This window comes from Aphelocoma coerulescens (genome assembly GCF_041296385.1).
Source record: "Aphelocoma coerulescens isolate FSJ_1873_10779 chromosome Z unlocalized genomic scaffold, UR_Acoe_1.0 ChrZ, whole genome shotgun sequence".
NCBI classification, from domain to species: Eukaryota; Metazoa; Chordata; class Aves; order Passeriformes; family Corvidae; genus Aphelocoma; species Aphelocoma coerulescens.
Genome location: NW_027184085.1, coordinates 42516402 through 42655862, shown reverse-complemented (window position 1 = coordinate 42655862; position 139461 = coordinate 42516402). Strand labels below are relative to the sequence as shown.

Genomic DNA, 139461 nt, shown 5'->3' with positions numbered 1-139461 from the left:
GCATGCCTTATGAGGAGTTGCTGAGGTAGCTGAGTTTGTTTAGTCTTGAGAAGAGGAGGCTCAGGGGAGATCTCATTGCTCTCTTCAACTCCCTGAGAGGAAGCTGTAGTGAGGTGGGGGTTGGTCTCTTCTACTGTGCCTGCAGTGAGAGGACCAGAGGAAATGAGACAGGGGAGATTAAGATTAGATATTAGACATTTTTTTTCACTGTCAGGGCATGTCAGGCATGGGAATAGGTTGTCCTGGGAGGTGGTGGAGTCACCATCCCTGGAGGTGTTTAAGAGGCATCTGGATTTGGTGCCGGGTGATGTGGGTTAGTGGATTAGGGGTTACAGTGGTAGTGCTGGGTTGATGGTTGGACTTGATGATCTTAGAGATCTCTTCCAACCTCGATGATTCTATGATTTTACAGTTACAAAGTTTTGATGTTTTGATAGTAGAAATCCAGTCATCTTTGAGGGTAAAGTATATGTAGCTTCTCTGGGGTAAATCCGTGGTGTAGATATCCAAATACCTAATTCTGTAACTAGTGAAGCTTGCATGATAGGTTAATTCGGTTTTTTAGAATTCTGGTTTGCCATGACTTTTTTTTTTCTGCCAGCAAGAATAAGTCTTTGGAGAGGAAAAGAGAGGAAGGTCATGTCTTTATACTTTGAAAACTACCAGTAAGTTTAAATAATTTGCTCTTTTTATAAATAAGTATTTCCATTTAGCTAGAACTTCAGTAATTTGGTTTTGCATTACATCCTTCAGCTTGTCATCTCATCTACACAAAAAACTGTTGCTTGAATCCAGGATTAGTCAGGATTAAATAAACAGCTGTTGAAACTATGGCCTCTTGAACCTGGGGGAGAGGATGGCATGGTTTTTGTTAGGCTGTAGAAGTGGGAAGAGTTCTGCTCTTACACATGCTGCTGAACGCTCTGTTCTCTGAGGTCAGTGGCTGTGGGTGAAGGTTGACTCAGCTGCCCTGAACCACCCTTTCCAGCTGAAACACATCACCATAACTGAGCTTGGGAATTTTGTCTCTCTGCTCACTGTGCACCAGAGCTGTGGTAGTCAAAACAAAGAGGCAGTGACCTGTAAAATACTCTACACTTTTCCCAGTCAGTTTGTAGGGGAAAAAATGAAAAGGTCACTGCGATGCTTCCTTGCTGTTGCAAGTGTGCATTTATTAAGGGATCTGTTGCTGTCCACCTGCAGATGAGCCAGCACTGATATTGCTGTGTGGATCTTTTATTGGTCCATTCATGCATTCTCTGCCTGGGAGGGCCGCTATCCTTTGCTTCAGATTTTCTCCTGATGCTTAGAGGTACAGTCTGAAGTCAGGTTTTCGGAGGGTTTTTGGAGATTCAGCACAAACTACCCATGGGAAAAAAGTGCTTTTAAGGGCAAGGGAGGGACAAACCTGCATTTCTCACACATAGCTGTGTCTATCCATGTCACAATGGGAAGAGCGTGGCTTTCACGCTGTAGTGCCCTTGGGTATGACTTCAAAAGCTAGGTAAGGTTTTTTTAACTTTTGTAGCAGTTTGCCTTGTTATTCTGTAACATAATACACATTTTCAGCATAAGAGAGCTGCTATGTAGTACTGAGAAGGGGCAAAGAAGAAATTCTTACCTAGCTGAAAAGAGCCGCTGAAGAAAGTTCCCTTTAACGTTAAGAATGTGCCAGATTTGGGGTGTTTTTGTCACCGTTATTTAATTATGCATGTGGTTTCCTCAGTAATTTTCCTCCAAACATGCTTTGTGGAAATACAAGCAGACAAGTGGTCTCACTGGACCCTGCAGTATTGTCCAATAGCAGCTGAGGTTAGTCTGGCTTTTGTCAAACCAATAAATGAAGCCCAGAATGAATGAGCATAGGAATGAGAGCAAGAGCATTAAAATGCATAGAAGGAAGGCTATTACCGCAGGCCTGGGCCCTAGGGTATATCACCGTGTCCCGCAGCCAGAGGGAGGAGGAGGAGAGAAGATCCAGCAGGCAGGAATTGTGCAGCAAGATTGATTCATTTAATTATTTTACAAACTCTTTTATAGACTTTTTTCTTCATAGTCTAATTGGACAAAGGATCAGCCACCCCTTGGGGGTGATTGGCTAAAATCCTAAAACATCCATTGTCAAAATATTTTTCTACTATACCATAAACAAGACTTTTCAAGGTTGCAGGTGGCTTGGTTGTTTACATTCCCTGCTACCTCTTCTGTGAGAGAGAAAAGTCTCTCACGGACTTAGAAAATAGCAAGAAAATCCTTGCTAGCAGCATTTTTGTATCTACAGAAGAGTAAACGGAATAAAGAAATATTAAGAACTAATTCTGCATGAGTGAAACAAAAATTTCCATGTGCTAAATGGTTCTTTAAATAATTTTCCTCTATAGATAAATGTCAGATTTTCATTGTTTAATTATAGTCTGCAGTGCAGACTGGAGGTGAAAAGAAGACTGATTTTGTTTGGACTAAAGACGAACAGACGACTGAATATAGAAATTGTAAAGACAAAGAGTATATTTAATTTGTGCTTGGTCTGGCTTCATTGCAGTCATAATTAGAACTGCAGCATGTTCAAAAAGTAACTTCTTTGAGCAGAAAGGTTTAGGGTCAATCACCTGTTTTGCAGTCATTTTTCTATGTAATTTTGCCTTTTTGCTTTATTGCAGGTGCATTCAGTGGGACTTAGATAAACAATTACTCAGTTGCAATGACTTGTGGAGATTTCTGGCAGTATTTTTATTCCTTATGGACAAAGGAAGGAAGAAAATTTCCCCTATAAGATGATTATAAACCTCTTAAATGTTAGAATGAGGAAGATCATATCAAATCTTTTAATGTACCCATCTTACTTTCTGGTAATATTATAGATGTGCACACATTACGTAGGAAGCTCTCAGCTTCTCACAATTTCATCAAATTATAGAATTAAATAAATTATAAGCATGTTAGGCCTGAGAAAATGAAACATGTCAACTTATGTCAGACTAACAATACAAACAAAAAAAAGGAAAAAAGGACTCTAGAAATTGTGAGGTTTGCTTTTGCAATGCCTTTAATATGTGTTCAGAGAAGAAGCCATGTAGAAAGGCCTTGGGTGTGCAGAACTGTGACCAGTATGCTTCTCAGTACTGCTTTGCTTTAGCTGCTGCATGAAAGGCAAAATTTAGGGAATTTGTGGCTCCAGTGACAAAACACTTAACACATAGTTGTAAAGGGTACATTATCTGCCTTTGTCAGATGGGAAACATGTTATGATGCACCAGCTACATCAAATGATGAATCATACTTTAAAGCATGCTGTTTGATGTACTTCCCATTGCCCCAAGAGAGATTTATTTGAAATTCTGTTTTAAGATGCATGTTGAGATTTCTTTTGCTATTTTCTAAACCACATTTCAATGAATATTTGAAACTACAGACACTTAAAATGGAGAAGAAACATGCAAATGTTGGCACATGTTTTTTCTCCATTTCAGAGCAGAAGACCCCAAATATGCAGGAGAAAATGAGTGCAAAAAACCACCCAAAACCTGGGAACAAAGTACACAGCACTGTTTCTGTGATCAAGATATCCAGTAAAGCTTGCTGCAGTTTTTATCATGTTATTCTTGTACAACTCCATTTATTTAAAACATAACTTTTCTAACAGGTGAAGTAGTTACCTAAGTAATTTATTAAATACACAGTAACTCAAACCACAAAAGTTAAGTCAGATGGTCTCTCAGGGATTTCTCCTATGTGCTATTTCTTCTGCACCACATCAAAGAAAGAAAATAATTAGGGAAAAACAAAATTTTAAAGAAACAAAAAATTGCAATAGCATTTGAACTGGATGGCCTGTAATATCTGGAACAGATTTGAAACTAAAATTCCATTGAATCCTAAAAACTCCCACGTTTTTGGGAGTAATGAGACTGAAAATTTTAGCAACAAGAAAAAATATTTGAAGAATTTTTGTGTTTATTTTTATTTATGTATTTATTTTTGTTTTATTTAGAGGGCTGTTTCATGTGTGGAAATTGCTAAGAGCTGCTAAACAGTGATGCAAAAGCTGCCTTAAAAGTTACTGAACAGGTGAAGAAATAATATTTTGTATTCATTCCAATCTGAATTTAGGAACAGACTAAGATAAACTAAACACTTTAAATGAATCTCCAAGGCAGTATCCATATACATAAGGAAATGAAGAAGGATGAGCTGTAGTGCTGGCTGGTGCAAAATAGCACACTTATGTGATATGATTACTCTGCAAATATATGCCCTCAGAAAGTAAGGTAAGGTAATGCTGTGACAATTTAACAGCTATAACCAGGGCTAAGAGGAACTGAGGAAAATACAGGATGAATATCAAGAAGAGCATGAAGTGCAGTTCTCACTGATGTCAATAAGACTGTGATCAATGACTTCTCATAGTAAAGTATTGCCTCCTGGAAAGCAGACAGCATTTTTTGTTAGGATGTTTGAAGCCTGAACACCCACAGTATCAGAGCATGTTCAGTAGAAACATTAGAATGAGTAGGAATGAGTATTCAGCTGGAGGCTTGGAAAATAACGTGTTGTACCAGTTATATTATATGTTTGTTAAAGTAATTTAGAAGCAATGTATTCAACCACACTGAAGGGAGCAGAAGCTGAAAGGGAAGGAGATTCTTACCTCTTCACCATTGCTTACAAAAAAATGAGGAGACATGGAAAGAGATAGAACAAAAAAAGATGATGTGCTGCTCTTGGTGGGAGTATACCAATACCCTTGTCTAGTTCATGATCTCTGCAGAACAAAGTCTTCCTGCCAGGTGACACAAGGCGAAAATCCACTGAGGTGTTAGTCTTTTTTTGTCTTAATAGTTTTTGTATGTTCATTGCACATTGGACCTGTACCTGTGTGTGGTGGGTTCATGCTGGTTAGATGCCAGGTATTCACCAAAGCTGCTCTATCCATCCCATCCTCAGCTGGACAGGGGAGAGAAAATATAACAAAAGGCTTGTAGGATAAGGACAGGGAGGGACCACCCACCTGTTACCATCATGGGCAAAACAGTCTCCATGTGTGGAAAGTAGTTGAATTTATTAAAAATAAGATCAGACTACGATAATGAGAAAATAAAAACAAATCTTAAAATAACTTCCCCTCACCCTTCCCTTCCTTCCAGACTTAACATGTCTCTTTTCTCTGCCTCCTCCTCTTGAGTGGTACAGAGGGGTAGGGAATGGGTTCTGTTCATGCTTCACTCCTCACACTCTTCCCTTGCTCCATTGTGGGGTCCCTCCCACAGGAGACAGTCCTCCATTAACTTCTCCAACGTGAGTTCTTCTCACGAACTTCACAAACTGCTCCAGTGTGGATCCCTTCCACAGTGTACAGTCCTTCAGGAACAGGCTGCTCTGTAGTGGGTCCCCCCACAGGGTCACAAGTCCTGCCAGCAAACCTGCTCCAGCCTGGGCTCTTCTCTCCATGAGTCCTGCCAAGAGCCTGCTCCAGCACAGGTTTCCCACAGGGTCACGGTCTCCTTTGGGCACATGCACCTTCTCCAGAGTGGAGTCCTCCACAGGCTGCAGGTGGATCTCTGCTCCACTGTGGACGCTCATGGGCTGCAGGGGCACGGCTGCCTCACCATGGGCTGCACCAGGGGCTGCAGGGGAATCTCTGCTCCAGCACCTGGGGCACCTCCCGCCCCTCCTTCTGCACTGACCTTGCTGTCTGCAGGGCTCTTGCTGTCATGTGTACTCACTCCTTCCTTCTCTGGCTGTGATTGCTACTGCACAGGTTTTTTTCCCCCTTCTTAAATACATTATTCCAGAAGCACTACACCATCGCTGATGGGCTTGACCTTGGCCAGTGGTGGGTCCATCTTGGAGCCAGCTGGCACTGGCTCTTCTTTTCACAGAAGCCCCCCAGCCACCAAAACCTTGCCATGCTAAACCAGTGCACCACACTCTTCAGGAATTCTGTGCAGAGCCAGTTTCACAGATGTTGTAAAGTTACTGGCTGTTAACACTGCATTAGCATGGGTTACTTATTCCTTACCCAGCAGATGGATTCTGAGTATACTACTCCTGAAATGATAATAGCTAAAATTTATTTGCAGCAACTCTCCTGGTATTTCCATGAAGTCAAAACATGAGAAAACTCAATCCCACATGAATCAGTGGGGTTCCACTCTTACCACTCCACTTTTCAGGTTCATTTAACATCTATTCAGGAATATGAGAGGATTTCTTCTAAGTATGAAGTTCTAGTTCTGCTTATTTATGTAATGTTGGCCCACAGCAAACTCTGACTTGGGTACAATAGACAGAACAGACTTAAGACTATGTACAGAAAAGAGTGCATTTTCTCTATCTTTTCTGTCTGTTGGCCACTATCTGTCTTGTCTTTCTTCCATCAAGATTTTTATCATTTTCTTGCTGAGAACCAAAATTTTCCTTTTTTGTCAATATACAGGGACCCATGCTAACCATGTACCAAATATTTCTGATGATTCTTTTTGAGTGGTTGATGATTTCTGCTACCCCTGCTGAATTATGAGAACAGTTAACAGCAGCCTACTCCATGCCTGATAGCTGTAAATGCAACATGTAAATCACTGTGGATATCCTGAGTCCATTAAAACCAGAAAGGCTGGTGCTTCTTGTTGCCTTATCTTTACTCATCAATCTCACAACAAGGAAGAAGAAAGGTGCTGTATGGAAATACAATTTTAAAGTCCCAGGTTATGTTGCCTTCATCCACACCATTACTGCCACAGCAGTGGGAGAGGGCTTTCAGTAAGGAGTGTCTTACTTCCTTAAAGCATGACTTCATATGAAAATTTCAGCTGTGGCATAGAATTTGAACTGGGTAGCATTTGAGCAAATACATGCTTCCACTTATATAAACAACCTAATTAAATCCACTGCTTAAAAGCTTGCAGAACTGGCAGCATGCTTTATAAGGACAGTTTGCCAAGGAAATAAGGAACTTGGTTCTAGATTTTTTCTGTCTTACGTACAGAAGCACTATCACTGGATTCACCTTCTTGCATAAAGCAAGCAGAATTTGGCATAATCTTCAAAGTGTGCCAAGCTCCTGTGTGCAATGTGTGCCTTTGGGTATGCAGTAGCCTAAAAGTAATACAGAAATCAATAGAAAGAATGCACAACCACTCATTTTATTACTGGAGCCATTTTAAATTTTTACCCTGGTAAATATTTGTATAGATCTTCAACATGGGGGTTGATTTATTTTCAAAGAAAGTAGCTTTGTGGTTCATGTCTTGTGTGTTTTATCTCTACTGACAATGTGGCTATCTAAGAAGTGTATCTAGTGCAGTTAAATATATACATATGTGTGTGTAAACTATCATCAGTCCAAAAAGATATAGTCACAGAACCAACTGCAGAGAGCATCGACAAAGCCTTTTTCAGACCTTCTAATCAGTGCTTGCACACTGTATTTTGGTACGGAGCAACAAAATTGTACAAGAAACTCAACAAAGCCTCACACTACTGAATGCTTGCACAGTTGCACATGCTGCTTCAAAGCCAAGTGAGACACTGTGTCAAAGTGTTTTAACTTCTCTCATTTGTTATGCTCATCTTTATGCCTTTACATATGGCATATTAATGCTTTAACAGATGTTACCTGGCTTAAAGGGTAGTTTGAATGATGTGTTTGATTTTAGGAACCCTACAATTGACACAATAAAGTATTCTAGTTTTCTGTCCATCTGTGTACCTGAACACCCTTAGTTAACCGTAGATGGACACAAACACATCAAACACAAACACCAACACACAGCTGTTTTACAGCTTTTGTCTATGCTTTTGGCTCCTTTACTATATGTAATAATGTTTCCTTGCAGGAAAGATGGGAAAGCTAGAGATGTGAATGGATAATTGATCCTTGGCATTCTAGTTAAAAGTCTGATTCCATTAGAAGTGCCTTCTCAGAGCTCCAAATGGCAGACAGTATTCTGGCCTATTTCCAGCTGACCCTAAGGAGCCCAATGAATGAAGCCAGGTGAGGGGCAGTTGAGGCAGTCTGTAGGGCACTGCTCAGAGACGGGCATGGCATGAGAGCAGGGAGGGATAGTTACACACACTCAGCCCACAGCTGCTGTTACTGGCACTTTGGAATGGGCTGTGCAGGACTTGGGAGTCCTGCACTTTTCAGGGTCCTAACTTCCTTGCACAGTCATCCCCAGACTAGTCAGTTTCAATATTCCAAACAATGCTGCTGCCATGATAGCCTCTCCCCTAATGTACAGGCAGGATTGGATCCTCCCAGCATCATCTGGCACCTTGGTCAGTAGCTGGCCCCTATCTCTGTTAGACAAAAGTGGTTAGCAATGACCAGCCCCAGGCATGGCTGTTCCCAGTGTCTGAACATGAGCAGAGGGAAGAGGTACTGAGGAAGGCATGGGACGTGGCTGGGGTTTTGTGGGAGATGGGTATCACCCCAATGTGAAGAGCTGGGTAAGACAACATCGCAGAGGATTTGTGGAAAGATCAGAATGCTGCTTGACAGCTGCGTCCAGACCCCTAGAGATCCACAGGGGTTTTTTCATTCCCTTCAGTAGCAGAAGAGCTTCCCACTTGCAGTTTCCTAATCAGTTGAGGCAGGTGAGTGCAACAACCAGAGGAAGAGCTAGGAAAAGCTGGTTATATTGACCACAGAAACTCTTCCCTGTTTTTCCTCCTTTAGCCAAAGAACTTGATGTGATCCAAAAGCCTCTGGGCCTACAGACCTCTCTCTCATTGAACAATCTGTCAGAAGCAGGTGCTGCCTGTAGCTGGACTGTTTGCAAGCCACAATCAGCTCAGGAAGCCCAGATTTGTCCCTGTTGTTTCATTAGCTGTAGAAATAGAAATTTATTGGTTTTAGGTTGCAAATACTTTATAACTATGCAGATTACATTTGCATTTTGATGACAGTATAGAGGCTGAGGACTAGCTGCAGTTCTAGAATCCTGAAAATTCCTTCGTTCTTCCTTCTTGCTAGGAACAGTACTCTAGCATAGAAACTATTTCAGGGAAAGGGCCATACCTTTTTTTTTCTTCTTTTTTTTTTTCTTTTTTTCAGGACTTTTGTGCTGGGGGGAAAACTGTCAAAGTTGACTGTGTGATATTCGTATGTCAATACCAGTAAGCAAAAGTGTGTGTCTGTAAGTCCTTATATATGTCACAGTTGCAAAACTAGTTAGAGTGGGTACTTCAAAGGAGGATTTTTTTATCCAAGTCTCAGTTTGGTAGGCCAGGTGTTGAGGGTAGACCTATAGTTATTACATGAACAAAGGAAGTAACAAGAAACTGTGAGCAAGATCTCAAAAGTTATAGTCCATTGAATTTCATTGTTCAGTGATATCTGACTGGTTCTTTGTAGTCTCCAAAAAGATTATTTTGTGGTTCAGGCCAAACTTTGCAAAGGGAAAAGCTTCTCTATAAATTAATAATTACAACTATTTGTAATTTTAAACAGTGGTAAAAGCAAATGCCAGGAGGACAGTGCCTTAAAATGCAAGGAAGAGATTATAAATTAGTTTTAAAAAATGCAACAAAGGTAGAAATGGAGCTGGGTACCACAAAAACTTGACCTATCTACTCAGACGAACACCACAAAGTTTTATTTTAGAACATACGTGTGTACTCCATTAACAGAGGTGCATAAACTGAGATAAGAGTTACGAAATAGAAATGGGAACTAAGGAGAGAAAGCGTTGCCAGCCAGTCAAGGGAGGCAATTGTCCTGCTCTGCTCTGCTCTGCACTGGTGCAGCTTCACCTTGAACATTGTATGCAGTTTTGGTCACCAGAATATACAAGAAAGATATTAAGCCTATAAAGAGTATCCCAAGGAGGACCACAAGGTGGTGAAGGGCCTAAGGGAGAAGCCGTATGAGGAGTAGCTGAAGTCACTTGGTCTGTTCAGGCTGGAGAAGAGGAGCCCTGAGGGACTGCATTTACAACTTCCTTGTGAGGAGCAGAGCAGGGGCAGGCACTGATCTCTGCTCTGTGGTGAGCAGCGACAGGACCCAGGGGAATGGATTAAAGTTGTGTCAGAGGAGGTTTAGGTTGGATATTAGAAAAAGGTTCTTCACCCAGAGGGTGGCTGGGTGATGGAACAGGCTCCCCAGGGAAGTGGTCACAGCACCTGCCTGACAGAGTTCAAGAAGCATTTGGACAATGCTCTTGGGCAGATGGTGTGATCCTTGGAAATGTCCTGTGCAGGGTAAGCAGTTGGACATGATGATCCTTATGGGTCCCTTCCAGCTCCACATATTCTGTGATTCTATGTGATTTCTGTGATTTTCATGAAGAAAAGAATCCAGAGATGGCCAGAAAGAGACTGACGGGACCTCCAGAGACAGAAAACGATGTGAGGGTAGCAGCCTCGTAGTATAGAGGGTGAGATGCAGCAGAGGCTGAATTCCTAGAGTGGACCTGGCTCTCACTTGACTGGGAGGTCAGAACACCAGCCTTGAGTTAAAGCTAACGAAGAGGGTTGGCAAGGCCAGGTTTATAGACAAGTTGAACAGTTCTAAGATCTACTTTATAGATGAAATGGCAGTGGGGACCCAAAGACAAAGAAGTTTTAGTAATCATGGTAGTAGGTTGTGGGAATCCATACTCACAGTTTGGTTACCAGAACAGCAGAAAAAGATCAGGTCAAAATCTTTTGTAGAAAAAAATATTTCATGTGTTGTTATTTCTTCATATTCTGATCATAGTAGTGGGTAGTGTTTAGGATAAAATCTCTCTGACCTAGCTAGGATAGAAATACTGCACTGGTTGTGACACAGGACTGTTTTGAATAGAAAACAGGAAATTAAGCTCTGACTGAGATCTGTTTCTTATCACTTTTGTCCTACTTTGAAGTTCCTATGTCCAAAGTATTTTCCCTGCAAGCACAATATTGTTTTCATAGTAATAACTCCCCTCCTTTCCTCCCTTCATGAAATTAGCTGTTGATTCCTTTACTTACATATACTGTCTGAAGAAAACATCTGGAGCCAAGGCAGGAGTGAGGTATCCACGTCAGGGTCTGGAGTGTCCATCTGTGTGGCAACATAAAGGCACCAGGGAGTGTAATGAAACCTGCCCACGCTGCCTGGTCCGGAGTGAAGGAGAGGTCAAATGCCACTGAGCTCCAGATGTCTGGCTGAGTGAGGGGGTGAATGTTGGCTCTGTACCCGCAGTGCATTAATGGCCCATGCATTAAAGGCAGCTGAAGGTAAAAAATAGATGCTTTCAGCAGAAAGGACTAGAGCAGGTTATGGTTCGCAAAGGCAGAGAAAGCTAGCCAGAGAGCCACAGTCAGGTTGTCTGTCTGCGTGACACCACAGTTGCTTTCCAGAGTGACTGTGTCTTTCTTTTGTCTTCTGCATTTTATCTGTAGGAACAGGACCACTGCAAAATTTAGCAGTGTTTTGTGTGCATTGCATCCACAGCACAGAAGTAGCGGGGTGATGACTGTGCAGTAGAGTGGCCGTACAGAATAACCAGAGATTGCTCTGTTACTGACCCAAACATCCTGCACAATGTCAGGGCGAGTGGGTGGGATGGGGTGGGAGATAGTCCAGGGAAAAGTGAGTATGAGTGATTAGCAGCTATGCACATAATCACTACGAAGAGGACACTTCTTAAACTGAACAACATACACAACATGAACAGCCAAAGAAGCAGAATAGCACCACCTTGCAGCTGGCCACAAGCAGACCTGTGAAAGGGGGCTAAGAAAAAGAGAAAGGTTATAGTGGCATTGCAGAGTTTCCTTAGGGGAAAGTGTCTCCTCCATATTAATGGCATCAAGGGCTTGGCCCTCCAGGGCACAGGAATAAGGCTACCTGTTTAAAGGTGCTGTTTTGCATTATGCACTCCAGGACCTGGGTGTCCTTCTCTGCATAGCTTTGTGGAGACATATCAGCAGAGGCAGTTCTCATTTCTCATCTTTAAATTATTTTTTCCCAAAAGAGGAAGCTGCACTGAATAACTTGGGGTGGGGTGGGGGCGGGGTGGGTTTCACTGGTTTGGTAAGAAGAAAACACCTGCCTTTGCCTCTTTAACCTGGTTTTCCATGACATGTCCATCAAAAAACAGCGTACAAAGGCCTGAAGGAAAGGCAGAGGTCTGGGACTTGGGGTAAAGTTGTGGAGGTCAAGTCCTTTTTTTCACAGTGTGAATCCCAACAATATTGTTGGGGGAGAAATGTCCTGCTCGTACAGATCATGTCCACTTCTTGTACAAATAACTGTACCTTGTCTTATTCATCTTGTAATGCCCAGTTTTCAAACCCTCCTCCTTTCTATGAGGAGACTGGTACCTATGCATGTGATTTGCATGTTTGTGTATGCACTCACAAACACATACATGAAAAGTCTTGATAGCACTATTGTCATCTTGTCATAGGTCACCTTGATAGGGTTACTTTCTACTGGTTTTTACAGTGAAACAGTAGTACTCTTTAGGGCTTTGTATCTGGAATAGGAAATCTGGGAGCTGAAGAATGTATCTGCAGGGACCAAATACTGCCCTAATTTTTCTGCTTCTCACAGCAGGAATTTTTGTTAGAAATCACTCTTAAAATTTAATCCACTGAGATGTGGTGCAATGCTACAATTCTCTGATGAATTACATACAGCATCACTGTGCTACAAAATAAATACTTCATATGGAATGTATTTTCTGAGCAACAATTATCTGTCAGACATGCACTACCCAGAATAAAGCTGGGGAGAATTTTCTGGGGCCCACAACAAGATAGGAAAGATTATAGAAAATTGCTGGAAGTTTGTAAATCACTGTAATAGTTCTTGTGTGTGCTGTTTGATGTTGTACACTCCTACAACAGAAAGAAAAAACATAGCCTGATTGCCTTTAGCTTGTCATAGAAGAAGCACTGCAAAGTATGATTGTGTGGTTAATAAAATGCTTAGATTATGGTTCATGATCTTGTGTGCTTGCATATTTATATATACGTAATTCTTGAATGTCTTGAGCCATCAGGTGACACTTAGACCATGAGGCTCTAATACAGGGTAGCTGCCCTTTTCAGTGTTGAGCTCAGCTTAAATTCTGAACTGTGTCTGTGGATTTCCTGCTCTGCAGCACAAACTAGACCTTGCCTAAGTGTAAGGCTAGTGCTCTTGCAGGGGAATAAGGACAGACCCAAACACTTCCTGATGCAACATGCAGGTTTCTCATGCAAGCGTAGTGGCTGTGTTCGAAGTTGGCTTAACCAGATGCTGACACTGGCAGCCTGTGTTTGACAAAATTACACTTCAACACATATAATGCTAAAGGAAGTTACATAAGGGAACACTGAAGACATAAAACCTATTGGTTCTGGTTGTGCAAAATGTGTTCAAGACAATTTCTTAGCATACTATCATTGTTGGGATAAGCTTAACCACGATGGAACTGCCACTGAAAAGGGAGGTTGTGCCTTGCTCTCAGGTACGTGTTCTCTTTCCTATCAAAATTAGAAATTATTTGCCAAGTCAGATAAGCTTGTTGATCTGGTTGAAAACTGTGCCTTCAAGAAAGAAATATTGGCCTTCAGTAAGATCAGAGAGTTGACATGTCTCATTGCATGAGGGACCCCTACAAACATGCAAACACACAGCAAACTTGAACAACTGGGTATCACAGGAGAAGCAGAATTGCTTCTTTCAACAGCAACAGGGCCTGAGATCAGCCCACGGTGACACTGAAACCACACCCTCACTCAGGACCAACTCAGTGCTGCTCCTGATTCTCAGGGGATAAAAGAGCACCTGGTAAAAAACAGCTACTGGCCTGTTTCATAAGGAATCTCTGCTTTGGGTTGAAAAAGTCTTAAAGAAGCCACAGACAATTTATGCCTCTGCATTTCCTAGGTGAATTGGATGTGACTCTCATTAATTGAATGTTTTTGTTCAGTAACAGCTGGGGACATTTGCAGACTGGCTTCAAGTCCTCTAAGGCACAAGTAGTCTTTATGGACATTTTCACTGTAGTACAACTACAGGCTTATTATTGAAGGAAAACAAAGAAGGGAAAATAAATGAACATTACATCCAGGCCATCCCAGCAGCTGTCACAGCCTACATTCCCATTTAAAATTATCCGAGCATATATTTTTGTGGAGCTGATGTCTTGTTCTATGACCTCTGCCTGTCTGGTCCCAGAGAGTTATCATGGATATCTATCATATAAAATTTCTTCATTTACCTTGTGGTGAAAAGCATTGAACAAAAATGACTTTGTCTCTGCTTTGGTAACAATATGAATCAGTTTCTCTTTGTTCACTGTAGACAAGCTTGTGAAAAACATTAAGTTTTATATTATTAGAGCTTTTTTTGGTGCCTAAAACACCTTGGAAAAATAAGAATTTCGTGGCTTTCTAGAAGATGTACTCAGAATAGTTATCAGAAGTAAACTGATTCATAATCAATGCTGCCAGGAAGGCATGCTTGATGCAAAGGAAACATGTGGGCAGTGGAGTAAAATAAGGTCATTAAAGGAAATAACAGCTGCCTCCATATATAGAAGTTGTTGGTAATAAAGACCAATAATATGAAATTTAGATCAGCAATAAAAATGAAATTTATTATTCTAATGACTGATATGTGATTCTTTTTCTTTTCCTTATTCTCCTTCCATCCCTACCAGATGGTATCCAAACACGACCTAGATCATGTGGTGGAGATATTCCAGCTATTGCCACTTGTGAAAAAACTATAGGCATCTAGACAGAAGGACAAAGCCATTGAACTGCTGAATGTTGTATCCCTTATGTTTTTGATGTCTAATTTAGTGGTGGAATGGAGTTTGTACCTTTTTTATCAGTGCTTGAGATAAACTATGTGGCAAGAAGTGGGGCTCACAAAGGCCATCATTATTAAGTCCTCAGTACAGAATTACATACGGAGAAATCAAGTACCAAGGTTAGGCTGTTCCTTTCAGCTAGGCGACTTTCTGTCCTTTACTGGGCCTCCAAGGAACTATCTACCTCTCCTGACTCCTTTCCATAAAACAGCCCTCGAGTAAACTGTCTTTTTTTAGTTTAAAAATTTGGTGAAATTTAGATGTATCCTTTATTCAACCTGCTGTTACCCCCTAGTGTTGCAACACAGTGGTATAATATAGCTCATAATAGCTGAAACTAATTGCTAGTGTCAGGAGGACTGGCAGTGTTTCAGTAGAAGGGAACTGTACCATCAGTTAAATGGCTCTTGGGAAAGAGGCTTGGGGGGGAAAGGGAAAGGAAGAGGGAAAGGGAAGGGGAAGGGGAAAGGGGAAAGAGGCTTGGGGGGGAAAGGGAAAGGAAGAGGGAAAGGGGAAGGGGAAGGGGAAGGGGAAGGGAAAGGGAAAGGGAAAGGGAAAGGGAAAGGGAAAGGGAAAGGGAAAGGGAAAGGGAAAGGGAAAGGGAAAGGGAAGAGTGAGTCAAGAGAACAGGAGAGACTGGCAGAGTGACAAGCCCCTCTTCTCAGGATCATTTTCCACTTTTCCCAAATGCTCCATATGTTTCTCAACTTCAGAAAATCTTCAAATTGAGAGTCAAATTGTATATATTCTAAAAATTATGTTCATTTTCAAGATGTACCAAAAAAAATGAGCCTGACAATTTTAATTGATTAAAAACCTAGGGAAAAAAATGAAATTGCTTATATTTTTACTTTAGGGTTTCTAAAGTATTCTCTGCCAGATTAGTATATGACATCTGCTAACAAAATTACTTGTAAAATAACCTCCAGATCTACAAACCCATGACGTAAATTCTGCAATAAAGTGATTGTAGGCCGGCACTAGTATCAACCTGCTAAGTAGCCACGGTCAGTCAGCTGCACAAACCCCCAGGTCACACCAGGGTTATGCCTGTCCCTCCTACTGTGCTGAGACCATCAAGGACTGGGCAGTAACACCTGGCTCATGAGAGACATTCTGTTCTCATGAGTTGCAAAGGCACTTTCATTGTAAAATGTAGCTGGCAAGCTTAGAAAGTATTGCCATTCTCATTTGACAGATGGAGTAACAGATGTGGAGTGGTTAAGTGGTTTATTGAAGGTCTTAGATAAAGTTGGTGGCAGAGCTGAGAGTATCTCAAGGAGACTAAATCTCATGGCCTTGATCAAAGTGACACTCTTTGGAAGGCATCTCATTATTCACACCTGCTTTTTTTGTATAATAGAGAACTTAATTCCAGTTACAGGAAAGGAGAATGATAAGAAATGGTGAATTATGAAAACAAGTCTAAAATCATTAATAAACAGAGGAGGATGTCTAGTGTTGAGAGGACCACTATGCTGAGTAAATCGGAGCATGAACACTACTAGTTCTGGCTTCTGCAAACAGAATTTGTTAAATTAAAAACTGGCACAAGTGATCTTTTGCTGAATTTCCAGATATGGGCTTAGTTTCCCCAGAGCTGTCTTCCATGTATTCCTGTTTTAAATCATATAAACTATGACTTCCTGAAAATAAAAATAGCTTTGTTAAACTTAGAGTTTTAATAAAGTATGTCAGATTACATGAGGCAGGAAAAGTATTTCTTTGCATAATAAAAGCTTGTGGCTAGTAACAAGACATTTAAAGACAAAACATATGCAACATCCTGAGCTTCCTCTCATGTTCACCAGTTCAACTCTGAACTGAGTGAATGCTACTTCTCTTCACAATTAACTTTCTCCTCATGCTGAAGTTTTAAACAACAATAAAGCCCTAAACTCTTAATCTGAATTCTTCTATCAGACAGAGAAGTGAAACAACATAGAGCAGTATCAGCATTTTGTATTTTCTTCTCTATGCAGCAGGACTTCAACCTGCATTCAAATTTGTGAACAGTCTTACTGAAGGCAATTCAAGTATTCCCATACCAGGGAATAAAGAAGAAGAATATGCCTTTTTAACTTGTGAGGCAGATTGTTGCTCTAGAGTTATCCACATGCAATCTGTTAGGTAAAATTGCAGCTTCTGGAGGTGTAGGAAATTGCAGCTTCTGGAGGTCATGTAGGCAGCATTTAATTGCTGGGCTACCTGCACTCTCTTCAGAACAGGCACATGGTGAGTGCAAGCAGCACAAAGCTCAAGCACTGTGACAGGCAGTGTCAGACACGAGTGGCTTAGCACTTTAAATGAATGAGACAACTTGTCTGTATGAAGTTTGACATGGATGTGTGAAAGGCCAAGGCCTCAGCAATGTATTAGAGTTATTGCAATTGTATTTTCAGGGAAAAACTAAAAGGAAAAGCTAAATTCTACAAATATCTCCTGATATCCAAAAATAAGCAATGTACTATACCATCTTTCTGAGTTTGTTTGCAGGCCTGAATCAGAGAGGATTGCTTGCATTGCATTTTGTCTGTTCACCACAATGTGCGTTTCAAGCAAGTTAGGGAATTTGGTTTTTATTCTTATTCTCTGGTTAACACATATGGGGACCCTTTGCATCTTCAAAGAATGGATGTTCATTCAGTCTAGCCCAGTTAAAAGTATAATCCAAGGAGATTATTCCCTTGCTGAAGAGGGTGCTGAGGAAAGGGCCCTTCTTCCACGGGTACTTTCATTCATCCCTGTAAGTAGCTCTCTCTTTCACTTTTAAATTGCTGCAGGAGGTTTATAACTGTTGGCAATTGCAAACCCACTTCACCACTGACAGCAGAGTGAAGTGACAACTGGGAAAGATGTGTAGGAGAAGCAGCAGCTAAGAACACAGCTTTCTATATCACATTGCTGCCAGCCTGAGAAGACATTATAGAGCTATTCACAACATTTTCTGCAGTAGTTATTTTATCCGGGATAATAGAAGCACAAAATGAGAAAAAGTCAGCTTACAGAATTAGCAGCCTTGCAGTATTGGCATATTGTGACTATATAAAGACAGCAATCACTAAAGTTGCTTCAGTTGTTTCTCTCCAGATAGCAGCATTGGCAATGACTCAAAAATACAGTATGAATTGCAACTGAAACACTGATACAAAAGGGAATAAAGAAGAACAATGGGGATGTTTTTAATGAACCACTTGCTCTTTTACAGGCAGTTTTAAGAGGTTATTTTTATGATTACTTTATATTTATACGCTGTTATTTACAAATGTGCTCCTGCTAGTACATACCTCTGACTCAGTTTGAGAATATTTTTTTATACCCTCACAGGAGTTTGGAATTGCTGAAGCCTCATGGAAATGGTGCTTACTCTCTGTCAACCATGCATGCGTGCACATGGATTTGATCTAAATATTTACTAATTCTCTGTAGAGAATATAAATACAACAATACAACAGTCCTTGTATGGCCAAGGCCTGACAGTCTAACAGTTCTGAGCAATATTGAAGTGAAATACTCTATGCATAGCTGTTCAATTTACGTTTTTTATTGTACATCACTGAATTCAGGTGGCCTAGGTCAGTTTTTAGGGCTCTCTACTATATTTTGAGATCTTTGTGTCATAATATGTTTATCTGAAACTTAAACAAGTATATATATATGTGGTTTTTTTTTTCTGTACTGACAAATGAGGATCCAGCACTAGCTGTCTTTTTCAAACATGAAAATAGAAATAAGATAAATATGCTGTCTGGGGGGAATTGTAAAGATGTCCTGAGTATAGGCTGGGAATGCAATGGTCCTGAGTTCTGGGAGAGGTTGGAAGTCACTTTCAAACCTTGATGGCAAAGTTACACATGTAAATCCATACTTAGGCATTATAATAGGGTACACATTATGTCAGGGCTGTTTAGAAGAAACAGAAAGCCTAACACACTCTGGCCAAGTTCTGACCACGGTTTGCTAAAGTCTGCTATGTGATGCGTTTACTCTAAATCTGGAATAGTTCAGAAAGAAAATTTCCGCATGAGCAAGTAGCATGGTGCAGCAGAAGCAGTGCAGTAGAGCAAAACACGCAATGCAGAGGACCCAGTGTTTGCACTACGCACATTTTGGAAGTCTTGGAAGACAAATGCAGGTGTGAATTAATAGGAAATTCCTGAATCCACAGTACTTGAAAGAAAAATTTATAAGCAAAAGAGACAATTGGAAAATAATTGGGCTGCTCAAAGCAGGACCTGTTTACTGCCCTCTACAACAGGAAAGGAGGTTGTAGCAAGGTGAGGGTTGGCCTCTTCACCCAGGCAACTAGAACACGAGAAGAGGACACAGTCTTAGGCTGCTTCAGGGGAAGTTTAGGTTGAACTTCAGGAAGGGTACCTTCACAAAAGGGTAATTAGACATTGGAATGTTTAGGCTGCCCAGGGAGGTGGTAGAGTCACTGTCCCTGGAGGTGTTTAATACTGGATGTGGTACTTAGTACCATGGTCTGGTTGAAAGGGTGGTGCTTGGTCATGGGTTGGCCTCACTGATCTCAGAGGTCTCTTCCAACCTGGCTGATTCTGTGTGATTCTGTGATTTTGAGATATGTGAGAACTTTCTTGTTTTGATTTTAAATATGACATAATGAGGGTCTTGAATGTTGGTTCAAGGTAAACAGTGAACAACAGCAAAACTAACAGCAATCATATTAAATATCCTGAGTTTCCATTGCATTTTCAGCATGTTTCTGCTTCCTGTTTTCAAAACAGTTGACCACCCTGAGAAATGAATGAAGACACAGTCATTTCCTGTTTCTGTACATCGTTTGTTGTACTAGTAAAAATTGTATATGCAGGGTGTATGTATGGGTGAACTCTAAACAGAGAGAAAAGCCAGAGAAACTGGTTCAGACACATACACATCAGTAGTTACAAAATTTGAACTGAAACTTGACATATCTGAGTTTTTCTAACATTAGTATGGGACAAACAGACTGTGTCTTTACTGTGGCGTAAGGGCACTTTGTGGCACATCCCACATTCTGGACCACCAACATACTGAACATAGGACCTGCTGGAGCACATTGCACGTCCCCAATAGGCTGCTACTCCTGCTCAGCTCTGCATAACAACCAAGGTACAGCCAGGAACAAGAGGCAGGTGCAGTGTGTTCCCACAGCCCTGCCTGTCCGCCAACTCTATCCTGGCATCTGCCTCTCAACTATATCCTGGCATAAGTGTGCACACCTAGATTGAGAAACTGGAAAGACAGTCACAATCAAATTGATAATATACGCTGAAATGCATGAAATTGATCGTGACAGGTAAACATGAAATTCTCAGCACAGATGAGGCATTTTCTGAAACTGAATCTGTCCTGTTCCTGGGTTATAAATTTGCATGTGTGGAAGAACTATGATGCAGAAGTAGTTTTGGGAAGGAAGGGAGGAATTTTATAGCTTCAAGAGGAGGGTTTAGGGTTGTGTGTCTGTGTGTATATGTTTGTATTCTTTTTAAGTATCATCTGGGAGAAGTGGCAGTACGAAATTTGTAAATGAAGACCAGAGCATATTGAGATATTCTGTTCCCACACCAGATTGTTGGGCCATAATAAACAGAAGACAACCCCATGTCTCTAATTTGATACTTTGAAAGTCCCCCATTCTCTTTCTGCCCAAGGTAGACAACTATTCTGTTATTAAAGTTCCTTTAAAACTAACTAAACTTAACCCTGTTCCCACTGAAGTCAATGGGAATTGTTAAATTGATTTCACTGGGAACAGAAATAGGCCTTTAGGACATATCCTTCCATTGCTATTTATTTCCTTTTATTTTGTCACATTATGTCATCATAAGTACATCTGCATTCTTGAAGACGTGGGCATGGGAGATAGATAAAGAATTTCATTTCCCAGGAAATCTCATATTATTTTCTAAATCTAGGATGGGTTGGGGGAAGAGCCCTCCAAATCTGTCCTGTAACCCAAATTAGTTAGTACATTCTTTTTGTTTAAATTCCCATTAACATGTGCCTAGATATTAAACTTGATTTGCCCTGACAAATATCTTATAAAGTATCTCACAATACCAATCTGTAAACTTTTGCTAAAGGTTAGAAATTTTTTTTGTCAAAAATTCCAACCTTTTCTGAGTGGTGTGAATCTACTGGTGTAACATTACAGGGAAAGCTCTGGCAGCTATGTGGAACAGGTTTGAGCAGCATTGGTTGCCAGCAGCATGTCTTTGCTGTTGTTCCCACTTGTTTTCCACATTAGTGAAGTTGCTCTAGCACTGACAGCATGCAGGTTAAAAAAATCTTTAAACAAAAGCTTAGTGCTTGAGAGGATTTAAATAGTTTTTAAACATGATCCCCCATGGCATGGGTAAATTGGGCTAACTATTTTCCAGAAATATTGTGGTTTGAACACAGATCTGGCTATCAGCACTTGAAGTGCCATGGGGACAGGACTGTAAAATCAAACTACAATATATAAGCAGATGCTGACAAAACTGTAAACACTGGGGGGGAGGGGGAGGGGAGTTATGAAGCAGAACATCATTCCCAGTCCTACTCCCACAACTCCCTTGCTTTTGGGGTCCTACACACCCTCTTCTACCCAATAAAGCTCAAAACAGCCTGTGTGATACTCTTTGATACTTTGAATTCCTTGCTCCTGGACAGGGCAATGTGCTGCATTAACAACAAGGATGTCGCAGCTCATTTTGGTTCTGTCACACAGGTAGGCTGCAATACCCTTGGTGAAGCTAGTGGGGGTTAACTTGTTTCCAAGTGTGTATCTGGACTAGCAGAGCTAGAGATACAGAACAAAAAGGAAGCCATCACGTGGTGGAGACAAAGCACCAGAGTACACGCTGACTGTCCAAAATTACACATCTTTATACCCTCCAGGACACAGTCCTATTTAGATATCATTGCCATGTACCACTCAGCTATGGGTTAGACCTTTTACAGTTTCAGTCAAGTATTCAGCACAGAAATCCTTGGAATATTTTCCTAAATATATAAGTGAGTGGAATATTTTATACAGTTGTTCCCTGCTGCTGTCCTGCACGTGCTCATTATAACTCTTCTTATTTAACTTTATTTCTGTTTGGTTTTGGTTTCTTACGTGCACTGTAAACAGTCTCTTTGTTGGGGATTTTTAAACTGGAGTACAATTCATCAAAAGTTTGCTCGGACTAATTTTGGGACGGTAAAAAAGTATTATTTATACTATTTAGAAAAGGGTAGCCTGTTAAGCTGCTGAACCTGGTCTGCTAGAACACCTGACTAGTATTCATACACTAGTGTGCTTTGTTTACAGAATGAACTGTGCTGTGATGAATAGCTGAAATCTACTCAGACACAATAAAAATTCTATTGCTTTTTAATAAGAGATGTTCGTGAAGTTGCTGTAAATTTCAGTGGGAGTTCAATATGGAGCACCACCCAGATCTAAACTGGAACCTGAATTACCTTTACATTTAAAGCATAGGTTGTTTTTAAGTTTGTTCACACAGTCTTATCGTGCAGTGCCTGTTCTTTCTTTGCAATTACTCAGAGTCCACCAAGCTCTACTCAAATTGCTAATTAGCAGGAGCTGAATGCGTCTATTTAAAGGGGAAAATCAGGTGTGCATTCCTTTGCCTTTTTTTCACAGAAACTTAATTGTATGAGTTAGCTTGTTTCATTACTTTCACCTCAAGTATTTTCTTTAAACAGTTCCAGAACAAGATGGAGGTAAGGCTCATGTGAGACAAGTTGTGAATTCTGAATGTTCCAAGATTTCTCTGAGTCATTTGAAGGGAAGATGTTTCTCAGCATTGCAATCACCTCCTGCTGTGCTACTGTTGATGTCCCACAAAAAAAGGAGGTTCCAGGAATGCTTGCAATACAACAGAGAGCAAGTAATGTCCGTTAAAACAATTTTTGTGCTATTTAAAGTGTTATCATAATAAAATGTATTTAAAGTCTCGTCTCACTGAATGAACACCTGATACAAATACCGGTGCAGTAGGAAGGACGCTTTGGTCATCTCCCCCTCATTACACCAGTACCAATCTACTGCACTGCACCTGCTGTTGACTGCCAGGTATAACCCTGAAGGCACAGCAGCAAACTGCTTCCCCTGAGTGCTCATACTCCTGAAACCCACTTCTTCTGACACTTCTCAGGAAGGCATAATTGATTATCTTTTAGTTTGCAACTTACCTTAATTCAAACAGCTGAACATTATTTTCCAGCACAATTTCCAAGGCATTAAATCTCCTTAGTTCAGAAGTATGTTTGTATTTAGTTTTGTTTTTCAATATGGTAAGATTCTATTTAATTCAGGTTAAATATCACGATGCTCTGATATGTTAGACAGAAATGTTGCTACCGAGAGCTCAGCAGTTACATCTGAGGAAAGCTTCCCATGTTTTGCATGGTTTCCTGAGAAAAGGAAATAAATTAACTATAGACTGGTAATGGGAAAGAAAATGGTTGATTAAAGCTGCCTTCTCAACTTTTTTGCCGTAGGGGAGAAAAGGCAGTCACTCAACACACGGAGGAAATAGAGTTTAAGACAATATTTGGATTACAGTGTGATTAGATTTTATTGCCACTATATATTGCTAAAGGCATAAAGCAGGAAAAAATGTATTCTGGCTGCCTATGGCAGGTGTGATTTTCATCATTTCAACTGGGTAGTTGGGTAGACCCATTTTCTAGACCAATTCTCCCAAATCCATAAATGTGAAAATGTAAGATTTCTTTATACCTATTTTCCTCTTATTCTATTTGCTCTCTTTCTCAGTTTTGAGCTTTTCTTTTTTTTTTTTCTTTTTTTTTTTTTGTGTCTGCATAAATAAGGCTCTTCTTACCTTAGTTCAATTTGTACATACTGTGCCTATCTGTGTGTTTATCATAAAAATGTAAAGTCCCAGATTTGTAGACTGTATACGTTTGAGTAAAAGAAGTAGCCCAAGAGATAAGAGAAACACTGTCCAGGAGATGGAAAACACCAGAATCTTGTTTCCCTTTAAGAGACTGTGGAGAAATTACACAGTAGGGACTTCCTGAATATCTCCTCTGCAAGAAATATTCTAGTCATTTGACTTTTTACCACACACCAAGGAATCAATTGCAGGACAAAAAATCTAAAAAACTAGAATACATGGGTTACAGAATTCATGGAACTTCATCCTGTTCTCTTACTGACAGCTGTATTTCAACCTACATGAATACATTTGTCTTCTTTTGTAGTTTTGGCACAGACTGAGATATCTCTTCCCTTTGCAAATCGGAGGCTAGCATTCAGAATGGATGCTAACATCCATTTCAACTTCAGGCAAACATTCTCCTACACCACTGTCAATGTTATTTGCTACATCAGTGGGCTTGTTTGGTTCAGGAATGAAAAGGCAGGTGTTTGGGCACAGGCCTGTGCAGACACCCATGCCCTGTTGTGGCAAATTCTCTCTGTCTGGCAGTGCAGCTGGACGTGCAAAACTGCACCTTCCCCAAGAATGAATCAGTGAGGCTGATGGCAAGGTGATAAAAAACCTCTGTAACCTCACACACACATTTTCTGGGGCATGAATAGCAGCTGAATTTAATTTTTCAGGTGACTTCTTATATATTCTGCCTCTGGCTTGACCTGAGAGTTTTCTGAAAGATTCCCAGCTGTGCTAGCAGTTAGTGGGATTCTTGTTCTAGGAAAAACTCAGCATGGTTTTCCAAGCACATCAACTAGTTGTGAGCCCCAACTCTTTTGACCAGTACTTTGGACATGAAATAAACACCTCTACTCGTCACTGTCTGGCATCCCAGTTGCAAGTTCAAAGCCTATGCTTCAGGCCCACAGTCACTCAAATGCTGAGGGCAGTTATTTTCTTCTCATGAATATGAATACCCTGTTCAAAACAAATGTCAGTTTGTGGTGGCCTAGGACTGAAAACAATTCCAAATTAAACTATCAGGTTGTCAAGAGATCAAAAATTGAAGGTATGAGCTGATGCAACTTACTGCCAGTTACATAAACCAGGAAGGCATTTTAATGGAGTGATTGATGGCACAGCAAATACTACTGCAAGAAGGCTTTTAGAGTTGACCTATCATTTTTAGGTTACCTATCCATTAACTGAGTAAGATTCTGTTCACTTGCCTAAAATTAAATAATTAAATTTAACTAGCTATAATAAACAGTGTAGGATAAGAAAAACAAAATCAAAGGAAAAGATACACTGTATTTTATAAGGTGGAACTGAACATGAAAGTCCCTGGTATAAAGAAAGAGTATGCAAACACACACAGCCCTCTGTTAGGACCTGAAATTTTTTACAAGGTGAAAAAACTGATCTCACTGAAGACAGTTGTATGTCTTCCACTACTTCATTTAGGTCAGGATCAGACTGAGATACTTCCCTGTGTTTGGGAACCAGGGAGCCTTTAATGGATATGACAGAATTCACCTCAGAAGCGCAAAATACCCCTAACACTAGATACACCATCCTATTTTATTTTTCAATACTCAGAAATAGAATTATTCTGAATGTATAGGGAATGCTGGTTTTCTTTTCATGTTCCTTTCGTTTTAGTGATGGGGCAAAATGGGTTTGAACAGCTTAAAGTAAGAAAAATCAGTGGAGATTTATACTGTTATTAGATGACAGCTTACCAACTTGTCATTAATCCTCAGTTACACTGAGTTGGTTCTATTGCAGGACAGGCAGCTTAATAGCAATTAGAATGTGAATACAGCCGGTTTGCAGTTCAGAACAGGGCTGGTGCAGTTGCACTGAAAATAAAAAGTATAAATCTCTAGTGGAAATGGCAATTAAAAAAGAAAAGAATATAGTAGGAAAATTAACTCAAAGAACTAAACCCATGTCAGCTTTCAAAAACTGCTGGCTGGATGCTAAAAAGTCAGAGGACTTTTTCCCAGACAGATAAAAGCTTCCTAGAAAAATACTTGAACCTAGCTAGCAGCACTAATGAGATGTCTGTAAAACTCTCTGTGCCATTAGCAAGGCACTAGGACTATTAACAACAACAGTAAGAAAAATTAGATTTCACAAAGGATTCCAGAGTGTTTCCTCCCATTCCCAGACCATTCTACCTGTTTTCATGGTAGCATGTTGCAAAGCCTGTAAAATGCAAAGCCTGCTTTTTACTGTGCCTAATGGAATGCCCCCAGTCTCTGGTAAAACCAGTAAAACTGTATTCTCATAAACAGGAAACCAAAGTTAATCCCTAGAGCTTCTGAAATAATAATGATTTTTAAAAGTGTGGAATTATTTATAATTTGTATCACAATAGCTGTAGAGAAGCCAAACAAATTGGGAGTTGCTTAATACTGGGCAATGTGCAAACATAGCACAAACATCACAGAAAGATGCAACCTAAACAGACCAGACAGCCAGAGGGTGAGAGAGGAAACAAAGATGCATGCTAAATAATTACGAATTTCCAAAGCCAGAATAAAAACCAAAGGAAGTTACAGAAAATACATAAGAAATCTAATTACCATCAGGGTTCTTGCAAGTGTAAAAGACGCTATTGTTTGTGGAGCTTCATTTCTGTCAGGAAAAAGGATAATGAATGAAGGTATACAGATATTTCACTGCAGGCTCACAATGAACCAACTACATCACTGCAGCTACTTAGCAAAGTTCCTTTCTGATAGAAACAGTAGTATTATCTGAGAAAATCCCATTGGATTTTCACTTGGTGAGTTTCTTTTGTATAACGATCTTTGTTTTATTATGCAGAAAAGCTCTGAGCCACTTTGCCAAGTTCAGGTCTTTACATGTTGAGTGAGAAGTTACTGAGTCAAGAGGACACACATTCTTTTCCATTCTCCCCACAATTTTTTGGTGAGTGGTAAATCTGCCTCACACTACTTGGTGAAAGAGCACCTCAGCTTGTGTTTCAGGTCTCTGGATCTAATTCAGAAAAAGACATATACTACCTATAAAGCTTTAAGGGAGCACACATGGTGCATTCAGCTTCTGCACAGGCAGTTTGTCAAGCCAAACACAGGGATTTGTATGCAAAATGCATAAAGATTCAGACAGTTTGTTGGGACTTCCAGGTGAAACTTCTGCATCTTCTGGAAAAAAACCCACAATTTTTTTCCTTACCTTGGCTTCTTCACAGAGAAGAACCAATTAGAGGAAACAGTGGCAAGTAAATATCCCCAGCAGCTTCCTCTTTCACCCTAAAAGACAAGCAAGAAGTTAGTCTTTCTGCTCCACCCCCACCACCTCCATTCACTGGGCTGACCTCCCCTTAAAACTGGCAGCTGTGATTGGACTCTCCTTCTGCATTGGCCACAAACAGACCCTTGCAACCAACTGAACAATCAGAGCATAACACATTGCCTCTTGTTAGCTGAGTCACATTAATGGTTCCTTGGCTCTGGCAACTGGAAAACAATACACGTTTGCCTAGGCTGCCATCACAAATCACAGAATCACCAATCATTTAGTTTGGAAAAGACCTCCAAGATCATCAAGTCCAACCTTTGACTGATCACCACCTTGTCAACTAGACTATGGCATTGAATGCCACTCCCAGTTGTTTCCTGAACATCTCCAGGGATGGTGATTCTACCACCTTCCTGAGCAGTACATTCCAATGTTTAACAAACCTTTCCACGAAAAAGTTCCTCATGAAGGTATGAAGGTAGACAGTTGCCACAGGTAAGGAATGTAGGTGTGGTCAGCTAATGCAACTCACTGAGTAGCTGTCTTGACCACTTTTAATTGCTGGTACACCCCTTCACTGACTTCTATATGGCTACACCAGAAATAGGGGAATCCCATCATGTTCATGAGTGTTACATCCACATACTAGTATTTAGTCACAAAGAGTATGTGCATTTTATTGCTCATTCAAGAAAAGCAAACAACACACTGTTAAATTTGGAATTATAAGCTAATTTTTCCCTTTTAAAATCAATCTTTTTTTTTTTTTTCATAGACACCATCAATCCCAGTAATGAGAGATTTTTCTGTCTGTTGTGTTCGGTATGTTAACTAGCAAACATCCAGGACCACAAAGTGGGAAGAATGTCATTTACCATGAAAGGTTCATATAAATATTGTTATTTCTGCCTAACCATTTATTTCATTCTTTGGCATGAGGCCCTGAGGACAGCAGGAGAGGAAGAGGTTTTTGAAAGATGAAGTTCTTGCTTATCTTTGGATATGGCAGAAGTAATTAGTAAAAGTCGTCAGTAATATGGGCAAGACTGTCACTGAAGAAAGAAATAGGGAGAATTGTCAGTGTTTAGTCAGAGGGACACAAGAGAGATACTTGGAAAGTGGTAAAGACACCATGACTACACTTTTGAGGAACTAACCATAATAAAGTAGAAGGAAACCTGTTGGTCAGAGCATGTTTGTCCAACACAGTTCAGTCTTTGGAAGACTTAACTGAATTTATTTGCAAGCATGACTGCCTCTATACACAGTTTGTTCTCACACACAACATGATTAGCACTTTGTTAGTAACAATGGCAGCTGAATATGTACCATTGCTGCCAGAAGAGGCCTGGCACATGACTGTCCTCTGACAAGAATTCGGCATATGCTTTTGCAATGCAGATCAATCTTCTGACTCTGATGCTAGACCTGGTTTGAAGAGGTTGGCTTCTTACAGGTTAATGCTGCTGGCTACACAATGTCACTTTGGGCACACTAGTGTCTGTTGAGACCCGTGATGGTGGAGAGGCCTGAAACTCTGAAGTTGTACCAGAAGCATCTAACACAGATGACTGTGAATGCACTTGACACATCTTTGTTCCTTGAGGGGAATTGCTGTGGGGAACAGTTGAAACTGGGTGTTATCACAGTGCATGATGAAAATGCCACAACTCTTTAGAATATAATGGTACTACTAATTTGGACAGTGCTTCAGGATATCATTACTGTGTTAGCAACTTTGGCCAAAGATTTTTTATAATGTTTCTGCAATTCACCTGCTCCTGCATGAAATGTAACCAATAAAAACTGGAAGTTCTTACATTACATATCTTAAATGTACTATATTTAAACAACATTTTGCATGGTGTTCCCCTTATTGGTTCATATGCTTACGAAACCAGAATATTTCTGCTGATGTGTAAATATGCTTACTCCCAACATTTCCATGTAAGTACACGTTATTTTCTGTGCAAGTTCAATACAATTTCTTTTAGCATGTCTTTTTCAACATTGCTTTGCTCCTTCTCACAATAGTTTTTCAGGAGTGGACTCCTGAGAAACAGAACTTGAGAAAGAAAATGAACTTGTGGTTTTAGACTAACTGGATCTGCACCCAAACTCTGAATTAAGTTTCTGGTTTTACCACATACTATATATGTATGACCTGAGGCAAGGTATACTGTCTCTTTATGCTTCAATTTCTCATCTTGAAAGCAGGGATAATAATAGTTTCTCTACATCACAGGATTCTTGTGAAGTAAAATCCATGAACCGTAATGAAAACCTTCAGCAGAATGGAAATAACAGTTGCAGGTGTTCTTTGCAGGTATGAAATAAGGCAAAGTACTGGGTCCTGCATTTGGGTCTTAGCAAATGCATGCAGCTCTACAGGCTGGGGGAGAGAGCTGCTCAGCAAAAAGGGACTTGGAGGTGCTCACTGAGAACCAGCTCAATGGGATTGTGTTGGTTTAACACAACCTGGTTTTTGGTGGGCGGGAGAAAAGCTGCTCGAAACTTCTACTATGTCTGGCACAGAGCCAATCACTGAAGGCTCTGACAATGAGCAGGTTACTAGCCCGATTAGAGAAGTTGGTAATGCCTCTGTGATGACATATTTAAGAAAGGAAAAACCACGGGAAGTTCTATTTCTTCTCCCGAGGAATGGTGAGACGGCCACCGGGGCCCTCCCGAGACCGGCGCCCTCCCAAGACTGGGCCCGCCCGTGCAGTGCCAGAGAGAGACCAGGGCTGCCCATGGAGTGCTGGCAGCGACCACATGGCCAGCGACGAAAACATGGCGAGCAGTTCCTCAATGTGGAGCCTGGGCAGGATCAACCTCTCAGCGTTGCAGAAGCTTTTTAAGAACTTTTCAATTGATAGAACCTGAGAACAATAATGCCTATGAACAACAAATTCCTTTCAAGTCAGAGAAGAAGAAAAAGTGAGGACAAGTGAGGAGAACCAACATGGCGGCACTGAGGTCAGCACAAAGGATGGAGGGGGAGGAAATGCTTCGGGCATCAGAGCTGAGATTCTTCTGCCCATGGTGAGGACTATAATACAACAAATTGTTTCCCTGTAATTCATTACGTGCATGGGGGGGGTGCATATATCCATAAGCAGCCCATGAAGAAAAGTGCTCATGCTGGAGTGTGTGGATGCTGAAAAGCTGTCACCTAGTGAGGAACTCAAACAGAGAGAGAAGACCCTTGCTTCCAGAGATAAAGAGAACCCTTGCTTCCAAACTAGAATAGCTTCTCCTTAAAAGATTAAATCCCATGAACTAAAATGACCCATGCTAGGCAGTTTTGGAAAGACTGCACTGTTCATGGGAGGGACTCACATTACAGCAGGTTGGGTGGGCTGCTGTTCGTGAAAGTTAAAACCATGCTGGAAAAGTTCACAGAGAACCATCTCCTGTGGGAAGGATCCCATGGCAGAAGAAAGAAACTCTTTCCCTTAAGTGTACTGAAGAAAGATTTTTAAGAAGTGAAAGACTGACCAAAACCCCATGTTTTGTCTCCTTGTGCGGTCGGTGGAAAGAGGGAGGGACTGCAAAGGAAAGGTGTTCTAAAGGTTTATTTTAGTTCTCATTACCCTTTTTACTTTTACTTCTGTTAATAATAAATTTTCTTTATAGTGTTTAAGTTTTGAGCCTGTTTCGCCCTTAAAATGTTTTTCCCCTAATCCTTACCTCAGCTCATGAAGTTTTCATTTTAATTTCCCCTCCTCTGCTTAGCTATAGCAGAGGAAAATGAGTGAATAGTTTTTTCGTGGGTGCCTAGCACTTAGCTAGTGTCAAACCCTGACAGTGAGCCAGTGCGTGCCCAGATGGCCAAGAAGGCCAGTGGCATCTTGGCCTGAACCAAGAATTGTGTGGCCACCAGGACCAGGGAAGTGATCATCCTCCTGTATTTGGCATTGCTGAGGCTGCACCTCAAGGTTGGTTCTGGGCCACTCTCTTTAAAAAGGACGATGAGGTGCTGGAGCAAGGGCAAACAAAGGTTTGCCTTTGAGGTGCCGCAGCGAAGGGCAACAAGGCTCATGAAGGGTCTAGAAAACATATCTTATGAGGAGTTGCTGAGGTAGCTGGGTTTGTTTAGCCTTGAGAAGAGGAGGCTCAGGGGGAACCTCATCACTCTACAACTCCCTGAGAGGAACCTGTAGTGAGGTGGGGGTTGGTCTCTTCTACTGTGCCTGCAGTGAGAGGACCAGAGGAAATGGCCTTCAGCTGAAACAGCAGAATCAGATTAGATACTAGAAAAAAATTATCACTGTCAGGGCATGTCAGGCATTGGAATTGATTGCCCAGGGAGGTGGTGGAGTCACCATCCCTAGAGGTCCTTAGGAGGTGTCTGGATTTGGTGCTGGGTGATGTGGGTTAGTGGATTAGGGGTTACAATGTTAGTGCTGGGTTGATGGTTGGACTTGATGATCTTAGAGGTCTCTTCCAACCTCGATGAGTCTACGGTTCTAAATAAGGTTGTTCATCATCTAAACACACACAGCAGAAACACCATCGGCAGGGCACTGAACTGAAACTGGTTTTCAGTGAGTGGCTCTTCAAGGGAAGATCAGTGTCAGGGCATGCCTGATGCAGGCGTTTCTCACACTATGTCATTCTGAAGGCAAATTAGACATAAGTCTATTGGTGGACACAAACAAAGTCCTCTTAGAAAAATATCCAAAATTGTAAAAACACAGTCTAGAAAAATAATAAACCACAAATATGTTGACAGTCAAAAAATGTAATGTATGCCACATTTTTCATTTTAACTCATGCCATCGGACCATGAATGATGTGCAAAAGTGGGAAAAGTCATTCACAGGTGAGACAGAACCTTAAGTCTCTCTGTAAAGAAGCACGGCTTGATGGCACCACAGTGTCAGAGGATAGCTGCCAGCCATAGTTGTGCACCCAGCAAGAAATACCTGATACTGCATGTTCATCGTGTTTCATATTTGAGTCATGCTTGCCACCTTCAGCATTTTTCCTTTATTTCTTATTTTTGAAAGACAATGTACGACCTGTTGGAATGGAACGGAGATAGCTCTCTTCGAGAGTCGCAGTGGTACCCTATCCATTTTGAAGCAGTAAACCAGCTACAGGTGTGGAGGACCCATGATGAATCGCCACGTCTCTGTCAGCAACTGAAGTTGCTGCCGGGGGTACGGGGGGTGTAGGACGCAGAAATTTTACCGACACGCAGAGTGGGCTTGCTGCTGTCAACAGCTGGGGGTGAGAAAGACAAACCCCTTCTCATTTCCTTGTCCAACCACAAGCACACCAGCTTTCGTGACCTACTTTCCGCTACTCCTTAAGCCCGCGGCGATGCCAGCACATTTTGGCTAGGCGACGGTCAGCGCTGGGGTCCCGCTGCGGTGGGCAGCGCGCCGCGGGCGGTCGGAGCGGAGAGGGGCGGGCAGGGAGCGCTGCGGCGCTGGCGGAGCCTCGAACGCGCGGCGGCAGCGGAGGAGGAGCGGGCGGCACAGCGATAGCGCTGACAGGCAGCGGCAGCCGCTCTTTGTCCCCTCCCCTCCCCGGCGCGCCCAGACCAGCCGGCAGCGCGGAGCGGAGCGGGCCGGCCTGGGGATTCCTTCCCCGCGCCGCCGAGGTCGCCATCTTCACCCCCGGGCTCGCCTCGGACGCTGCTGGCCGGGCTCCCGGGGAGCCACCGGGAGCCTGCGACGCGCCCCCCCGCTGCATGTGACCGGCGGGCGGTAGCGGCCTCCTCCGCGGATCTCGGCTGCGTCCTCCTCCGCCCCCGGCGCGGCGGGGAGGGGGCGCGGGGCGCCCGGCAGCGGGAGACGGAGGTGCCGGAGCGCGGCGGGCACACAAAGGAGCGGGCGCCGCCGTGGGCAGCGGTGAGTGGCGGGGCAGGGGTGCGGAGGTCCCCGCTCTCGCCGCCCTTCCCTGTACCTGCCGGCGGGCTGGGCTGCGGCCACTCCCTTTCCCGGAGGCCCGCGGAGAGCGGTGGGGGGGTTGTGTTGCGCCGCAGCCTGGGACCGCCGGCGTTTCCCGCACCGACAGCCCCGCGGCCGGGCAGCGGCGAGCAAGGGCCGAGCGAGGTGCCCGGGGCGGCGGGGCCGGTGCTGGGCGGGGCGATGCGGGGGAGGCTCCGGCCGCGCCGCCTCGGGAGCGGGCAGTGCCGCGGGCGCGGTGGGTGATGCTCAGCCGTAATCTCGCTTGACGCTCGGACAAAGAGGAGCGAGCAACAAATTTTGTGGTGGGCGATAAAAAAAATTATGAAGAATGGTTTGATTTTCCTGGGTTTGTGTTTTTTGGGTTTTGGTGGGTTTTTTTGGTTTTTTTTTTGGTTTGGTGTGAGGCTTTTGTGGGGTGTGGGTTGGGGTTTTTTCCGGTTCTTTTTTTATGCCGTGCGCCCCCGCCCCCTGGCCCGAGCGTGCGGCGGAGGGCAGGTGCCGCGGTGGGCGGGAGCGGCGGGCAGCGGGGCCTGGGCTGTGCCCGGCGCAGGGCGTGGTGCCGTGGCGGGGATGCCGCGAAGCCTCCGTCCCTCCCACCCGTGTCCCTGGGCGCCGTGGGGAGCCCGGCGGGACCGCGGGAGGGGTGTAAGGCCGCCCGGGAGGGGAAGGAGGGCGCTGGGGTACAGCAGCGATGACTTTCGTGCGCAAACAGAGAGGTAAATTAGCATTTAACAGCGGATATTTAAAACGTGGCGCTTGTCTTTTGGGGCAAGCGTGTGGTTTTCAGGCAATTACTCCGTGTGTGTGACCCTGTGCGCTTACCAAAATTGTAACTCTTTCACAGGTCAGGAGAACTTGAGGCCGTGTGGCATTTTGCTCTGAAGCTGGATATGCATTAAACTGTAAGTGTTCCAGTTTTGTTTCTGAACTTGGATTGATGAATGGAGTGATTGTTTCATGTCTGCGAGACAAAAACTTGAGAAATAATTTAAGTGAGATCCTAGGCATACTTTTGTGATGCCTATTTCATATATACGTCCCTCCTGGACTGCAATAACTGGTTAAAAAATAGAAAAGTAAAGAAAATCTGGGAGAAAGGGATGCCTTAAACTCTTGCTTTAGGTAATGGTTTTGGTAATGGGTCTTACTTAATTCTCCAGGGCTGACAGTCACCTTTTATGCTTAAATTAATGTATAGGAAATACCTGTTAGTGTAATACTGGTGTGTTTCCCTATATTTTAGTGAAATGACTAAGACTAGATGCTGCTTTTTTGTCACTCATAAGGCATATTGAGTCAGTTATTTTACTTAGGTGATCGGATTAATAGCAGCTCGTTGAAGGTACAGATATATTTCTGAGTTGTTTCTTAAAGTGTTAAATATAGATGAATTTTTGAAAGATGTAATTAAATATTAAATTTCTGCTGTAATAATGGGTTTTTTGAAAGGTGAAGGGACTGTTGTAGATAAAATTGCAGGAAGTCATCAAGCAAATGACTATAACCACTAATGAAATAAGTAGCAGATCAAATAAGCAATGAGATAATTAGCTGTACAAATTTAGTATACACATAAACTTCATTGTATGTCAACGGCTGCATCACTGCTCTTTTAAATTTGGGTTCTCCTATTAGCTTGAATGAGAAGCTGTAACCTGGATATAGCTGTCTGGGCATCTAAAGTGGTGCTAATGGGTATCAGTTATTCAGTGTTCAAGATGCTTCCTGGTGAAGTTTCTCTAGATCTAGGCCAGAGTTGTATAGCTTAGAAATTACATCGCACAGTCCATGTAATATTATATGGCATTTGTACACCAGAGGAATGAAGAACTCTGAAACTGTTGTTATGTGTATCTTGCCCAGAAGTGTTACAGTTAAATTATCTTTTATTCAAAGGCTGTTTTGCCAAAAAATAATTGTCAATTTAGTTATGCTGCCGTATAACCACACAAAATAAATTTCTTTTGAAGCCTCCTAGTAATTCTGGCCTTATGAGGATTTTGGAAGTTCTTTGGTGGCTTGGTGTGCAGTGTGCTGGTCTGTGGGAAGTCTTAAGGGCATGGTGGCTGGTCAGGATAGGGAAAAAACTGTTAGAAATGTTTCAAATATCCCATCATGTCAAAAAAATGAGCTGATTTAGAAACAGCTAAAGGAGATGAGAAATAGAGTGTGTGTTCCAACTTTCTTTCTGAATATTTTACTGTGCCTTTTTTTACCTATATATCAGAGCTTTAATTGCAGTGATAAAATATTAACCCTAAAGTGGTTTCAAAAAGTCCGATCATGTGCCATGGAGGTATTATAGTAAACAAGAAAGATTAAATGTCTCATTTCATGTCTTTCCACAACAAGAAGTGTAATTGACACTGTCCTGCTTTTCTAGGAGTAATGGCTCATGGTGGTGAAATAGCGCTAATCAACAGTTGTTGCTGTAATTGATTGTCCACTGGGGAGGAGTCCACCTAACACCCATTAACTTGAGCAAGCAAACCCTTAAGATACTTTTGCCGGGCCTTTTGACCCTGCAGTGGGGCGTGAAGGGGCTTCTTTTTTTGCCTCTTGAGTTTCTCCTTGCTAGAATTACAGTGCACTCTTAGAAAAATACTTTTTCCTTTGCACTGCTGACAAGGAAAACATATTTCATTCTGTGATATATCACTGAGGTGGGAGTTTCTTGAAGTTCAAGAATTTTTTTTCAAACTATTAGGAACAGCACTGAGATACTTTGCTTAATGTGATTTATAGATCTACCTTTAGGCATGAAGCATAATGTGAAATTAAATGACTCAATAATGGAAAAAAAGAACCCTGGTGTTGAAGTACTCCCTGGAGATACTGCTCCTGTTGAATTTTTTTGTTGTTGTTTAATTTTCAGTGAACTTAGCTTGACAAATTAAATGTAAACTTAGCATACCATATTGCTAAGGAAAATCTTATGCCAGTCTGTTTTGCATACTCTGTCATGATTTGTGTTAGCGCCGGACAGAAACCCGTTGGGTTCTGGTCAGTGTCAGTGAGTGCTTGGATAGAATTCAAATGTGACTAATTTTCACTTTTGAGTGATATAATTTGACTATTCAAATTAGTTCTCAGTAACTCAGTTATATCTCTTGATTACATTTCACAGCCTGAGTCCAGGTAGTGAGTAGCAGTTTATCATATAATTCATTAGTGCTACACATATTTTTACTAGACATAATTCTAGCAAGTATTATGGACTGTTGCCTTATGTAAATGTATGTAAACACTTATCTTTGGTCACCGCCTTACCCCTGGGTGTGTGTTTCTCGTTCTGCACCTCTGTGTGTGTGTAGATAGAGAAAGTGGATGAAGGCTAGAGTGGCCCATGTTGTTCCTCGTGCCATATTCATTAAAATGTGTTTGTTAGTGACTACTGTATCTGTTTAATAATAGTCATCTTGTGTCTCCTAATTTTAATATCGGCCTGTATAGCGATTAAAGAGTTTTAAAGGAGCTTAGGGTCTTGTGGAAGTGTAAGTCATCGTTGTCATGCTTTAAAAGGGAGAGAATTGCTTTCTTATATATGCTGAAGGACTGTAGAGAATTAACTGCTGAAATATGAACGCCTGTCTTCCAATCCAATTTTATCAATGCTCAAAGTATATTTATCAGGGTTAGCATGAAAGAGTTATTTTAATATTATAGCTGCTGTATTACTTTTGTGTTAAAAAGTACTGAAACAAAGTGTATATGATGACTGCACAAATAAATTACTTAATTTGTTTGAATAGACTAGATGTAGATGCCCGAGAAAAGCTGCAACATGGTGTTCCTTCCTGTAACCAAGCCTGGTAGGAAAATAAAGGAGAAAGGGGGAGGAGGAATGCTGCTCTGAAAGATGCTGGTCCTGAGATGGTTGGATTGGATTCCTTTTTCTTTAAAAACATCAGTTGATCTGAAGAGAGGCTTTTGAGTATTCACAATCACTTAAAGGTTTCATGTTATTTTGATGAAGCAAGGCTGTCTTCCATGATGAGCGTCTCATTGTATTGTATGACTAGCAATGATAAGAAATAATCACGAATTCAAGGAAGAAGCAAGCTGAAGCAATTGAAACTCAGTAAGAGAGCAATCAAACAGCTGCACTGAACATATTTAAGTAGGGACTTCATATAAAGGGCAGATTGAAGAGGAAGTTCAGCAGCGAGAAAGCTGCCTGTTAGTAACAAAGTGAATGTAGGAAAATTAGGCTGGTGAGTGTCCTACAAGAGGGTCTTGGCTCAATGCCCATTACACAGATGGGTAACTCTGCCTGAGGACTCCTTTGGTCTTTTTCAAATTCAATGTTTTGTGTCTGCATAGAAGTGGATGTGTGAGATGAAACTACAAAACCAAGGGTAGTCATAAGAGGATCAGTATTTTCTGTTGACTGCTTCACCTGACTCCAAGAGGAAGAGGAGCTCTCTTGTCCATGTAGAAGGCAAAGTTATGGGAGTGCAGACCTACTTCAAAGCAGTCTTACATATTCTTTGTCAGTATCACATTTACAGAAGGGCTTAGGAGGTGTAAGGAGGAAGACGTAAGATGTCAATACAATTGTCAGCAGGTTTTGCAGGGTTCTTCCTGGAAACATAACTGAACTGTATTAACTTCCTCTTTTAATTTATTTCGTTTTCTGTCCAGTCAGATTTGCAATATTTGTTGTGAGATGTCAGAGGGAGAACTGCTGGTGTGACTCTTGGGGATGTCCTATGCAGGGCTGGGAGCTGGACTTGATTATCCTTGGGGATCCCTTCCAACTCAGCATATTCTATGATTCTATGGTACCTTCTGTCTGCCTGTGCAGTAGTGCATGGACTACTATGGGAGAAGGCAAGCTGCAGATAATTGCACTGCTTGAAGAGCTAGGAACTGCTATTCAGCTTGCTTCTGTGTTATGGCTAAACTATATTCAACAAAAACTGAAATGGGTCTCTCTGAGTTGTGTTCAGTGGTTTACTTATTTGGCTGATGTTGAAAGTAGGGATCGTATTAGAGGCTGACATCTAGTAATGTCAAAGGTCTACTGAGTTGCAGTTACCTGAGCCCTTCATCTGATACCATAGTTATTAGAAAACAGTTACCTCAGTTTTTCAGTGGATAGAGTTTGAATCATTTCCCCACCATACATAAGTTGGCCTGTGATGAGGTTCTTTGCACTGCATAAACCAATGCCTCTGTGTTGGAGAAGAGGTGCTGGAGGAGAAATTGCAGTTCATCTTTATAGAGAAGGAGAAACTTGGATCTAAACAGTGCGGGGCTTGTAATGCTGTGAGAGTATTACACGTGGAGATGACCACTCTGATCTAAAAATTTTTCAGAGCTAAACAGCTAGAGTGCTTCGAGTTGCACTTTAGGCAAGCAGGGATAAAATACTGTAATTATTGCTAGCCATTTAGGCTAAAAGAGAGCGCTATTTGTTTTATCAATATATGAATAGTACAAGGGCAAAACTGTGCGTGAACCAAGTAACTTACTGCAGACTGCATCATGGTTCACTGGGTATTTTGGTATCTTGTACTTTTTTGCAAATTGCTGTACAACTCAACCTGGTTTTTTCTGACTGTATGTGCCTTGGACTTTATCAGTTATTACAAAGAGTTCAAAAATGTTTCCTTAGGAAAACTTTCTTTTCATAGAACAGAAAGTGTGTTGTCACCAAAGTCTCCCCAGTTAAAAATCCCAATTGTCCTCATAGAAAAAGTGTCTGCCTTTTGACTGAGTTTTGTGAATTCTGTCTTAAATTTGGTACTTTTTCTGTCTTAAGTACTGGCTTATCTTTGTATGGACTTGATATACTTTTCCCATGGTTCATTTTTGGAATGGGAGCCTTAATCATTTTTACTGTACTCATCCACTGAATTTGGAGACCAACTGTTTAAATCTTGTGCAGAAATAGGACTTTTCTGAATTGCAGCTGGCTTCCTTGTCAAAACAGTCACACTACTTAATACTGAAATATTATATGCAGAAGGTGTCTTGTTACATTTATTGATTGCTTTTATCTTACAGCTCATATTCAATAATTCTTGTGCTGTCTGATAACATCTCTTTTAATTGGCCCCACGTGATGCAGCTATTAGCATCAAACACCAGTTGCTAAAGGAATTCCACCTACTCCTTTACAGCTTCCTGAGAACAATTTTTCACTTGAGCTCAAGTACCTATTTCTTCTCTTAACCCTTCAAGTGAATTGTATCTTACCCTGGTCTTTTTGCACTGAAGTTCTTTTCTAGTAAGCTGAGTTTTATAAGGTTTGTTCTGCCTTGATAGAGTTTAAAAAAGTTGAAATTGATGTAAGAATGTAGTTTCAAGTTGAGTAGTCCTGTTCACTTGAACTGTATAAACAGATCCTGAGATACAGTAGAAGCTGCTTCCCCCAGCCAAAAGTACGTGTAAGTATTTCAGAAACAGGAGTTTACCCATTTTCTTTGATGTTGACATATTCAAAAAGTCAGTGTACAGTGGACTTAGAAGAAAGCCTTAAAAATGTGTATTTTACAAAGCATCTAATTTTTAAGGGGAGGAAGAAGGAAGCAGGGAGTAGTCTTCACCAATTGTGTTATTTTTGATATTTCATGCACTCCTTGCTGATCAGTTTGGTTTTGGTTTTTTTGTCCTCAAGCATATGTGAGGAATAATTTGCAGAGCTAATACAAAACTAAGCTCTGATGCATTCCGTTATTTTATTTCTTTTTGGTTGGCTGATTTTGTCCTGTCAAAAATTCATCTTGCACAAATGTTTAGGTGATGTGCTCACAGTGGGAACATGTCACTGGTACAGCCAGGGTTTGCTACATAATCAAGTCTTTATTTCAGTGTTGAAATAGGGACTTTTGTTGAAGGATAAATCTAGGTGTGTTCAGCTCGGTTATTTCTTATAATTGTACCTTGTTTTCTTCTAAGCTGTCTTGTAAATGGCAAAGCCTTGTGATACTCTTCAGAAATGATAATTGGACTTGATACTGCATTGACGTGAATTTGAAGGGGTAGTATGTCAGTAGTCAGTTTCACTCTTGTGAAACATGTGGACCATCCTCCAGGGTCTACCACATCCATGCTTCCTGTAAGCTTTTTCTATAGAAGAACCTGTAAATCCCTGCACTGGTGCCTTTACTCTCCATGCACGATTGTTAAGTGGTGCTTTCACTTAGCGCAGGCCTTTCCTGGGAAGTCAGCAGGAGTGGTGACTCCTTTCAGCTCTTCAGTGTTACAGGTCAAACCCTGGCTGTGATTAAGTTAGTGGTGAAGCTTTCATTGAGATCCTGAATTCATTACAATTGTGTCTGCAAAGCAAGTTAGCTGCATCTCTGCAAGAATGCATTGCGAGGGTGATACTGGCCATCAACCAGCAGGTAGTAGTTACGGTGGAGTCTTGTTCTTTGTAGGAGAATTGCAGTTAATTGTATCCAGAGGTGCTTAAAAACCAAAGTATGAGCATTATCAGTGTATATACAGGAAAATACAAATACTGGAGGTTGTGGTGGATTTGTTTTTTAACGTATTTATTATTTGGTTGGGGCACAGTTGTCACCTTCGCTCCCAGTCCTTTGTCCTCAGTATTGTCAGGATATGTATGTATTCACAGTAAGATGATTCTTATTTCTTAAGATTTTTAAAATTATTATTTATTGCAGTTGAAAATTGTAATAAATAAAAGGAAACTTCATGAAGAATGATGACATTTGGGAGAAACTCACAGCAGGTACAGACCTGTGATAGTCCAAACAAGTGTGCATTTCAGTGAAATAGTACATCGGTTAAGAATTCCATTAAAGAAAATATGTTGTTTTGAAAATGACACTTCCACAGATAGGTACTCAAATATTTACAGAGGTAATGGGTGATTCTGGATTATGCTTTTTATACTGTATATATGCCATCTTTTTTTCAAGTTCTTAAACTTTGTTATTTTTCTTTCAAGGACAGAAAGTGTGATCTGAAAGCTTTGTTGCTTTGTTTCTACTGGTTGAGATCATATTAAGATATTTTTGTCAGAGTTCTTCTGTACAGACAACTTTATCAAACTATATGTGACTTACTGTCTTTTTAAATGTATCTTAATTTGTGTTTGCATCTATTCAAAGATGCTGAGGGCATTTCAAATGCTGTACTGTTCTGAAGTCCCAGGCAGCAAATTTTGCAAATCACCATGGTAATGTGCGTTTGTGCATGTGGGAGGAAGGCTAAAGTTGGAATCTGCATTAACAGAATCTGTTAATATTACATATGCTCAGTGGCACTAGCACTGCTTGTTCTTTGACATGCATGTTCTTTGACTGCATGTTCTTTGCTTAATTAAAAACAAAGTAATATGATGGCATTAAAAGCCCCTATTGTCTGACTTTTAATCTTTTTTTTTTTTTGCGATTCTGAATCAAATCTACTGAAATAATCAGACATGGAGGTAATTGTGGAATCTTCTTTCTGTTCAGAAAATGGCCTGTGATAATCTTGTAAATTAGCAAAGAAACTTGAACTTATGGATAGACTTAAAACTCAGTGTGTTACACTACCAAGGATACTTACTACTGATAGTGCATGTCCTATCATTGTGAATGTTTAAGGTTCTTGATTTTGGGTAAGCTTATTTGGATTCTTTTGTACTTGCAATTGTTGTCTCAGACACAGAATTAGTTCTGAAGTATCATCAAGGCTAGTTTAATTTATTTTTTTTAATAAAGAAGAACTGTGTTCCTTTCTGAAACTGGTTCTTAATTGCTCTCAGTGCTGACAACATACAAACTTAAAAAATGCCTATGAATGTGTAGGAAAAGTGGACAAAAGAGAAGTTCAAGCTGACTTTTCTTGTCTCTTTATTACTGTAGTCTAAAGAAGCTTGAAAAAATGGGAGACTTGGATGAAGAATTATTTATTTTCCCCGTTACTATACTGATTGTCTCAAATCTCAAAGTAGGAGAGAAGTGAAAACTGTGAAGGATGTAGAGGGGAAGCCATACAAGGAGTGACTAAGGTCACTTAGTTTGCTGAGCCCAGAGAAGAGGAGGAGACTGAGGAATGACAGAGACCTCATTGCAGTGTACTGTTTCCTTGTGAGGGGAAGAGGAGCAGCAGGCATTGATCTCTGTAATGACCAGTCACAGGACCCGAGGCAATGGGATGAAGCCACTGTGCTAGGAGAGGTTTAAGTTGTATATTAGGAAAAGGTTTTTCACCCAGAGTGTGGTTGGTTCCTGGAAAAGGCTCCCTTAGGAAGTGGTCACAGCACCAAGCCTGACAGAGTCCAGAAGTGTTTGGACAATCCTCTTGGGCACATGATGTAACTCTTGGGGCTGTCCTCTGCAGGGCCAGGTGTTGGACTTGATGATCCTTGTGGTTCTCTTTCAATTCAGCATATTTTATGATTCTATGAAATTTTAATGACTTGCAATAACTTACTAGTTTAAAAACACTGACCCACTGCTATTGAGAATTATAGGCATTAGTATGGGTTCAAAATACAGTCATTATGACTTGTGTTAGATGGCCTGAGAGAGCAGGCTTCTTAACTCTTTCTTTGCATACCTTATAGCAAAACCAGTAAGAAGGATGGGGAATTGAGATGCTCTTGCTGCATCAGAGTTGAAATGAGTCAGGAGGTTCATCAGAGCTGCCTTTGCTGCTAGCAAAGCAGAGTTATTAGCCTTCAGACTGTTCTGGACTTAGGAGGTCATCTGAAGATCTGAGCCATCTGTGTGTGCATTCACATTACTTGGTGCATTTTGTTTTTACAGTGCTATTCACTTGTACGCAATCTGTCATAGTAATAATGCTTATTACTGTGATATTTTTCCTTCAAAATGCCAGGCCTCCTTTTGAGGGTGCAAGTGTGGGAAGTGATGACTTTGGCAGTCTTTGCCTTAGGTAAACAAGCTGTTTTTTCAAGGCTGTTTTTGCGAGGGCTGAACATCGCTGTGTATGCAGTGTAGTCATTTGTACACCTAGTGACTTGGTAGGTCTTTTTTTGCTTTTTGAGGAGGGAGATATTTACTGTCCACTCCACTATCTCTCTTTCTAGTTCTTTAAAAGACAAAACTTGAGGATCAGTAGGACTTCAGACAGTGAACTGTTGTAGTTTTGGGTGGGATTTTTTTTGGTTGCATTACTCCCTTAACCTGTCTATTTCTGTTATGTACAGGATCTGTAGTAGCACACAGGTTGATTGTCAGTCACTTGGGTGGTTTAAAGCAGACAGCTATGGGATTTTTCATACTAGATTTTGAAGAAAAAGCTAAGTAAACTACATCCTTTATCTGATGGATCAGTGAAGTTATTCATGCCAGGTTTTCAAAGTCTGTATTGGCAGATATAAAAACACAGTACCTGCTTCTGAAAAGCATGGGTCTGAGTGCATCTTCCTCCCAACTCCTTAGAAAAAAAGAAAAGCCTTTATGGTAGTAAAATAATCTGAGAAGGAAATATTAGACACAGATACTTTTTCCTTCACTTTAGAAAGGCTTAGCCTTTCAGACTTTGTTATACATACTGAGTTTCTCCATACTAAAAATTCAGTGTGTCTAATTAAAGTGAAATACAAGATTTCACCCTTCATGTAGCTGAATTTCTGCACTTCCTGCTTCTGATCCCAGGGTATCTTTCAGTCTTCTCCCTAGTGTGTTCATGCAGTGTTATGTGTTCATCTTCTAAAGTAGACACATGTGTCACTGATGAGCCAAGGAATTTCATTAGAAAGGGAAGAAATAGGAAAGCCTGATGCCAATACAGATAAATATGACTGGGACACCAGTCTTCTGGGTGTCTGACTCCTCCTAGTTTCTGAGAGAATTATTTGCCCTTTTTTCTGAATTGAGGAGATTTCTGGAGGCCAAACAAGGTAAATGCAAACATTGTAAAGTATTGAAGTGTCTTGATGTTGCTATCATCTAAGGATCTCATGAGAACAATGTTTGAGGTGAGGAAAAGGCACTCGGAGGTAAGTTTAAGTAGGCCACTGCCCCAAGTCCTCTTGTAGGCTAAGTCGGTGAATAGAAGTGTCTTTCTCCTAAAGATGTATCTTAAGTGTAAACTTCATCTCTAGCTTCTTGTCCTCTAAGGAACTCTAATTCTGAGATTTATATCCCTCTGATAGGAATGGGAGAAACTAAAATGAACCTTCATGATTTTTTTCTACTTACCTTTAATGTTGTATACCTTGTGGCTCTTTTGGTGCCAAATAAGCACAGCTCTGAACTCACTGACATTTACTGACTCCATTCATTATGGTTCTGTGAAATGAATTGCTGTACCAGTTACAGGCTTCATAGTGAAATAATAAGATATGCTCTACTGACTGTCTGTAATTTTCTGTATGTGTGTGACTTTGCCTTTGACTAGAGTAGAGAGAGGATTGTAAGTCTGTGTGTGTATATATGGTATGTCTACAGAGATGAAAATGACTTAGCAGGTACAAGATTAATCATTGATATTTTTTTCCATTTCTGTTTTTAATAGCTTTCAAAAGGATGAAGAAGTTAGATGTTCTAATGAAGACAGTGAAACCCAATACAAACTTTAGTTATTATTTTCTAATGGATAAACCAATGAAACTGCTGAAGTTCACTGTTTCTTTTTTTCTTCCAGTGGACAGGACTGAATGTTTGCAGGCTTAACTGTTCGTATATTGTAAATTCATGGCCTCTTTGGCTTAGAAAATATTGTTCTTTATGGTAGAAATACATTTTTAAAGCTTACACTGTACATGTGTAGTGTTTTCAAGTTCTGTATCAAATTTCAACCTGTTTTTGTGTAATTAGAAAGCAGCTTGGAAAATGTTATGGAGCTACACTAATGATTTTACTCTCTGAATTTGAGACTTAGGAATAACAATATTAATTTTCTGAAGTCTCTTGATGCTTATGATGCTTTTGTAGCTGTTCCACTAAAATATGCTTCTTTGGCACTTAGATTCTCTAAAATAATGTGTCTCTCTTCAGTAGAAACACTGTACTAACACATATGCTTCACTTTTCTAAGGGAACCCATATCTCATTTACCCTGTTGATTTGTATTTTGTCATCTTTATTTTCATGCACAGGTTTTATAGTGAACTCCTCATAAAAGGCTAATGTGACTTGTAAGGTGGGACTAAGTAAAATAAGAAATCATCTGAGCAGGTAATATCAGGATGACAATGAAATCACCTGTTAATGTGGCAACACTAGTGATTTCTTGTAACTGGTTAAATCAGTAATGTAATTATTATTTAGAAATACAGGCTTGAAAACAAGGCTTCAGACAAGCATAAAGCTTCAAATTCTCACACAAATGATACCACTTAAAGAAATGTTTGTTAAAACTGGCTTTTTTAATGAATGTGATGTGGGCAAGTCTGCAGTAACCTGTCCAGAGTTAACAGAAAGTTGGCACAGCTTGTTTAGTAGTGTGCCTTGGCAGTACCTGCAAACAGTTACTCTTTCCACTCTGCTGTCATTTAATAGCCTTTCAAGCCAAAAGTCTACCATTTATAGAAATGATTTTGTTAATTAAATTGTCCATTAGGATGTAGGTTTAGTCTACAGGCTTCATTCATCTGGGATTCTACATAGCTGTGACATGATGACTTAAGGCCACTGGTCCAGATCATCTCATTTGTGACTGGCTTTTTAAAATGTTATTGTACAAGGGTGGCTTTCATTGTTCTGTCCTGCTGCTCTTACAGCATGGCCCTAGATTTCTAATGCCAAAGTTCAGGAAAGTCTTGAAGTCTTATTTTTCTTTAAGGAGAGGGGTGGAGGAAGACATTTGGCTTAGAGATTGTAAATATAGATATTCTTATATATGCTGTTACCTCATATGTATAGCTGTTATTACATATTTAAGTTGTTTATACATAATTGGTCGCTACATGCTTAGGATGTTATGTGTGCTATTAATGTGTACCCTTTGGTAATTTCTCATAATGCAGTTTTGTGAAATTTGCTAATATGAATCTTTCTCCACTTTGCTTTCAGTTGCATTGCATTTGAGTGAGTAGGTCTGTGTTTAACTGCAGCTAAATTAGTTGTTTGTCCTGTCTATATATCAGCTGTTATCCACAGAGTCTTTAACTAGAAGGTAACTAACTTGCATTGAAAATTGAAAGTTACAAAATTGACATCTACTCTAAAAATACATGCTTGCCTTGCTGGCTTTAAGGATTTTATTTGCTTTCATATTGGGCTGTCATAGCTCTTGACATGTCTATGTAGACAAATTTCCCCCGTTCCCTTTTTCCTTCACAACATTTTTCTTTTCATTTACCATTTTTCTGCATTTATAGTCTGTTTTACCTGCTCTCATCTGCCTTAGCTCTTTGTTTGCCCATAATTTTTTTGACAATCTTTTCTGAAAACTACATGAGTAAAGATAAAAACCCCTTAATTTTACTTTTTAGGTCTGTCTTATGTCAGAGAAGACTTGGTTCCCTAGTTTGTGAGCAAGGAAGGGCTAAGATAGGACAAACAAGCCCCCAGTAAAAGTCAGCAAGCAAATGCCTCTCCCTATAGCATGAAGCCTAAGAACTGGGGGCTCAAGTGTAGTAGGGAGGTGGGGTTTTTGTTTGTGGGTTTATTTTGCTCTGTTTTTGATTTTTTGGTTATTAATAAAATCTGTAAAACATTGCCCTAACCTAGGAAATGTACAACATTTCATTTACTATGTGCATTTGAAGTGTGAACTAGGTTGTTTGGTATTTTCAGCTTTCCTCATGTCTTCTGTCTGTTTTGAAGCCCATTTCTGATACACCAATGCTGTCATGACTGTCATTGCAGGTGGATGCTCTGTGAATACTGGGGTGTTCTGATTTGTTTGGGTTTGAATAGAGGTTTAACAGCATTAAATATTTTGCTGCTACTTCAAGTAGCAGTGGTTCTTCTTGTCACTCAGAGCCAGCTCTTACCAATGTGTTTCCTTTCTGTTATTGCCTGCAGTACTTGTAATCCATCCTTCCTTTTACTGAGAACTGCTGAACTTGGTAACAGATGTCACGGACGTAATTCAATAACAAACTTGTTTGCTAAACCTCACACACTTCATGACATTTAACTGCCAAGTTACACATTTTTATTGGGAAGTAGTACAAAACAGTTATTCCCTGAACTACCTGGTGTTACCAGTCATTTGAAATCTGATCACTAAGAAAGATTACCTACCTAATTTTGCAAAAATAATGTTGGTGTATACATACAATTCTCACATGCCCCTGCTAATATAAAAGTCCGACCCGAGCAAAGGAATCAGCCAAAACTAAATAGGTACTGCTTTTGTACCCATGCTTCCTATTTGCTTTGTTTAACTATGTCATACGTATGAGTATATATAAAAATCATATATATATTTTAAACACTGTCTAAACATATTGGGATATAAGAATTAAGAGGACCTGAGAGTGCACAAGTCAGTGAAAGTTTCTTTCAACACCGCTGTGAACAAGGTTGTCCGTAATCCTTGAGATCATTCACAAGTGGAAGTAGCTCAGTCATTCTGACATCTGTGGTTGGTGCTTTGCAAAGGAGAAGCCTTGGAGGAACTCCTGACTCTCCCTCTTGGTGCCTGTTTTCTTCCTTGAACCATGAAGTTACACTGCTCTTCACTGTGAATAATTTGCATTAGGTGCTGCAACAGGTAGTAACTTATGCTGTTTTTTTCTCTTTTCCCTCACTCTCTAGAATTGGGGATATCTTCACTGAATAACTTGCTGCTTAAAGAAAGTAACAGAAGTTGGGAAATTCAGGTAGGCAATACTTTCAGTTTACTTTTCACTTTAAATGTTGATGCTAATATGGATGACTGATCTATAAATATTCGTTGTGGTACTAAAATCATCAAAGCATGATATACCTTTTAACCTTACTAACCATTGAATCTGGTTTCATGACCTCCCTTATCAACTCTAAGCAGCCCCTGATAAGCCCAACAGACTGATGATATCAAGTGTTCTTTCTGCTTATAAGAAAAATACATTGATGTTCATATCTAGTATGATAGGAGGTCCGGGTACTTTGTAATGCTCAATAAATATAAGAAATTATTTTTGACAGCATTGTCTTGTTGCCCCAACAGACTCTGGTATTCATGGTACGTGCAGCCACATACACTTCAATTTCTTTTCCCAATTTCCTTAACAAGCAAAATTCTTGATGGATTTGCTAATTACATCCATTTCACATTTCACTTCCTTTGTTTCAACTAAGGCTTCTAAATAGATCTCCAATACCTAATTCTCATAAAAGATGACAAAATTCTTCTGGTGTTCTTTGTGTAATAACTTCTGTGGCATTAATAATTTAATTTGCAATTCCATATAATACACCGTTGTTTGTCCTGATTCGCTCTTATTTTGGGGACACATCCAGCTTTACTTCACTACTTTCTCATTTTCCCTTCAAGTACACGTGCTTTGGTGTGGTGTTAAATAATGTGTAGGAATGGCCAGTGGTTTTAAGCACCTGAATTTGCCTCCACCAGAATTCTCAGATCTATTCGTATTTGGCTTCAGTCATAGATAATGATTGTAGCACATTTATGTAGGGTTAATTGCTGTGGGTTATATTAATACTGATGGAACAGTTAAATCCTGAAACTATTGGTGATTTCTTACCAGCTCAGTTCTACATAGCAATTTTAATTTTAGAAGCTTGTAGATTCTCCTTTAATATTTTTCTTCAGTCTTTTCATAATTTACTGTCTAAAAATCTGAGTGAACTGTGGAAAAGGATTCTGTAGGATATCAGTACCTTAGGAACTGTACATAAAAATCTCTTACACATGCTTTTTCCTCAGAAAGAGATGTAACTTGTGGAACACATTGCAAAAAATCTCCATGTAGGGTTGGCAGGCTTGGTTCTCAATTTCTTTCTCAGGAACTAAGTATCATTCTATTTTATCTTACTCTGTGCTTCTGATCACCATTCATGTTGTATGTAGTTCAAGTAGTAGTAAAAATTGAGGCTTTACCCTAAAAATACTCAAAGTATGTTGAATTTTGTTTAGATACTGGTAAAATTACATATTATGTTTTAAAATACTGGTTAAAACTACATTTTCTATTTCATTCTTTCTGTCTCCCTTCTCCCATGTTTCTTTGACAACTCTGAAATGTTTTCAGTACAAATGACGATACCAGACATGTTTGGGCTTATCCTTCATGATGTGCACTTCCTTCTCCATTATCACCTGACCTTTTGAGCTCTGATTTCACTGCTACTCATAAAATGTTTCAGCCAAAGAGTCTGGGGAAGAAAGAGTCTGCACATGAATTTACCCTGGAGAAGCATGTGACGGAAAGGTGGTTGTATTGTTAGCATAAGAAACTGAAGTGTGAATGGCATCCCACACTGGGAGCAGGAGCTGCAGTCTCTGTTGCTGACCCTGCAGTTCTTCTCTGGCCTGCTGCTTGCTGCTGGGACTCAGGAACATCCCCAGATATTTTATATGCCCACCCTGTGAAAAAAATGTTTCGCTGTGCCCACCCCATGAAAAAAAAAAGTTTCATTGCAGAATGAGAATGGGCTGTGCAGATGGGGAATCTCCTTCCTTTAGACTCTGTCAGGAAAGGGGAGAGAGGAAGAAATAGTAGCCCAATCATGTAATTTTAAAATAATTTTTTAAACTGCCAACCCCATAAAAATTAACAACCAGAAAAATCCTATTCTCTGAGGGTGGGTGGAAGGGGGAAGAAGGAAGGCAGGCAGTTGGGTAGCATGTGTAGGGGTGGTAAGGGCAGGTAAAAGATGACAATTATGTCTATTTGAAGAAGACTCAGATGAAAAGAAGAGCAGTACTTTATAGCAGAGTTAAGTAAGTGCTGTATTGTAAGTAAGGGTTGTACTGTAAGCAGCAGCAGGAGGGCCACAGGCATGGATGAGAATTGGTGCGGCAAGACAAGTGGGAAAGAAAGAGGACTTCTGGAGCAGTGGTTCAGTGAGTGGTGATCCCCACTGGCGCAGGAGCAGACAGGAAGCAAAGAGAGCTCCACAGTGCAAAAATATGTGTACTTCATTCTTGCGCCAGAAACAAGTGAAGTGCAATGGGTGTTCCCAACCTGTTGGCTGGCCTTTCTGTATGAGCTCCAGGAGTGTCTGCAGGAAGCTTCAATCATAGATCAGGAAGTACAGCCTTCCTGACTTGCCTTGCTGGCAGCTATAAAGTTGGTGAGAGTAAAATCTCCATAAACACCTTGTGATATGACCTATTCCAGATGAAAAAAAAAATAAAAAGAAGGAAAAAAAAGCCTTAGATCCTGGTATTTTTCTTCATTTATCTTAAGTTTTTGAGTTTCAAAAATTGAAAGATTGTAAGATAGTGATGCACAGTGCTCTAGGGCCATTTCCTGCTGCCTCTTTGCCTGGAACCCTGCAACTTTTCCTTTCCCTGCCTCACTGCAGTTTTGTGGGTGGACTTGCATCTTTGTTCACATGCCAGGGTTTTTTGTCTCATGACTCTGACCATGTGCTTCGTGGATGTACTTCCAGTCATGTGAAGTACAGGCACTCAGGCTTGTGGCTCTTCTTCATAGTTAGTATGTTCCTCATCTGGCCTCACAATACTCTTAAACACACTTTCCAACTGTTCAGAGCAAACTCAGAAAAATCTGAAAAAAATACAAAAATGTGTTTTTCTTGACTTTTCCATTCTAGTATTGCTGCTTCGCTAAAGTTCTAGAATACTGGGGTGGGGGAAAAGATGGAAAAAAATGCTCGCTTGTGAAAGTAGTGTCAAGCCTGTAAATTACTTGAGTTTGGCAAGGAAGCCACTGTTCCATTCGTGTCTAGCACTAAAAGCTGGTGCAACACTCCTGCATTACTCTTTGCATCCAGAAGTCATACCGTAAAATGTTGGTGGACTGTTCATATGTTGTGTGCACATCTTGGTGCCTCCATAGGAAAACCCATGTATCTTCAAAATCTCAATTATGTCTTTTATATTTCCTTGCTTTTGTAGAATATGATTTTAAAATTTGGTTCACAGGCTGGCTTTTCTGTGCAGGATTTTAATGAGTTTTAGTTTCCTGCGTAAGGAAATGTTTAGACTTCATCCACCACACTTTCATTAATTCTACATGATTCTAATTTTCAGTTTAATAATTGATTCATGAATTTGGAGCAATGCCATAAAGAGAAATTTTAGTTCATATATGTAATTGAAATTTAGTTCAGTGCTTTTTACTTTAAGGGCAAAAGAAAAAAAAAAGTAAGATGTTGGATTTCAACATTTTGTTTCATGAAGAACTTCTGGTTTTCAGTGTAGCTTAACTGCCTTTAACTTCTGTGTTCGTATCATCATATTAATCCTTTAGAGTAACTAAAGTAACACACGTAGAAAACTGTCCTTCTGTTACTCCATTTCAGATGCCCATTTGTGCAACACATTTTGTTACTGCTGTCTCTTTTGCCACCTGTATTTGTATCTGACCGTCCTCCAGTTCCTCCATTGTTAAATTTAGGTCAAATCACTGGGGTGCAGCTGGATTATGTGACTGATTCTGCTTTCCACATAAGTGTTCAGCAACGGTTTGGTTTATTTCCCTGAAACATTTTGTTTGCATTTTGAGGTAGAACACAGCTGATTCAGCTGAACTGTATTAATGTGAAAGTCCACGGTCCAGCTTTTGCTCTCACTTTTCACAGTACGTGAACATGAAGCACAAATTCTCTGCAGCTTTGTGGCACTGGAAACTGTAAAACAGAGGAAAGCTAGGAATCAAAGTCTGTCAGTAAGAGAATTGCAGTCATGGAAACCAAATTTCATTATACCTGTCTGTATGAAGAGAATAGTAAACAAAAAAAGGATAGAAAAGTGTGTTGGGAATATTGGCTGATGTCTAAATTAGATACTTAAACTGGTTTGTGCCCCTCTGTGGTGTAATGGAGAGGAGAAGGAAAGCACAAGGCCCACAAAAGAATTATGCTAGGAAATACACCTGCATGTGATGTCCCGTTTCTGCAATTAGAAATAGTGAATATACAGAGATCTTTAATTTTTGGGGTTTTATAATTAGACTTCTAATTAGCTAAAGAATCCACTTTATTTAACAGATTGGGTAGTTCTCTTCTATAAGACTTTTTTTTTCCCTTTTGGAAGTTGTATGCTTCAATTTTTCTTTTAATTGGCTAATCTTATGTACAGTGTGAAATAAGACTTCCTGAAAAACCTGTTTCCTTTCCTCTTACACAGTACTTTGCAATCATTTTTTTTTAAATATGTGATTTTATGCAGGAAAAACCATCTTTTTTTGTCATTTGTAGTTAAGGCACAAAGCCCAAGAAGCGTAAGAGTATAATTCTAGCTTTTTCCAACTTGAATAATAACATCTCCACAGAAAATGCCCAAAGTCCATGTAATACTTAATGTTTGGGACAAAGTACTATGTGCAGAGAGAATGCAAAGCACAAATATCCTGGGTGTACTTGAACATTGGCATCCTGTTTCCTGGGAGAGCCCAGGCTGAGTGTTAATAGTCCTTGCTATGTTTAGTGCTCACTGTTTGTCTTCTGTATTTCAGATTTGTACGTGCAGTGCTGTCCATTCAGTAAAGCTGCCAGGCAATGCATGCGTGTTACACAGTCAAATTAGGTTGTTATAGGTGTGAAATAATTAAGGGTTCCTGTTCTGCAACATTAAGTTACTTGAAATACTTAAAACCTAGTAAGTTAGGGAGCTCAGAGGCAGAAAAAAGCTCCTGTGAAGTCTAAGAGCTGGCTGAAAGTGAACACAAGCACAGGAGATCTGTTTGTTCCATTAATGTATCTAAATATTCCTGAATTCTGGGTGGTGCTTCTAATCTTGCTGTCCATTTTCTTCAAAGGAAAGAAAAGGATCCTATTCTCTCCTATATGAATCATCTAGTATAAAGAAGAAAAGAGCAAGTAATGAACAGACTTGTGCTAATGGCAGAATTTAACTTTCAAGTTCATCTTTGCCACAATAAATAGTCTTGCAGTGTCTGTCTTTCAGACCAGCAGTCACTACAGCACACTAAAGTCTTATATTCTAGCCTTGTTTTTAACATTATGTGCAGCTTACTGTGTGCTTCCTTATTAGGAAAGGCACTTAAAGTGCTATGTCCCTTGAAGGAGTGATGTGTTCCAATATGCACTTGTTCAGAGTTTTGGCACATGGATTCAGAATACTGTCTTAAAAATTTTAATAACATTTTGCTTTGGACGTGCAGATTTGACAGACTTCTTGCTTCCTTTCTGTCATTTCACAGACGCCTAGTTTGCATACCTGTTCATGTCCAGAACTGTTTGGGTGGGCTTTTTGGGCGCTACCTTGTCTCCAGGAGAGACTGATCCATTTTCTTGGACTATGCTTCACTCAGATCATATTAGGCTTACCACAAGACATCAGTCAGTTATGTAATTTTCTTTTTAAAATACAGTGAGTGGAAGCACTATCTTGCTGCTCCTGCCTCCTTAAGCATGAACTAGTGGCTGTAGAATTTTCAAGGATCTGATTTCTTTTGACCAAGGCAATTCAAAAGAAGCACGTCTTGTCTTTAAGTCTTTCTCTGCATTGAAATGTATATCAGTCTTTAATCCTTCCAGTTTTTCTTCAGTCCCAGTTATTAATCCTACCAGGAATGTTTTCTGTTACTGAGTAAATTGGGGAGGAAGGGTAAGTAGGCCAGTATTTCCATTATTCCTGTTGCATAATAGGTCTGCCTCTCTCTGGCTGTATTATGCATGACTGACCTTCCGTTTGGGACTGGTTTATTAGACTTCAAGTATTTGTCAGCAGTTACTTTGTCAGTCATGTTGGGCCTTAAGTGCGAATCACATTTGGAGGCTGCACTGCGTTTGTACATCCTGGGCACATTCACTCCTTGGTGCACAGTGGGAAGACCTGTAGGAGTAGGTGGCCTCAAGCTGTAACTTCATTGACAGGTGGAAGAGGAATGCTACTTCTGAGTTGTCTCAAGCAGGAAAATGGTGGGGAGCTTCAGTGGGCTTTTGTTTGCTTTTTAGTTAATATGAGTGAATTAAAAAATGAGAATAGTAAGGCTACCCTAGCTCCCTTTTTAAGAGTAATCTATTCAAGTTAGTGCTAATATCATCAGAAAGATGCTTTTACTGTGGTAAGGAGGAAATGTGAAATACCTTCTCTTAAAGAAGACTACATGGGTGATAGTTGCTTGCTACAGTATATATATACATACATATATATATATATATAAAAATTACCTTAGGCAGAAGAGGGATGGGAGGCACAGAGAAGCATTGTAACTAATTACTGTGAGGCAGGAGTGCCAGAAGAATTGTTTGATTTGTGAAGTAGCAAGCTAAATCTGTAGTTGAGTAGCACCTGCATCTCAAAAAATCTGTCAGGCGTTGAGTGGAGACTGCTGGGTATTTACTTGGCACTTCTGAGAATCTAGCAACCTAACTTTCCATCTGAGTTTTGAGATGCTTCTAACATAAGGACCCTAACTTGAGAAGCCACAAGAGACTGCTGCATTGAATGTTTCCTGCCTTTTAATGGAGTGTGACTTAACAAGTAAGTGAAAAGCCACACAGTGACATGAATCTCTAGTCAACACTGATTTTAAAGTGCAGATCCCCAGACTAGTTTGTATGTAGATGTTACTACTTGATTTATTTGTTGTAATGAAAACAAAGTCATTGAAGTTTGCTGAAATTTCTCATTGTTGACAGAATTGCTATGGAAGAAAAATGTGACTTGCTGTCAAAATTTTATTTACCTTCAGATAACCCAGTTTAGAGAATGGCTTTGCCAACAAGTGGTCTCTTATAAATATAACGGTTCCTTTGTTTCCATACCGCCTTTCTTTTGCTCTCCATCTAGCTCCTCAATTATCTCCTGCAACTATCTTTACCTGTGAATATTTAGATATATTTCAGAAAATCTTTTTAATATAGTAGGTTATCTCTTGTGCTTTTACTTTTCCTTATTTAGGTTTTTTTGTTTAAAGCCACAGAAATCTCCCACCTAGTTATTTTATATCATGTGTAAACTTCAGACCTGTTTCAAAAGTGTAGTTTCTTTTACTCTGCTATGCTCTGCCTTGCTTCTCCTCTTCTTATCTTTCCACCATCAGAACACCAGCTTTTCCTGTTACCCCCAGTATAGCACTAACCCTTCCTGTTACCTTTCTGCCTCTTCCTTTCTGCGGCTTGTATCTCAAAATAGCTATAATGGTTGGTACCACTGTGGTGATTCTGTTAGTTCGACCCAGGATTTGAAGGCTGATGGATGATGTCACGTTATGAAGTCCTTTGTGGGGTGGTACAGGAGAAAGACTGTAACTATTTCTGTTTTAAAAGCCCAGGAAAAAGTTGATAGCTCTGCAAATACTGGCTGTAGTGCCATTTACAGGGAAGGGAGTTGGTATGTGTTATAAATCACAGAATGGTTTGGGTTGAAAGGGATCTTTAAGGTAGTATTGGAGACTCTTGAATGCTCTTTGTTAACTTATATATTGGTTTGCTGTGACTAGTAACCCCTTGTAGACATCCAATTCTGAAGCATAAGGTTTTGTTGCAGAAAAATCTCTCTTATGTGTCCCAAAACAAACTGTTAAAAAGGCATGTGCTTGTTCCAGTCTCTAGAGGTTGATATACTTTCATTTCCATATGTGTTTAAAGAAGTCACGTAGCATTTACTTACCGGAAGCTTTACAATAGAGTAGCACAGCAGCTCTTGCTAATTTGGTAGGTCAAGTTGAGCTCAAGTGTGGAAGTGGTTTTTTGTTTGTTTCGCTGCCTTTTTTTTTTTTTTTTAATATAGCTGAGAATCCTCTAGAAGTGAGATTCACATACATCCAGAAATAATAGCTTGTTTTGCAGAAACTGATGATACTCTGAGGCTGTGTTCCATAACACAGATACTAATAACATGCATTTACAAAAGGAACAAAAGTCCATCACTTGACAAATTAGAGGAGTTGTAACTTCTCAGAAAAGCTTCTAAAAGAATTTTCACTATCTCGTTGTTCTGTTAGTATTTACACACTTAAAGAGGACTTGATTTTTGATAAGCTGCATTTTCGATATTACGGTAAAATAGGATATTCATCAAGAAGTGAAAGAATGTATTTTAGACTATTGTTTTCTGAATTTTTGCAAAAATCCTAAGCACCATGTCTTTTTCCATCAAAATACCAGTGCAGTATTAGTCGAAGTTGATGAGCACTGTGCACTGACTATTATTACTGGTGTTACCAGCACTGGCTAAATTTTGAGCTGTCTGGGATATCTGTGTATTACAAAGCAAGTTAAATCAGCATTTTTTTGAGAGTGATAACTTTGTGCGCATCTCACTAGAGCAGTTGGAATGCCTTGAGGTATCTATCTAGTTATATAAAAATATACACACCTGCTAGTTATTTTCAAATGTTCAAAAATGGGTGTACTAGTGACATAAAAAGAAGATTCACTCTCTTTTGACAGATGTCAGCATTATTCACTACTTTGCATGTTCAAGAACTGCAGTTATTTCAGCACTACATACTTCATATTATTCTGCTGTTCCTCTGACTCTTATCCCTCTTTATTTTTCTGGTTACTTCTGCCTTGTGGGCTGCCTAATGTAAAATACATGTGTAGTTTGTGGTGGTGTTTTTTTTCCCCTTGGACACTAGTTGATATATGTCTTTAACATGGAAATTGAAGTTCTTTCTACTTAGTTGTTCTAGCATCCCAATTACAGAGCTATGCAATAGGAGGGGGAGAGAGAGAGATAGGAGATAAGGCTAGATAAAAGAGCAAGTAGAATCAAATACCGAAATACATAGTATTACAAGTAAACAATGGTACCTGTATCGTTTCTTGATCTTATTTTGTTCCTGCTTTAAATATTTATGATATATTCACATGACGGAAGAAAGCCCACAGTTGTAGGTTAAGAAAAAAAACCAAAGTTTTTGTTGTACTAGAAGTATTTCAGTTAGGGTCCTTGAATAATATCAGTTGTATTCTTCAGTATTAAATGCTTTACAGGGAACTGAGACAGTTAACTGTAAATATGCTGCTTTTTTCAAAATGTGAACTTTCATTTCATTGAAGAAGTTAGGTTTGCTCAACTCTGCTTTTCTTTGCGGCCTTCAGAAATAATCATATGAGGCTCAAAGACCTCAGTAGAAGTTCCAAGGGGAAACACATGAGGAAAGATGTAACCTGTTTCTCAAAAAGTTACCGTGAATTAGGTTGGGCTGTCCTTTGTTACCCAGAGTTAAAACAGCATGCTTCTGCCTGTGGCCCTTCCAGTCCTAGGTCACAATTTTCAGATCATGGGACAGGTACCAGCCTCTTGGTTTCACACTGTATCTGGAAGTCATCATTCCTTGACTATTCAGGAGTGCAGTAAGTACACAGCCTTGCCACCATGTTCTGGTAATCTTACAGGTAGGAAACAATGGAATTCATGTTGCCCTCTATGGAGACTTGGTTTCCTCAGAGCTGGCACAGATCCTAGATGTTTCTTCCACTGTCCACTACTGTAAAGAGACAGACCTTCAGGTACAGGACTGCTAATTTGATCACATTAAGTGAAAAACTAGTCTGGCCTTTAGTTAAGGCTTAGATAAACTGTGATTTCCCTTCCACCTTTAGCTGTGTGGTAGTCTGACACCCTATGTGGAAATGCTTTTGTACTCTAGTTAGTCTCTGCTTGTGCTATTAATGTAGAACTGATAATCACTTCATTAAAGCATATGTGTAAGATGCACATGAAATATTCTGTTTCCACTGTAAACAACTTACTTGTACATAGCCTCAAAAACATATTGTGTGTTGATACTCAGAGTTCTCATGAAGAGTTAATGTCTTTCTCTTCTCTAATAATTTTCTGCTCTTCAGCAGTGAATTTTTGCCAAAGTCCAAAATGAAAACAATTAATTTTACTTGTTTTCCTTCTTCTGACACGAGAAATGCTAAACAACTTATTTTTAGGAAATTGCTGACAATATTCTGGCATTTACAAGCAAGAAGGTACCAAAACCAGTCCAAGAAATAATTGATTTTTAAATATTTCAAATTTTATTTATTTAGCTACATTTTCTGAATGGAAACACTGCCTCTATCCCTCTCCTTCACAAGTGCCACAACTACATAAATGTGTTCACAGAACGAATCCAGCTCTTAATGCCCATAAAGATTTAAAGTAGACCATGAGAAGGTGGTTCAGTGTTAATGAACAGTGCTTTGGACCACAGCACAGTATGCTGATTTGGTCATTGAGTCTTCTTCTATTTTCTGTTCTCAATCTGTATGTCCTGGGGAAGGCCACATGTCTTAAAAAGAGCTCTGTCTGGAAGATTTGGTTTAACTGGAGACTAGTTTTAAAAATACAGGGCTCATCTCCATAATTCTTAAGTTGAACTGCAGTGTGAGCTCCCCATCAAGTCCTGAGTCAAGACTGGATCATAAATGAGCAGCTTCTGCAGTGTCCCTGGAAGGGAGCAAGCTGGTGGTGACAGGTAGCTGAGCTAGGCCACTGTGCCTTCTGCAGCTCTTCACATGTTAGTGGTCACGTCTGGCCAGGGCTTGCCTGCCTGCTTTCTGGTGGGGGGAGAGGGGGGAATGCTCTTATCTGGCTGCTCGGAGGAGCAGATAATGAAACCCTTTGTGTCCCCCTCTAGAGACATGTGCTTCAACAGCAATGAGCTGTGCAGCTGCAGCCCTAGCAACAAGGGCCTGGAGAAAAGAATGAGGGCAGCTTCCCAGTGCAGGAAGGCCGGAGGGTTAAGGATGAGCAAACTGAATGGGTAGCAAAGTATTTAGGTGAACCTGTGTACCTGTTATTCTTCCTAGGGATATATATATTTTTTGTTTTAATTTTGACCCTTAGACTGAAATATATCCATGTGTCTTTTAGTACATAGATAAATAAATGACTAAAGACTTGCCAGTCTCTTTGTTGCTTTCAAGAGTCTTGATAGTGCATTTTATGGAGAATCCACAATGTTGTTTGATACAGTGTAGACAGTTCATTGTCACCAGTTAAAAAACATGAAAGAAATCAGTTTGAGCTGATTTTTGTAGTGTAGGTGCACAAAATCCTTCAAGATGCAATGGTTTAAGAAAGGAATTTTTATTTAGAAGTGCACTAATTTGAAAGGATATTTGCATTGGTGCTTCTAAAGTGTTTATGCATATTGTGACAGGTGTTTTCTAGAGAAATTGATGTTGAATATTTCATTTTTAAGGCGCAGCAATTTGATCTATTTCCATGGGAAGTTCCATGAATGAGTTGGGGATAAATCTACTGATGAGAATACGATAGGCTTCATTAATTACCTAGCTGTGGATAGTGATTCACAAGCACAGTTTGGGCTGCATGTCTGGGAGAGAGGGGGAGTTTGTTTGAGGGAGAGACTGAATAATGAATACCTTAAACCAAATGATCTGTGTCTGAGTGGCAGACAAAGAGGGCTTTGGGGCAGTGACTGATTATTCTGTGTGAAAGGACCACAACCATATCTGGCTAGCGTGCTGAATCTTGCATGTGAGCCATCACTCCTTGTGTCTCTGGAGAAAAAGGGGAGATCAAATCTGCTTAGGAAGCAAGTGCAGCTTGCCGGTGAAGGTGCTGTTACTGACTGCATGATGCTCATCTAGTTACTGTAATGAGGAATGGTGAGGAGGAAATTTTGGCTATTTTAGTTCTGTTTTCCAGTCTTTTGACAAATGCAGTAGATATTCTTTAACAAATTAAGCGCAGATCTTTGTTTGTTCTCCCTTCCACTTTCATACCTCCTAGATGCAGTCTGTAATGTTCATCCTACAAGCTGACTATAAGTCACAGCCCAGAGCAAATGGAGCAGCAGATGTGGTGATTCCTGGATGTTCTCTGATCAGGCCAAAATGCTGACCTGAGGCAATTGCAAGTCCAGGACCACGTTCACTTCCACTGGCTGTACTATACAACACTATTGTCCTGCACATGAGCTGGGTGAAAAGCTAGAATATCATCACCTTAACCTGTTCAAGCAAGATTTAATGAAGCTTGATGGTAGAATGAATGAGTTTCTAATTTCTTGGCTTCCCTTTTTTTTTTTTTTTTTTTTTGCCTCTCAACCTGAGCACTGAAGAAGAAAGCTAAGGAGGAGAGCATGATCATTTTACTAAGTTTATTTTTGGACTTGCTGTAAAGTGCAGAGGGAAAGGTTAAAATACTTGGAGACACCTCGATACTCAAAATGTAGAATTCTCTGTATTTTTTTGTGAAGGGTAGGAAAAATGAGGGAAATGTTTTGGGTTGGGAGAGGATATGAGGCTGTACTTAAATGCTTAATTTAGTAATTATATCTTGTGCTCTTTTCAGAAATTGCTAGTGAAAACAAAGCTACAGATTTAAATTTTGACACCCTCTTTAGCAGTCCTTTTCCTTTATTTGAGAAAGAAGAACATGATCAATAGCAACTGCAACTTTTATCTAAGTGCATACTTCTTGCACCTTAATCTTAACTTTTAGATAAAAATTGTTATCCCAGGAAAAGGAATTGGTGTGTGGTTTTCAGGTTTTTGTTTCCAAATATACAGAGCAAATCTTTGTCAGCAGATAGAAGGAAAATGTCTCCCACTCCACCCACACACAGAGAAGGAAAAATGACCTTGTTCAAAACAGAGAAACTTTCTATGGTAAATTGAATTGTCACCGTGCAGCTGTTTGACAATTTAGTCTTAAGTAGTTGCTTCTTTCATTTGAGTTTATTTACTTAAGTCGATTACACGTGCAGATTCGATTGTACCCTCCAGCAAAACTCTGACTCACCAACAGATCTTTCACTGGAAAGGATTATACAAATGAAATTACTATGATGTTAGTAAATAACCTAAAACAAACGAACAAAACCAGACAGAATTAAGACAAGTCTGAAGGCAGAAAACGCCTTTTTTTTTCTGTGGTGAGAGGCTTCCAGTGAATTTTACAGCTTAAATTGTCATGATAATGGAGTTTCACAGCAGTTCTGTAGTGTGCAGACAGAACACTCACCACAGAGTTTGTAAGCATCAGTATGAAGATACTTACCAGTTGTAAATACCAATTTTAAATTTCAAAGATACTACAATGTCTTTTTCAAAAATGTCTGCGATGCTTCTTAGGAGTTCAGTGTCACGGGATAGGGGAAATGTCTCCGTAGAACTAAAGAAAATAGTGCATCTCCTCTCAAAGTCAAAAAATTCTCTCATTGAACCTCTTTTGTAAAAGGCAGTGTGCTAGTCTGGGCTATTTTTGTCTTTTCAGGACTCGTCTAATGCCTGTTTTGTGGTCATTTGCCACAGTAGTTCTTGAGAGAAAATGAAGCTGTTGTACTAGTCAGTGGTTTGTATCTCCAAATTGCTGCAATGAGGGCATGGAACAAGTTCCACTGTGTTAAATGAGACTAGGTCTGTGTTTTAAAAGGGAAGCATGTACTGAAAATGGCAGTACCAGTAAAAGTAGTGGATTTATATATTAGGAAATTCTAGTGGTTTGTCTTGTTTTTCCATAATAACAGTTGGAGCCAGGATGTTACTTCTGAGTATGTGTTTACCTTGTGGTCTAAGGAACTAAGTATTCACCAAGAGAAATAACTGATTAACTAAGTTTACCTATCAGAAGAGTAGAATAAGACACCAGATGGTGAGAGTAGCATAGGAGGTTCTGGAAAAGCATTTTTTTTCCAGGCTTAAACTTGAAAGCATCTGATCTGAAATCTGTCAGGAGCTAAACCTTGTTAATTTACTGTGCTGTCTGTGTCTTGTTTAGGTCTTGGAGGAACCTGGTAGTCCTTCCTGATACAAAGAGCTACAATAGTTGCCACTGCCATTTTCCTTATGGCTTTGTCATGTGCGTTACAAAAAATTGCCTGTTGTGTTGGTTGTCTGAAAAATCTGTAGTTGATCTTGAGTAAAGGAACTTGTGTTTTCCTGTCTCAACTGGGTAAATGGTTTTGATTGACGTGAGAAACACTTGAGTCTTCATGCTTATATTTGTTGAGATTCTTACTGTGTGTGGCAGCAGCATTCTTTTCATAGTGAGGCAGCACAAGTATCATACTTCACATTTGTTATTCAGGACTTTTCAAGTTATCAGGAGAAGTACTCTGTGCCTTGTGATTGTTTTGGCATGAGAAACACTATGGTCAAAACATTTTTTTTTTTTTAGGCTTCCCTTAGGGTTTCTGTTTAAGTCAGAAGTTTGGGAAGTAGAGGGAAGTATTTTGTGTGTGTATTTCATTTGCCTTCCTTACCTGTTGGCAAGCAGGTAACTAACTAATATAATGTAGGAGAGCTTGGTGACAGTATGCCTCTGATCTGTACCACGATTGCTGATACTGTTTTCAAATATGTTTTCTTACAAATAATCTCATTTCTTCCCTTTCCTCCCTCCCAGACAAATTCTCCAGAGCTAGGTCTTTGTACTTGAAAGTGTTCATTCACTGTGGATAAGCAAATATTGCCAGGTAACGTGATGGCCAAGTTGAAGTGCTCACAATGGGGAAAAAGTGTAATTTCACTGCTGTGCCATCTTACAGCAACAAGATTTTATTTCACACTGATAACATCTGCTGTAAGTGGATAGTATTTTTACCAGTACAGAATTTAATATTTAGTGGATCATTTTTCCTTGCCACATGTGTTCAATGGAGAGAGAAGTGCAGATATCTTGAGGAGGAAGAGGAAGCAAGAAGTAGGAAGAGAATGTCTCAAGACTGTGCTGGGCTGCTGTGCAGACCTGGACAACACAAAGCAGGGACATAAAGCGCAGGGTCCTCTATTAACAAAACTTGTGGGAACATAAAGTATAAAAGGACTCCAAAGCAAGAAGAACCTAGTTCTCTTTGACTGGCTGGTTTTCACCATTGCTGTGTAAAGAGGTGAACACAGCATGAAAGGGCTGCTTGGCTTGTTCTTTCTATTTTGTTTTCCAACTTTTGGCTCCTATCCCTGTTGTCCCCAGGATTTTACACGCCTGCTTCACAGTGCAAATTGCAGGAAGAACAGAGACAGCACGAAAGGAAAAGCACTTAAGACTGAGAACTGGGCAGCTTGACACACCTTGAGGGTGATTGTTTTGTTTGTTTGAAATACCAGCCAAAAGGTAAAAGTTGCACACAATTGTAACATCAGTTTCATCCCTAAAAGCAGCATACTAGTGCAAGTATCTTGAGGACTATGCGTAGTAGTTTGGGGAACTTCCCCCAAGTTCTGCATCCTCTGTCACTCTAGTATCTTTGTGTCCCTGAGATTTGAGCTGTACCAGTTAGGTCATCCTACAGAAGCTAGATATGTAGACAAGAACAACAAAATATTTACTAATTTTTAAAAAAACCCAAAACATACAGAATGCATTCCTAGCAAAAATGCCAAGGTGATTGTGAAATAGTGAAAATTACTACAAAACTTTGGTTAATTTATTTTAAGTCAGTGTGTTATATGTCTTTACTTGGAGTTATTCATAATGAAAGTAATAGTGAGAGGCTAGTGATGTCTGATCTCCCCCCAGCATGCACACCTTCCAGATGCTTATTTGTACTTATTCCTGTATCTTGCCTTTTCAAAAGCAAGGAGGTAGAGAAGATGTTCTTTGGGAAGGGGAGTGGGGGGGGGCAGTTAAGGGGAGAGGGAGGGATGAGAAAGTGCTTGTGAACTGTGAGGAAATGGAGGGGCATATTTTTCAGACTTAGCTGGCTTAATCATCAGAATAACTTTCTAAGGGCACTAATGGATACTGCATCACTTGTTTTCTTCAAATGGCATTTGAATGCCTATTTTAAAGAATAAATTATACAAACAGAAGTTCAAGATTTTCAGTTATTACTTTAATGTCTCTTTGTGTAGAGTATTGGTTAATGGTGTTGTGGAGGCCTTTTCAGACTGGAAGCACACCTGTCCGTTTATCACTGTTCCTGTTTGTAAGTAGAAATTAAAAAGCAGGTTGTCTTTAATTAATCTGGCATGTATCTGCACAATGAGCTTTCAAACTTCAGGGAGGTTTTTTTCTGTTTCTTAGTTTACAAAATAAAACAAAAAACCTCAAACATACCAACAAAAAACCCCCACCCAAACAAAAGAAGGCTGAACATTTGGGTAAATACAAAGCAGTACTAGCATGTTAGTGGCCACAAATCAACCAATGAGTTAAGTTAATTTGTTGTTTTAAAAATCTACTTTCATCTTAATAATGCTTGGCAAAGAGCAATTATGCAAAGAAATGCAGTTCTAGCAAATATATCCATCAGAAAACAGGATGTTACTACTTTTCCTGGTAACTTCTGTAGGTCAGCATTAGTTACTAAGGTTTCTTTCCACACCATATTTTCTTTAACCTGTTTTTCTTGTGCAGCTTGTCTTACTTACAAGGCTTTTGACTCTTATTCATAATCTCAAGCTGTAAGTATACAGTCTGTATCTTGAGAAAAAGACCAGGCATTTTAAAATCCTATTATGTCATGTGAGAATCCTTTCAAAATAGAAATACAAAATTCTAGTGACTTGCACAAACCCTTGTAGTAATAAACAGTGAGAAATGAAGTTTTACCTGGCACAGTTACAGTCCTGTATTGTTTCCTATTTGTAGCAAAGACAACAAATCTTCTTTTACGTTTTGCTTGGTGTGTACCTGGCAAGTGAGCATTGATATCTGTAACGATTGTGTACGTGTTTCATTAATGTTACCCAAGGAACAGACTCACGGTATCCATTAGGGGTTTGTTAGACTGTTGTGCAATGAGTTTTGTCAAAGAGCTGCTGAGGATACGGCAGAGCTTTTATAAATACGCAAGATGGACATAAGGGGAGTGAAACTACTGAAAGTACATAAAACTTGGTAAGTATATACTCAGGGAAAAAAACTGTGGTTTGCTTACTTGCTTGGTACTATTTCTCAAAGTTTTGGCCAAGTCTTTGAATCATTACTGAATCAATTTTACTTTCTTGGTAATGCAGCTTTTTAACATACATTAAGGACCTTTTCATTTCTTCCGCCACCGAATAACGTGCTGAAGCTTCCACTACTTGCCTATTGAGACTGTTGTACAATTTAGGAAAAAAAAACCAAAACAAAACAGGAAGTGTTTTTTTGGTAATAGCTTTCTTTTTTTTTCCCTATGCCATTTAACCTGGGTAAATTAGGTCCGTATTAGATTATTAAGGGGGGCCTCAAGTCTAGGTGTCAGAGTACAAAAGTGCTGTTTTGCAAACCTGCCTTAGAAAGTAATAACCCAGTTATATCAAAAATGTCATTTGTGTTTTGGATGTAATAGTTATTTTTCTAATTAAAGTTGTGTTTTATGCTTCCATCTTTCATCTGAAAGCATGACCATGCAAGTAAAAACCTTCAATGTTTGATAAATAAGCTAGATAACTTGATCTTATGTTTATCCTTTGTAGTTTAACTTAAGAGTTTTTATTTATTGGTGAAAACACTGTACTGGTCTCTTAATTGCTCTCAGTGACTAAAAATGTTCAGTTAACAGAGGACTTTCTAGCTAATATCAACTAAATGAGAAAGCCACATCTGTGCTCAGCTTAGGCATCTCTGTTTCCCTTCAGAGCAACAGTGTCTTTCTGTTAAATTGACAGACAGCTGTCATACAAGGTGTCTGACTTGGCAACATGCTCTGAGCTTGTCTGTGCTATGTCTTAGCTATTGACAAGTAAGTCAGTATTTCACAATAGAAGACATTTTTGAGCACGGTGCTATTACAAAGCATTTACTTAGGCCAAACACAAAATCTCTTCAAGTCCCTATTTTTCTGTTGTTATTACAATTATATGGAAATAGTTATTTTAGTTTTGACATGATGCAGCTCTGATTTTTTTGTGCTGGATAGCAATACACTGCATTTTTTGGGAGGAAAAGCACTTGTCTGACTAATTTGTAGTTAGGTCCTATGGCATGACTCTGCTTTGCAATTGTCACTTCTTAAGAACAAAGTTAGATGTAGCTCTGGATGCCCAAGTGTCAACCCTACAGAGATGGCCATGAAGGGGTTGAGTTACAAGAATGTGTGAGGGGCAGGCAGACATTTGAGGGGGGTCCATGCTCTGAGGCTGGGCGAGTCTGGGTCGTGTCCATATGTGGGAGTTGTAGCAGCTGGTCCAGACTCACTTTCTGTAGCCTTCTCCAGAATTCTGTCTGGTGTAGGTACCACTGCTCTGCTTGTGAAAGGCAGCTCCCTCACATACAGCCACAGTTGGCATCTCCAGAGGTGCCATCGTGGGATGTGGATGAAGTGTAGCACAGTGATTATGCATGAAATCACATCTCAGCTAAACAGCTACCTCTTCTATAGGCACAGTGTGTGTAACAAAGGGCTAATCTAGTCTCATATCCAGTGTGTTCTTCATTGCCTTCTTTTTCCCCCTTTCCAGAATATGTTTTCTGATTTCTTGGTTCATAAATTGGTCTCTAATTTGTGAATTATGTTAAGAACAGACTTTCAAAGGCAGAAGTTGTTGTGTAGAAACATGACTAACTGAAAGCTAACAGGAATTAAGCAGCAAATGCTGTCTGGCCTTGAGCTAAATAATGGAATACCCTTATTTGGGAGCAGGGAGGATTGTGATGTGGGTTCTTTGGGGGCTTTTTTGGGTGATTAAGATTTTTTGGGAATGTCTTACGTTGTTGTGGTAGCTACTTATTCAGAATAGAACTCTCTGCTCAGTCCAAGAGAATGAACCTGATAAGGAGGGCTGGGCAGCTTTTTAATTTTTGTTTGATGAAACTGTGTAATTAGGACTCCAGATAGCAGAAGCACTGTGTTTGACTCTGAATTCACAACATCTGTTTCTGAACACCAGGTAGCAGGATATAGAGTTTTTCGAACTGCAGTTAATTGAGAAACATATAACTTTGTTGTGAGTTGAATTTTAACATACAGAAAGCATCTTCTACCAACAGTAAGGTTAACAGCTTACTTTCACAGTCGCTGGATTAACTGATAAAAAAATTTTGTGTTGTTTAAATCCTCTTCAAGAGAGATTGTATTTAGTAGCTGGCATGACTCAGCTTTGCAAATGTCGTATTCTGCCTCCAGTGAATATCATTTTTATTGTGTGACATGAACTTAATCTAGATTATATTGGAGAAAAAAAAGAATAGAAAGGGTGTTTATAGTGCAAAATATGCTTAAGAGAAAACAAAAAACATTTTTAAGAAAGAGAACTAACAGCAGATGCATGAGTGCATCAAAGCCAGTTGGCTGAAGTACCTCTGCAATCAGAGTGAATGAGTAAATGTAATGCAGGTGAATCAGATTTTGTTTGTGGGGAGAAAAATAAAACCTTAGTAATCTACATATCCATCCGTTTTCTCCTCCAGCTTTTAAAAAACATCAGCTACGTGCATTGAGGGTGCTTGCAGAGGTACATAACATCCAGGAGGCTGTGCATGGGGGTTGGAAAGCTGTGTGAGGTCCCTGACCCAGGGCTTGCCTCCTGGGGTAAAGTCTGGAGCAAACTGGATGCCCAGTGGCTGCACACACCCAGCCTCTTGCAGCCTTGGCCAAGACCCTGCTCTAGATCTTGCCAGTCTACCTATTGATCTGGTTATTGTCCCCTGCTGTCACACAGCCCAGATCTTAAACAAACCAAATGCTTCTCTTTCCCAGAAAACTTTGAAGCTGATGGTGAAACAGACACAACCAAGAAAGCTGTTACCTTGAGAGCAGGCAAGAGACCACCTGCTGAATCCAAATGTATCCTGGAAATTTTCTCTTTCTGTGTTCTGAGGAACAAAACAGAAAGTGTCGAGGTGTAATGTCTCAGTTCTCTCATGCTTATTAATATAATTTACGGAAAATACTTTGCATCACAGAGAACAGAGGGTTCTTCAGTTTTATAAATTATATTTTTCACAATTTATTTCATAGGAGTGTGTTTTTGACTGATTAAGAAATTGAGGTTTGGTTGATTTTTTGTTTTTAAAAAAAAACCACCCCAAAACTCAGAATGTAGAAGAGCAGATTTTTATGTTATGAAGCATGTTTTGAGCATGTTTAAACATATTCTGTTACTAGGTTCTTGGTTAAGATTGGACAGTTTATGACATAGGATAATCTGCAATTTATTAGAGAATTGTTAGCAGAATGTGCATCTATCAAATTATATCCTATCTGTGAATATGCCTGTTTTTTACAAGGATGTTTCTAGCTACATTCTGTTCTTGTATTTTCTGTGTACTGTATGACAATACAATTTTGAAGTTGTTAATATAACTAGGAGTTCATTGTAGAGTTCAGAGAGTGTCATCCTGTGGTTATTTGTTGTCACAGTACACTTTTCACATTACCTATTGACTTCCTTATGGTGAGAAGCTAAGAACTGAGATATGTAAGATTTCTTTCATATTTAGCGGAGAAGTACTGCAAGTTGTTTGTGGTTTTGTCAGCAGCTTGCAGTTTCGGGAGCTGAAATTAACCTGTTTAAGATTTACTGGTATGAACAAGTTAATTCAAAGCTCATAGGAAAAAAGACTTGTAGCCTTGACACCTTTCGTCTCAGTTTTCCACTCACTGGATACCTGTCAATGTAGGTAAGCTATATATGTATATATAGCTGTATATGTGGGGGTTTCCTGTAAAAGCCAAACCATTTGGGATTTCCAGTGGTTTTGCACTGGCTGTGGAACTCCAGGTGAGTTTTATTCTGCCACTGAGATACTACCCACAGGACATTTCCCAAATGGACATTTTTAACTGTAATGGCCTTTTTGTGAGTACGCAGGGAACAAAAGTTCCTTGGCAAGATAGGCAGCTCATTTCTGAGGAGACAATCTAGTTTCCTTTGCGTTCAGATTGCAGAATGGCAGTAACTGTTCTGAGAATATGTACTTTGTTAAAATGTTTCTGGAACATTTTGAAACTCCCTTTTTTGTATAGCACTTTGTTTCTTAACTACGTCAGTAATTCTGGTATCTTCAATGAAATTGTATTTCAGTGTTGAAAATCTGTTCACCATGTATTTTTATTTTAAGCTGACTATATGTACATAGTTATTTTTCTGCATATGTAGAAAAGATGGAATAGTGTCCTTTGGGTTTAAAACTGGACATCTCTATCTGGTTTCTTGTTTTATATTTCTAAATTTTAATAACTTATAATTGAACTTTACTTGGTAAAGTTTTTATATTATCCAGTATATAAAATGCCATGTGGCAGGTAAACTTAGAGAAGTCATGCTTATAATGTTAACTAAAAGGCTTTTATTAGTGATTAAATGGTGATCAAATTACTATTAATCAGTGATTGAATGAAAATTAAATGGTAATCAATTAAGCAGTAATTGAATGCAAACTAAGCAGCGATTTAACCCAATTTTCAAGAAAGGTGAGAAGGACTGGTAACTACAGGCCTGTCAGTCTCACTTCAGTACTTGGTATCAGAGTTATTGAAAAAAAGGACAACGCAGTCATTGGTCACAGCCAGCATGAGTTCATGAGGGGAAAGATCTGTTTGGCAAATTTAATTTTCTTTTACAAGGTAACCCGCCCAATTGACCGAGGGAAGCCAGTTGATGTAATATTTTTGGATTTCTGTAAAGCTTTTGACACTGTCTCACAGGATCCTTGTGGAGAAAATGTCCAGCCCACAGCTGGAAAAACACATCATGTGGTGGGTGAGCAGCTGGCTCAGGGGTCAGGCATAAAGGGTTACAGTGAATGAGGTGACCTCAGACTGGGGACCTGTCACTGCTGGGGTTCCATGGGGGTCCATCTTAGGGCCAGTCCTCTTTAATAAATGGTCTGAATGCAGGTATTGAGTAATACATGAAGTAACCTTACCAATTATACTGAATTAGGAGAATCTGTGGGCTCCCTTGAGTGTGGGGAGGCCTTGCAGAGAGATCTGGATAGACTAGAGAGCTGGGCAATCATCAGCCATATGAAACTTAATATGAAACAAGAGCAAATGCTAGATTTTGCATCTGGTCCAGAGTAATGCCGCTTGAATATACAAACTGGGGAGCAAGAGCCTGAAAAGCAGCCGCCCAGAAAAAGTTGGAAAGAGATCTGGGGCTTGGTTTTATGGCAAGTTAAACATTATTTGACGGCATGCCCTGGCAGCCAGGAGGGCCAGCCGTGTCCTGGGATGCATCAGGCACAGCATTGGCAGCTGGGCAAGGGAGGGGATTGTCCTGCTCTGCTCTGCACTGGGGCAGCCTCACCTCGAGTGCTGGGGGCAGTTTTGGGTTACACAATTTAAGAAGTCCATAAAGCTATTAAAGAGGGAAGAGTGACCAAGATGGTGGAAGGTCTCGAGGGCAGGAATTCTGAAAAGTGGTTAAGGTCACTTGGTTTGTTCAGCTTGGAGAAGAGGAGGCTGAGGGGACCCCATGACAGTCAGCTCAGGCTTGTTCTGTTAGCTCCTGGTAAGACATGGCCTAGATTCCTTAGTCCTTGTGAAGATATGGCCTAGCAGAGTTTTGCACAGCAGGACTGACTTCAGTCAAATCTTCTGGTTGGTGATGTCCGAATCAAAGCACTCACTCTTCACTCAGAATGGGTGTATCCATCACAGACTTGCCAAACAAGCTTGATCTTCAACCAAAAAATTAGTAAGCATCTATCTGTCTATCTATCTATCACAAAATGAAAGCCAGTGAGGATTTTCAAGATTTTTTGTAGTTACATTTTTTTCATACTCTGTGGAGATAAACATTTTATCAGTATAAGCAGCAAGAGCTTTCTGTGGTCAAGGACTTATTTTAAAGAGTAAATTAAATACTCAAATTCCGCTCAATGTTAAGGATCATTTGCAGTGAATTTCAACTTGGCAAGGGGAGAAGCAAAGAGCAGTAATTCCTTTTAATTAATGCAGATTATTAATGTGCATTATCTGAATCAAGCTGAAGTGTGAAGATAGTCACAAAAGAAGGACTTTTGGCAATTAGAGTATTTCCTCTATGATAAACAGCCCTGTATAGGTACTGGTGTTATTGCTACTAATGAGGTATAACTCTGTGCATGTGTAAATGGCTTAGTGTGAGCAACTGTAGGTACAAAAAAAATCTGAAGAGTTTCTGATTTTTCTCCCTTTTCTAAATTTAATTCTGTTTTGAAAAATGAGTGGTCCTTCCAGCAAAAAAAAAACCAAAAAGGGCTGTTGACCTGAAAAATGTTATTCATACTGACTGCAACTCTAGTATATGGATTTTTTTTTTTTTTTTTCAGGTAGCCCTAGAAACTTTTTTCAGTTTGTAGTTGTTCTCCTTAACACAGGCTGGCTGTCTAAAGTTTGTAGAGGTAAAAGCTTGGTAGCTTTCTGGTTGGTGTTTTCATACTGGCTGGATATAGCATGATAGCCTTAGCCATAGGAATGAAATACTTTATAATTGCTGCAGTTACTAATGATAGGTTGTGTGTGTGGCTTCATATGAACATGAGCATGCACATGCAGTCATAGTATTTAGTGGGTTTCTTGTGTGTAGAAGTGGCTAGAAGGGGTTATCTGTGCTGTGGAAGTGTAGAAGGTCCTTGTGGGTACTTCTTAATAGCTGTATTTAAGTTCATCGTTTTCTTTGTACTTGTTTAAGTGTTACAGAATTAGGACACTCTTAAATGCATTATGGCATAAATTATGGTCCTTGGACCAGATTTTTTTGTTGCTATAGTTATGTCTAGATTTTCCTTTCCCTTAGTGATTTAAGAAATGTCTGGAGGCAGGGGAGAAAAACGTTTGTTGCTGTACACTGCTAGAAAAAGATGAAACCTGACCCTCCTGTTTTGGCACTGCTTTGTCCTGTGTGTTACACAATTATGTGCTAGCTGCTCTCTGGCTATTGATGGAGAATAAGAAAAAAACAGTCATTTTACCGATTTTCTTTCTCTCCACATGGTCTGGTCTGAAACCATACACAATGCTATGGTAAGGATTTTCACATGTACACAGGTTTCTGACGAGAGCATTCTTTATGAGACTTGCTTTGTGAGTCTACTGGTGCTGCTCCCCACGCTTATCTTTAGAGTGAGATCTAAACAGGCCCAGTTAGCACTTGCCACCTCTCACTAGTTGTAAAATTTCTTTGCTTTCTAGCTCTGCCATATGCCCCAGTAACATCCTGTTTTTTCTGCCTGATTTGGGTGGTATTTCTGGGACCATTTTCAGTCAGAAGATGGGCTTAATGTAAAATGAACCAAATGTTTAGTATACTGTTCTCAAGTGTCTGGTCAGGAAAAACTGATACCATTTCAGACCAGTCAAAGCCTAATTTAGACTTGTGTATGTGTGGTTCTTGTGTGAGTGCTCTTCAAATGAGCAAACGAAAAAAGTAAAGGTGGTAGAACTTGAAGGCAAGAGATGTCACCTGTGTTAAGCTGCCGAGTGGTCATTTAAGTGAGTTCTGAAAGTACAGTACATAGGGCAGTAACAACAGACTGTACTGCTTCCTGGGAATTGGTGCACCTGAGCAAATGGACTGCATGAACTCATGGGCCTCTGCCTACAGCTTCTGTGAGTATATGTTCCAAAAGTCCTAAATTCCACTTCTACCGTAGAATGATCCAAAGTACCTTTGAAAATGTGATTTGTCTTAACTTTTAAGTTTCTTTAAGCAATCTCCCATGTACCTGCATGAGGGTGCATATACAGAGTTCAAGTCATCTAAATGAGCTAATAATAGAGAAATTATAAAAGGGCTAGAGAACAAAATTAATAACTGGTAAAGCCTTGAATGCTAGCAGATTAAAAATATGCAGTTCTGTTGTACTTCAAACAAAAACCTACTTCTCTTTTGTTGCTTGCAAGCTGTGGAACTGAAAGTTAAGGCAGAGACATCCTGCTCATGCACTCTTCCTATTTGAAGCATCCATTGTCACATGCTAAGGAGGACTTAAACAGAGATGATTAATCTGGCTTTTCAAACGGGCACAAGTGAATCCTGGGTAGTGTCATGGGGTAACTGAGTAAAATTGACTTACCCAATCCCACAAAACATGACAATACTTGTGCTTACTGCACTTGGTCTCATAATTGTTTTGTACGTGAGTGGGAGGTGAAGAAGTGATGTCCAGATATTAGATAAATTACTTGTAGGTAGAATTTCCTTGTTAAGATTTAAGGTTTGACATCCTTCTGTGATCTCAGACCCATGGGGAGGTTGACAAAGCTTGGGGAGAAGGATGTACTGCTGATAGTGGAAAAAACAAAGCAGAATTTATGTGCCACAAAGACTTTTGGCAGAACTCCTAAGATAAGGAAGAAACTAATAAAGTAAACATAGCAACTGTGCTGAGCCCAGCTCCAGCTGGGTGAAATTTCATTCTGGTAAAGGGAGACTGGGATCACTGACTCACAGCCCACCAACTAAAGAAACCCACCAGCTCAGGAGAAAGTCCGAGCGTGGGGACGAATTAGCATGAGAATCATTTAATCAGTAGAAGGTGTAATACTAATTAAAGAGAACTGTTTAACTTGTAGCCAATGAACTGTGATTTCTTTGTTTGCTAAAATGTATACATGGTGTAAAGTTTTGATGACTGTGGAGCCAGCCTTTTGTGGGTTACTACCTAGCTCCCTACTTTGCACAAACTGGAATGAAAAAATAGAGATCCCTTTTCTCAGTGTGTAAATTGGCCCTGCGTACCAGGCAACAACAGAAGTGACAGCAATAATTTACTGAAGTGCATCAAAATGTCTTTAGATATGATGTTAGACTTCTGTTGCAGGACTGTTTTACAATAGCTGGTTAAAATCTGCAATAGCGGTGTGCCATGGTGATACATTTTTTGTCGTTATACACTTACTGTGCTGGTAAGAGTTTGCCTATGTGAACTCCTTGCACTTCTAATAACCTTTTTTCTCTTGTTCACACTTACTCCTTTCCTCCATCCTGAACTTTCCTTGGGAATTGCTTTGATGTATTAGTTCCCTGTGGAAAAAAAGAACACTATAAGTGCTGTGAGTAGTGCTTTTCATCTATTATTGTACTAAAAACAGGTGAGGGTCCCTTCAGTATCTTGTATGGTCTGTCATGTAGTATGTCATGAGCATAGACTGTTCCATTCTCTCTAATGCTGCACTGTTTTTAAAATTATGCTCTTCCTGGATGCCAGTGTTGAGGATTCCCCATCATTACTTTAGAAGTAATAACTGGGCATTCTTTGGGAAGGTTCCTTTGTTTGTTTTGGGGTTTCTTTCTTTCTATTCTTTGCAGAAATGGTATGTTGTTGACAGTTTGCCTTGAACCGTTACTTTGCCCTGTTTATTTTTTTCCTCTCTGACTGGTATTACCTGTTAGAAGTAACAAGGAGGCCAGCTGAGAAATGTATTATTTTTCCTTTAGTAGGACTTGCCAATTAAGAAGAAAATGTTACTGACCAATTAACACTTTGTCTAACAAAATACAATGCAAATAGGAAGTCAGTATGAAATCAGAGGTGCTAAACCATAGAAGTGAATTCTCAAAAGTTTCTCACTTGTTCTTAACTGACTGTTTTTGTAGGTAGGGCAAAATATGCCTAGCCTATGTCTTAGGCAGGACAGAACAATCTCATTTAGTCATTGGTTTGCCTTCCCATTATTTAGTAAATAATTTTGGATGATTAGTTTTCTGTTAATCTTTATATATTTTCGTAGTGCCTAACTATGAGATATTCAATGCTGTGGTTTCAAGAGAAGTAGGTTTTTGCTGGCATGTAAATGTGGGGAATAGTACGAGCTATGAATTGGCTGTTTCAGAAAGCTGCATTGAACCTGTATATATCAAAAGTAATTATTAGTTAAAGACAGGAGGAAGCTTTGAAATGGAACTGGACATGAAAAATTTTAATGTGACTAGTGTGATACTTCTCATTTATTGGTTCTGTGCACAAAAATAATAAGGACTTTTCAAGGGCTGGATCATATTCTCAGGGGAAAGAAATGTAGCTGAAGGGCTACAGAGTAAAATTCAGGCAGCTGCAGATGGGAGTGTAAAAAACAAAATCGTAAAGATACTTAAAGGCTTTCTGCTTTAAGGTCACAGCTGGTACTTGCAAATATGTTTACTGTCACACTTGGTGAGCTGTTCTTGACAGAACTGTGTACTTTCCTGCCATGCCCTTCTTTACAACTCCCTCTCATGCCATCAGTGACCTAATAAGGAAAACCTAGTGTTTCTCTTTACAAACTTGCTGTGGTTTCCTTCCTGTATCTTTTGCTGCCCCCCCATGTATCATTCCAAGTGGGTACATTTATTGCAGGGGAGCTTGTGATGGCTTTGTACAAACTGAGAACACAAAAACTGGAGCTGTTCCAATGAAAGATGTGATTGTTCCTAAAGCTAAACTGTGTTCCATTAGTAACAACAACAACAATTTAAAAAATCACCCCATCTATCTCCTTTAAGTAAGCTGTAAATAGTACCTTTATCCTATTCCCCTGTTTTCATCTGTCTTTGAAACTTTTAACTCAGAAGCAAATTGCTCTTATAATAATAATTGTTTATAGCTATTAGTTTGTGTTGAGCTTGATTTGAAGTACAACCTATTTGTAAGTTGCTTAAGGAAATATACTAATGAAAACCATTTTGGTATAAATGGGGGAAAATAATAAGAACTGACTCCAAATGATCAATAATCCCAACATAAAACCCTATCGTTTTATTGCTTTAGTAATAATGTGCAAAACTGTATCAGGGAGACATTCTTTTTACAGAGTCAGGACATACATTTCAGGATTTGAAAATGTACAAGAAAGTCTAACTCAGACTTTGAAGAAGAGTGTTAAATGTCTTGAAACTAAACTGTAAAGCACTTGGGAGGGGTTTGAGGCAGAATCAATATGGGAAGATTATGAGGAAATGAAAAAAGGATTTCAGCCTTATTTGGGCTATGTTGATGGTGAATGTTGTCTTTTGTGTGGCAAGAGTTACTTGCAGCTCAAGTTTCTCAGGATTTGAAAGTGCAAAAAATAATTGCTGCATTAAAATCCATGTCGAAGTCCCCAGAAGTGTCCATTCTGCTAGTGGGAAATGGAGGAAGAGTGCTTCTCTAAGTGCCATGCCCCGATGAGATAAAGCTTTTGATACAAAATTCATGAATGAAGGCAACTTTCTCTGTAGGTTGTCTTTGTTTAAAACCTTGCTTCTTGTAGATTGTTTTGTTTTGTTTTTTATCAAAAAATGAGGCTGGCAAATGAATAAACACCCCTCACTTCCTTTGAGAGCTGGAGAGTGTCCTCCAGTTGCTACAGCTGTAAGTATATGGAAGTGGGCACCAGCATAACCTCTCTCTTGGTTTGAACACAACTTAGTCCTCTCCCCCCTGCATTTTCAGCTGCCACATGACTTTATTTAGTCATCATTAAGAGGAAATAGTGCGTCTACAAGAGGAATTTAAAGTGAGAAACATGAAAGAAGTCTTAAAAATACACTCAGAAATGACAATTTTGTACTTAGAGCTTGCAGTATTGAAAGAAATGATAGCTTTTCGAAGCCTTTAAGGCAAAAAAACCAAATCAAAATACCTATATATTTCATGGAATGAATCTAATATAGTAAGAATAACTGCAAAGTGTTTTCTTATTAAGTACTTGAGACTAAAATAGTAGTAGTAGGCTTGGTCATGACTTTGTGCCTACATGTGCTTATTGTGATACATCATGTTGTGTCATGACATACCGGGACATGGCATACTTACGACTTTTTGTTCATGATTTGCTTTTTTTTTACCCTTTTTTCCCCCGTTCTCCTTAAATAGTAGTCTGAGCTTTGGAGCAAACCTAGCTAAATTCAAATACTAACACCTGTAATTTTTTTTTTCTCTCTTCCTGTGGTTTTTATTTGCTTCAAGTAGTGGTCGAAGAGCATTGTTAAAGTGTTCAAACACTTTCTGTTTGAAGCCACAGTGAACAGTATGAAGTCAAAGGATATAGAAAGCTCACCCTTAAGAGGAACTAGAGATGCTTTTTTAAAAAGAGCACACTGTTCTCAAGCTGTATAATTAATTAAGTAGTTCTATTCTAACTGACTCTCTACAGTATAGCACGTATTCCTTTTTGGATCATTTAAGGTAAATCCTGTCTAACCTGCTTTATACCAATAAATGTGAAGAGCTCAGAGGGAAAATTGATTTCTTAGTTTACCTTTCCTCCTTTCCTGCTCTGTGTATTTCTCACAGAACAGCTAATACTGCTTTAGTAAGAAAAATGGATGATACTGTAACAGAATGTGCTTTGCCCACTACTCATTAGTGCGGTGCTAGCACTTACTGCCTTTGTGACTGATGTTTAACAATAAGCAGTAGTTTTGTTTTTTGCGTTAGACTGGCCACTGGGGAGTAAACCTTAGAGTAATGAAAATTACCTTGCTGCTTTTCACGTCAAATTCTAAACAATGTATTATTTTTAAAATCTTGATTTCTTCATACTTCAGAATTTCTGTAAATGTTATGGAATTGAAATGATAACTAAGGTATAAAAGCCTTAAAATGTGATGAAGTTGTTCAGCATGATAGTCCTGTGTATTTTTGTAATGTGAATCATCTGCTCTAAAGTAAGTTGCATTCAGAGTTCAGAAAGTTTACATGGGAAAAGCAAATTGGTGTTTCACCACTCATCACTCTGATAAATTTCTGGTTCAGACAGAGTAATTGTGTTGTCTTTTCAGTGTGAGCTCTACAGTGTTCTGCCACTCTGAGCACTATAAACTGGGCAACAGCAAAACCAAAGGGTAGCAGAACTGTTAATCTCAAAGTGTTCTTCAGCTTCTGTTGTGCTCTTCATCTGGCAGATCTGCACAGACAAATCCTATGTTAGCGTGGTGAGACATTGGCGCGGGCTGCCTAGGGAAGCTGTGAGTGCCTCATCCCTGACAGTGTTCAAGGCCAGGTTGGATGGGGCCCTGAGTAACCTGGTCCCGTGGAAGGGAGGCTGAAACAAGATGGTCTCTAAGGTCCCTTTCAACCCAGACCGTTCTAGGGTTCTGGGATTCAAGTCTTAATCCAATGAAAAAAGCAGAGAACTAGCTGTGAAATACTGCATCTATTTTGAGACCTCATTAGTTGCAGCTAGGTTTGGGGTGCAGCTCAAGCTTTGCAGGAACAATTTCCTGTGAGATTGTTAGTGCGCTGATATTCCGTAATTACCTGGCTAGTAGCTGTAGCTAGTAGCTGTAGGTCACTATGGTGCTTTTTTCTTCCTTTCTTTATAACCAGTAACTTGGAAAAGAAGAGCAGAATTTTCCTCATTCAACTTGTTATTTAAACGAGCAGTTGGCAGTGTAAGAGAAATTCTAGTGTGTTGTCATTAACACCACAGCACCAATACACCTTTTTGCTTTCAGCTTAATTGCTTTTTCTTTCCATTTTGGTGCAGCAGATTTATACTTGATATTTGTATTATCTTGGTTCCTGTAAAAATAATTTGTTTAGTAGACTGGGAAAGCGTTTGAAATTCCAGAGCTCTAACAAATACTGCTAAGCATTTGTTTGCCTTTTAACAGGTGCAGTTAATGTCAGTTTTCTCCAGACCTACTGATATGTCAACTGTGTGTTTTTATCAAAAATCAACAGATTGAAGAAGTGTTGTTAGTGATTGCAGAACCACCAAACTAAAAGCAAATGTAGCACTTTACAGGCCTAAAAATGCATTTTTAAGAATAAACATGTTATCAGAGATTATTGTTTACAATCTTTAACTTGACTTGGTCATTTAAAAGCTTTAGATCTGAAGCAGGGAGTCAGTTTTGATTGTCCTGAATGTCACAAGTCCTGCATGCAGAGGATGGCTGTAGAGCAAGACTTCTGCACCCATGGGTGTTCTGTAACCAGGAGGAGCTTTCCAGGCTCACAGGTGCACACAAAAGCCCTTCAGGTTTGTTCCCAGGCCTTCAGCTCAGCACAGCACTTGAGGCTGCAGGGAGCTGGAGGAGTGTGCCAGCTATCAGTGAACAAACACAGAGGCAGATCAACAAAAGGAATTTCCCTGCCTTTTCAGTGTGTGTCTTCTGCACTTGGGTGTAGCAGCTGGATCAAAGTTAACCCTCCGTGAGAACAAGAATTTGATATGTCAGTTCTGGACTTTGTCAAAAAGAGATTGTGAGGAAGCAACAAGTGTCCTAAGTTCAGGAGTCACAAATCAGAACATTGGGGCACCTGCAGAGCAACAAAAACTCACTGCACAATATCCATTAATTGCTCCAGCAACTTACAATATATCAAACTTCAAAATGCAAATTTTGAGTATTTGTTTTCTCAGTTTCTCATAATCTGAGCAGCTACCTTTGGGAGTGCATTGCTATGTTTCAGGACAACTTCAAGTATATCTTCTCAGAAGTAAATCAACCAACATTTAAGGAAACATAAGATGTACAGACACTGGACTAGAATTGTTAAGTGTTACATGCTTATTAACAGGAGTTAACTGTGTTTTACTTCTGATTTTGTAACATACTGAATCAAATTTAGAAAAGAACTGTGTAGCATGCAAATTCTGAGCCTGCAGAGAACAGCAGAGTATTTTCCTGTCAAGGTTTTCTTTGCTAGTCATGCTATTTAAAGTTCGCGAAATTTTTAGTCACCAGAATAATTGAGAAAATGTGTGTGTGAAGCCACCTAATTATGGAGTGAGAACTTCCTTAGAGACTTTTATTTTCATTCTTGGATTTCACACTACTGGTTGTTGAATCCTGTGTTTTATTGCAGTTTCTTGACTCATTCATGGGATTTAGATGGTGATCTTTAAAGCAGGAAAAATGCCTTCTAAGTAGTGAAAATGTCATGATAGCACTGTTCTAAGACCTTTTTTTTTAAGTGTCTGACAAGCAAAAGGTTGTGTAGAAGTATTTTTGTCAGAGCGGGGGTAGTTTGCTTGTTTAGATTTTTTCTTATCCTCAAGATATCCTGTTTAATAAAATTGCTTTGTTTTATGTGGTTTTAGCAATAGGATAACCTAGCAAAGCATTTCCCCCCCTTCCTATTCTGATCTTTAGGCAAGGTATGCCAGAAACAGGCATATAAAACTAATTTGACCCTATCAGTTGATTTTTCAAAGGTAGAGGTGCAAGCATGCAAGTACTTTGGCTGGGGTTTTGCTATTTAGATGGTGTTACTGCAGCATGCATTTATTTCTCAAAGAGCTTCAGTTAGTGTCTTAAAAGCTAAGAAGTGTGAAAGCTTCCCAAAGGCTTTGGGTATAGTATGGGGAAGGTTCTGCTGTGTTCCTTTTGTGTGTGTTGTAGACAATAGTCCTGGAAAGTACCTAGGTAGTCGTGGCCACGCAGTGCAGTGACTTGGTATGTGTGTAGTAAATGAGGGATATCTTTGCTCTCATGTGCTTGGCACATAGAGAACTAAGGAAGGTAGCAGCAAAGCGGAGCTGCTCTGCCACAGAACGTGTGTACATAGATGTGTAGTTTTATGCATTGCACAGAGTCTCCAAACCACTTCATGCTGTGAGGAATTGCATAGAAGTAATAGTTGTGCAAACATCTGTGTGGTGAAGATGCAGTACTATAAAGGATTATTATTAAGGAGTATCCTGTAAAAACTTCTGAGTACTCATTATCTCACTTTCTCTGCAAGTAAATTTTATTATGTATGGCAAGATAAGCGGAAATTTTATTACACTTCTGCTGAAAGAAACCCGAATGGAGGTTTACCAACAAACATTATTTTAGCAAAGGAATGTTTGGAATTTGGAGCCTCATTTGTTCCACTAGAGGAATTTTAGAGGTTTAAGGAAACAGTTTCAAGCTCTACAAGTAATATCCTATTTTGAAGTAAACTGTAAATGAAACATAGGGTAGAAGAGGGTGGAAGGAAAATACCCTGTGTTGACCAGGTCCAGCCATTTTGCAAAATTTTCATATACAGAAATTTATTTGTTCCCTCAACATTTAGGAGAGCATGCCTTTGATTGTGTTTACATATTGATGAATTGTGTAACAGGGCTGGAGTTAAATACCATTTAAACCTCACACCGTGAATGGACTGGGTAACTTTTCTATTGAAAAATATGATTTGGTAGTAGGTGCAGTTCCCTAAGAGGTGTAAAGGGGTGTATGGACAATTATCACTTTCTGAAATGACATTTGAAAGTTAGCAACAAACCAACATGACTGCCAAGAGATTGGATACCAGTTCTTGGTATCACTTCATCTAACTAAAGCTGGAATGTAAGTCTCATACAGATTTAGGGTATATGCTGGTTTTGGTAGTCACTGTAGAAATAAGCGCGTGACTTGTTTGCTGGTGTCTCCTCAGTCTGTGATTCAGAGTATTACCAAGAAATCAGAGGTGTAGCTGGCTGGCTGGGAGATTGAGATTATTTATATTCTCTCTTTTTGATTAATGTACTTCTGTTTTCAGGTTCACGTAACGCTAAGGACCAAAGAAGCATACATAATATTTCTCTGGTGCTGGGATCAACCTTCTGGAAGAAGATTCTGAAATAACTTTTTGCCTTCAAGTTCTTTGTCCTGGGACCGACTTGTCTTTGGAGAAGAACTCAACAGAAAAAAAGATTTTCACATTGGAGCCATTAAAAATAAACCTGTTCAAAGAACTTATTACCTGCAGACAGACTTACGAAGGTTGAGTCCTGCTTTTCGTCCACGTTCCCACTTCAGACTGTAAACAATGAGTGAGTTTTGGTTGTGTTTCAACTGCTGTATTGCAGAACAGCCTCAGCCTGTAAGTATGAATATTAGCACTGCTTTGTTTTTATATAATTAACTAAAATGTTCACCTTTTTTAGTTTTCTTATGTTTCTTTTTTTTTTTAGTTAGGTCTGTGTGGGCAGGCTTAGTGAGAATGAAGCAGTTAACTGATATCCTGCCTTGATGGGGATCAAAAATAGTCTGTTCTAAACTGCTGTCATTTTGCTGTCCTTGAGATCCAATCTAGCCAAAGTCTTCGGAAAGAGCCTATATTTGGAATTGAAAAAGAGGGGAAGGGGAAAGGGTGATGAGGATGTAAACTGTCATCCTAGAGTATAATTTTTTATATTCTATAAATAATTTTATTTATTTTAATTTTATATTCTATAAATAACTTTTTAGTGGAGATCTGTAAATGTCCTCACTTCCATATGACTTCAGGCCTGCCTTTGGGTGTGACTAGACACTGATGGTAGAAGGAAATTATTATTTTAGAAAGTCCAAAGTGAATACAGTCCTTCGTCACCTTAGTTTAATAAAGGATTTCATCTTTAATTGTTTGGTTAGTTTTTAGATTAAATCTTAGAAGAGTGAAGGGATGCACTCATGTTGTAAATACTTTATTTTTAATAAAATTTGAAATGGCTGTTGTGTGAGTGCATAGTAAACATAGCAAATGGTTAGATAAAAGAACATTTCAAAGCATTTGTTAGGAAAACAGAAAATACAGAAATATTCTTTGTTTTCATGTATTTCCTAGGTACCTGTAGAGTATGTTTCTGAGTCCGGTGCTGGTGGAGGAAATTCTGCCTGCATGAAGGTGGAATCAACTAGGAATATGGTTAGGTCTGTGAGGAAGAGCATTGTATAGTGTGACATCAAGATCAACCTAAATTAATGTATAGAAATGACAGTGGTCATACAGTGGTTTTACAAATATGTAAAAAAAACCCCCAAAACAGTTACTACTGGTAGCGTTACAGTAAACAAGAGAAACCCAGAGTGAATAAAGAAAGCTCACATTAATGTGTTCAGTTGCTAATATTTTGCTCTAGAGAAGCCAAAGGATTGAAAAAAATGCCTCACATAGGCATTGTCATTGCACAAAGCCTGAATGCCAGACTGATCCTCAGATGGCATGCAAATATTGAAGTGTGACTATTAACATTTTGAACTAATGAATGCAAATTTATCTCAGTCAAGCAGAGTTGTGGGAGATGAACTCTGAGATACCAACATGGGAAGCTGTGATCCTCCTCTCTGGCTTGAATACCATGCAATCCTTTAAAATGTTAGTTCTAGCCATATATAGCCAAAGTTATTTGTCTTGGTTTTTGAGCATAGATATGGATAAGATCTGACAGTTCAAAATATTTCAGATAGAAAATCGGCATATTCTCTTTGGCTTGAGAATGCTGAGGCTCAGTCTTTACAAAATCCTGACTCGAGTTCTATGATACTTAAGTTACTGCCCAAGAAATCCATATATGTTGATACAGCGGTCTGTGGGTAATGACTCACGAAGCAGGTGGAGATTGTACATGGAAAGTGGAGGAGAGGGAAGCAACCCGCTTGGTTTCTGCTGATACAGTGGTGTGCATTTGCTTGATAATTAAAACCATCCTTGTGTTTAAAATACTAATAGCACATTGTTGAGGACTGATCTAGTTTCTGAAATGTGCCTTTCAAATGTTATAGGAGACTTGTTTTGTGCCAAAATTCTCCAGGATACATCTCAGAAAAAAAAGAGATGTGTGCCCTTCTTGGCATGCTTGATGAAAGGCACTTAGTTGTCCTTTCCCTGCAGATCCTCATCTCATTTTGCTGTGTTGTATTGTACAGCCGTTGCTCTGCCATGCTCGGTTGCACTGAGTGTTTAATTACTTACACCTCTGAGTAAGTACAGGAATGTTTTCCGTCTCTGACAAATAGCAAAACATGTACTGTAAGTCTAAGGCAAACTGATAATGAGACAAGGGATACGGAAGCAGTTTTTCCCTGTCTGTGCAGCTGTTGTAGTATGATTGCATGTTTGAGAGACTTAAATGCTGAAAAACACACTAGTTTTTAGTCCCAAAATACTGTTACATATTTGTCCATTGTATCATAAGCTAAGTGAAACATGGGAACTTGGATAAAAGCCATGTTTCAGTCTCCTGCTGTGTGTTCAACCTGTCACTGGGTCCACTTTCTAAGGAGAAATGCCTAATCTGCCCAGTTTCATTCCTTTTGTGCGCCTTCTTTCATTTTAACTCCTGCATCTCAACTTTGTAATGGCCTGCCTAATAGTGTCCCAGCCATTTCATGTTCAGCCATTACATGTTAGGAGGCCTTCTTCTGTAGAAGGACTAATATGGTCTTGTAGCAACACCAGCAACCCCCAGCCTCTCAAAATAGACCTTGAAAGCAGGAAGTTAATTTGTTACTTGTTCTGATCAATGTTTAAAATACTCCTTCTTTTTTTAAGCTTATCATAGAATATCCTGAGTCAGAAGTGACCCGAAAGGATCCTGGAGTCCAGCTCCTGGCCCTGTGCAGGACAGCCCTAAAATTCACTCCATGTGCCTGAGAGCTTTGCAGAAATGCTTCTTTAGGCTGGTGCTGTGACCACTTCCCTGGAGAACCTGATCCAGTGTCCAACCACCCTCTGGATGAAGAATCTTTTCCTATATCCAGCCCACTCTTTCTGGACACATCTTCATGTGTTCCCTTGGGTCCCGTCACTGTTCACTAGAGAAAAGGAGGATCATCACAGCTGGAGAACCTTGTCCACATTATCAGTTGTCTGTCTATCCTGTTCCAGGGCCTCATGCCTATTGTATGAGAGCACTTGGGAAGGTGCGGCAGCCTGGGAGGAACTTGCCTGTCACCACAAGCAGTAGTAACCTGCTTCCATTCTCTGTTGTCTCCTAGGTCTCCTCCTTCTGCCAGGTGACATTTTCTGAAATGATTTTCTCATTTTCTTTGGCAGATGCTGATATCTGTGGCATCTTTAATGTCGTGGATTGTGACATAAATGTTAACCACTCTTTGCTGGAGGGGGAAGAAAAATGAAAGTTTCATTATGTGCTTGTTTCTCTGATATTTATAGCATTCATTGAGCTGAGGAGTTCCCTTCTCTCTTGAAAAGCATCAGAATTGTCTCTGCTTTCTGCTGGCAAAATTCTAACATACTATATTTGAAATGGTCAAATACAGCATCTCTGTTCTTTTCAGCTGTAGTGCAGTTAACATGAGATCTGTACATGCATGAGTCCTTTCAGTCAGTTTTATAGAAGAACAATAAGAATGCATTACTTTTCTGAATTTTACTGCCATGACTTCTCTAATAGCATGCCCCAGAGCAGAACAGTGTTGCAGTTATATATTAGTGTCCTTTGAGGTTCCTTAAATCAAGGACAATGTTCAAGTATTACCATCATCTTTTAGTGAAATATATCTTGGCACAGCTTTTAGTCTTTTGTCCGTGCTACCTGGGTGCACCTTGCTGCTGTGAACTAAAACATGGGTGGCTTGGAAAGCATTGTTCTACTCGCTCTCCTAAATGTTGCTTTGGTTGCTAAATATTCCACTTGGTGTATCCAAAACTGCAGTACTCATGATCACAGAAGGCACACGTTGGAAGCTGGGTCTCTGAGCTTCTCTGAAAGAGAGTTATAAAATGAAAAAAAACGGGTATTCAAAGAAACAAAACTAATTGGGGATGCAGCTGAAGAAAGCATGTTCCTGATGGTGGCTTCTTTATAGCCTGAGGTTCTTACCACAGTAGAATCCAAACAAAAGCCAAGGGAAGGTGTTCCTGTATCACACTCTAGGTTTTTTTGGATTCATAATCTGTTTTACCACAATGAGGGACTTCAGACAACTAGTTGCTTTCATATCTGTTTTCATGATACCATGGAGGAGATACTAATCTATTAATAACTGTGCTCATATTTTCTTGGTGGTTTAAGTAGCCTGAATTCAGGCTGTGAATTATGATCTGACCCAAACCATTATTTTGGGAAAAGTAGCACTTTCTGTGATTGCACCAGTTTTCTTACACCTCCCACTGATACCCTTTATAGGTTCAGTAAGCTGATTTTGCATTTCCCAGTGCAAAATCAGTCATTTTTCGCATGCTTCCTCTGTGCTATCATCTCATCCACTGCTATGTTTCAATAAACTCTGCCAAATTCCCACTACCAGATGCATTGCTCGATAACAGAAGTTTAGAAATCTTGCAAGTTTTCAGAGAAAGTGTCCGTGGCTTCTGTCTTAGGCTAAGCTTGTCGCCTACACCAGGAATCTGTTACTTTCCTATATGGCTTTCTTCCTAGTCTGTCCATTTTTAACTTGCAAAGTTAATTTTTGGTCTGAGAAGCCTTTGGTCGTGATCTGGTGCACTCCCACCTGATTTGGGCCAACGCTCAGTACAGCCAAGCTTTTCAGGTTGCTTTGACCTTGCAGTAAAATTAGTGCTCTGCTACAAAAGAATAAACTATGCTCTCGTACTTCTGGCTCCAGGCTTCCTTCCCTAGTTAATTAGTTGATGTTTTGTTGCTTGTCTCTTGTTTAGGTGATTTCCATTTTGTGTTTTGTCAAGGGGCTATTAACAGTTTTGTTGCATGCTATGCCATAAACGTTTAAAGTGGTTTGGAAAGTGAAGTTTGTTTAGTGTCTCTTTTTATGTATGAAAGAGTGACTGATAGGTATTTAGGGTGGGGAGGCCCATCTTTTTAAAAGAGAGGTAGAAAAAACCCTGCACATGCTGCTGTATTTATCAACTGAACTGAGCACTGGGTGCTTCAGAAGACACAAATGATTTTATGGTTACTTAAGGAAATTATCCACTGATGAATGTTACCAGCCCTAGCTTCCTTTCTGGAGAAGGAGTCATAGATACATCTAAGGATACATCTAACACTGCAATTTGTGTAACTCTTAAAAACGTGAACACAGTGAAAGAGAATGAAGCATTCAGTGTGCCTTACCAGCTACAGAATAGGTCACTCCCAGCAGGCACCCATACCACCTTGCTGCTGAAGAAGTACTGGTTTAGGCTCCCTGTTCAGTACAGCAGTGCTGTGCAAGTGCAGCTTCAGGCTTAAAATACATAAAACTCAGGCTTTTTCATTAAATTTAATCAGCCTATCGCATTCAGTAAGCCTGTGAAAGAATCGTGTAAAAGATGACAACCTTAGAGAGCCCTCAGATTTCAGAGATGTCCTACAGAATTACATACTGAGCTGCCAGTTTAGATGGTCCAAATTCTTTCTTTTTCCTATTCAGTGCTGTTGTTAGAAGTAGCTTGAGGGAATACTTTATCAAAGGGGGAAGAATCAAACAAGCAGCAAAATGCTTGGCTTGTATTTATAAAACCCAATCTGCTTGGATGGCTTTCAGCCTGATAGAGCTGCTTTAGGTTTTTCTTTTACCTTTAAATTAGCTGCCGCACATCTTAAAATACTTTTGTGATGTTCAAGTATTAAAGTCTTTACAAAGAAAACAAAGGAAGCATTTTATGTTTATGTATAAATACCTGAACGAAAATCAGCTGAATATTTTATGATCTTTTATTATGGCTGTGAAATTTTTTGCTCTTCATTAGCTGCACTGATGCTGTTTACTTAATGTAATACTAGTTGATGACATGGAAAATAGCTCTTTGGGGGAGGTTGGAAACAAGAATTATGCCAGCTTTCCATTGATGAGAATGTGTCTTGGCATTATCAACATACTTCAAGAAGGATGTAATACGCTTTTAATATCTGCAGGCTCCACAGAGCCCAGGCTTTCCACTTGAACATGGGGAGGAAGTAAACTGTGCTGTTTGTTGATCTGGACACCAGTGCTAGAGCCCTTGAGTTTCTTGTTTCTATTAAATCCCCAAATTTTTCAGTGAGAAGGAATTTTCAAGAGCAAAACCCTGATATGAGTCACTGACAAAAGGAGCTTCCACAAGAACTAGCTGATACTGGTTAGCAGAAGTTGGTAGTTTTGCAAACACCCTTGGAGACTGTGCTGAAGCATTTCTAATGCAATTTCGGTAATTTTTTTGTGATTTTTTTTTAATGGAAGTTGAAGCTACAAAGCCACCCTGGTATTTTTGGTGTGCCTTAGTTGTAATGTTTGGCAGGTCAGCTGTTTTATTCCATTCTGCTTTTCATGTCAGAGCAGGGAAGATGGGGAAGCATGAAGATTTAGGGGCATTTCTACTTGCCAACAGCTAGAGGCAGGAGTAATCTGGACATAGCCTGAGAGATGTGCACTTTCACTGACACTGTCTGGAAGTATGCTTTGTGTTAGTGAATAGAGAACTCAGTCGTTGCCCTGAAGCTAAGTGTTCAGCCTTTTGGCTTTAACTGCTTTTGATGTGAAAGGGACTATTGAGACTAGAAGCTTCCTCTGCTCATATCTTACTGTATTTTTTATTGTAACTTTTCTGGAATGGATCTCAGATATTCTGTTGGTGATAGTTCTTAAGACCAATATGCAATTTTAAAAATACGTATTTTTAAATTGCTGTTATAAAGATCTCTGCCTGCACTGACATTTTCACTGGCATTAGCATTTCACAATGCTGAAAGTTTTCCTTTTTCAGACTGTTCCTCAAACCTCTGGTTCTGCAGTTCCTGTCATGACACTTACTTATGCATGAGATGTTCATGATACCAAAGTTCCCATTTACTTATAATAATGCTATTCTTCACTGTTCTCGAAGATCCTGAATTCACAAGGTATCCATTAAGTCACAGATTTCAACAGGTAATCACTTGCAATTAGTTTCTTGCCTTTGTCTTCAAAGTGGCTTAGCTGATCACTCTAAAATTCTGACTTCTGTAATTCTGGGTTAATATTCTGCCACAGAGTGAGGAGAACAGAAAAGTGGAGGCTGGGCAGAAAAGCTGAAGCTGTGAACTGCACTCTGATGCAGATTCAGGGAAGTGATGACTCTCTGAACCCATTGGGTATTTTTTGTTTTTCAAATAATTTTAGAGAGTTTTTTTTAGTTACTTGGGTGTATCCTCAAGAGAGCTGTAGTTAACTGTAGCCAAAGAAAGATACCATCTCTCTTTGTGTTTACTCCCTCAAATAAATGTCTAACACTGAGTGATTTGTTAATATGCCATGCTCTGAAAGTGACTTAACATCAAAAGGGATGAGGCTCACATAGAATTTTTTAAAATAGTTTAAATTACATTGTCTTTCGTATTGCAGTTGTAAATTCAGCTCAGGCTTAGAAAATAGTCTGGGTTTAGAGTATGTTGTCTTTCTCAGGCACAGGGTCTTAATAATTGCTTTTCTCTTGCTCATGGTATAACCTTTTTAGGGTGAACACAACCACCCTTTTATGTTCTGCTTGATAGTGTATCATAAAGGATTACCTAGTTCATAAGTTTTGGTGCTGGGATGCTCTCAAATCAGACTGTTTTAATTTTGCCTTATCTCTGGCAGAACTGCATTATGATTTATGTGTTTCTAACCTGCAGAAGATGGTTGAAAGTTGGTGTGTGTCTCCCTTATCTCCAGAGACTGAGAAATTAATTGAGACCAAATAGTGATTTGTCTTTCTAAGTTTTCCCAGACCAGCCTTTCCGTCTCTGGAGCAGAGGTTCAGAGCTCATCCCATCACGGTGAATAGGAGGCAATACTTACTGCTTGTTGCTTATCAGTGTCTGCATTCCCTCTGGTTTGCATCCATCTCTCTGAGTGGGATATGGAGTAACATAAGAGTTTGGTAGTTTAAGTTCATTAAAATAAATTGTGACCTTTGAAATTATTGTACTTACTTAAAAAGTAAAAACATTTCCCATGGGCATTGTGTCATGACTGCTGAGTGCAGGTAGATGCTCTGGAAATTCATCATTCTTTATTCCAGCCTTAGATGCCTCCAAGTAGGTTCAAGTTTTGCCTTCACTAAACCCCTTCATTTTTGTCAATGATGCTGATTTACTGTTTCCTTGCAGTTCAGGCCTGATTCGTTTGAAGCGTCAACACTGCAATTCTTGTTTTACATCTGGAAGATGTCAGGCAGGTTTTTTGTAGTCCTGTATGGTGGTCCATCAGTGGCTTCAGAACCTATGACCTTAAATTAGGAAAGAACAGAAAAATGGGGACATATAGGATGACATGGTGAAAAATTAATCTAATTTTAATAAAATGGAGGAAAATACTTTCAACAGGATTTATAATAGATGTTAATTGGAGATTACATCAGAATGATAAAATCTTAGAGGTGATATCACAATCAGTTTTCAAAAAGACAGTTGCAGAAAATGTAGTTATTAATCTTTACCTCATTATGTATTTTGCATAAAAATTGTCTTTTGGAGTGCTTTATCAGTTCTGTGAACTGAAAAACTGATGCTTTTCGAATTAAATTACCTAAAGAAAGCACACTTGGCTATGTTCAGCTGGGAATTGGAGTTGTGTTTCAAGGGAGTATATTACTTATAGAAGAAAATTACTCTTATGATATATATTCTAAATATAGGTGACTTACAAGCTATAATCCACTTCCAGTAGATTTCTTGAAAGACTAGAGTGAAATCTATGTAGGACATGTCCTATTTAACTCTGTTTAGGACAAGTATTACTTGAAATACAGTTTGTTGTACTGCAGTTACTAAAAACACATTTAATTCCTGGGCTCTAGGATGGTGGTCAAATAATGGATTACTGTTAAAATGAGAGAATAAATCCTGCCAGGCACATATTCCAAAGAAATGTGCTAGGATGTGTAAACACACACACACATACATGCATGGGCATGTGTAGAGCATACTGGATTGCTTGCATTTGTGGCAGCAGCTTGGCATTGCTGAACTTGTAAAGAGCGGAAGAAATGTCAGCACAAGAATAGGCATGCTGATCCACAGAACAGCTGGCAAAAGAGCTTACAGGCCTTTTGTTCTCCGTGGAAGAATATCAAATGCATGTTTTCTCTTTTTAACATCAGAACTAAACTTTGAAAATGGGGTGGCTTTTGGGTTCATGACGCAAAGAAGTGGAGGTTTGCAGGAGGAAAGAAAAAAGCTGCAGTGTGTGTACTTCAGGGAATAAAGAAACAAGTTTTGTGTGTGAGAGAGAACTGTGGTGCTTAACTATTGCTTTTAAAAATTATTTTAAAACCTGTGAAAGATGTGGTCATGATGAAAGCAATGTGGATTAAACTGACTGCTGGAAAACTAGAAACAATGCAATTGAGGCCTCTTTGTGTAGTTCTACCCCTAAAGAAGTAAAACATATGCCATGCATCTCACGTCAGTGAGATTCAGCTGCTCATTTAAATTCAGGAATAAAATGCCAACATTTCCATTATTAAAGGAGATTAATGTTCCTACACAGAGAAGATAACGAAGAGGAAATTTACACCTTTTCATACATACACATCTAGATGAAAACCTGACAAAAAACTGACTGAGGAATGAAGATAGCTGTGTGTTAGCTGATTTAGTGGTTAAAGAATGGAACACTGTGGGGATTTAAGCAAGCTGTAAACTTCAGGTGCTTCTATGGAACAAGGACATTTTCTCTGATTTGTGAAAATATTTGTTGCATGGTGGGTTGGATTTTGGTGTTCAGTTGATTTTTTTTTTTTTTTTTGGTCTGTTTTGGTTGGTTGAGGTTTTTTTGTTAGTTTTTGGGGGATTTTGGCTGCTTTGCTGGTGGGGGTGGTGATTTTTTGGTTTTTTTTGTTGTTGGTTAGTTGGTAGGGTTTTTTGTTTGTTTTGGGTTCTTTTTGTGTGTGTTTTGGGATAGTCTGCTGAATTACAGCAAAACCCAACTTCCAGAATATTTTCATTGGTGCTTGCCTGGGATCCGGCTGACTGCCGAGATACTCTTGGATGCTTATTTGTAGTTTCTGTGGGGCATGTGTATAAGCATCGTGATTTTCTTTGAAGGCAGCTCACCTTGGGTGTTAAGGCAAAAATTTCTTCTAGATAGATTTTAAAATGGATGATGCTAATTCTGGATTACATGTATTTTTTATTTTTTTGCTTTACTTACTTGATGGTCATTCTAAACAGCTTTTTTTAGATTATAGAACAAGAAGGGTTTCTGAAGGGACCAATATTTCTGTGATGTAAGTGCTGCAAAACATATGCCATACCACTTTACAAGTGTGAGGGTGTCTTGATCATCCACAGTAAAATTATTCTCCTTGTATACTAGTAGTATGTTTCGTATCACCAAAATTATGTTTTGCAATATCTTTGTTTCTCAGTGCCTCTGAACTAGACACCAGTGTAAATAATGTTCACTCTGTTTAGTCAGAGAAAACAGAAGAGCTTACATTAGTATGATCTATCTTTATATGATAGGAAAAGTGACCAGGTACTCTGCAGTACCTTATATTAGGTAACAATTTACGTAATTTAGTTTTCCAGAATTAGTCAGCTCACATTATTCCCCAGTGAAAAAGAAAGAAAAATTATGAAGGGAGGGAGAAGATTTTATTTGGTATTGGTGTGTTTGTAACTTTTGTCTAAACAGACCAACAGAGCTTTCCCTTTGAAGGCTGCTCTAAACCACAACTCAAAAACCTGTTTTACTCCAGAGTTGTTGATCACTAAAACGTACATTAGGTGGTTGACTCTTAAAAGGAGTCACTTTTGAACTTCCAGTTGCCAGCTCTGCAAGCTCCCTCTGTGTTCAGAGAGTCAAGCTGAATCTTTTTCCCACACTGGTACAGTAAGCTTTCCATTAACAAACCCTCTGCTTCAGCTCGCTGGAATTTAGTAAATAATTTGGTCTTGCCCAAGAAGGAATAGAATTCAGCTTAGGCTCTGCAGGCATTGCAGGGGTGAGCATTACTGACAAATTGGTTTTTATGACCAAACATAGCAGACGCTTGTTTTTATAATGCCTAAGACAAGAAATTCTGTAGGATGCACTGCCTGTGGTATGGTTTGTGCTTCTACTATTATCCTAGATAAACAGCCACATCTAAGTTTTGTATTGTGGTTTTATGCAAGTTTATGTGGTTTAGTTTCTTAAAAAGAAAATGAACTGTCACTATACAGTCCCTGAACACAGAAGAGTGGTCTGAAAGTAAACCTTGCTGGGAAACAATTGGGAAGGGCAAAAAGGTTTCAGTTTCTCAGTATTTTTGTGTAGTGAACCCTAAGAGGGAGTGTTGAGTGTCATGATAATGCTGAATCCTGAATATTTTTTTTTAGCTTTGCAGCTGAAAAATAAACACTTTTGTGCTGTACTTAGTGGAGAATATTTTCTCTTGAGTTCCGACAAATACTGGATTAATAAATGTTACTCAAAGTGTATTTGCATTTTCAATATGTATTAAAATGAACTTTTAAGCTTAAAAATTAGGTTTAAAATTGTCTGAAATGATGTTATAGAAAAAATCAGAGTCACTTCCTGTTCTGAATTATTTTGATGTAGTATACATTTCTCCACAGTATAAAACTTTACCACAAATGAGAAGCACGTGTCAGTGTCTGTTCAGGTAGGCAGTTGTAGACAATGCCTCTGTCCATGGATATTAACAGAACTTCAGGGAAACCTGGTGAAATAGTGAAGCAAGGTTAAGGCATAGAAACCATGCTGGAAATCTGTGAAGAAAATTAAATTCTTGCAAATTCTATGCCTTGATCATGGAAGCATGCTTCTGCGTGGTATATCTGATGACAGTGTGGCATAGGGAACTGTTAAAATAATCAGATATGATTGAAATTTGCCAGTTGTCTCTCTTCCAAGTCAGTGGTTCAAAGCTTTTTTTTAATTGGCATAGATGCCACAGTCCACAGAAAACCTGTGTTAATAGAGGGTGCCTAACCTGTTTCAGGTTATGAAACAGAGAGTGCTGGTGGTAATACTTTAGCTTAGTTGTTGGTGTTTTTCTTTAATTTAGGAACAATATATATCTTCCTAGCAAAAATAACTATTTGGTTCTGTATTCATAGCTCTAGTTGCTAGGAAGGTGGAGTTATGTCCTGTCTTTTTGGCTATCTCATGGTTCCATTTGCTGAAGAGTAAAAGGAAAAATATTTACTATGAATAATCTACACTTATTATTATGCAGCCAGTTTAGAAATTTCCGGCCTGCAGCTCTTCAGAAAACCTGATTTTGCTCTGTATGTTTATTGTTCTTTGTACTCTTCTTTCTGACTTTAACTACCAGTCACTGTAAATCTGTAGCTAAAAGCTGATGCTGAGTGTATCTTGTAGAAATTGACTACACTTGTGGAACGGGGAAGCAGTTGCCCTGAAGTTGCCAGTAATGCATGAACCTGGAGGAATCTTGGGTATCTCCCCAGTGCTGAGCATTGCAATGCCAGAACTTCCTGTTCAGCTGTCAAAGAACTGTGCTTTCCTATTCTTCCTGTCATAAGAAGCACCCACACTTGGTTTTATTCTGGCAAGATCACTAGATCTGACACACTGAGAAAACCACATTATTTCCTGGATTTCCACGGTGAATCCAGCTTCAGAATTTCCAGTATTAGGCTGAAGGAATTGTATGAAATGGTATCAAAAATTATGCAAGTAGGAGACACAATAAGACAATAATAGAAAATCTGCTTTTGCAGGAATAAATTTATCATGGATAACTTGGTGCAGAAAACTTGCAAAAATAAGGAAGGATAGGCTTGCCACAGAAATTGATTAGTAAGTAGGAAGGTTCTGCTGAACAGTATGAGCATCCAACACTACCTCTACAAATGATTGTGTGATATGTTGTTGATGCTCCTCATGAGTCTGGGAGTAGATTATGAATACTGAATGTACTTGACCTTACAAAATTACTGTGTCTTTGTAGTGCAGCTAGTAAGTAAGTAAGAACAGTAAGAACCTATTTCTGCTACTGCTCCTGACTACTTCTTTTCAACAACACTGAATTTAGAAGAGTAGAATGTGACAAATAAGTCAGGAATATGAGGTACTTTCTGGCTTGATGAAATTGAAATAATGATGATTGTTTACACTCAAGACCTGTGGAATTGTGGCATGCCTCAGCAAGACTACACAAAAGGGCCTGTACATGTTTGGAGCTGATGTTTTCCTTTTGATGGGACACTGGACAAGTCCGTAGGGATTCCTTTGTTTTGCCAAGGAAACCAGGACACTTCTTGAAAGGGCTTCCTTTTTATGTTCCTTGTTGTAATAAAATATGTAGGCTTATAGTGCTTGACTAGTTTTCCTGCACAATGACCTTTTTTCTTTATTGTCTGTCTTTTGAACCTACAAATTTTCAATGGCACACCATGTTGCTCCTTCTTTGCTGCCGTGCTTCTGTTGGAACTTGTTAATTAGCTTCCCTTCTGTCATTTGGGGATATTTGCCACACTTCAGACATAGGCTTTTGTGTTGCTGCTCTGTGTCAGTTACTATTCTGAATATGTCAAAAGCTGAGCAGAAAGCTAATTTAAGTCTAAGCACAGCTGCTGATTTGAACATTCCTTAAGACTTACTGGTAGACTACTCTCCAGAGATGCTTCTATCCATGCTGTGTGTGGGCTTGATGTGTAAGCATCTCTAAAATACCTACTGGGCCATCCCTTGCTAAATTGTCTTGGCTGCTTGTTGTATTGTCTTTTTTTAATTTTGTGTATAGTGTCACCATTTCTACGTCCACTAGAGAAAACGCATTTGAAATGCGTATACTTTTCATAGTATGGGAAGAACATGAGAGGCTGTTCCTGCTTCTCTTGTGTACGTTCTAAATCCTTTTTGCTTTGATGCCTCAAGAGCAAGCAAAAACAGATTGTTACACTATAGTGTATTGTGGGATGCATTTTACAAAATGACTTGCCCAAAATGAACTGGTTGACAGTCAAATTTGGGACATTTGCAGAGAGAAGAACTGGGATGGCTACTGAAGGAAATTTGTGATTCCACACAGATCAGTATGCCTTTGGAGCAGCAAGGACAACCCTGAGACAATGATGAGGTCACTCAGGTGACAAATAACTTAACAAGGAAATTCCAATGGGGAAGATCGCCAGACAGGTCAGCAGTCAGGAGTGTGTCTCACAGACTGAGACGCACAAAGCTGTAATGGGGTTACTTCCCTTAAAAAGGGATTTGTACAAAAAAAGAGAAAAGTATCTACATTTAGAGCAAGTTCATTTTGATAAAACTTCACTGAGAAGTAAGTAGTACAGTACACCATTAGAAAACCAGGAAAATATTTGGGTATTTTGTTACATATATATATGTGTATATATATGTATATATATATATAAACAAGAAGCTGCTGCTGTTTGGGCAAACTAATGCCAAGTTTCTAAGATGATACTCACAGAGGTGTTTAAAAACTCATTAATTCACTGTGTGTGTGTTTGTTGATTCCTGAGGATATTGGAATTAAATATTGTGGCTTTGTTTTTGCCTGCAGCAGAAGTACTAGAGCTTCTAGTCACTAATCCTACTGCTAAAAAATAAACAGTGCCATAACTCATGAAAATCCGTTGTATCCTAGTAAGGGAATTACAATGAGTTGCATAAAGAGATTTTCTGAAAATACCGTGTGGGCCCTAATTTATTATCATAGTTAAAGGTGAATCACAATGTGCAGGCTTGTGAGAACATACAGCAGTGCCTTTAGGGGTATTACCTTTAGTGCGGCGGATGCTTTAACTAGGTGGTCCAGAGGAAGTGTTAGACTTACTAAGTGATTGGTTTTGTATGGTGAGTGTGAGGATCCTGTGTCTGACAGTGGCTATCACCAGTTTGGAGGTAATATTTTAGTTTATTTTTTGTCCTTTTACTTTTCTGCGGTGGAGGTTGGTGTGTGCATATCATTCTGATGCAGAGGATTATACAGAGTGTACAGAGGAGTACAGAAGGCTTGCATGTAATGTACCTTATGCAACATGTGTGCTTCCATTGAGCTGCAAATGTGTTCAGCCACCTGCACACCCAGGACAAAACAAACCTGTTCATATCAGCTAGCCTTAGGAAGTCAATTTCTTAACAAAACTGTTTCAATACTCTGTTCTTACGCACACCCAAAGCTTTTGTTTGTGTTTGTATCTGGGGGGTAAAGAGAAATTCATTTGTTTGAGCTACATGATGTAATCCTGGCACACATCCTCTGGAGAACTACAGCTCTCATCATGCCAGATGATCTTTCAAGTATTTCCTGTGTTCTTGTTGGGGAAGGTCAGTAAGTGAAGATGAAGAAAGTACAACATGATACAGTTTATGGCATGTTCTTATCAAGACTTTGGCGTTTGATTTTTGAATGAACCTATTAGAAGTTTCCAGAAAGTTTGTACTGTGGTGGGTTCTCACATCATTTGTTTAACCTTTGTTTTATGTTACTACGATTTTTGGTTACTGGGGAGTATATACAGGGAAGTCAATTGCAGCGTGCTCTTCATCACCATCTGAAGCTAGAGACTTGTAAAGTAGTCTAGATGACAAGACACTTCTGCATGCCATCTAGTGCAATGCACCTGATCATAGCAGTACCGGCTAGACTTGACTTTTGCAGGGTCAGGACCAATTGTGTTCTGGGGATCTCAAAAGATGGACATTCAAATTCAGTAGGTTTTCGGTCCAGTGTTTGACCACCTACATAACTGTTTATTGTATTTATTTGTTTAATCAGTGTTTTCTGTGTTGTAACTTCAGGCTGTGGCTTCTCAAACTGTCACTGTGCACCTTCAAGTCTGTCTGTCTTCTGTACCCTCCTATATAGGTAGTGGAAGATTGTTAAGGTCACAAGCAGATGTCTCTTTTCTTAAGGGTGAACAAACACGCTATTTCAGTCTCTCATCGTATGCCTTGTACAGCAGAATTTTCCTCCCTTGTCCATGTCATAGATCTGGATTGACTCTGAAGGTTCAGTGGTTAACTTCGTTTTCATCTGTGCAGGTTGGTAGTAAGCATTTTATCCGAGCAACAGTTAACCTGTTCAAGTTACTCAGCTAGGCGACTGTAAGGAGAGAGTTAATATGTTAACATTAAGTTCTGATTTTTGCTGAGATGCTACAGCTGGTATCACAGACAGGGGTGCCTACAAAGGCTGGAAAGGGAGTTTTCGCAAGGGCAGGTAGTAATAGGACATGGGGGAATGGCTTTTAATTGAGAGTAGAATTCGACTGGAGATTAGGAAAAAAAATCCTTTACTGTGAGGATAGTGAGCTACTGGAACAAGTTGCCCAGGGAAGTTCTGGTTGCGACATGCCTGGAAGGAACTTTGAGCAACATGGTCTAGTGGAAGGTGTTGGGAGGGGGCTTGGAACTTGGGGGTAGGGATGGTCTTTAAGGTCTCTTCCAATCCAGACCATTCTGTGAGTCTACGACTTGTTGCTTTCACCATGCTCCACTGTCCTTTAGTTGATTAATTACCTGTTAATCTACAGTCAGACTTCACAGTCTAAAGACATTAAAGCAGTATAGTTACTGTCCTAGAAAATCAGTATGATTCTTTTAGGTGACTGAGGTTTTTTAATTACTTTTTTAAAAAATTATGTTAAAGAGACATTAAACCACCCAAAGTAATTAAAATAAAATACTAGAAAGATAAGTAAGCATGTGGACAAAGTAAGAGTCAAGTTGAAAGTTGCAAATGTCACCTTAAAATTGTACTAATGTATATTTTGAAAAGGACAGTACTTACTAGCTAATACCAAGGAATCGATTCAGATTCACTATGTAACTTAAAGTTGGTTTAAGCATCTGGAATGGAACAAGTTCCCTTTGATGTGTGAGCTAAACACATTTCTTAAAAGACCTATTGTCTTTCAGAGTCATTTGACCTCATCTGGCAATTTTTTTCTGTTTATTTAGCAAACATAGGCTACAATTGCCAGTTTTGTCATATGATGACTAACATCATCATAATATAATGGAATATTGTGTAAACAAATCAAAAAGCTTACACTTCAAAAGATGCAAGAAGGTGGTGAATTTGCTAAAAACAAAGGAGCTGTTTGAGATAATATGCAATCCAGTTTGATGTAAAAAGTTACGAAATAGATTGATTTGATGAGCAGTTGAACTTAAAATCAATCTGGAAAATTAGATGATGTCAGCTTTACTGGCATTTTAGATTCTTTTGTCTTCCCTTTATTTTTGCTTTTTTCTATACATGAATGGAACTGCTAGTAGTTGTTTTGCTGAGGAGCTCAGACAATCAGATTTCATCATTGTTTTTTTTTCACCACTTGAGGCAGTCAGTACATTCCAAGTGATTTTGCTGTAAAAACTAAATCCAGTGTACACTTGGTAATCAGGTTATTAGATGCTAGTTGTAGCAGCTCATGTTACTAAAAAACTTAGCTCTTTTCAGTCCTTCGTCTCAATTTCCTAGCTCCTTTAGCTAGAGAAATCACGAGGGATCATGAACTTTTGGGAACTTAATGAAAGCTGAGTGTGCTGGAGACCTGCTACTTACCTCTGTTGCTTAAGAGCTGGCATGAAAGCCTGTGCAGTTTTCCTCCTGCTTCTGTTCTGATGAAGCTGTAGTTTGCAAGATCGTTAATCAGTCAGGAGTCTTCAAACAATCTGCTGAAGACTACCCACATAGGAGACTGAGAAAAATGTGTTTTAGTGAAGGCAGCAGCTTTGGTATCTTGCGGCTGACGGAGACCACAGCATTACGCAGAACATGATTATGCTGGGCTTAGATATCACATGTTACTGCTTTAGAATTAATCTGTCACAGAAATTCAGTGGTTTGGAGGCAGTGTCTAGCATTTCTATTTATCTTGCATTACCTTAGTTGTGCTTCTCTGTGTTCCTTCTGTGTGGGAGATGTTTTGATGTGAGGCATTTGAAACTCATAGGTCTACTTTTGCTTATTCAGAGAGTATGTGGGCTCCTACACTTCAAATGGTCATTGTCACGTTATGGTTCAAAAATTGAATTAAACACTGAAACATTAAACATACGCTAGTGCTGACTGGAATTTTAACATTAGTCTGTATCATGTCTCTTTCATCAACTTTTATATAGTACTTACAGATTCTATAAATTATGGCCTCTGCAGTGTCAACTCACAGATTTAGAACATCTGGAAAAATGAGAATACCACAATATTCAGGGAAATGTTTAGGGAATGTGCAACCTTTCTTCTTCAAAAATATCACACTGGCTTTATGATGATCCTATACATCCTGCCATTGGTTTCACAGTGTTAGTTTGCTACCTGATGATCTAGTTGATAGAGATGGGTGTTAGCTTTCCAGCTTTACATGCATACATTCTTTTTGTTGTTTTTAACATGTATCTGCAGGTTCCTAATTAGGATGGAAAGTGTGGAGAAATGTATTTTAAACACACAATGCACAAAAACAGATGCAAGGGGTACCCTTGCCCCTACAGCCCCCTTATGTAGGGTTTGATGAAAGACACTACAACATTTTTAGGCAACTTTGATGGGTCAGTATTGGGAACACAGACATATCACTCACACCACAGCTTGTCTTGAGATACATGCAGACGTTCTGTGCACTAGACTATTTTGGAAGTAGAACAGCATGTGGGAGGAGAGAAAACTACCTCTACAGGGTGATCTGATACTTCCTATTCTGAGCAAGTACCTAGCCCTTCCTGTGTGTTATTGTCTGGAGGATCAGATAGGTGCCACAGCAGAAGGATTCTTGCTGCTGGTATTTTTTCAGGGCAGATATAAAAAGTATGAAAGGCAAAAGAAGGAAAATAAAGGGGAGGATTTCAGTTTCTCCTCTAAACGTCCAAGTCCTTCATCTTGAAATGGTTGACTATCTTGACTTTGATTAAATCTTTTCCTTAGATTTCTGTCTTGGGATGTTTTTTATTTTCAGCCTACACTGCTTTTGAAGTTTCAGCTGAGTTATTGAATACAAAGCTAGCAAATGGCTCTGTTTCAACAGTTCTGTCATTGAAATGTCACTTTGTTCTCATGGAAGAGATAGGAAACACCTATCTTGATTGGTGATAAAGAACCCAAAGAGTGAATTTGCAGATTAAGAGTTTGCTTTTTGCATTGGGTAATCCTGAAATTAGCACTAGAATAAGTGGTAACATAAGTTCTCCAAAAAAGGCTTCCTCTTTAAGGGTTATTTCTGAAACATCAAACACAATAGGTGTGAGACCCTATGTAACTCTGATAGTTCCTATTTAATTTAAAAAAAAATCCATATCATATCCATATTATCAGTGTCTTTGTAGTGCACCCATATAGCATGAAAAAAAAATATAATGAAAACAAACATAGCAGGTAGATACAGAGGAAAACCAGGAGCATATTCCTTGTTTGCATTTTCCTCTGTCTGTCATAGGAATGGCAGTTGTAGTGACTCTACTGGGATTTATTTTGTTTTAGGAAAGTTTGGGATTTGGATTGGTTTAGTATGGAAAGATGTATTAGCACTAGTTCGCCTCGTGTTACAAAAGGTTAGATGATGTGGTTAAAAGTTATTGTATTTCATTATGTTCTAATTACCATACTGATACTTAAAAGTCAAGCTTGCGAAGAAGTATCAGAGAGTGAATTGTTTCTTACTGTATTTGATTGTAATGACTGAGCTAGCAGTCAAAATTGACCCTCATGTTGTGGAGACAAGTATAAAAGCTGTATAACTTTCTACTGCTTATGAATGCACTGTCATCTTTTTGCTTTTAAAAAAGAAAACTTCTGGAGGCAGTAAATGTTAAGTGGTTATTCTCTGACGACAGAAACCCATTCTTTATAGAAACCAGCTCTTTATAGCGTACAGCTGGATCATTCAGTTCCCTGCTCACCAGGGAGAGTTTCCCTGTAGGGAGTTAGCCAGTAGATTTATTAAGTCTTGAATAAGGCTTCAGAGAGGAATTAAATATTCTTTAGTTAGTATTTGCCAAGATAGATAAGCCTGTTTTATGATAGTATTCATTAAAAAAAAAGGGGAAAACTTACCTTTTGGTTTAGCAAGGTTGCTGAGCCTGCCAGCCAGCAGAAAGCATTGCTGACTCCATGAAGGCAGTCCTAGCAGGTGAATGGCGCCCAGTGAAGCCTCAGATGTTCCTGCCATAACCCGTTCAAATGTGGAGTGTTATTCGTACCTTGATCTGCACAATCTGCACTCCTTTTAATTTTATTTTTTTAATAGTCTGAATTTAGAAAAGAAGCTGGCACAAGACTGGAAAATTAATCTTGAAAGCTGATGCTTTTAGTCTGTATCAGTTGAGATGCCAAAGCATGGTACATAGTTGTTTTTTTTCCTGATTATGTATCAAGCCAAAATAACATGTCATGAAAAATAATAGTGTCTTGAAGAATAAGGGGAAATTATGACAAATTTGAACAAAAGTTCCTCTTCTACAGATAGTTAAAATGAAAGAGAAGACTTAAAAAAGGAAGTTGCATCACTTGGCATTTTATGTATGGAACACTTCAAATTGATCTGGATCTGGTTGGAAACACATTGCACGAAATCAGACTAGATAGATCAGATCAGCATGTTACATCCTTTCTAATATATTGTACTGTGCCCTACACTTTTTGGAACACAGATAAATATGGAATGATGGAAAAAATGCCTTGAAATGCATGACATATTAATATAACTTAAGTAATACAGAAATATGGTGTGTGCAATGTATTTTTATTGCATATGAAATAAGCTATATGTATATGTAGCTATATGTATAAAACTATATATATGTATAAAACTATATATACGTATAAAGCTACATATATATAAAGCTATATGTATAAAACAGTCGTTAAAATTACACTCATAACATTTGGGTAAATGCTAAAAAGTTGGCAGTAGGAAAGTTATACTTGTGATAGCTTGATGATATTAATAAGTATTAATTTTTAAAATGTCTTCAATAGAAACATAACTGTCTGTGCTAGTTTTAGACAAGAATGATTAAAAAAAGGATTTACTACTTGTGACTTAAATACCAAGTTTTGTTATTCTGAATGTGAGGTGCAAAGATCCAACCCTGCCACTGATTTGTTGCTCATGTAGACACTGAGGTCAGTGGGTATCTGTTGCCTGGTTTCTTACAGTTTACTTTACTGAGGTCCTAAGATATAAAAAGCCAGGACAACACAGAGCTGGATATATTTCTGTGTGGAAAAGAGTTGGCACTTCTTCTCGTTTTGTAAAGCGGAGATAAATTAAATGGGTAGGCAATAGGTGAAAAGTGCCATATGTGTGAATTTTAATAAGGAAGCATTGTTTTCAGGAATTTCATGTTCAGAATATGACAATAGCACATCATCCCCTCTGAATTTCTTCAGTTTCCACCATGTACTGCTTTCTGCTTGGAGTGTAACTGTGAAAACATTCCTCATCTGCACCTGCAATACCACTTTCATTTGAGGGTTGCCTGCTGCAGATAAAATCCACGCAGACTTGTGTGTTGTAGGGTTCTTTGCAATGCTGTGTCTCACTTACATTTCACTTAGACTTGGATTTCTGATATGTTTGTAGCATCTATCTCAAAAAAATCTGGTGTAGAATTAGCAGAACATGCTCTTCTTAGGAGCTTAACAGATTCCTTTGCTTTTGATACCCAGCAAATGTAGGTTGACGCTTGACTTTGGAATATCTTTGTGTGAGATTCTGGTTGACTTCACTTGCAACTTCAACTTGTAGCAGGAAAATAATTGTCAGCCTCCTAAGATCTAAGTGATACCACTTAATTTTTTTTTAATATGTTTGAGACCTTGGTGTTATTCTGCATGTCTTACTTTCTTTTTTCATTGAGAGGACCTCTCCTGAAGAGCAGAGAGAGGTGCATGACTACGCAAAGGAGAAAATATTCCAGAACTTGTCTTGTTCATACAGGCAGAGAGCCTGCCTAATTCAGAAATGTTGCCATCACTTGTGAAGTGGCTTGAGCTAAAGAAGTGCAGCCCAAGCTCTGGACAAAATCTGGAGATAGTGAAAAAGGATCACTTATTTCCAGAAAGCCAAAAATAGAGGGGAGTAAAAAGGAAATTTTGCATACCTCTGGACTCATCAGTGGCAATTGTGTGTTTTAAGAAACAAATTACAGTTTTGAATTCTTGCAATAAGTAGTTTTTAGAACTACGAAAAACAGTGTTTCAGTGAAATTTTTGTGGCTTTGCTGAAGGGCAGGTTGAACACATGATATAATTAGTTTAACTTCTTAGGCAAAAGTTTAAAATGGTTTAAAGTTTTGAGAAACTTGCAGGGTTAAAATATTTTGTGTGATGCAACTGTTGGAGGCTTTCTGATTTCTGATCTGGTATTTTAAAGGAAATGCTACCCAGTGTAGGTGCAAAGCATCACTTGCAGTTTAAGAATAGATAAGAACAATTTTTACTTCATTTCTATGGTAACTGAAATGTGATCCAGTTTCATTGCATCTAGTACACATTCAAAGCAAGGCTTCTTAGATGGGTCTTCAGACTACTTCCGTTCCTCTCAGACATTTAACACACAGAACCTGCATCTGTTCTGCTTCAGTTTCAAGATCAGTTTTGCTTTTCATGGTGTGAAGATTGCCTGGTATGTGCTTTGTAGTCCAAATTCTGCAGCTTTTTGTCAAGGGAACAAAATAAGTAAAGCCATTAAGTGATGGCAGTTCGTGTTCCACTTCCAGGGTCCTTTTACAGGTCTTTTCCTCTCATCTCATCTTTGTTGTGTTCCTTGTCACCCCTTGCTCTCTTAGTAAAAAGGGAAGTGCTTTGGGACAAGGCAAAGGGGAAAAAAAATACTTCAATACAGATTTTAAACTTCTTTGTCCATTGGTACCAAATGTTTTAGTAACTTGACCTAAACTATCAAGAAAGATAACAGTCAAGTTAGCTAATCATAATATGAACCTTCTTCTATTTCCCTCCTGCTAGGAAAAAAATCCACAAGGAATGCAGATACAGGACACAGGACTCATTGTAGTTAGGCTGACTGAGTTGGGGCATGTATTTGTTCTGTCAGAAACATCTTGAAAACAAAGCTTTAGGTGGTACAAATAATCAGGTGTGTGTGTGTATATGTAGAAGTTCTTTGCACTAGATAAATATTCATATATTTTATAGATGACCTTTGTAGTCACATTGCATTACTACTCACTAGGTTAGTGGTGTGTAAATATATTCTAAGGGTAGTTATTTATGGTGATGTATCAAGCAGTTTGATGTATGGGTGAAGCCTAGTGGGATTAAATTTTGCTGATCCCTGTCAGCATTTTTTATTTCTTTTTAACACAAAGTATTTTATATGTCTTCCCCTCCTGAAAGTCATCATGATTATCTCAGCTGATCAGCCACAGCTTGTGTGGCTGTGGAGAAGACAGGGGCCACTTCCCAAGCACAGTGCTTTTAACTCCCAGAACACAACCAAAATCAGTCCTTCACCACAACAAATCAGTCAGGCAAGAAGGCTTGTGAGCTGCACTAGGAGAGAGCATGGAAAGCTGAAGATGATAGAGGGAAATGAGTAGAACTGTAATTTAATTTCTTCCCAAGTAGGAAATGAATGTGCTGCTTCTCAGCTTCTTTCAAGTTAAATTTACTGAAGAATCAATCTTGTGTGTTAATTCTCACTGTTTATAAAACAGTGGTATTGTGTGTATTCTTACAGGCCTCAGAAAATACAACTACAAAACAAAATCCTGGCAAAGCTGATATTTATGGTGTCCTCTGTAAAAGCTTTTTAATCTTTCCAGGCATGTTCCCCTACTACTTTCTTATCTGTTACATTCCTTGTAAAGAGGTCATTTTTTACAGTGCTCCCCATGTCCCTTTACACACTCTAATTGGTCATTTACATTCTGGCTGAGGCTTTGTCTGCAGGAACAGTACATTCTAGTAGGAGCAGCTATGTAGGAGAGCAGAAGAGTTGCTGTTGGGGAGCCATGATGTGCATTAGATGTCTTGTGATCTGCTCCAGCCTGGCTCACCATTTTCATTGGCCTCAAGGTCTGTTAGCAATGGGAGGGAATCAGTTAGTCTTCCATTTCAGCTTCATCTAAAAAAAAGTCTGATTTGTACGCTCCAAGATTAGTCTGAAATTAAAATTGAATCATGGTAAGTGGGAACTGTTAAAGTTGCTTCAAAAGCATTCTCAGGATGCAAGCTAAAACAGTAATGTAAATGCAAGCTGAGTACTCCTGCAGAAAAAGAAAAGGGCAAATCAATTTTTGATTTGCTTTCACAGTGAACCGTTTTGTGGTCTTAATATAGCACAGCATTTATATACTGTTCCATAGCTCATGGAGCTCACGTCACTGGGCACATGTCAGGGGAAAACAGGCCTCTTGAGAGGAACTCAAGATAAGAGACATAGTCTGATGGCAGTGCAGTTTAACTAGTGGTTACTGGTTGACTAGCTGATGATTAGTGGAGAATCACTTACAGTCATTCACAAGATCCAGCACTCTGTTACTGGCATGCCAGTGATCTTAGCAACAAGTTAAGGAGTAAAATAAGTTGCACGAAAAAAATGTTTAATTGTCTGCAAAAGTCATAAACAAGAAAAGAAAAATCTAAAGTCTTTGGGTTTGTCTATATCTTCTCTGCATCAAAACTCTACTAAAATGAAGAAATCATGGATGTATTGTTTAGGTATATAAATTTGGCCGCTATTTTTTTAAAAGGGGGAGAGGGGCAAGTGCTGCAGACATGAAACAATTTTAAGTGTTTTAATTAGAGCAGTGTGTTTTCATACAGCTGTCAAGATCATCTTTCTGTGTCAACATCACAGCATATTACAGTACTAGATGGTGGAAATGCAACTTTTTTTACAGCTGGACTATTTGATTGATTTTGTCAAGTTCATTGGAATTAGAGAATTCACTAGTAGTTTTAGCATAGATCAGATAATTGTATTTAGCTGTTTCTACAGAATTTTATGTGTTCCTCCTCATCCCAGATATTCATAGCATTCAAGAAGGTACTGAAACCTACTGAAATCTGGTTTTTGTAATAGGGAAAAGGTGCAAGACAGGATTAAATGTGTTTTGTACTTGCTGGCTAAACCCTGTGATGTATTCTCGTAGTTGTGGGCTCTGATTCATAAAGATTTCATCTGTAGCTATTGGAATAGTAGCTAGCCCACTTGAGGCATGTACCTTTGTGTCTTGAGTCTGTGTGGTCTTACAGTCTCATGGCCAATTAGAAATAGAAGATCATTAAAAACAAGACTTAAGTGGACTTTAAGGTAATGGGAAGGTTTCACTTGAGCTCAAGTAGTTTGTTAGCTGTTAAACTCTACTTTGTACAGTATACCCTAAACTGAGATGCTGATACTGTGTTTTGTGGCTTTTTTTTCCCCAAGTACAGGCATTTTTCAGAGTATGGGCATACAGTGACTACACACTGCATGAATTGCTCTGTGTAAGCTCCCTGGCTCTGGCCTAAGAAATGAGGAGAGGCTTTTATTTTTTTTCGTCCTTTAGATGCAACGCTCAGCTGGAGGCAGGCAACCAAAGCAGCTTTAATTAGAGAAAGTCTTTACTACCTCTAATGTTTTTGATTGCATGTTATTAGATTACAGAAAACTGAAGCTGTGACTGTGAAAATTGGGAAGCAGCAGTTAGGCAATTCTTGCTTTCTGTCGCACGGTACAGGAATCAGAAGAGTCCTTAAGCTGGCATTTTGTCTTACTACTCCACTGCACCCCTTCAGCTCACAGTCGAGAATCATGCAGACTGGAATTTATCTTGAGTATATGGGTTCAGAGTTCGGTAAAGATACATCTGTGTCTAACCCTGATCAAACTCAAGGCACTGTTCTGGACATAGCCATGAAGTATATTACAAATAGTGACATCAGGGCATGCAGAGCAGAAATTTCCTAAGTTAGTGGTTTCATAGACTATTCTAACATGCTTTGATCCTTAATTCTTGTTTTGAATGACTAAGCCTCAAATATGATCTGTCCCACCATGATTTGAATACAAATACAGGCAGAAGTTACTGTATGAAACATTGCAAATACCAGTTAATAAATGTGGAATTCAGTAAGGTTATTTACAAATGTTTTTTTGGCATAAATGTTAGGAGTGGTATCCATGCTTGTCTGCTACACATCCTCTTAAGTAAAAACGACAGTAATACTAGTGTCTTGGGTTAACCTCAGAATTTGGTCTCTGTTTTTTGAGTCTTTTGAAAGATCTTATATGCAAATATAGGATATGCAATATCCTATAGATGGTTAAGTTCTACATTTATGGCACATATTGGTTTTGCCTTTTCAATGAATCTCAGGTGTTTTCTTTGCCTTCCTTTCAGAAAAGACGACGGCGGATTGATCGAAGCATGATTGGGGAGCCGACAAACTTCGTTCACACAGCTCATGTAGGATCAGGAGACCTCTTCAGTGGAATGAATTCAGTAAGCATTGAGTGGATGAACATAATTTCATAGTAGACAGAATACAGGAACACTGTATATGTATATTGTAGCTGAAGCAATGAGTCTTTCAACTATAAGAGTGAATCTGAGGAATGACCTGATAGCATTTTAATTCCAAGTCCTAAACACTTGCATTCAAGAATATGGAATATAATTTTTTAAATTCCTGTATTTACTGATAATGCATTTTAGATGCTCTATAAATGATACAGAATACTTGTTAAATTAAAAAATCACTCTGATTACATGCATGAACCAAAATAGATGTATACTTGAAAATATACTCAGGTTTTATGTAGAAAACTCCAAGTGCATTATAGTTGACTAGATTTCTTCCCTTAAATGCCTCAAACTGTTCTAAGTATAATTTATGTAAAACTATAACTTACCTCAGTTTATGGTGCACACAAATTTATTTTTGGATGTTGTTGCTGAGCTTTTTCTATATTCTGTAGCCCTGTTTGCAGTGTGAATTATTTCCAGAGCAAGCAGTGTCACAGGTAAGGTTTTGTGGCTTCCTGTAGAAGATAGGAACAATAAATATTTTTATCTCTCTGAAAGTGAAAAGCAGAGGCGCTAAGATAGATAATGAAAAAGAGCTTATGGAAATAGAGCTTCAAATACAGCTTCAAATTTCTGTGAAATGTCAGTCTGTTTCTAAGGTCAATAATACAAAATATAGAAAATGGTTGTATGTATATTAAAAAATACTTATTGACTTTAATAATCATCTTTAAAAGAAAACATATTTGGAGATTACAAATACTTGTTGAGAAGGACGAAAAATCTCTGTTAGAGGTATCAGAATAGAAATCAGAGCTAAAAAAGACAGTTTTAATGTAGGGAAGGGAGGTTGTTCGTAGTTTCAACTAGTTTAAGTTGGTCTTATTGAGATCAGACAAAAAAAAACTTTAGTAACTCAGCGTGTAAAGGGGAAGAACAAAGCTAGAAAATTTGACATCAAAAAATACACTACATTTTCCCAGAAACAACATGGTAGTCTGGAAATTATTTGTACTGAAAGCTCTGTAAGCAAGTTAAATGGCCAGACACAGATTAAACTTGATAAAATCTAGTTAATGCCAGTTACTTATTTAATGTGATATATAGTACATTAATATTTAAAACCAGTGTAAATTGAAATAATAAACTGATAATAATGTGAGCAGCTTGTTTTATTTTTTTTTTTTAAAGTACAGCTTTTGCTTTTTAAATATTTGTTGTTTCTCCTGTGGGAAGCTTCCTCATTCTCACAGCTGAGCTGCCTCATGAGAGGTTTGTGTAGGTGGCCTGAAGCTTTATTTTTTTCACTTTCCACCTGTTTGCCCTCACCTTTGTCTTGCGTAATACCCAATTTATCTCCAGATAGTAGATAATCATTATTGTCTCTCTACATAAACTTTTTCATTTTGAATGCTTGTAAGTAGCTCTTTCTGTCTTTTTTTTTGTTGTTGTTGCTTGGATAACGTGCTGCATCAGTGACCAGAGAAATTTTTCTGATCCTAGATAGAAAGTGTATGTATGTAAAAAATAAACATTCCTGCTCCCCCTGCTTCAGAAGCTCAAGTCTCTACTTTTTCACACTGCATATTTTCTGCCTCTTCTGTGGTGGTCTCCACGTTCATTTTTCGCAGTGTAAATTCTGGGATTACGGTGTTAACCTGCATATGTTTTTCTGCTGCATAATTTACTTTATAGTATGGACATTGTATTCCTTCAGGAACCTCTTAGTGCCGCCTTCTTCTAGATAGCTTAGATGAATACCTGCAATTTAATTACTTTTTCCCATTTAAATTTGGTTCTTTATTCACTTTATATCTGCCCTGTGCCTTTTTTCATCAGTATTATTATTTGTATAAATCCTTACGATTCTGACTGAATAGTTTTCTGACTGTTCAGAATATTTCTGGAATATTTTGCTTTTTTGTTTGCCTTCTCTGTAGAGTGCCTTTCTCCTTTGTCAAAGGTGTACTTAAACAGCAGGAGCCCTCTGTGCACGGTTTCCTTTTCATTCCCATCCCTTTTTTCCCTATTTTGCTTTCATAATCCATGGTGAAATCTCTTTCTTCTGTTTCTTTATATTCTTCAGTTTGGTCTTTGATTTCATGTATTTCTTGTAGTTTCCCATTATTTTCTTTCTCAAGGTTTATCTGTGCTATTTCTTAATTCTGAAAAGGAGGGAAAGAAAAGGAAATAAGGAAATTTAATGAGATAAATAAGCAGCACAACAGTTGACATGATCCTTAATGGGTACAATCCTCTTTCCCTTCCAAAATGTTTCAAATCTTTAAGTCACATCTAAATTAGACATAAGAGAGAAGAACCTTGCTGTTATGTATCATCAAAGAAAGGCAATGGCCTTTTTGGGAAAGAAGAAAAAAAACTGCATTTCATAGTGCTTGTTCTTGTTGCTCAAACGGCCTCAGAAGGAGGGTGCTTCAGGAAGAAGCCTACAAATGTTAGACCTTTTTTGCTCAGCGATTGTAACATTATATGTCTCCTGCAAAAGTTTTCATATGCAAAATAGCCACTGAACTGTTAATGCAGACCAGTTTCATTTGTTGAATTCTGTTTTAAGGGCAGCAGTCTCTGTGTTTGAGCCTGATACTTCCTTATGCATAACACAAACACGTGTGTGACTCATGAACCGGGGAAATTATTCTAACCTTTAAAAATACTCATAAAAATTTACACCTTAAGCTTGCAATTTGTGTTGATTTGCTGCTCTCCAGAATTATCAAGTCTTGCAATCAAGTTGTCAGGCTGAAAGGTATGTGGCCTGGAGGTTTTCGTAGTTTCTTTTTGCTGGAGTCAGAGTTCATTCAGATAAAATTAACAGCATCCTATAGTCACTCTTCTGAATGCATTTACATGTATATTAATTATTTTCTGAGGAAAAAAGTATTGAATTCAAACTTCGTTTTTTTCAATTGGCAACAAAAGATGCTTGGTGAAGAAGATGAGCAGCTTGGTAAAATGTGGAAGTTCTTAAATACGTCCCCGTGCACTTCTGCACACCCTTTTACTGAGCTTGTAGTCTTTGATGTCAGATGCACTACAAAATTGGCTCTGAACACTTTTCCCTGGAGAAAAATGAGATTGTAATATTGCTTTGCTGTGGCTATATCACTTATTTCCACAAAAGGCCAAAGTATAAAATGGTTTCACATTGCACTGCTTAAATAAATAAAAACACAATCTTTTGCATAGCCTTCCAAATGCCATATTGCTGAAGATAAAGATTGAAACAACAGGCTCTTTTGTCACATAAGTTTGAAAAACTGTGCGGAAGAATGAGTTTGCTGAGTCATTTTGTACGTGTGCATGTGTTTTGCTTGCTGGCGAAAAAAAGTGTACTTCTTTTTCCTTTGTAGACAGGGAAAATGTCGTGCAAGCTGCTTGGAAATATTTCTCCTGTGCTGTTCTAATACAGCTTTCCAGTGATGTTTTTAGGTCTCTGTGGAGGAGGAGCGTAGATGAAATAATTGCAAGTGGTGCCCTGCAGGCATAGCCTTGAATGAATGTTATTTTCCGCTCATTGTGTAGTTGTTATGTATGCTCTGGGATGCAGAGAAAAAAAGGGCCAAACCTTCAAGATTCGAGTTGTCTTCCTGCAGGCACTTGGACATGATTATTTTGACTCATGCAACACAAGCAGGAAAGAGCTACGGGTTCCTTTTCTTTTTGGTGATAGAGGCAGTGAAAGTCATAGCGGGATGTGCATGTCTTGGAAACGGGGGGCACAAAGCATGTGTCTTTATGTATTTATTTGCATCAGGCTAAAAATACCTTCAAATCAGCTATGTTTAGGGAAGTTGAGAATTACTATGGTTTAAACAACAAATGCCCTCCATTTAAAGGAACAGTATCAATTAAGGAAAGCATTATATGTCGTTACATAAATAAATAAATCAAAAACATTCCACAAACCAAAAGGTTATTTTTGATTTAGAAAATCCTAGTTTAGCCCTGTTTTAATGATCTGAAATTAAACATACAGATATTTGTAAGTTGTCTATTATACTTTTAACATAATGATGTTAACTTCTCTGGTTTATCATACTTGCCAAAGAACATCTTCCATATAACAAGAATTATATATTTATAACAATAAATTACAGTTTATCAGGTGGAGTCCATGCGAGTAAGAGACTTGATTTTTTTTTTTTGTTTTTGATTAATCAAGTGGGTCAGTGAAACCCTGAATCAGCCAGGTTTTTTTGGGAACGAGGAAAAACTTTTGCCTCAGCACCAGTTCTTCCATCTCTTCCACTGCGCTACATGCCGAAGTTACATTTCAGCAAGCCTTTGGTGCATGTCCTCATGCAAAAGTAATGTAGCTTTACCTGGTAATAAAGGAGAACTTGAAAACTAAACCTAGAAAAGAAATAAAATTAGAAGCAAGAAGATGTCGTAGCTCACTGTCTTTCTTCTTTCCTCTCCCCTCCTTTTTCTTTCTATGTCCAGGTCAGCTCAATTCAGAATCAGATGCAATCCAAGGGAGGTTATGGAGGTGGCATGTCTGCAAATGTTCAAATGCAGCTCGTAGATACGAAAGCAGGATAACCTTGGGGATACCTTTCCTGTGAGTATTGTGCTCTACTTTTTAGGCACTGTTAGAACAGTAGGAAGAACAATCATACTGCTTCATAATTACCTCCCTATAAAAACCTGTGTCTTTATGATGACCAATTTAAAACCCATTTCTGAGTAAAAAATTAGATATCCTGTAAGAATGTTAATTTTTCACAGAATGGACAGGAGATTGTTCTGACTCTATCAGTTTGTCCTTAAGCATGTTTTAACCAAGATGATATTGTAGACTGATCTTTGCAGGTGAAGTTAGTTGTAAAACAAATCTCAGAAGAATTTTGTGATGTGATTATGATACCATTTTTGCAGTGCATACATCAAGATGTATGGTGTTAAGTCAATGTACAGCAGTATTACAGCTGGAAACCAGTCACTCAGAATGCTCAAAACTTGGTTTAATTTGTGTTTTCTGTCTTTTAGGTTTATGTGAGTTCCTGTATCTTCTTTCCTGTGTCCTCCCTTTTGCCTTGGTGACTGCTTTCTGTGCTCATGACAAGAGAAGTGATGGCTCATTGTTCACCCTTTGTGATTAGTCCAGTGAAAAGTTGCTGTTCTGCTCTGATGATGCCATTTATCAGATTGGTCCGACTGTGCCTTTTAGTGGCATGCACGCATTGGCCTCTACCAGTATCATGGACGTAGATTACATGTTTAGGATTGGTTGTCACTTTTTAGTTGTGTTAAGGCAAATTAAAGCACCAACCTTAGCTTTCCTCATTCCTCAGAAATACTAATGCACAACATTCTGTTGCTTTTTAGTCTTTTAATCTTTTCTCCACTCAAATAGTTTAGAAATGAATGAGTTTCCGCTAGTGTCTTCAATCACCTAATGTTCATTCATTTTTGAAAGGTCTGAGACCTGCAAGCACAAATAATTATTTCATACAAAATCAACAGAGTAGATGACCGCATGCTTTGTGAGGTTGCTTTGTATGGTGGCCTGCTTGGTGCTAAAAGAAAAAATAATTGCTTACTGCAGATGTGAAAAATTTTGCTGTGGCACCAAGTCATGCCTGTTTCTGAAAAAGGACTTGTAACTTAGCTGCTTCAGAGTTATGTCTTTATTTTAGTTTTTATGCAATTGGTCTTGAAATAATAAAGAGAGAGCTTGCATTCATGAGGCATTTGTTGTAAATGTTCAGTATATTTATTTTGAAAGAGCTGACCTTCAGACTGTAAAGCAGTGTAGTACCGTATCTAAGTGTTGTGGAATCGCTTTAGTCTATTTAACAGAAGAGCAACATGTTTGGCTGCTTCCTTTTCTTTCTACAATTTTTCTTAATTTTAACCTGTACGGTCATTTCCAGTAGCAGCATGTCAGACTGCCTGCAATATTGGCTGAAAAGTTTAGTAGACCTTTCTAAGTAGTTGGCAGTTTCTGTGTACTAAATATTTAGGGGCCATGGAAGTTGCTAAGAGCTACATACTAATCTGGCAGAACAGGTGCCAATCAAAACAACATACAGGGTGACTTTTTACTAAGTCAGTAAAATGCCTTTTGCTCAGGTTCCAAAGCATGTTTCTTTCACATGTTGTGAAACTGCATTTTAATATTGCACTGTTTTCAGATTATCTCTGTAAATGGTCCCTTTTTTTGCTCCTTGCTGGTGGTTTTAGAGAAGTCAATTATTTGAGGCCTGGTTACATTAAATTTTTATGTGGTAAAAAACCCCAAACCATCCATACAAATATGGCATAACTGAGCCTAATCAAATCCATTTTTATATGCAAAGACGCATGTAGACTGTTGTCATAAATGATCCTTTATTCTATTTCTATCCTTTCCCTGATTTCACATTGCAACAGCTGTCTGGTTGACTTAAATATGTATGAACCTACCTAATCTTCTCTCTCTGTTTGTAAGCAACACATAAAATACACAGCCATGGAGGTAGTTCACCTTCCCCTAGGTTGTATTTTAGTGGTAGATGTCACTTATCTGGTTGAATAGTTCAAATTAGGTTGGATAGTATTAACTGATAAAGATACTGATTCCTGATGAGATGTTCAGTTGTCTGGATGCATAAACACATGGCGGTGCAGTGATATACTTTTTTAGGGGATAGCATTTCCAATGCCACTTTAACAATGACTCTTAAATATACTACAAGACTATTACAAAATTATTTGATCTTTGTTATTGGTAATAGCAGCTTAAATTTGCTTGCCAAACCTATCTTGCACTTGCCAAAATGTTTTCAGCTCAATAGCCAGGAAAAAAAAATTGACATATTTTTATAACAGACATACTTTTTTTGTACATTGTGTTCATTCTTGAATAAAGTCAGTTCAGTGTTGGCTTGTAGATATTAAAAGGAAAGTATTGACTTTGATTCAATAAATGTTTTCTTTCAGTTGGTGGCCTACCCTTTTTTTTTCCATAACTTGTATTTGCATTAGAAAAACAGCATCTTACAGACAAACTTGTGGTGAAAAGAGTAAACTATTAGTGTCAATAAATAATTTGCAGGCTTGAGTTTTTACATGTCACTTGACCCTTTTGTTGCAAAATGGATTAGAACATAATTTTATCAGTATTATTGTTGCATTGATTTAACATGCATGCCAGGGGCTTCTGCAAGGAAGGGAGAGTTTCTTAAAAAATACTTCAGAAATCTTTCCTTTTGACTGCAATTCATATGTGTGTGCCTTTCCTGATTGTGATGCAGATTTACTGTGGTGATCAGTAGAAGACTTATCACCATAATATGCTCATCTGCATTAAAAGTACCTGCAAGGCACAATATTGCCTACTCTGTATTTGGCTCAATTAATTTTTATATTTGACACTCTCAAAGTTTATTCCTTAAGCACTAATTTACTACATTAAATTTCATGCCAAGACTGATAATGAATTTTTTAGCTCATGCCAAGGCCATTAAATTGCCAGTGAGGAAAAAAGGCAGCTAGAGAGAAATTAGGTTCTAAAGGAAAATAAAGATGGCAATAAATCCATGAGATACCAATCAACTAAAGGGTTCTTTTTTTAAATGCTGAGGTTATAGAAACTTAAAACGGTCTGCAAAGGTATGTCCTGAAGACAAGATGTTCCACTGTAAGTGCATGACTGACATTAAAGCTTATTAAAAATTGTGTGCTAGTTCTGCCAGTGATTAGCAGGATTACTTCAAAGGCATACCAGTGAAGCTGATTTCCACTGGTCGCATCTGTTTACCCTTACAGTCTGTACTAGCACTGACACTGAGTTGGCTGCTAAGCTGACTATTGGATAGTGACCTATAGTCAAGGTTGGGGATTTATGACCAAACTGGTTAGTTTCAACCTGGATCAGTTTCTTAATGCTTATTCAGAGTAAGCGTGGGGAGTGAGTGTCATGGGATCAAGGATAATCTGTTGTGGGGAACACTGATAGCTTAACCTGGCTATGGACAAGCTTTCTGAATTTAAAAAAAACCACCCAAAACAACAACCAAACAAACACAAGAAACAACAACCAAACAAACACAACAACATCAAACAAACAAGAAACAAAGCAAAAAGTAATTAAAAAAAACCCCAACAAAACAAAAAAAACCCACCAAAACAAAACCATAAACACAAAAACCCAACAAAACAAAAAAACCCCAACAAAACAAAAAAACCCCACCAGAACAAAACCATAAACAAAAAACCCAAACAAAACCAAAATGAAAACCCACCCAAAACAGAATATTCAGCCTTTGCAGCTGTGAATACATCTACTGGAAAATCTACTGTAAAGACTAACTCTGCATTTTGGGAGCTCTTTTTCCATGTTTTGTGCTCACCAGCTTTGTGCAGAGTATTCTGTTTGGTTTGGGGGTGCAGAGTATACTGAACATGTTGCCAGAAGATCAACCACATCATCACCAAGAGTCAGGCATCCTCATGCAGTATGATTCATTTCTTCTGTCAGTGATAATTCCATCTATCAGCACTGCACAAGAAATAATTTTCTACCTTCACATGGGCGAAGAGAAATTATAAATTCAGATTTCAAGCAAGTTTTCTATTGAGCCTGGAAAACTCAAAGGGCTGGTTGAGTTGGCAATGAATTGTTGAATACCAAACTTGCTTACTTAAATATGATGCAGAATGATATAACCCCATTTATGAATAACTAAGTCACGCAAAAGTAGCATTTATTTGTCGCTATTTAAACATTTGTGTGAGCTTCTTATGGCATTCATTGTCTATAGACAAGTTTATGGTTTGTTGGAGGTATGTTTCAAGAAATTTGATGATGTGTTTTTATATACAAGATAGTAACAAAATCTATTAGCAGAAAATAAAAGTAGAGCAGTATGTTTGTTTTATCAGTTCTTTCAAGTGAAGTGAACATCACTTTTGTACTGGGCGTGCTATGTAAGACACTTCTGGTATGCCTTACAGGCACAAAGCAGGGCTGGAGATCAGGTAGGTAACACTGAAATTAGCTTACTCTGATTTTCCAACAGGTCGAGAAGGTGTTGGTATTTGTAAGGATCATGGTAAGCTTTGTTAGTCCAGCAAGTGACTGATGGTAGGAGCTGTTTCAGCATCAAACACTGAGACACCTGCTGTGGATACATGTGCCATTTCCTCAAAGTGCTAAGGAGTAAGAAAGCTTTATATACTGATGTCAGCATTCCAGGAGTGCACATCATCTACCAGTGCTCTTGATGTCAAGAGTCCTGGGCATATCCCTGTTTCCTAGGAATATGCTTCGTTTCACCCATACTATGCCTTCAGTGCCAGGAAGGGGTTGTTGGCTTTCAATTTTTTAAATCTCTCACTATTACATCAGCTTTAGTAGGTCCCAATTGATTTGAAATAATCTGCTAGGAAAAATAAACACACATCAAATTTGTGTCTTTCCTGGTGGGAAGCTCCAGGTGAATGACTCCTGTTGACAGAGCAGTGGTGTGAGAGGAACCCTCATGCACCACACAGGAGCCTGGATTTATCTTTTGCACCTGCTGTCACTAACTGTGATCCCTCATCCTATGTGTGAGGTTGGCTGTTGTTGTGCAAGGCCAGTTCTTAAAACATCACCTCAAGGAGGAAAATGAGTACTACATGAAATTGATTTTGAAGTCCTCCGCTTTCTTGAAATGTGGCAGCTCTAGGAAGATGGCTGTTCAGAAACAGTTTTTCTTGGGAAATCATCTTTGCACTATCAGTAAAACTTTCAAAGAACCATATGCCTTGGAAAAGAGTACTGTTTCCAAGTGGTTGATGCTAATGGGTATTTTGGCATTCCACAGATTTTTCCACTTGTCAGAATTCCACCTTCTGGAACAGTAAAAATAATCTAATGTATGGTATATGCATTAAGCAGTAGAGTAATGCATTTGTATGGGGGCATTGTGCAGCATTTCGTTTCAGGTTTATAAAGGAGAAAAACATTTCCAAAGGTGGAAATAAGGAATCAAAAATCACATTTCAGTAAGCAGCATTGGGTTTGGAGGAGTGGAGGACTGTGGGGAGGGCAGACGTAAATGATGGGTGAGTGAAAAGAAAAAAGAGTAAGTGGGGGAGAAGGGTAAACTTTGATAGATGACCAAGCACTGTGTGTATGCCCCATGGTATTCTTTCAAGAAGGGGCTATTGGCAACAGCTGCAAAAACCAGAGCCCAGTGCAGCAGGATTTGTTCATTTTTCAGTGTTTTAGGTAGTAGGTTCCAAGACAATTACTCTTTCTGTAAGTTGCAACACATGTTTGGTTTTCAGCTGGCATAATCAGGATCTGTCGTAATAGCCAATAGGAGCAGCCCAGGGCAACAGGACTGCATGGTGAACAGATCTGGGAAATGACACTCTTGTCTGACAATTTTCAAAGTCTGTAGTAAATGTAAACTCTCTTTCTTACTGTGAACATACATAGGATGGTGAATGGATGCCCATCCAGCTTCACATTCCTTTAAAAACTTACTCAGGAGTCTGTTTCCAAACTCATTTGCTGGTGCTGAACAAAATCAAGATGATACTTGGACCTGCTGCTGTAGATTCGAGTCCCACTATTTCGTTTTGTTTACTATAATCACCCACTTCTATCTGCTTACACCTCTCTGCAATTGCACAGATGCTGTTTGCCTCAGAGACTGCAAAAATGCACCTGGCCCAGTCCATGGAAGGGAATTAAATTGCCATGCCATGATTTGGTTTAAGAGCTTCCTTGCTCATTCTCTGAATCACAATCAGAGCACTGGAAATGCACGATAGAAGGAAACACTGTGGCTAAAACAATGGCTATGTAAAAACTTGAACCATGAAATTATATGAAGATGACTGCTTACTAAAACAATTTAAAGTAGGATTTTCAGGCTCTTAAAACACACTTGCATAGTCTCATAGAGCAAAATTAAACTTTCTGACCTATGTAGATGCAGTGGCCTGTACTATCCCCCTGTACGTGCTATAAGTACACATATTTTCTTCTCTAAGAGTGCCTAGCAATTTCTGAGAGCACAAGGCACTTCTCAGCTGCTGTGTGAGAGTCCTCCTTTTTTGGAACAGCACTTGAAACATCCATCCCACAGCAATGTGGAGGCCAGTGCAGCACTGATAGAACAGACATGGTATCCCAAGCCAAAGTGCCAAAGCCATTGGGCACGAGGGACTTGCAGCTATTTTTGTCAGTGCTTGCAGCAGGTAAAGCCTGATGTCAGTGTTGCGCCCCCAGCTCAGTGGGCCCAGGGTCTGCTGACATTTGCCACCACAGCAGCTCCCCTGCTCGAGGGGCAGCTGAGGCAGCCCCAGACTCCCCCAGTCTCCCCACACACTGAGGCATTTGCATCATATTCCTGGGCAACACTGCTGTCTTCCCAAGTGCAAATGTGCACAGTGCTGCGGTAAATTAAGAAAATCCTTTTGAAATCAGATTTTCTAAGTAAGTGCACTTGGTTAACTCTGTGTAAAGAAGTCAGGTCCTCCTGCTCCCTGCCCCCATATAGCAGGGGTTATGCCAGCACAGTCAGCTAATGGAAGGGCGACTGGAGCTGGTTATTACCAATACAATAATCAGAGCCATCACTGCTTGGAAAACTGTGATCAAGTATGTGCAGCTGCTCATTTGGATAGCTTTCTCACTGAGGAAAGCTATCCATACCCATGATGAAAAGTTCTCCACGGAACAGACATGCCTTCTAAATTTAAGCTTCCCTGTAAGTAAGAAATTTCCATAGTCCTGTCCAACAAACCATGCCACATGGCCCATAATCTTCTCCTGCCCTGCCCCGTTATCTGCAATATTGATGTTCACATTACAATATGTTTAAAAAGTTGTAGTAAATATTAGGTAATTAGAAAGTGAGCACTGGCCTCCGTGGGTGGGCAATTGCTTCGGATTCCCTATAGTCTCATGGTAAAGCCAGTTTTCACAGCACACTGGACTATTTCCCAATTGAGAAATCTACACTCCAATCCCCTGGCCATGAATGAACCTGCAAATGGTTCATTTGAATGGCCTTTTCTAATCAGGCCAAGAGGAGCCAGAATCAGGGGGCTGCAAATGTTTAGAGGATTTTACAGAACTAAGAATACTTTTCCATGGTTCAGGATTTCAGTGCTTTGCTTTTTCCTCTGTACAACCTTTTGCCCAAATTTCAAGTACACCACATCATCTGCATTTTATCCCTTTGCTGCGTACTGGTTAAGGTTTTGGGGCTTCTGGGAACTATTTCTAAAGACTCTGTGCTACTGCTGTTTCTTGTTTCACACCTGAGGAATATATGAATTCTCCCACCACAAATGGCATCTGGGCCGTATCTCAGTGGATTATCAGGAATATGCAGCAGGATCTAATGAATTTTAGTGAGACTTGACATAGCAAACATACACTGCCCCTAAACATGTACAGTGCTCTCTAAAGCAGTAGCATCAGCAGTGTTTTGAAATTTGTTTGGGGATTAACACCCTCTAAAGGGTAACAGCAGTGACATGTTTGCTTTTGTAACATAGCATCAAATGATTGACATCCCATGCCTTATCCTCACTTCAGTCAATGATACTTATTGAAAAGTTACTTCAGAGCTTCCTAGTTAGATGCATAAGCACACATGGTATAATAAACACTTTGAAAAAGAAAAACTAATTTGTTTTTTCTTAATAATTACATAAAATTTCCCATAAACTAATTACCTTGTTCCTCACCTGTGTTCTGCAGTCAGAAAGGTAAGACTGCTGCAGAAGCAGCAGGGTAACGAGACAGTTCTCTGCCGCTTCAAGCAATTACCATGACATAAGAAAAAATAGATACCCTGAAAAAGGGTCACAGCATTCTTGTCAAAAAGCCTCATTTGTTTTAATAAAAATATTTATTTGAACAAGGTCTGCAGGAACTAAGCCAGGTTAGGACAACTTGTCTTACCAGAGGTCACTGCAACTTACTTTTACTTTATTCATTTATGTCAGTAAGAACACTTAAAGTCATCTGGTGAAAAGAGAAAGATACTTCCACTTCTAATACAGCATCAGATACAACTTTTAGTGACATCTATCACAATTTTTCTTTTTTTGGGACACAGGGACAATATCTGTCCTGTGCCAAGCTTCTGCAGAGACAGTCCTATTACCAACATCTTGGCACAATAGACAAACACCAAAAGACAGGAGGTAAGTCTTTGGAACTTACACAGGTAGATGGTGTAATTCTTTTTCCTCTGGTTCCTATAAGCAACACCTCCAGAGAGAGAGGGGAAGAAGAGCTGAAGGGTGGCTGTCACAGTTTTGACTGCTGTATCTGAGAGCTCTGTCCACAATGGCTGCTCATGTGGCATTTTGCTCAAACACAGTGTCACAGTATATCACCAGCTCTTTGCAAGAGGCAGAGCTCTCTGGCTGTGCAACTTTGCGCAGTTTTGACAAATATTTCTGATTCTATGCCTGCAAATGATCGTCAGAGAAGTTGTTTACAACACTAAGGCATCCCCTTAGTCAGCCCCAATGACACAACATTGTCACTGATGTAATACCATCTTCAGCTCTTATCTCTGAGAAGAGAGGTGTGAAAAACATACCACCTGTTCCCCTGACAGAGTGAATTCAGGAATGCTACTGTGAACATGGCACATGTCCTCCTCAGAGCTAAATGCTTCAGGGCTTGCCATTTTGCTCTGGTGGTTAAATGCAAAATCAATATTGATTTTGATTGTTTTAGATTCCTTAATCAGCAAGTGGGTTTGATGTTTGCATTTGTGTGTTATGGGAAGCAACAGAAAAATCCTAGCCTGCCTGGAGGTGAAAGTGCACTAAAAGGTGTGTGCTGCAGAATCAGCAGTTCTCTGAAAAGCCAGACCCACAGTGAGGCTGTCCAGCTACTTTGAGGCTGAGCACAGGTCTCAAAATAAAAGCTGACAAATGCAAGCCAGTCTTGGTAGCAGTTCTTGAGAGTGACAAAAGGAAAATTCAGTGGCTACTGAACTTACAGGTTCCACTTGCTTTGGTCAGGTAAAACTGCCTAGCTAGAGGAAAATGGGAAAAGTCATTGGAGTGATCCCAGACCTGGTCCCTGAAGGAAGGAACCCTTTTGGGACAGACACCTGGTCCTTTTGGACTGACAGATGGCAATGTGGAAAGTCTCAGATGACATGACTGTCAGCATCAGGACTCAAGGAAGATGATAGGCTAAGTGACATGAATTTCTTCTGTCTCACAGAAAACTGGAAACTGACCTTCAACTGCAGCAGCCACCTTCAGGAGGAGCAGTGATGAGTTTGATGCAGAAGTGACTAAGGTGAATGACACAGTGGTGCCTGCTGATGAACTGAAGTATTTTGTTTGTCGCAGGAGTCTTTTGCAACTCTTGATTTCCCTATCAAGTTTTCTTCCCTTGCCATGTAATCTGAGGAATTATAACTCTGAAGAACTGTTATATTGTCCAGCTCCACTCCCTCTGCTCTTGACCCTTATGTCAGTTTGCCAGCTATGGTGCATTGATACCAGGTGCCCACTAAAGCTGCTCTATCCCTCCCTTCCTCACCTGGGCAGTGGAAAGAAGATAAAACAAAAAGTTCATGGATCAAGAGAGGGTCAAGGAAGACTCATCAGCAATTAACATCACAGGCAGAACAGGCTCAATTTTTGGAAATCAGTTTAATTTAGCTAAGTCTTTTTCCCAGGCTTAGGTTCACTCCCAAATTCTCCCTCTCCTCCCCTGCACTGGCATGGGGGGACAGGGAATGGGGTTAGTTAATCACATCTCTGCTGCTCCCTCCTCCTCAGCAAGATGAATTCTCACAGTCTTCTGCTCCAGTGTGTGGTCCCTCCCACAAGAGACAGTCTCCTGTGAACTTCTACAACATTGTCCTTCTCACATGCTGCAGCTCTTCACAAACTGCTCCTGCTTGAATCCCTTCCAGAGGGTGCAGTCCTTCAGGAGCAGACTGTTTCAGCATGGTCTCCATGGGGCCACAGGTCCTGACAAGACCCTGCTTCTGTATGGGCTTTCCAGAGGGTTACAGCATCCTTCTGGCCAATCCACCTGCTCTGGCATGGCATCTTCCACAAGCTGCAGGTGGATACCTGCTCTACTGTGGATCTCCTCAGGGGGGACAGCCTGCGGGGCAGCAGCCTGCCTCAACATAATCTTCACCAGGGGCAGCAGAATCTCTGCTCTGGTGCCTGCAGCACCTCATTCCCCTCCTTCTTCACTGACCTTGCTGTATTCACAGTTCTTTCACTCACATATTTTGACTCCTCTCTCCCAGTTGCTGTTGTGCAGTGGGGTTTTTTACTCTTTCTTAATTATGCCGTTACAGAGTTGCTACCACTGTTCCTGACAGACTCAGCTTTGGCCAGCAGCAGGTACACCTGAGAGCCAGCTGGAACTGGCACTGTCTGTTGGGAGCAGCTTCTGGCATCACCTCACAGAGGCCATCCCCACAGTCCTCCCTGCTATCAAAACCTTGCTGCATAAACCCAACAAAACAGAGAAGTACACCCCTGGTGTTAAGCTCTCCTTTATACCTGAGAGCTTATCTGAAAAATGTGGTGGACAGACACTATCCTCTTTTGGACAAGGTGAACTGGTGAGTGCTAAGCTTCCTTTTCTACAAAACACTGCACAGAACAGGGGGTGTAAGACGTCTGCTACCAACATGCATATTAACATCTGACCTACCTGTGAGAGTATAATAGTGATTTTAACTGGTTCCGAACCTCAAGGGTTCAGAGGTCCTCTGGCATTCTGCAAGTGGTGATGGGACCATGTAAGTCTCTGTGGTGTGCTGCTGCTCTTGGTCCTCGACATGTGTCTCTGGATGAAGGCACCACAAACAGGTGAGAAACACCCTGATGTGATTGGTATATAGGTTTCTCATTCCAAGACAATAATAGAAACACCTGAATCAAGACAAAAATAATAAAACCCCATATGCTTTTTCCTCCCCCTCGACTTTGTTTTCTTGCCATTGCAGAACACTCTGCAGCTTCAGGGAGACCTGTCTCACGCAAGGCAACCCCATTTATCACTAAGCATTTGGTTGTCTGTCTTACCGCAGTCTAAAGTCCTGAAAAATCATATAAATTAAGAAGAATTCCAGTGTAACATTGCTTATCCACTAGATACCAAGCACTTGATAATTTTTGCTACAAATCAGCTTACAGTGGGTGGTTCAGTGGAGCTGAATGAGGCCAGAATTCCTGCCATGCACCCATCTGCACTATGAGCGCCTCTTCCTCTGGGCTGTGCCCTTCGGCAGAGCAGGTAGAGTTTAGCACCTGCTATGATCAGCTCTGTGATGACCCTCATGGAACCCTCAGCTCAAAGGAGAGGCAAAAAAGGCAGCAAAACTCAAGTTCCTTTCTAAAGGGTAAAACAGAGTTGCTTTTTTGACACAGTGCCATATGTTCCATACTACTGTCTGCTCTAATATTTTCCTTCAGCTAAAGCTGAAAATCCTAACTGGCAGTGCCAATGACTGACTGCTGGCAGCCCTACCTCCTGTTGCACTCTGTCTCCTCACTGCTAGCTGTGAGCCTTGCTCCCTGGCATTTTAGCACCAGTTCCACCCAGAGACCTACCCATTTCCCACCAGACACACTGAAGAGAAATGTTTTACTGCCCTAAGATATTTACCACCTCAAAAACACAAAGGCTTCTCAGCACGTCCCTTAAGACTGTTCCAAATCTCTGAGGACCAAACCAAAGAAGTAACTAGAGACTGTGCTTTTTCCTCCCTCCCCCACAGCAGGAGACTAACAAGTTCTAATAAATATGTGCATGACCACTAAAAAAGTTACCCATTTTTTGCTGCATTTGGCTCTCAGAAGTATGTCCTAGTTAGCACAAAAATATGGATGAGGCAGAAGAAAATGCATTATTCAGACTGTGATACTATCATTTTCCAACAAGCCTGGCTGAATTCTTGATCTCTTGTCTCTTCTTAGACCTGGGGAGCAGCTGACCTGGAAAGCACTGTTGAAGCCACTGTTGGTTTTTGACATCTTTCATCTCTATTACTTCCCTATAGATAAATTCAAAGAACTGTTGTGTGTAACCACCTTTATTCTGTCTAGGTGGAAAAAAAGGCAATTCTGAATTAGATAGGAAATAAACTGGTTTTGGAACATGCTGTACAAGAAAAGTGTACACAGGACAAAACAGTACATGCATAAGCATGCCTGGTTCTCAGGTCATGATACAGCCTGGTATTGGTTTTCAAAGCTTCATTGGCTCTAAGATGGTTGTGAGAAAGGTTAGATGAGATGTTACTAAATAGTCAGAGAGCACGACTAGCCTTCCAGCCTTATGTCAGGTCTTCCAGCAGTGCTTTGTTCTCACATCCCACTCCATCATTCTTGTCCCAAAGCTGATCCTAAGAAGGATATGCAGGACCAAGGTGCTTGAACAGCTCAAAGCGTAAGGAGTGAGCACCACAGAGAGCACATCATATCCACAGTAATCCCAAGGGCTTCATGCTGCTCTGATACTGCCATTCCCCTTGGGAAGGCTCCAGTCTCTCTCCACTTGGGAGAGTGACAGAGCAAATGAGTGTTTCCCACTTGGTCCCTGCATTTACTTTGCCTTGAAATGCTGCTTCATGAGGACAAGCTGGTTTCTAGCACCATGTGTAGAAGTTCCCTACCAACAGCAGGAAAAGAAAGTTCCCCATCCTGGGAATATACACTTTATGCAACAGCAAAGCTCATACACATGCTTCTCCAAATCGTCACTTAGGATAAGAAACCAGCAGACACATGAAGTATTTTGAGGGCAGACGTGAAAGGTGCCTGGGAAATGTACAGGGCATTGTTGCAATTCTTGATGAAGCCATTTATATTGAGGATATGCTGCTCAGCTACAAAGGGAATAGCTGCTCTGTGCCTCACACAGCTCTGCTGTCTTGTCTGTTCCCTGCACACTGAAAACGGTGGCAGTGTGACTGCTGGGTGCCATTGTGTGCTATCAATCTACACATCGCCCAGTTTTCCCCTTCCTTCACTCCATGTGTCTGCACACCTTGTACAGTTAAAAGGTGTCATCACACAGATAAGGCCTCTGCTCCCTGCAGTAAAGAAAAAATAAAGTTAGCACTCTGTAAAATAATAACCAGAGCAAGGTACGCTGCACATATAGGGCATGAAAATTGTCACACATGCATTTAATTTGTCTATGATTTATCTATATTTATCTATAAAACCCATTTTCTTGTGCCAGTCTAATACTGTCCCTGCTCCGTGGGGTCGCACATGCACCCACAGAAGCACGGGTGGGTTCAGTACTATAGTCAGTAGCAAAGAGTCAGAAGGGCGTTTGCATGCGTTCTGGCCGGAGCATTTATTGCTGCTACACTGTCAAAGGGTGCAGAGGCAAATACGAACATGAGCCCAAAGCTCACAGTTTTATCTGGGGGCGGGGAAAAGGCAGGACTAGGGAACGGGGACCAATGGGGAACTCTGGGGGAGTGACGAGGGGTAGAGGCCAACCGGGGAATCCAAACTGGGACAGATTAACGTAACACGCATCCTGGGAGAAGGTTTTTTGGTCACCCTAACATAAGTGGTTCTTGTGTTACTAGGGACTTGTCTTACTGAAAACTGTCCCCTTGTAATGTATGTTCACCAGCCACCACATCAGTCCATAGCATGAAAATCATCAAGATATCCGTGCAGCAACTGGTTTCTCTGCCAACCTCCTTCTTGCTCCCACACTCCTCATACACTGATAAAAGAAGTTCAATCTTCCCCTCAAGCTGCATTGAACAAAATGTGACTGAAGACGCTTGAACAAAAGCACCAGAACAGGAGTGTTTTTAAAGTTCTGCTGTAGTCTGAATGGGAGCTCTGAGCTTGCATCAGCAGCATCAGAAAGAGCCACTTTCTCAAGTCCCCTCTCCTCACAGGTCTGACTCTGTGGCCAAAGCTCTGGCCAGTCTGCTACTGCTGTCATCTTATGCTCTTTATGCCTTGTCTCCATGCTCTGATGAGGAATGTATCTTTTCAGCTTTTTACCAGCTAGGCTAGTGGTTTAATGCCTTAGAAAGCCTCAAGCAGCCAAGAGAGGCAGCATGGGCGATCTAGCACTTTAGTAGCTCTAAAATCGGTACCTGTATCAGCTGCAAAGCAAATACCATCAGCAGAAGCAAAGAGGGAGAAATATAGCTCCCTGCCCGCTCAATTTCCTGCAGTTAGAAGCTTTCAGAAGAAACAGACAAGATGTTCACAGAAAGGTAGCTGAGCCAAGAGAGGGCGGGGCCTCCCTCTATCGTCTCTTTTATTCGGAGAAGGGGAAAGGGGAGGACTGGGGGCGGACCCGGGGTGAGCGGCCAATCGGACACTGCTGAAGAGTTTGAGTTACATTTGGTTTTGCCCGCGCTTGGAACAAAGAAGCTCAGAGCACGTGGCAGAGGCAAGTGTCTTAGGGAGGGGAAGCTCCGAACAGGCAGCAACACTCTGATAGTTCCCTTACTTTTTTCCTCCATGTGCTGTTCATTATGATTTTCTGTTGTTCTTTTGCCCTATTTTAGTCTTGTGTTGTTGCAGAACCTTGTGGTATGTGTCCCTTTTTCCAGTTCCTCTGTGCACGACCACAAAAGGACAGTGCAAAGCACAACTCTATTTTCTCAACCTTTGACACAGAAAAAAGAGAAAAAAAAAAAGCAGGGGAGAGAGGGGGAAGAATAGTGAATGAGTGTATGAACAAGACATCTGGAACTACAATAATAGGTACACTGTCCCATAAGTGTGATAAGATACCAGCAACTATATAGTCTTGGCTTTGATAATAAGGTTCTCTAGTAGAGATATTCCATGAATCTTGCTCATATAATGAAAGTTCTTCATTATAGCAATGAAGCACTTGGCAAAAGCTGCTCTGCAGAGATGCAGAAGAAAAATATTTCAACTACTGGAATGCTTCTATCTGGTGAAATATCTCCTGACCTCTGATGCTAGAGTTATTTCCACAGATCATTATCTCCTTCCAGTAAACTTCTTTTGGGTCCCATCTAGTGTAAGGGAGCTTCCTCAGGCTGGCAGGTCTCAGGAAGTGGTCCATATTGGGGGTGACATTTAAGGGTGCCTTGATTATCCATACTCAATCTATGAGCTTTTCTTGAGTGGTTAAGAAGTGGTAATACACTTGAAGAAAGATGCAAATAAGTTTTAATGTTAAGAGTTCCCAAGTCCATGACAGAGCACGGAGACTGGCAAAGCAATAGCACTGTAGATAGTGCTTTTGCACTTGAACTTCAAGCATGTTGTGCAAAATATGATTATTTCCTCAAGCCCTGATGACCTCTTCAGCAGGCCAGAGTGATGGGAATGTGCCTGTTAGAAAACAACCTCCTAAGTATACAGTCAATTCTTTTTCTGTATTTTCTTTTCATGGTTTTGATTCTTTAGGTAAGAGTTTTACTAGGGATGAGGAAACAACACTGCAGCAGTATGTCTCATAAGAACAAATAAATGAGGCACAATGTGCCTCACAGGACACAGGACAGCTGTGATCTCAGCTGTGAGGCTGAGGGTTGTGTGGAGCCTGATGACTGCTAAGAGAAAACAGGGACTGAATGCAGCCTGCAGCTACTAACAACGAAAATTTCTAACCTTCACAATACAAATATACATATGTGGACTCAAACAAAAGGCAGTAACAATGGGCCATCAGGGATAGTCAGGCTTCTCTAATTTCTTTTCTGTCATTCATATATGGGTGAACTATTTTAAAATAATTTTGTCATTATGAGCCAGGATTAAACAGTTTGGTGAAAAGTGTACACTCATTGGCCAGTAGCTGATGAGAAACATGAGGTATCATGTGCTTATATTTGGTATTCCTCCATTTGGGCTCTCTGGCTTTAACAAGATCTTCACCCTCTGTATGTAAGCTGTAGATCAAAATGAATCTGTCTATGTTCAATATGCATATATAAGCAAGCAATTACCACCAAAAGGAACTTGGCTGCTGCAGTTTTGGAAAACATGCTGGAGCACCCATTCATTTCTTTTCCATGACTCATAGCGGTAAATGCAGTGAGAAAGAAGTACATGTGAGCCACATATCCTCTGAGCTGTTGGTGCTCCCATAAACCAGTGAATCCTAATTACAGACACTTCTGAAAGTGTTGCACACCTTTTGTGATGTTTTTGCAAGAATATGCTGACAGAAAAGTCTTTAATAATGTCAAAAGAGGAGCCAGAGGGTCAGAGAAATAAGTGCCTCCCAAGATGTGAAAAGTGTAGTTCTGGTTTGCTTTGCTTTTTTCCTTTCCTTAGTCGCTGTTGGGTTTTTTTACACTTTCAATACACAGACTACATATCTGTGTTTAACAAATATCTATAAAGATAGTTATCAATCTTGCCAAATTAAGTAAATCACTGCCACATGCAAGCATGAACACTGTAACATTGGCTTTAAACTGAGAGCAGATTGAGAAGGGACAGTTATTTTGAAGTGAAACTTGGAGCCTGCTTCTTGTTGACATTTTTGGGGACTGTGGAGGAAGAAGTGAAGGACAAAGACTGAGAGGAACACAGTCAGGTCAGGTCATTCTGACATTTTCTGTGTTTTTCCACTCAGAAGCAAACCCAAAATATAAGAGCATAGTGTCCCTAGCTAATGATGGGGTTGGTACATTTCTGAAGTCTCTGCTCAAGCATAAATCTTTCTTAACTGCTCAAGCCAAGTAAACTTTCAAACAATGTCAGAAGAATAGGCTGCAGTCCTGACTTACAAGCATGAACAGTGCAGGCATTCCCTCAAGGAGAGTGACGTATGGGAGAGAGAAGTGTGTTAGCAGCAATCTTCAGACTACATCTGCAATGTCATGCTTGTTAAATAATTAATATACTTAAAATTACTCTCAAGGGAGAGCAAGTGCCTTAGGATATCTACAAATTCATTCATCTAAGTATCCTGGACTATTTTTTTTGTGTTAGAATTATGCCTAAAAGCTCCAGCTGTGTCTGAGAACCCCATTTTCAATAGGCTCTGAATAGCCAGAGTAGTCACTATAAGGTCTCCAGGGAAATCTGAACCAACAAAACAAGAGACAAAACATCATTTTCAGGAGTCAGACCGAAAATACCCCCAAAAAATTTAGTGCCTTCAGGTTGTGGCATAACTTCCTGTGAAGAAGGTAACAGGCCAAACTGGGAAGTATTTCTGCAGAAATAGCTTGGGATTTTCTTTCATCAATCCTAAAAACATGTCAAATATAAAGGCTTTGTCCTCACTTTCCATTCTATTACAGAATATAAATGATGCTCACACTGAACAATAATTGCTGGATGAATAACTTTAACATCACCATAGTTTTTTCTCTAGATGATAGGTGTGCCAGTCCAAGCTTTGAACTGGCATTAATCTAGTTCTCTTTCCATAAGCCATCTTACAGTAATGAAACAAATACAAGCCAGAGGGCTTAGTACATTGTAGGTGGCATCTGATGTAATCAAACGCTAGTCTAAAGGAAAACCACGATGGTTTCTCTGTCATTCTTCCTAGAAATAGCTCATGGGAACCCTTCCCAATGAAAAAATATTCCTTAGAAGAAAGCTCCAAAAAAGTAGGAGTTAGATCAGGGAATGTCCATTCCAATGTGCTTTCTCGTCTGGAAATAGCCTGCCTCCTTCAAAAGTATATTATCTCCTTGTATGTGGTAGACTTGACATACAAAAGTGCATCATTCCACTCATAATTTCCTTGTGCTGTATTTCCTTATTTTACAACACAATGGTGTTAGCAAACAAACCAAATCTACTTTTCCTTCTTCCCTGTCCCCTTACTACATCAAGAGATCCACTGTGTCACGTTTCTCTTGGTCAGAGGCACCAAAGCATTTCTGCCCTTCCAAACCCCTTTGCTAAAGAAAAAAGTGACTTTTGCCTAGCTGAGGTAGAGCCATCCATGCAGAAATGGTATCAGTAAGGCATTTCTTCTAGGAGACTAAAGGGGAGAAACTGTGATATTTCATGAACCAAGCCCTAAGGCTGAAGAAAAGCTCAACAGTCATATGTTGCTTTTACTCAAATAATGGAGTATATGTACAGAAAGGCAAAAAAACATCTACTTAGTAAAGGTTTTATTTGTTTAGTACCTTAAGTCAGCTGTTCTGTTGACTGGCAAGTTTTTCATGGGCTGAAGCAAGCCTGCCTAATGCTCATCATCTCAGTCAGCAAAACAATGCTACTGCAAACAAGAGATTTAATTACTCCCATGTATGCAAGAGATAGTTTCCATGCATGTAAAAAATGCTAGATGGAAGCACACCAAGTAAGTTGCTGAAACACAAGCTTCTTCATATTTTCAAATATGTGTCTGACAATACACAAATGCATGCAGAAATGTACTCATTCCAGATTTATCAAGAAAATTTTTAGCAACTTAGCAAGGGAAAGAGGTCATGAATGTCATCACAATTTGTTCCAAAGCACTGTATTGGGTAACTCACAAGTGTTGCATATTCAATATAGCAGTTTTCTTTCAAATCTGTAAGATTAGAAATAAAGGAAAAAACCAAAAATAAATGAACAAAAGACTCTAAACCAAAAAAAAACCCAAAATCTCCAAACGTAACAGCTTGTTCTTTAATTTTTTTAGACAAAATTCTGAAACTATTGAAAAATTTTCATTTTACCAGCATCAAGAAAACTGTCATAAATCTGGAGATATATTTAATTACTAGATTTGTTGCATTATTAGCAGGAATTGTCCCTGTTGCGTTCGATGAAGAAAGAAAATGTGAGGAATCAGCTCTCTGTGTGTCTAGTTCCTATGTTGCAGTAAAATATTAAAAAGGATACATGTCAGAGAACCCAAGCAAAAATGGAGTTATTTATCTTGATGGACAAAGATACCAATATTCTAGGCTAAGATCATGCACATCAGTGATGAAACAATGACATTGTCCCACCAAAATGTCCCTTCTTACTGTGAATTCCCAGCAGAACTGTTAAAAATTGAGACTCAATTTTAGCATGGAAGATTAAAATGGGGAAATTAAATATGTTTCACCCAATAGCCATTCACTCTCGTTACCCCACATCTATTGTCTTCCAAGAAATGAGATATGATTTTTGACAATAAATTTTTTTAGTTGCCCTGAGCAGAGGTTTCTGATAGTGAAGGCAGCAGATTCTTTTTTTCTCTATACACAGAACATATCCAAGGAAATCTTATACAACAGAATTAAATCTTTTTTCCCTTTTGCTAACCAAATATGACACATCTAAGAACTAGCAGAAACTGATGATTTAAGGAAGTATTAAGGGGGGGACAAGGAAACAGGTTTACTCAAACAGCCTAAAGTTACAGAGCAAGCTCAGCAGGTAGCAGGAATTACCTCTATTTCTATGTAATGTTATTGAAAAATAAGGATGTCACAGCAGGGAACATGCACTGGAAACATTTTCCCATGTGGCTATTGCTCTGAAGCAGAGAAATTCTACAGACAGAAAATTGGGTAAGGCTTTAAAGGAAGTGTAAATGCAGATTTAAAAAGCATCTGACTTAAAGCAGCAGTTTGTCTTTGGATGGACCATAGGGGTTTTTTCCTCCTTTGCACTTCTTGATTAAAGAATCTGGCCTAGCGTGAGGCAGGAAGCTTAGAAACAAAGAGGGGAACTCTGCATCTCAACATGAATATGTTTAGTCCCCTAATAATTTATAGTATCTGCCTTATGGTGTTGAAGACAACCAAAGTTAATAACCCATACAGAATGAGGAAGATAAATTTAAAGGCTCAAACTATATTTTGCAGTTTTGAAAAAGAGCATCCTAGAAGCTTGCAAAAGAAATTAAAATATAATTCTTTAATGAAAGAGAGAAGAAAATTTGAAAGCATTATTATGTTCTGTGGTGTATAGTAAAAGCACACAGTGTAGACGGGCTATTAGTCACACTATCCTTTTTTTGCCTGAAGCTACCGTAGGGGGCTGCCTGGACCATCATTATATACGCCTTTCCAAAAGCATACACATTTCAAACATTCCACTAGCAACTGAGACACCAGCAGGGCCACAGGAAGGCTCTTGCCAAGCAACAGCTGGAGAAGATATGCCAGAAACAATGAATAACATGCTGGGAGAGCTACATGAGCAGCAAATCACTGTGTAGAAGGAGCCTGATGGTTTGCATGGGAAGACAGTTGCAGCAGCAGGAGGAAAGCAACAGAATGAGATATCTGCCCAAGAAAACTCCTTTACTTTCAGTTCTCTTTTTTCATACACATCACTGTCTTTGTGGCTTTTGAACATCCCTGCTACTCAAGTACCCTGCCCTAAATCATTCTGAGGAAGTAAACCTCACAGAACTGCAGTTTGTTGGCCTCAGGCACCAGAGTGATAAAAGCTACAAAATGTATTGTTACTCTGTTTAGAATTATACAATCAAAAGCCCCAGGGGTTTTTGCTTTAGAGGTTTCCTGTTGGCAGTAAATCTCAAAATACTAAATAGTAAGAGTGCTCTGCTGACACAGGAATTGAAAAAATTTGAGGATGCTTCTCTGAGGCCTTTGACTTACTGACCTCAACATACTTGTGTCTTACAAATACAAACCTGTGAGACATTACTCTAGTTTTTCTGGATAGTCAAACCCGTCACAAATTTCCAATTAGCCTGCTGACCTAACACTTGCAGATAGGTTTGAATTGATTATCAGATAGAGATCCAAGACAGCAAAGACTTACCCTGTGGGACCACATACAGTGTTAGTGCTAACACTGCACTCATTCCTTGTAGAGATAGATCAAAACTCTGGGCAGCACTGTGAGTTAGGAAGGCCTGTTATCTAGCTATTGTATCTTGAACTGCACATCCTGGTTACGTTTTGTGGTACTGCCACATGAAGAAATCGTTTCCTGCTAACAAATGTGGAGTAAGCACTATTCTATCCTAAATATTTAGCCACCAACAAAAGAAATTGATGATATACTGACTTAGCCTGGCAATGGTTTGCTCAGCAGGTGTAAAATCCTCCTCTTCCCCTGACTCACCAGTAACCCATTTCTTGATAATTTGGCTAGCTGTTCCCAGGTGATGCAGAAATGGGATATTTTCACATGAGTATTTGGACAGGACCTGGAACCTTCATCACCTAAGCAGTGTGAAGCAGCAATTAAAATGGGCGATATGTCTACTTGACATATATGCAGGATCAGGAGCTGCTTGTGTTTATCCTCAATTATCTATAAGCACAATATAGTATGCCCTACTATGCAGGCCAGATAACAAGTCCCAGGAAAAGGGCACCTCAGCTTTGACATGACAGACAAACTTCCCACATATACAGATTATAGGAATCTGGCAGAGGACTCTGTAACAAAACCTTTCTGTATTAACCAGGGCTCAAGGTCTGAGGAGTAAAGTCAATTTGCTTAAGAAAACTAAAAGTCATTCCACCATTACAGGGTGGAGCTTCAGACACTTCTAAACATCAAGTTGCCTTTTTTTTTTTTTAATTAGCGTAGAGTGATACAATTTTTTCAGTATGCTTTGGGTTTTCCTCATCTATATCTTTAGGTCAGTGAGGATTTACATACTGATGATGAGGAGTTTAACACTGAAATCCTAAAGATGGTGCTCAAAACCACAGTTTCTGAGTTCAATATAAATTGAAGCAGTTTAACACCTAGAAGGCACTTGTGAATGCGGCTAGGAAGATTACCAAGGCATTCTGCCGAACAGCTGACTAGTGATACAAGTTGCTATAGGCTGCTGGGACAGTTTATCCTTGAGACAAATTATGGAGTTCACATGCTGTCTAGACAGACATTATTAAACTGTATTTGCAGTAGGCTCAGCTGCAGGCACAGAAGCACCTCCTGTCCCCCACAGTCAACACTGTCCCCTGCTGCTGGCTATGGTGGATAGAGACTCTTCCTGGCAAAACCAAAGCCAGCAGTTCCTGCATCCCTGTTCCCTGGCCTCTTCCCCGTGTCATGCTCTCCCCCAGTTTTGGTAGTTGTGAATTTTGTGAGACTGCTTGTAAAGCCACAGTTGACAAAACCAAGGAAGTGACTAAGGTTCAAAATAACTTTTAAATTAGCAAGTAAAAAACAGTAGCTTTGCTCTAGGGTCAGGTATCCATGGACCCATCACTTCTACAGTGAGGATGGCATACTCTTCCCAGTCATACCACTGCTTCCAGCCTGACATGTATAAACTGCTGATGACCTTAGCTTATACTATGAACTGAGAAGAATATGGAGCAGCTATATATGTTTGCACTGCATGTTCCTGCAGAGCTGGGGTCAATAGTCCCTGGGGAAGGCTTAAGGCAGGAAGAGAAATCATGGAGTTGAAGTTCCTTTTGATGGTGAGTCAGCACCCTTGAGCTTCAAGTAGCAGTATGCATCTGGTTCAATTTCTTACATGTTTATTTTTCCTTTTCAGAAACCGTAGTATTAAAATGAAATTTCAAATTCTGGAGTGCAGTTTTGTGGCAAGGGCTTGCATAGAAGGCCAAGGAGACTTGTTCAGTAAATTGACTAGGAGTCTGTGGTGGGTTGTTTCTGCAAATATTTTATGTCCTATCACTTCAGAATAATTCCATCTTGGCACTGGGTAGCTTTTTCCAGACTTTTCCATCCCTTTAGAACATGAGATCAAATTTATCCTAGAGCCACTTGGTTGTGGTGATTTCTGTTCCAATTTCAATACATTCAATAATAACCATGTAATTATTCTTCCTCACTCTCATGACTAATCAGGAATCTTTTCTTCTCATGATTACAGACTTCAGTCACTTATGCACTTCTCAGGACACTTCTCAGTTCCTGTTACCGGCCACCATAGGCAGGTCAGCAGAATTCCCTTTCGGAGATACCATTACATTTTCTCTTGTTTCTGCAGCAGATGAACACTTGAGAGAGAGAAAGAAAAAAAAAACAACCATCTTTTTTCCCCACTTATTACAACATAACTTTCTGTTAAGCACCAAAAGAGTTTTCATTAAGTAGTATGTATCCCTGTCTATAAAACCTGATTCTTCTAATATATTAAAGCATACCTTCTTTATTTTTTGTGAAGATCTGTTAACTACTTTTGGCACATATAAAATAACTTACAAAAACAGATGTAATTTTTATAGAAAGCCAGGTGACACCATTACTATATTTAAGGCTCCAGATAATACTCTAGGGAGCACAGCTTAAAAACAAACATTTCCTAATGCATACTAAGCAATAAAATCAGCCAATCATTTTCTGCAGTCATATAAGAAAGAAAGGCATTCACTAATTAATTCTGGTATATTTATGACATCAAGCTTGTTTTACTTTTGTAAAACTCAATCGGCTTTGACAATGTCTCCAGATTTCCCTCTGCTGGGATAATGGGATCATTGCTCACTAGAAATTAACCATTGCAATCTGCTTGTGTACTTTTGTAGGGAACACTCTTAAAAAGCTTGTAAATGTAGGAAGACAGTAGAGCTTTCCTTATGCATGTGCAGAGAACTGCAAATAGTCAGATTGATCAGGTATTACAGTCCTGTTTCTGCTAGCAGCTTAGATGGCATCAGTCACTTTAGTCTTCCTGGATGTACGTGGCTGTTTAGGAATTGAGGGCAGATGTAACAGATGAGGTGCTGAGACATCTCAATGTTGCTACTTCTTTGAGAATTTTAGCTTTATATTTTCATGCAGGTGCAGTATTGGCTGCTGCCCAGTAAAACATTAAATCCTTGCTGTCATGACCTTAGCATCCAGTCTTCCCTATTTCCTGACCTTCCATGGGTAAAGACTTTCTCTGAAGGCCTCTTATTCATATTCATGCCAGTAGAACTGGCACCAGCAGCTCTGGCTTTCATTCCTTTTAAAGCAGTTCACTACTGGTACAAGAAGGTAACATTATGCATCAAAAGACTGATTGATCTGAAAAAATTAACAGGCTCACTGTGTTTAAAGAGAATAGGGTAAAAAGACATGGTGTACATCTTTGAAATACGCGTTTGCTGTGTTGGCACACAGGGTAGTTGGTGAATTCAGACCAGTGATGCTTCCAAACTTTTTTTTGGCTCAGCATGATTGTAGAAGGCTCATGTTTGAGGATATAACTGTGTGGGAGACAGCTAACAGGGTTTATTAAGGCTAGTTTGACAGCTCCCAGAGAGAAAACCTGCAAAAATTCTTTGTGCTGTCACAAGAGGTCAAAATAGCTATGCTTTAAACACAAGCTGAGAAGCTGTTACGTTAAATATTAAATTGGGACCTCTACCTGTATTTTTCAGGTTACATAATATTTTACTTCACTATAATCTGCAGTCTATTTCAGACACTTTTTTTTACCCCTACTCCAGCATTTTCTACAGAAAAACATGCAGATCACTGACAATACTCTAATTCCAAAGAGATCAGCATTTTTGGCTTGACCTCGCACACGCACCAGCTAGAAGGTTCCTTTACAGCTCTGGGTCCCCACTGCGCACTGTGATCCTGCCCTGCTGAATGCAGACTGCATTTGCATTGCTTGGAGACTATTTCAGTGTTCATGCATATGGACAGTATTAAGTTTGTGCAGCTAGATAGCAATTTGGTTCAGATATCACCACATTACATAATATTTCTTTAGTTACCGCAGTAATTTTCCTATGTTCTTGCAGTTACTCTCAGACAAATAACAGAGCTCATTTGGTTACAGTATGGAATGTTTGACTCCAGGATATGGATCTACTCATTCTTCACTATACTGCAGCCTGTTGCAGAGCTGTGCTACTCTAAATAGTGTATGTAGGAAACATTATTTACAGCTAACTATTTCTGCAATCTCCCATACTATCTCTTCTTGCCCTCCTTTAAGAGTGTATGAATTTTACAGGCTTAGATTAATTTTTGGATTTTCTAGGAACCTAATTTTTCTGAACTGCTGGGGAGATTTCCTCTTTCACAAGACAAGGAGAGTGAAAAGTAAACCAAAACGAGTTCAAACAAAACTTCCACCACTGACTCACTGTGGTATCCTGCCCAGCTGGTATTGGGCCTGTGGGGGGTGGACTTAATTTTCTCTATAGCAGTCCTGATAACGCTGTTCTTGGTATTTGGAGCTAGAAAGGCATTGATGACATACCAGTGTTTTGGCTGCAGGGCTCCCACAGCATCAAGGTTGCCCTTCACTCAAAGGTGTCCTTCAACAAGGACACCTGAGACAAACTGACCCAGGAATAATCCATAAAATATGACATATGTTCAGCAACAAAAATAAGAGAAAGGGGTGCAAAGCATTCATTCTTAAGGTGTTTGTTTCTGGACCAACTGCTATGTGTTCTGAGGCCCTTCTTGACTGGACATAGCCTGGTGATGAGATGGAGAGAATAAGTATTTTGTTCTCCTTTGATTCCATGCATGGCCTTTGCTTTATCTTTATTAAACTGCCTTTATCTTGATCCACAAGGTTTTTTCCATGTGATTTTCTCCCCCACTATCCTGCTGAGGAGGGGGAGGGATAGAGCAGCTTCCTGGGCACCTAACATCCAGCCAAGGTCAACCCACCACAGCTGGTCCAAAGGAAATTTATTTCAAGTGTTGAGGTTACATTAATTTTCCTGACTTACTCACTCTTTCATCATCTTTCTCCAGTTATTCAGGAGGTTTTACAGCTCAGGCATCTTTCTCAGGAGAACTGAGTTTGCTAAACCTATTCAATTTGCATTGGTTACAGGGTTACCCAATATCACAGGTTGCACAATCTCCACACCTACCCACCATAAATTCATAGTAATCTCAGATAAAGAAGCCAGACACACCCACAAATCCTCAGAACTAGCGCTACATTGTCTGCTGTGGATATAACCTTGTCATTTTACACTGATTCACAATTCTGTGCTCAGACAGACAGAAAAATACATTCCCTGTTTCCCAAAAACCCATTCTCTACAGACAAAGGCTCACTATAGTTCAACAGAATTTCTTTCAAATTGTGTTGAAGTGTTTATTGAAAGGCATCCATACCACTACAGTAGGCAATTAATTTCTGGTTGTAAGGCCTAAACACATTCAAGAGAGTCTGAAGCTCTGTGCTCCATCACACTAAGTGGATGTACTTTGCCAAGAATGGAAATGTTCCACATTTTTGTATATATTGTATACCATATACAGCATGGGAAACAAAATCCCTGGTCTGATTCCCACCTATATTATTAAATGTCTTTACAGGTCTAAGGTGCACAGGATTTTTGTGCATAGAAAACCTATTATTCCCCATTCAAAATGTATGTAAAAACAACTACCTCTACTCTTTCATCATTCATGTGAGGCTGCCTGATTTCAAAACTATGGGTTATGAGAACTTGTAGTAACAAATCACTCCTCGTAAAGAAACCTTTTTCTCCTGATCAGACTGAGGAAGGGGCAAAGAGATATTTTTCCCCATACAATACTAGAAGATTTTCTCCTGTAACACAACATCACCATGTGTGATTCTGAGAACTGTATCTAAAGAAAAACCATTTGGCCAGGGCTATAAAAATTTTCATTGTGTTGTAATATTTGCTTTTTCTGATTCATTATCTGAAAAAATCCCAAATGGCAGTCTAATTCATTGGCATCAGAAAGGACGTTTATTGCATTGATTAAAAAGTTACAACACACCATTTTAAATCTCCAGTGTTTCACATAGATGTCTGCACACCAGGGTTGCTTGGTATTTGATGGGAAGTTAGTATCTTGAGAGAGAAGTGAGGGGGCTGGGGTTTGGGTTTTCTGTTTATTTTTTTTTTTTTGCAAATGCATCTGAAATATACAATTTCTCCTGCCTGTAAGGCATGCATAAGGTTCAGCATAAGGTTGGCACTCTATGTCCTATGCAGCAGTACATAGAAAATCAGTAGAGCTGCACAAG

The 139461-nt window shown here is 39.5% G+C and overlaps 1 protein-coding gene and 1 long non-coding RNA gene across 8 annotated transcripts; one reads left to right on the top strand and one right to left on the bottom strand.

Moving 5' to 3' along the window:
• The first annotated feature begins 32097 nt into the window (after positions 1-32097).
• CDC42SE2 (CDC42 small effector 2) lies at positions 32098-114577 on the top strand. 7 transcript variants are annotated; one of them, XM_069001487.1, is made up of 7 exons: positions 32098-32811; positions 33716-33773; positions 47517-47581; positions 81082-81405; positions 107508-107609; positions 112098-112215; positions 112644-114577. In XM_069001487.1, the coding sequence occupies exons 4-6, from the start codon at positions 81352-81354 to the stop codon at positions 112194-112196; spliced, it is 255 nt and encodes an 84-aa protein (XP_068857588.1). In that variant the 5' UTR covers positions 32098-32811; positions 33716-33773; positions 47517-47581; positions 81082-81351; the 3' UTR covers positions 112197-112215; positions 112644-114577. The 7 variants fall into 7 exon arrangements, with proteins under 7 accessions (XP_068857588.1, XP_068857593.1, XP_068857590.1 ...); XM_069001489.1 differs by lacking the exon at positions 32098-32811 and adding an exon at positions 33090-33173; XM_069001488.1 differs by lacking the exon at positions 32098-32811 and adding an exon at positions 33507-33587.
• A 9880-nt stretch (positions 114578-124457) lies between these two features.
• LOC138103729 (uncharacterized) lies at positions 124458-133521 on the bottom strand. Its single transcript, XR_011147822.1, has 3 exons — positions 133314-133521; positions 130724-130815; positions 124458-125689 (listed from the first exon to the last, which is right to left on the bottom strand). It is a non-coding gene; the product is annotated as an uncharacterized lncRNA (long non-coding RNA).
• Positions 133522-139461: the final 5940 nt, after the last annotated feature.

Coding starts and splice junctions, on each gene's coding strand:
- CDC42SE2 (XM_069001492.1), top strand. CDS start 81,352: ATGAGTGAGTTTTGGTTGTGTTTCAACTGCTGTATTGCAGAACAGCCT. Junction 81,406..107,507: donor TTGCAGAACAGCCTCAGCCT/GTAAGTATGAAT, acceptor CCTTCCTTTCAG/AAAAGACGACGGCGGATTGA. Junction 107,610..112,097: donor TCTTCAGTGGAATGAATTCA/GTAAGCATTGAG, acceptor TTCTATGTCCAG/GTCAGCTCAATTCAGAATCA.